Here is a 127,818-nt window from a genome sequence, read left to right as displayed (position 1 = left end):
TTGGCAGCTCTTTGAACCAAACCTAGTGAGGCCTGCCTTTAATTTCAGTTGCTCTAGAAGCTGAGGTAGGAGGATCACAAATTCAGAGTCAGTCTGATACACAGAGTAAATTCAAAGCCAGCCTGGGCAACTTTATGTCTAAAAAAAAAAAGATTTTTGTTTTGAGGCAAGCACAACAGACTGGCCTTTTTTTTCTTTTTTCTTTTTTCTTTTTCTTTTTTTTAATGAGAAAGAACAAGAGAGAGGGAGAGAAAGAGGGCGAATTTGCATGCCAGGACCTCTAGCCACTGTAATTGAATTCCAGATGCATGTGCCACTTTGTACACGCGTGCAACCTTGAGCATGCATCACCTTGTGCATCTGGCTTACGTGGGATTTGGACAGTCGAAGGTGGGTCCTTAATTTTTCACAAGCAAGTGTCTCAACAGCTAAAGCATCTCTCAAAAAAATCTTAAAACTTGAAAAGAGCTGGGATAGACATATAGTTCAGTGGTACAGAACTTACACAGCATGCACAGGGCGCAGGTTTAATCTCCGACACCACCACAACCACACCAAAAAAAAAAAAAAAAAAAAAAAAAAAAAAAAAAAAAAGGCTCACCTGCATCCATGAGGAGGTGGCTTGTGAGGGGGTCTTTGAGGGACCCAACAGGGTGACTAGAGAAGGCAACCCCAAAAGGACATCCAAAGCTATCCCCCCGCAGGCCCACCCCTCTCTTCCCTCTCTAGCCTGGGGGGAAGGCAGGAGGAGGATATTCTAATGGCTTTAATATGGAAATTTAGCTTAAATTTTCCCTGCCTTTCCCACACTCTAAAACTGGAATGCAAGTATTTTTTTTTTTTTCACTTTCAGAGAAGCTCTAAAGATTAAAGGAAGGTCTTGTACCCTTGATGAAAGCAGAATTTTTCCCTCTGAACTCTGTCTTGTGGCATGAGAGAGTAAAGGATAGCAGTAGAAGGGAGGCTAAGATTTTTATAGAGCGAGACTTTTTTTTTTTTAAGTTTAGAGAGATTTTATTAGAGTAAGAGGAGAAAGTACAGAGAGCTTCTGCCCATGAGACGACAGGAAACGGGTAATGACCCTCAGAAGTGGGAGTTTTGGTGGTTGGTTTTTTTTTTTTTTTTTTTTTTTTTTTGAGTTAGGGTCTCGCTGTAGCTCAGGCTGAGCTGGAATTCACTATGTAGTCCCAGGGTGACCTCAAAATCACAGCTATCTTCCTACCTCTGCCTCTCTGGGGCCCTGGGATTAAAGGTGTGAACCACCACACCTGGCTAGAAGTAAGACTTTGTTGAGAGAACAAGGAAGGAAAAGGACAATGAGACCAGAAGTGTCCAGCCCTCTCCTCCCGAGACCCCGGGAGGAGTGACCACAGTGGGGTGTGGGGATGCGGCTCTGGACAGATGGACTTTCAGTTTTCACTCCCCTCCTGAGCCTAAATTCCTGGGGTCCAGATGTGTCTCAGCAGTAATAACCCCATCCCATGGCACTCTGTAGAAACAGAGAGCTTAGAAATCTCAGTGCTGAGCTAGAGAGATGGCTCAGCAATCAAAGACACTTGCTTGCAAAGCCTGATGACCCCAGGTTCAATTACCTAGTATCCATGTAAAGCCAGATGCACCAACTGGCACATGCATCTGTAGTTCATTTGCAGTGGCAAGAGGCCCTGCTCCCCCCTTCAAATAAATATTAAAAAAAAAGAAAGAAAGAAAGAAAGAAATCTCAGCAGAGCGTGGTGGCATACACCTTTAGTCCCATCACTCAGGAGGCAGAGGAAGGAGGATCACCATGAGTTCGAGGCCACCCTGAGACTACATAGAGAATTCCAGGTCAGCCTGGGCCAGAGTGAGACCCTACCTCAAAAAAAAAGAAAAAAAAAAAAGGAGAAGAAAGAAAGAAAAAAGAAAGAAAGCTCAGTGTTTTTAAGACATGAAAGCAGGAAGTGGGTTGTTGGAAAGAAGAGTTTGATTTATTTGTTTTTAATTTATTTATATATGAGTATGTACGGGCACACCAGAGTCTCTCACCACTGCACACAAATGTCTGCTTGGGCTTACATGGGCAGCTGGGGAATTGAACCCAGGCCAGAACAGCACGAGCAAGCTCTTTTACCTACTTAGCCATCTCCCAGCCCCTGGCTTTGTCTTTTTGACAGAAAGACTGAGACAGCCCTACAAAAGAAGAGCTACTTGGGAAGAGGAGAGTGCCCAGGGGAATAGGGCAGGGGAAGAGGGACAAAAGAGCGTGACAGGATGGGAAGAGGATCCAACAACAGAATGAGCCTGGTGTGGTGATGCAAGAGCGCCTTTAATTCCAGCACTCAAGAGCGCCTTTAATTCCAGCACTCAAGAGGCAGCCTGGGACTAGAGTGAGGCCCTACCTTGAAAAAAGTACAGTATGTTCCCATGTTAAGACTCTGAATAATTTTTTTTTTTTTTGGCCAGGCGTGATGGCACATGCCTTCAATCCCAGCACTCTGCAGGCAGAGGTAGGAGGATCACCGTGAGTTCAAGGCCACCCTGAGACTCCATAGTGAATTCCAGGTCCGTGAATCCCAGGTCAGCTTGGGCTACAGTGAGACTCTACCTCCAAAAACCAAAAAGGAAAGAAAGAAATGAGTGGAAGAAAGACAGAGAAAGAAGAGAAAAGAAATCACTTCAGTGGCCATGAAGGCCTCATCCCAGAGGCCTTGGCGCCGTGGACAGCTCGGGCCTCAGAGCAACCAAACCGTTGGTGTGCCTTCCCAGCACATAGGACGAGACAGATAGATAGGCGTCCAGTCAAGATGAAACTGCTGGGCTGGAGAGATGGCTCAGCAGTTCAAGGTGCTTCCTTGAAAAGCCTTACAGCCTGGGTTCAAGTCCCCAGCACTCACATAAAGCCAGATGCACAAAGAGGCACATGTGTTTCAAATTTGTTTGCAGTGGTAAGAGGCTCTGGTCCACCCATTCTTTCTCTCTTTTTCTCCTTGCAAATATATAATAAATAAAAATATTAAAGGTGAATGTGTGTGTGGAGGTCAGAGGTCAGGTAACTTCCTTGAATACTCTACACATTATTTACTGAGGGAGGGTCTCTGACTTGAACCTATTCCAGCTCAGCCTGGGCTAGAGCGAGACCCTACCTCAAAGAAAAAAACAACTGGTGCATTCTCCACCTTTTGCATCTGGCTTATGTAGGTGGCTGGGGAATTGAACCTGGGTCAGCAGGCTTTGTAAGCAAGCACCTTTAATGCTGAGCCATCTTCCCCACCTCCAAATTTGACTTTTAGAAAATAAGGAAACAGAACCTCTCTTGTACACCAGGCTTGAGGACTGACATTTTATATTCATGACATCTCTCATCCTGTCCTGCAGGACCCTTCAGATCCAGCCAAGATACTCCAACGTGTCTCAGGGTCAGAGCTCACTCCCACACCTCCTTTTCCATTGCTATGCCAGCCCCTCCTTACTGCCCACAGCCTACAGAGGCCTCTTGTGCCCTCCTCCGAAGCTTGAAGCATCACGGGCCACACAGGAAGCTTTGGGCTATTCTCGCTGCCTGGGTGGGCCTCCATCACGAAGGTGGAGACGTAACTCCTACCTCTGGTCTTCATTTGTTTGTTTGTTTTTCGAGGTAGGGCTCCGGCCCAGGCTAACCTGGGATTCCTCTCGGGCTGGCCTTGAGCTCCCGGTGATCCTCCTGCCTCAGCCACCTGAGGGCTGGGATTAAAGGCATGTGCCACCACATTCGACATCTCCTTCCTCTGCGCTGCTCTTCTAATCACCTGGTCAGGTACCACCTGCATAGGGTCCAGGGCTGGAGCCACCTGGCAGCTAGACTGACTCTTGGCCATTCTCCTTTTCCTCATCATGGCCAGCTTGGTACCACGTTAGCCAACGTTCTGGGCAGGTGCCAACTCCCCTCTGTCTGCAATAAGCAGACTGACTGCGGGCCGACCCTGTGTGCTCCTCACCCAGCAAGCGGGTGTCTGGGGCGTCTCTCTACTTCCTCCTCTGCCTGCCATACATGGGCAGATTCTGCGGGAGCCCGACGTTGAGAAATGCTCGCGATGCGTGTTAAGAGCCCCTGAGCTCCGTGTACACCAGAGCTCCCCCAGATGTAAACATTCGGGCCTCTCTTCTCCAGCTAGATAAACTTCAGGCTTTTAGGGCAAGGCTCTGCCCTGGCACACTCCCCATGTTTAAAGAAGATGTCAGCAGGAGCCTGCACTCTTGGCAGAAGCTGCATCTAAGTCTCCCAGCTCAAGTCCCGAATTCAAATTCAAGGCCACTGATGCCCCTGTAAGGGGCTCGGGGCTCATGTGCCAAAAGAACAGCTCCGGTTCCTTCCTGTGGTTTAAAGTTGGGGGGAGCCTTTAGGAGCAATAAGTACAGAATGCTTCCGAACCCCTCAATGTCGTCCAACACCCTGCCTGCCTTAGAGACGTCCTTTCACGGTTAGCTGTCTGGGGTAGTTCTGGTGCCGGGGATTGAACCCAGGGACTTGCACATGCAGGCAAATGCTCCGTCATTGGCCAGTATGACTTTTATTTGATTTTTCCTCATTATGTTGCTCAAACTGGCCTTAAACTTGATGCTCCTGCTTCAGCCTCTCAAGCAGCTGGGGTTACAAGCTTGTGTCCCCACAGCCAGCATCCTGTTAAGCTTCAGCTGTTGGGAATATAAGAATGATGACCCCTTCACCACCGCACAGCCACATCTTGAGCTTTAGTCATCATTTGTTATTAATTTTATTCACCTGACTTTTTTTTGTTTATTTTGTTTTTCAAGGTAGGGTGTCACTGTAGCTCAGGCTGACCTGGGATTCATTATGTAGTCTCAGGGTGGCCTTGAACTCATGGCGATTCTCCTACCTCTGCCTCCCGAGTGCTGGGATTAAAGGCGTGCGCTACCACGCCCAGCTTTTAAATTTTATTCCTTTTTTTGAAACAAGATCTCATGTAGCCCAGGTTGGCCTCAAACTTGGAACTTTTTTTTTTTTGAGGTAGGGTCTCTGTCTAGGCCAGGCTGACCTGGAATTCACTCTGTAGTCTCAGGGGGGCCTCAAACTCCTGGAGATCCTCCTACCTCTGCCTTCCGAGTGCTGAGGTTAAAGGCGTGCACCACCACGCCCAGCTTAGCCTTGAACTCTATCCTCTGCATCCACTTCCCAATGCTAGATCACAAATAGTGAACATCACTTTCAGCAAATGTGATCCTTTACACTGGGTTCGTGGGCTGCAGAGATGGCTCAGCAGTTGGAACATTTGCCTGCAAAGCCTAAGGACCTGAGTTCAATTTGGCATGCCCATTTTCTCCATCTATCTCTCTCTCTCTCTGCTTGCAAATAAACAACAAATTTTTTAAAAAATAAACTGGATTTGTGGAGCTGAATAACAAGCTTACTGGGTTGCCCCTTTTCTTTTTTTAATTTTATTTAATTATTTGAGAGAGAGAGAGGGAGAGAAAAAATGGGCATGTCAGGGTCTCTAGACATTGCAACCAACTCCAGATGCGTGCCACCATTTAGCCGTAGTAAACGTGGTCATCTACCTACTAGATCCCCCAGCAACCCACTGTACATGTTATGGTGGACAATATTTAGCTACCACACTCTGCAGGCCTTGCCTCAGAGCCACCCTGTGAATAGTGACCCCTTCCTTAGGTGACCCACACGCAACAGTCCATTCTCGTTCACCTTCTGCCCAGCAGGGCAGCCCTGATAGGACTCGTCAGCCCCCGGTCAGCCTCGGTGGTCCCAGGCTGCTGTGGAACGTGCTCAGGTTCAGCATCGTCCTCAGGGCGCTGCTGCCTTCCCAGGGGCTCCTTAACCTGGCTCTTGACTGCTAGACTCTCGGGGTCAGAATCTGCTTCCTGGGCTGTGTGAGCGACCTGGACTTTCTGTTCCTCATCCTAGCAGAGGTCCTGATAACCCCCCCCACCACCACCCACACGCACTTCCTGCTGGTGGGACTTTTTATACAACCCCCCCCCACTTCTTAATATCTGTGTGTGTGTATGTGTGTGTGTGCCAGGGTCTCTTGTATACACCTCTCTTTTTTTAAATTTTTTATTTTTATTTATTTTATTTATTTATTTATTTGAGAGCGACAGAGAGAGAGAGAGAGAGAGAGAGAGAGAGAGAGAATGGGTGCACCAGGGCCTCCAGCCACTGCAAACGAACTCCAGACACATGCGCCCCCTTGTGCATCTGCCTAACGCGGGTCCTGGGGAATCAAGCCTCCAACCAGGGTCCTTAGGCTTTACAGGCAAGCACTTAACCACTAAGCCATCTCTCCAGCCCTTATATACACCTCTTTATATCTGGGTATTGGGGAACCAAACCAGGCCCAGCAGACTTTATAAGCCAGCACCTTTGACCATGGAGCCACCTCTCCAGCCCCCTCACATGCACCTTTAAAGAGGCAAGTTTTCGGTGTTTTTCTTTTATTATTTAGCGACAGGGTCTCCTGTAGCCCAAGCTGGCCTCAGACTTATGGTGTAGCTTCTGATCCCCCAGCCCCTATCTCCAGAGGAGTGTTGGCATTGCAGGCATGTGTGCCCCCACACCCAGTTTTACCCTCCAGTTTTGATGTTCCAACAGGAGCAAGAAATGCCATTCTTTTTCTCTTTTGACAGAGACGGACCTTTAAGACGATGGTCTAGCGTGGACTCCAACGGCCTTCTCTGAGCCACAAAGCCTGCCAGACACGCCTGTGTCCTGGGTGACTCCCACCTCTCCTCCCCTGAGGCGCCAAGCTTTATGACACATACTTGGGAAACTACAAGAGCATATGATTTAAGGAGGAAATAAAAACTCAGATTTAGTAGCTCCAAAATATAATCCCCATTTCATACACAATGGAGGTGGTGGGGTGTTGGGGAGAGGGGGTGCGCTATTCCCGGCTTCTGGGACTGGCGACATGCTCTCAAGGCATCTCAGCCCTGCCGTGGGGGTTCAACAAACTCCAGCTGCCCGAGAGCAGGAGGTCAGGATGGCCAGGGGATATGTTCATGTTGGGCTGACATAAGAATGTCTGCCCACTTTGCCCTCTAGGACCCCAGAACAAGCCCAAAGTTGACTGGATGCTACTGCTGCCGCCATGTGACCAAAGGCGAAGGCCCTCCTGTAAGAGACCAAAGTCCAGGCAGACCACGTTCATCCACTCCAGGGTAGAAACAGGCCTTTCCCAGTGACCTGCCCAGGGCAGTCGGTTCTGCCCAGGGCTCGGGAAGTCCCAGGCCCTCTACCCAAAACAAGCTGTGTCCAAAATCAGCTGCTAGACTCTCCAATCCCAGCCAGCGTCACCACCTGAGGCGACCTCCTGGGGCTTGTGAAAGCTAGCCTCCAGTGCGTCTGTCCTGGCCAGCTAGTCCAGATTAATTAGGGAGCTTTAGGCCAAAGAGTTGGACACCGTACCTGGGAATAACCCTGAGTGTATCCTCTGGCCTCCACACCCAAGCACACATGCACACACATGAACATGAATAGACACATATGCACACACACATGCACTCACATTTTATTTATTTATTTATTTTTTTAAATTTTATTTATTTATTTGAGAGCGACAGACACAGAGAGAAAGACAGATAGAGAGAGAGAGAGAATGGGTGCGCCAGGGCTTCCAGCCTCTGCAAACGAACTCCAGACGCGTGCGCCCCCTTGTGCATCTGGCTAACGTGGGACCTGGGGAAGCGAGCCTCGAACCGGGGTCCTTAGGCTTCACAGGCAAGCGCTTAACCGCTAAGCCATCTCTCCAGCCCTCACATTTTATTTATTTATTTATTGTTATTTTTATTTTATTGTTTGCAAGCAGAGAGAGAGGGAGAGAAGAGAGGCAGAAGAGAGAATGAGTGCGCCGGGGCCACCAGCTGCTGCAAACGAATTTCAGATGCACGTGCCGCTGTGAATCTGGCTTAACGTGGGTACTGGGGAACCGAACCTGGGCCATTAGGCTTTGCAGGCGAGCGCCTTGACCACTAGGCTGTCTCTCCAGCCCCCACACTTAAATAAGGGAACAAGAAAGATAGCCCTCATGTGCTTTCATCCCCTGCATTTCAGAAGCCTGCCCTTAAGGCCCCATGCCACAGGCGTGCCCAGGTGCATGCGTGTGAGAGAGACTCACTCACCAGCTCATTCAGTGCTCAGGGCATAAGCACAGAGTCAACCACAGAGAGTAGGTGGTGGGCACACCCAGGGCAGCCCCTTGGGCCTTGCTAGTGTTCACAGGGGCCCGTCTTTGTTCTGGGACAGTGGTTCCCAAAGTGCGGTCCATGGACCAGGGCCACCAACATCACTGACGAACTGGTTACAAATGCTTTGGCTTCTAGCGTCTCCCTTCTGCCCATGTCCAGCTTCTTTAACTTTAAATTTTATTTTATTTTGTTTGTTTGTTTCTTTTTTTTTTTTTTTTAACTTTTGAGGTAGGGTCTCGCTCTAGCCCAGGCTGACCTGGAATTCACTATGTAGTCTCAGGGTGGCCTTGAACTCTAGGCAATCCTCCTACCTCTGCCTCCCGAGTGCTGGGATTAAAGGCGTGCGCCACCCACGCCCGGTTTTGTTTATTTATTTATTTTGAGGCAGGAGCTTGCTCTAGTCCAGGTTGACCTGGAATTCACTCTGTAACCTGAACTCACAGGGATCCTCTACCTTAAGCGCTTAAGGTACAGGGATTTGAGGTGTGAGCCACCACGTCTGACTTTTACATCACACTTTTAGATGCCGTCTCCCATGTTAAATGTGACATGTGCACCTGTCTTCATTTGAAACCTGCAGGTAGAGGGCAGGGCGTGGTGATGGCTCACATAGGGGCCAGCCTGGTCTGCGGTGAGTTTAAGGTCAGCCTGGACTGGAGTGAGATACTACTTCAAAAAAGAAAAGAAATCAGGGGCTAGAGAGATGGCTTACTGGTTTAAGGCACTTACCTGTAAAGCCAAGGGACCCAGGTTCAATTCTCCAGTACTCACGTAAAGCCACGTGAACAAGGTGGCTCATGCACCTGGTGTTTGTTTGCAGTGTCTAGAGGTCCTGGTGTGCCCATTCTCTCTCTCTCTGTGTGTCCCTCTTTCTCTTTCTCAAATATGTAAGTAAATAAAATAAAATAAATCATCAAATGTGATGGCTCACACATATAATCCCAGCACTTGGGAGGCTGAGGTAAGAGGATTGGCATGAGTTCAAGTCACTCTAGGCTAGAATGAAACACTGACTCAAAAATAAGATCCCCCCCCCAAAAAAAATGAGGGAAGGAGGAGGGAGACAAGAAGGGACGCCTGAGTACTATTTATCGAGGTTCAATTTCTGATTTTACAGCTAAGCAAAGTGGGGCTGAAGATGAGCAGGATTGCCTGAGGTCCGCCAGCAAGTTGGGGATGGTGACGGGCGACCAGAACGCAGACCTCTGAGCATCCCTCATAACTCAGCTGTAAATGCACCACCACACCCTGGATATTTATGCACTAGCTAAGCACTTGATGCTAGGTGCAGCTCCTTCCCTGGGCAGAATGTAAACACTGTGACTATACCCTTCATACCCACCCACCCCCCCCCAGTCTGTGCCTAGTCCCCCAGAAGGCTCTCTCTGCTTCCCAGCGGATCCTCAATCTTTCCAGAGATGAGGCCCAGGCACCCAAGCAGAGGGTGGGACAGGGCCAGAGAGGAAGCCCCACCTCACGAGCAGACAGCTCCCCTGCCAAGGCCCCTGTCTGCCTTGCAGAGAAGCAGCTAGGAGCAGCAGCAGCTGGCTGGCAGCTTCAGGGCCCCCCACCCAGCCTGGCCTTGCACCCTAAAGCCTTGCTGCCCAGTTGGCTTGTGGGATCCACTGACTCCAATTGAGCACGCCTCTCATCTGGAACATTCCCTGAATTGCGTTAAGAGAGACGTGGGTTCAAATTGTGAATGGTCATGTGAGTACCCTGGGCTGGTCTCGTCCACCTCCACAGAGAAGGCTCTGGATGGGCGGTGCGTTAGGAGGAGGGCCCCTGCCCTGGAGTGGCGACGTTTGGGAGGTCTGGCCGGGATGCCACTAGGCTGTCTAGTCATTCTCAGTTTTGCTTGAGCCATAGATGTGGTTCCCCAAGCTACACGTGCTCCTCTTTGGCTCTTCTTCCCGGCCGTGTATTCGCACATCGAAGAGGATTCCTCTCCTGTAGCAAACAAGAAGGAACTGCCCAGCCAGGGCCTGCGGCTTGAGCCCAGAAAGCACCATGGAGGACTGTCCTGTCGGGACTGACACCAGCATCTTGTCTGGCTTTGAGAGCAACACCACCAACGTCACAGCCTTCTCCATGCCCGGCTGGCAGCTGGCACTGTGGACCGTAGCCTACGTGGCCCTGGTGCTGGTGGCTGTGGTGGGCAATGCCACCGTCGTCTGGATCATCCTGGCCCACGAACGGATGCGGACGGTCACCAACTACTTCGTCATCAACCTGGCTGTGGCCGACCTGTGCATGGCCGCCTTCAACGCCACGTTCAACTTCGTCTATGCCAGCCACAACATCTGGCACTTCGGCCGCGCCTTCTGCTACTTCCAGAACCTCTTTCCCATCACAGCCATGTTTGTCAGCATCTACTCAATGACCGCCGTGGCTGCGGACAGGCGAGAGGGGCGGCCGGGGGGTGGGGGGAAGGAAGGAGGGTGCGGGGGGGGGGTCTCGCTTGGCCAGGGCCCCAAGTCACACAGCAAGGTAGGGGGGAAGGGGGCGGCACTTGTCTCCCAAACCTCATCGTGATCCAGAAGCTACGGATCTGGACAGGGAGGGATCTGGATGGCCCAAGCAGGGAGCGTTGAGGTCAGACATGGGGGTGACTTTGCCCTGGGAAGCTGCCAGTAAGGGAAGAGTAGGTGGTGGTGATGGCAGAGAATCCTGGGGTGCACTGGCTTTCTGGATCTACAAGGAAATGGTTGGCGTTGCATGAGATTTTTTTTAATGTAGTCAGACAGGGGTGTTTTCCCGACTCTGCTTGAAGGGGCTGCAGACTGTGTCTTCTGGGGAGAGGGGCTGGGGCAGGGGTCCAGCGGGCAGCAGCTGGCTTATCGGGACAGGCAGGACTTGCTGGAAGGGGAGTTCAGTGCCTCGGGGAGTTGGGCTGACCCACAGATGACAGGATGAAGGTGGGAAAGGCACAGGAAGTGTGACGGAGGAAGACGGGCGCCTGAGATCTTCCCAGACAGGGTGGTTGGAGGGCTGTGAACCTCAAAGTCTCCCCCACCCCGCCTCACCTCGACTCCCCCAGCGAGCTTCACCCACAGCCTTCCCCTGCTCCTCGTCAGCTGCGGAGCTGTGGAGTTCTCTGGTGACATCATTTGGGACATCTTTTACTTGGTTAGGAAAAAAAAGAAGCCAGGCATGGTGGCACACGACCTTTAAACCCAGCACTCGGGAGGCAGAGGTAGGAGGATCACCATGAGTTCGGGGCTACCTTGAGACTATATAGTGAATTCCAGGCCAGCCTGGGCTAGACTGAGACCCTACTTTGAAACGAAAAAAAAAAAACAAATGTGTGTGTGGCCCACACCTTTAATCCCCGCTCTAGGGAGGACGAGGTCGTAGGAGGAGTTCTGCTAGAAGTGAGTTCCAGGTCAGCCTGGGCTACTGAGACTCTACCTTGAGAAAACTAAAAAGAAAAAATAATAATAAAGTTTGGCACTCGGCTGGTAGAGTGCTTGCCTAGCACGAAGCCCTGGGTTCGATCCCCAGGATCACATAAAACCAAGCATGGCGGCATTCACCTGTAATCCCAGGACTTGGGAGGTAGAGACAGGAAGATCAGAAGTTCAGGGTTGTCCTCAGCTAGATAGTAAGTTTGAAGTCAGCCTGGGCTATATGAGACCCTGTCTCAAAAACAGAAAAAGGGGGAGAGGGGATGGGGAGAGAATTTGAACATCGTTCATGTAGGTTTCACTTCTAACTTTACACCATGAGACACTGAGTCTTGAGAGCTAAGCAGGACTTTGAAGTCAGGGGTAAAGCCAGGGGCCTGGAGTCCAAACCTCTGACCTACGGGCTCAGGGCGGGTCTCGCATGAGGGTGAGGTCTGAGCACAAGAGCAGGGAGTTGGTAGAATCAGTCTGGGAGGTACTGAGGAATGAATATTCCAGGCAGACGACAGATGGCCATGTTCCCTTGGGTGCAATCTTATGTGCAAGATGCTAGGAGATGAACTTTCCTACTCGTGGACAGGGGACCCATAAAATTCAAAGCCGCTCTTCCTTCCCAGCCTTGTCCCAAGCTCAGGTTTATGGCCAGGGAGGTCCAGACATCGTCCAGAACCAAGGCCATTTCTGGAAAATTTAAAGGCAGTGCATAAACAGGAATATTTCCACTCTCCAGACTCGAGGTCCTGCGTAAACATTAATTTCCTTCACACAACAGCCCAAGTACCTGCCGCTTACAAGATACCCCACCCGCTGGCATTGGCTCATGGAGGTGGAGATGGAAGATCTAAGAGCTCAGACTGTTTGCTAAAGATCCTGTCCTATTAAAGCAATGGAGACAGGATTCAAATTCACACCAGCCCGATTCCAAATCCCAGGGCTTTTGTCCCCGCCCCCTCACCTCACAAATCAATTTTACAATTTTTAAAATTTGATATTTAATAACTATGTCTCAGTATGACCGCTGATCTTTGTAATTCCATATATTACTTGGTTTTTAACGTTTTTCACTTTTTGTGAGAGAAAGCAAGAGAATTGGCATGCCAGGGCCTCCACCCACTGCAACCAAACTCCAGACGCATGTGCCACCTTGTGCGCATATGCAACCTTGCATGCTTGCATCACCTTGTTTGTCTGGCTTATGTGGGATCTGGAGAATCAAACATGAGTCTTTAGGCTTCACAGGCAAGTACCTTAACCATTAAGCCATCTCCCCAGATCACCACATACTATTTTTTAAAAATGTTTTGTTTGTTTTTATGAGACGAGGTCTCCTAAAGCCCAGGCTGACCTTGAACTCACTATGTAGCTGAGGCTGGCCTTGAAGTACTGATCCTCCTGTATCTATTTCCTTAGTGATGGGATTACAGGCATGTGCCACCAAGCCTGGTTGCAGTATAATTTATTCACATAAAAGTCTTATTCTGGGGCCTGGAAAGATGGCTTAGTGGTTAAAGCGCTTGCCTGCGAAGCCTAAGGACCCAGGTTCAACTCCCCAGAACCTATGTAAGCCAGACGCATTAGGTGGGGCATGTGCATAGGTGGCACACGTACTCAAGGTGGCGCGTGTGTCTGGAGTTTGCTTGCAGTGGCGAAGGCCCTGGCATGCCAATTCTGTCTCTCACTCATAAAAAGAAGGTCTTATTCTGGATCGAGAGAGATGGCCCAATGGTTAAAGCCACTTGCTTACAAAGCCTGATGGCCTAGGTTCGATTCCCCAGTACTTATGTAAAGCCAGATGTGGCGCATGCATCTGGAGTTTGTTTGCAGGGGCTAGAGGCCCTGGTGTGCCCATACTCACTCATTCTCTCTCTCTTTGTCAAATAAATAATTTTTAAATAAATCTTATAGCTGGAGAGATAGTTCAGAGGTTAAGGTACTTTATCTGTAAAGTCTAAAGACCTGATGTGGTTTTTTTTTTTTTCTTTCTTTTACCAGGTAGGGTCTCCATCTAGCCCAGGCTGACCTGGAATTCACTATGGAGTCTCATGGTGGCCTTGAATTCATGGAAATCCTCCTACTTCTGGCTCCCAAGTGATAGGATTAAAAGCGTGCACCACCACGCCTGGCTTTAAATATTTTATTTTTATTTATATATTTATATGACAGAGAAAGAGGAAGAGAGAGAAAATGGAGAATGGGTGCACCAGGGCCTCCAGCCACTGCAAATAAACTCCAGATGCTTGCGCCCCTTGTGCATCTGGCTGACATTGGTCCTGAGGAATCAAACCTGGGTCCTTTGGCTTTGCAGGCAAGTGCTTTCACCGCTAGGACATCCCTCCAGCCCTGAAGACCTGAGTATGATTCCTCTGTACTCACATAAGTCAGATGCACAAGGTGGTGCATGCATCTGGAGTTTGTTTGCAATAGCTACAGGCCTTGGTGCGCCCATACATGCTCCTCCCTCCCCCCATGTCTGTATCTCTCTGCTTGCAAATAAATGAGTAACATATATTCTCTCTCTCTATCTATGTGTCTCTCTCTCACAGTGCTCTCTCTAAAAAAATAAAAATAAATTACAAAAAAAATAAATTTTTAAAGGTGCTGGAGAGATGGATTAGCTGTTAAAGAACTTGCCTGCGAAGCCTAAGGACACATGTTCGACTCTCCAGATCCCACATAAGCCAGACACACAAAGGGGAAGCAAGCACAATGTCTCATGTGTCCACCAGGTTATGCAAGCATCTGGAGTTTAATTGCAATGGCTGAGGCCCTGGCACACCAATTTTCTCTCTCTCTCTCTCTCTCTCTCTCTCTCTCATGCACTCTCTAAAAATGGAAAAAAAAAATAGGGCTGGAGAGATGGCTTAGTGGTTAAGGCATTTGCCTGCAAAGCCAAAGGACCTCAGTTTGATTTCCCAGGACCCACATAAGCCATATGCACAAGGGGGCGCATGCATCTGGAGTTTGTTTGCAGAGGCTAGAGGCTCTGGCATGTCCATTCTCTCTCGCTCTCAAATAAATAAATAAAAATAAAGTAAAAAAATTAAAAAAAAATGCTGGGCATGATGGTGCACGCCTTTAATCTTAGCACTTGGGAGGCAGAGGTTGGAGGATCACTGTGAGTTCAATACCACCCTGAGACTGCATAGTGAATTCCAGGTCAGCCTGGTCTAGAGCAAGACCCTACCTCGAAAACCAAAATAATAATAATAATCAAACACATGTACCACCTTGTGCATCTGGCTTAAGTGGGTACTGGGGAATTGAACCCGAGGCCTTAGGCAAGCACCTTAACAGCTAAGCCTTTCCTCCAGCCCTAAATAAAATATTTAAAAAAAAAAATCTCAGCCAGGCATGGTAGTACACACCTGTAATTTCAGCACTCAGGAAGTAGAGGTAGGAGGATCACTGTGAGTTCAAAGCCAGCCTAGAACTACAGAGTGAGGACCAGCTCAGCCCAGGCTACAGTAAGGCCCTATCTCCAAAAGCAAAAAAAAAAAAAAAAAGTCTTATTCTCTGGATATGGTGGTAAATACCTGTTATCCTAGCATTTGAGGGGAAAAGGCAGAAATTCGAGGTCATCTTCAACTTCATAGTAAATTTGAGACTAGTCTGAGCTACATGGAAACCTGTCTCAAATAAATACATAATGCCAGGCGTGGTGGTGCACGTCTTTAATCCCAGCACTCAGGAGGCTTAGGTAGGAGGATCACTGTGAGTTCGAGGCCACCCTGAGACTCCATAGTGAATTCCAGGTCAGCCTGGATGAGAGTGAGACCCTACCTTGAAAACAAAATAAATGAGTAAGTTCAGCTTCTCGGTCTTAGCCATGCCCCCAGCGCTCCCGGTCACAGGTGGTGAGTGGTCACCAAACAGGACACTGCATGTGTTAAACATCTCCACGGATACAGAAGGTTCCAGCTCCGAGATGAATGCAAAGGGGGCTGTCATGGGGCACATGGTATAGACCCTCTGATTGATGCTGGCCTGAGCTTCAGGCTAATGCCGCACACTCCATCCCTCTCCAGGTTGGCTCACAGGCAGGCAGTCCACTACCTCTGGCTGCCGGAGGGTCTGTCGGTGCCTGGAGGGAGGCGGCGCGTTCATCTAGGCTCTGAGGCACTAGCGAGCTATGGCTGTGGCACAGTCACAGGCCCCCTGGCTCTTGGCAGGTCTGGTTTTATGACTTGACCACCTGCGGGCATGGCACTGGTGTGTGGAGGAGCTGGAGGAAGAGGGGGCAGATCCATGGTGAGGGTGCCCACCGCTCACACCACTGCACTCTGCCCACAGGTACATGGCCATTGTCCACCCCTTCCAGCCACGCCTGTCAGCCGCGGGCACCAAGGCGGTGATCGCGGGCATCTGGCTCGTAGCCCTGGCCCTCGCCTTCCCCCAGTGCTTTCACTCCACCATCACGGTGGACCAGGGAGCCACCAAGTGCGTGGTGGCCTGGCCCAATGACAGCGGGAGCAAGACGGTCCTCCTGTAAGGGCCCCCGGGGACCAGGGTGGAGTGCCATGCATGTCTGCTTGTAGGTCAGCTTGTGTCTGTTGTCCTGTGCATGCCTGACAGGAAGTACGGATGCGCGCGCGTTGATACTGAATGTCTAATCCTCCTGCCTCCACTCCCCCAGGGCTGAAATGATGCGTGCGCCTCCGCACTGGGTTTAAAGTGTTTTACATTCTATAGCATTTTATTTATTAATTTGCAAGCAGAGAGATACAGACAGAGAGAGAGAGAAAAGTATGGTCACACCAGGGCTCTAGCCACTGCAGATGAACTCCAAATGCATGTGCCACCTTGTGCATCTGGCTTTACTTGGGTACTGGGGAATCGAACTCGGGTCATTAGGCTTTGCAGGCATGCACCTTAACTGCCGAGCTATCTCTCTAGCCCTGTTTTACTTTTTTTTTTTTTTTAATTTATGTGAGAGAGAGGAAAAGGCAGAGAGAAAGAAAGAATGGGCACGCAGGGGCCTCCAGCCACTGCAGATGAACTCCAGATGCATGCGCGTCCTTGTGCATCTGGCTCACGTGGGTCCTGGGGAATCGAACTGGGGTCCTTAGGCTTCGCAGGCAGATACCTTAACCGCTAAGCCATTTTCCCAGCCTCTGTTTTACATTTTAAAGGAACATAAGATTTGGTTAGCTTTTCTCCTTTTTTTGTTATTGTTACTATTTCCTTTTTTTGTCACATGGAAGGATGGGGCTCATGCTGGCGACCTTTTGCAGGGGAAGCCCCTTTTTGGTACATACCCTAGCCAATGCTGCCTTTAGTTTTCTTTAAACCAAACCCCAGGGTGGAGTTGCACAGTGGAGTGGGGGAGGGCGAGGGGTCCACGGATACAGCTCTTGGGAGCTTTCGAGTGGACCTGGCCACCTGCAGCGCAGACCTCCGTGTCTCTCCAGGTATCACCTTGTGGTCATTGTGCTCATCTACTTCCTGCCCCTGGTGGTGATGTTCCTCGCCTACAGCATCATCGGCCTTACACTGTGGAGGCGCGCGGTGCCAGGACATCAGGCGCACGGTGCCAACCTGCGCCACCTGCAGGCCAAGAAGAAGGTAGGATGTGGGGGCGAGGGCGCGGGGTTGAGCAGGCCTACCCTGGAGAATCGCTTCTAAAGGCCACCCGCTAGAGGGCGCCCAGCAGTGCAGAATAAACGGGCCCTTGTGCCCAGCCTGAGTCTGAACTTCCTCTCCACCAGATGCATACGCCTTGGTCTTTGGGTAGATACTAAGTTAATATAACGTTAAAGAAATAAACTTTCTAGAATGTTTTTTTTCTTTTCTTTCTTTCTTTCTTCTTTTTTTTTTTTTTTGAGAGAGGGCCTCGCTCCAGCCCAGGCTGACCTGGAATTTACTATGTAGTCCCAGGGTAGCCTCGAACTCACAGTGATCCTCCTACCTCTGTCTTCCGAGTCAGAGCAGTCGTTTTAATTGAGTGGTTCCCGGCCGGGCGCGGTGGCACATGTCTTTAATCCCAGCATTCAGGACGCAGAGGTCAGAGAATTGTGGTGAGTTTGAAGCCACCCTGGGACTACATAGTGAATTCCAGATCAGTCTGGGCTAGAGTGAGACCCTACCTTGAAAAACCAAAAACAAAACAAAACAAAAAAAAAGGACCCTGAAGTGAAGGGCTCAGGAACACGAGGCGTGAGAGGTTAGTGAGGGCACCCCAAGCTAGTCCCGGGGGAGCTAAAGCCTGGGACAATAGGGGCCGAGGACTGACCTGAAACTATCCCGGACCAGTTTGTGAAGACCATGGTGCTGGTGGTGGTGACATTTGCTGTGTGCTGGCTGCCCTACCACCTCTACTTCATCCTGGGCAGCTTCCAGGAGGACATCTACTACCACACGTTCATCCAGCAGGTCTACCTGGCGCTCTTCTGGCTGGCCATGAGCTCCACCATGTACAACCCCATCATCTACTGCTGCCTCAACCGCAGGTGAGCCCCCCAACCGCAGGTGAGTCCCCACCCCCGCCGCCCACCCTCAGGCCTCCATGGGACTGTGCGCAGCAGGATCTCCACCTTCACTCTTGCCCAAGCCTGGGGGAGCTGTCCCCTACCCCATGTAGGAAATGGTGTCCTCAAGTGACCCCAGAGCACATGGCCCGGGACTAGATTGAGCTCTGTCTGCTAACCCCCCAAGCCTTGTCCGATCCCTGGGATGCTGTTCCTACCACCTCTCTGTCCACCCATCTCTTCTGAGGTCTAAGTCAAGGGCAAGGAGGAAGGCAGAAAAGCAGGGTCACAGAGCTGGAGGGAGTATAGAATGAGAGGAAGAAAGAACAAGGTTGGGGTTGGAGAAATGGCTTAGTGGTTAAGGTGCTTGTCTGCAAAGCCAAAGAGGCCAAGTTTGATTCCCTAGGACCCACATAAGCCAGATAGATGCACAAGGTGGCGCATGCATCTGGAGTTTGTTTGCAGTGACTAGAGGCCCTGGTGTGCCCATTCTCTCTCTCCCTCTCTCTGTTTCTAATAAATAAATTTAAATAAATCTTAGCTGGGTGTGGTGGCGTACACCTTTAATCCCAGCGCTCAGGAGGCAGAGGTAGGATGATCACTGTGAGTTTGGAGCCGCCCTGAGACTACATAGTGAATTAATTACAGGTAAGCCTGGGCTAGAGGGGGGAGGAAAAAAATAAAATATTAAAATAAGAGCAAAGTCAAGGAGAGAGGGCTGTCTTCTGAGCTGGTATATTATTATTTTATTGTGTTACTATGTGTGTGGCAGGGTGTTGGTGTATGTGTGTGTACGAGTGCATGTGAAGGCCAGAGGACAAATTCAGGTATTATAGTTACCTTGTCATTGCTGGCACAGAAGTGTCAGACAAAAGCAGCTGATGGGCTCTGTTGTTCTCAAATAAATAAATAAACAAAAATAAATAAAATAAACTTACATTAAAATAAAAAAGCAGAGCCAGGTATGGCGGCACACGCCTTTAATCCCAGCACTCAGGAGGCAGAGGTAGGAGGATCACTGTGAGTTCAAGGCCACCCTGAGACTCCATAGTGAATTCCAGGTCAGCCTGAGCCAGAGTGAGACCCTATCTTGAAAAACCAACAGATGAAAAAGTAAAAATAAATATAAAAGCAGAGCCAGGTGTGGTGGTGCACGCCTTTAATCCCAGCTCTAGGGAGGCAGAGGTAGGAGGACTGCCATGTGTTTGAGACCACCCAGAGATTACATAGTGAACTCCATGTCAGCCTGGGCTAGAGTGAAACCCTACCTCAAAAAAAATTTTTTTTTTTTAAATTGTTTGGTCTAGAGAGATAGCTTAGCAGTTAAGGCACTTACCTGTGAAGCCTAAGTATCCAGGTTTGATTCCCCAGTACCCACATAAAACAGATGCACAAGATGGCTAGCTGTCCTGGTGTGCCCATTTTCTCTATCTGCCTCTTTCTCTCTCTCTTGCAAATAAGCAAATTAAAACAAATTTAAAAACAATTTTTAAAATTTTTATTTATCTGAGTCAGGAAGAGAGTGAGAGAGTGAGAATGGGCATGCCAGGACTTCTAGCCACTGCAAACAAACTCCAGATGCATGTGTCCCCTTGTGCATCTGGCTTATGTGGGTCCATGGGGAGTCGACCCTGGATCCTTTGGCTTTGCAGGCAAGCGCCTTAACAGGTAAGCCATCCCTCCAGCCCCCAAACACCTTAAAAAAAAAAAAAAAAGCAGCTGATGGGAGGAAAGGGTATATTTTGGCTTACAGTCTGGAGGGGAAGCCCCATGGTGGCAGGGTTAAGCCTGGCATGAGCAGGGGCCGGGCGTCACCTCGGCCACAGCAGGTGGAAAGCAGCAGCAGGAGAGTGAGCCGAGCTGGCGCCGGCAAGCTGACAGGTAGTGAACCTCAAAGCCACCGCCTCCCCGCCCCCCAGTGACGCGCCTTCTCCAGCAAGGCTCCACCTCCCAAACTGCCACCAGCTGGGGACCCAGCATTCAAAACACATGACTTTATGGGGACATGTGATTCAAACCACCACAGGTGTCATCTACAGGAAAGTCATCCACGGTTGGTTTATCTGTTGTTTTGGCCTTTGCTTTTGAGACAGGGTCTCATGTAGCTCAGGCTGGCCTTGAACTCACAGTGTCTGCTTCCTATGAATATCAGCTCTACTTGGACCTCCAGTACTGCTGTAGAAAGAGCTAATTATTATTTTTTTAAAAAGCTAGAGCTGGGTGTGGTGGCTCACACCTTTAATATCAGCACTCAGGAGGCAGAGGTAGGAGGATCACCATGAGTTCGAGGCCACCCTGAGGCTACATAGTGAATTCCAGGTCAGCCTGGGCTACAGTGAAACCCTACCTCCAATCTTCCCCTTCCCTCCCTCCACCAACAAAAAAAAAAAACAAACTTTTTTTTGCTGTTGTTTCAAGGTAGAGGTCTCACTGTAGCCCAGGCTGACCTGGAATTCACTATGTAGTCTCAGGGTGGCCTCGAACTCATGGTGATCCTCCTAAGACTCTGCCTTTGGAGTACTGGGATTAAAGATGTGCACCACCACACTTAGCTTAAAAAAAAAAAGTCCCTTCTATTCATTCATTTATTTGCAGGAGTGTGTGTGGGTGCACACCAAGGTCTCTTGTCGTTGCCAACAAATGCAGGTACATACACCACCCTTTGAGTGTAACTTTATGTGGGTGCTGGAGTTGAACCCCAGGCTGCCAGACTTCCCAAGCAAGTGCCTTTAACCACTGAGACATCTTCCCATAAAGTTGTTCATTCTTTAATTTTTTATGGTACCAGAGTGCTGTACTCAAGCTACATCCCCAGCCCTCTTTTCACTTTATATATATATTTTGGTTTTTTTTTTTTTTCAAGGTTGGGTCTTGCTCTAGCCCAGGGTGGCCTGGAACTCACTCCATAGTCCTAGGCTGGCCTTGAACTCATGGCAATCCTCTTACCTCTCCCTCATGAGTGCTGGGATTATTAAAGGCATGTGCCACCACATCTGGCTCCAGATAACTTTTTTTTTTTTTTTTTCCAGCTAGGGTCTCACTCTAGCCCAGGCTGACCTGAAATTCACTATGTAGTTTCAGGACAGATAACATTTAAAAAATATATTTTTATTTATTGGAGGGGGGGGTGTTACATGCCAGGACCTCTTGCAAAAGAACTCCAGACACATGTGCCACTTTGTGCGTCTGGTTTTCTGTGGGTTCTGAAAAACTGTAACTGGGCCATCAAGCTTTGCAAGTAACCACTGAACCATCTTCTTCCCCAACCCAATTTATCATTGTTTTGCTCACACCTATGCTTGTGCACGCTTACATGCGCACTCTTGTCTGCACGTGTGTGCAGACAAGAGGACAAGCTCAGATATTGTTCTTTGGGTGGTGTCCACTTTTTTTTCACCCAGGGCCTCACCAAGGAGGCTCGAGTCGCTGGCCAGCACGCTCCAGCAATCAGCCTGTCTCTGCTTCATGGGCATGTACCACTTTTTAAAGTGGGTGCTGGGGATTGACCTTATGCTTGCCAGCACTTTGCCAAGGGAGCTATCTCCCAGTCCTGAGAGTTGCTTATTTTTTAAGCAAATGGACACACACTTGGTGGCTTCGTGTGTGAATGTTCATTTCAAGCAGTTCCTGGGGAGAGCGCCCCACGCCACCCACATGACCAGAGCCCTGATTCTTTTTTAAGGGATTCCTCTCTGAATACTACCTTATGTATTTGAGAGACAGAGAGTGAGTATGGGCACACCAGGGCCTCCTGCCACTGCAAATGAACTCCAGATGAGTGCACCATTCTGTCATCTGGTTTTATGTGGGCACTGGGGAATCAAACCCCAGTCGTTAGGGTTTGCAGGCAAGCGTCTTACCTGCTGAGCTATCTCTCCAGTCCAGGATACTTTTTTTTTTTTGTTTTCAAGGTAGGGTCTCACTCTAATCCAGGCTGACCTGGAATTCACTATGTAGTCTCAGGCTGGCCTCGAACTCACAACGATCCTTCTACCCCTGCCTCCCGAGTGCTGGGATTAAAGGCATGTGCCACCATGCCTGGCTTTGGATACTTTAGAAGCCAGACTAGAAAGCTTGCTGCTTCTATGTAATTATACTTGATTTCTTTTTGCTGTAGTAACAGGGGTCCAACTTGGCTTGAGCAACAATTTTAACAACTAGAGGAAACCACCCTAGGTTTGGCTGGCTCTCTTCCTCCCCCTCTCTTCTTCCCCTCCCTTCCTTTCTTCCAACAGGGTCTCATATCCCAGACTGGCCTCCATCTTGGTATGCAGCCAAGGATGACCTTGACGTATCCTCCTGCCTCCACCTCCTGATTACAGGTATATGCCACCATGTCCAGTTCACATGCGCCATGGATGAAACCCAGGCTTTGCAATCACTCTACCAACTGGGCTTCATCCCAGAATTTTTGTTTGGTTATTGTTTGGCTTCCCCCTGCCCCCAGAGAGAGAGAAGAGAGAGAGTATGTGTGTGTGTGAGAGAGAGTGAATTGGCAAACCAGGGTCTCAGCCACTGCAGTTGAATGCCAGATGTTTGTGCCACCTAGTGGGCATGTGCGACCTTGCACTTGCCTCATCTTTGTGCCTCTGGCTTACGTGGAACATGGAGAGATTTAACATGGGTCCTTAGGCATCACAGGCAAGCACCTTAACCACTAAGCCATTTTTCCAACCCCTTGTTTGGCTTTTTAAAAATATTTATTCATTTAAAGAGAGACAAAAAAAAAAGTGGGCTCACTGGGGCCTCTAGCCACTGCCAACCAACGCCAGATGCATGCACCATCACGATCACGTGCATCAGACTTTCATGGGTTTTGGTGAATCGAACCTGGGTCTGTAGGAGTCTCGAGAAAGTGCTTTAACCTCTCAACCCTCCCCCCCTCCTTTTTTTGGGCCTTTTGGGACAGGTTTCCACGATGTAGCCTTGGCTGGCCTGGATTTATAGCTGTCTTCCCACCTCTTGCTGGTTGTTTTTAAAAACCAAATGCACTAAAAGCATGCCTCTCTCAACAGCCCCAAAGCAATGGCAGGCTCTTCAGAGTGAGGCAAGACTGCTCTGCAAGTCAGACAGTTCTTCTGTCTCTACTTCCCTTGCTCAGGGCAACCCTCCACACACCCCCCCCCCCAGGTTTCGCTCTGGCTTCCGGCTGGCTTTCCGATGCTGCCCTTGGGTCACGCCGATGGAGGAGGACAGGCTGGAGCTGACGCACACTCCATCCCTCTCCATGAGGGTTAACAGGTGTCACACAAAAGAGACTTTGTTCATGACTGGGGACGTGGCCCCGCCTGCGGCTACCAACGGGCAGGCTGGAGGTTGCCAAGAGAGGGAGCCTGCTGGACCCTGATGCCTTGAATCCATATGTAGAGCCAGGCTTGGCATCCTTTAGAAAGCAGTCAGTGGAGAGATCTGGATGCAAGCCTGGCCTGTGCTCCGTCAACGGGAAAACAAGACGGTGCCTAGAACAGTACAGGCAATAAGGCTGAAGAGCCCAGACCTTGGGCTCCCGCGGGGATCCAGGAAGGGTCAGAGAAGACTGCGAGCCAGCACTTACCTCATCAGGCATTGCAAGCTTCAACGTAACGCAACACAAGAGGAAAATTGGATCCAGTATCCAGGAGACACTGCAGACGTAATGAGTAAAGACAAGTGACTTGCTGTTAGGGTGACAGGAAAAGGTATCAGGCTGTAGAGAGGATGAAAGGGGTCAGCTGCCCAGCTCCGGAGCACTGCTACCATGGTGACGGGAGACCACTGTTGGCAGAGCTTCCAAGAAAATCCTGGAATCCAAATTTCCATATGAAGGTTTGTGGCTCGCAAACACGTTGATAAACACCGGGCAAGCCTAACTGAGCACGTCTGTGGGCGGGGCACACAGGCTGAAGACAGCAGGGAGGAAGGTTCTTGCTGGGCAAAGCGCATCAGCTGGGTCCACCCGAGGCTCGAAGGACTGAGACACAGCCTAGAGTAGCCGGGGGCGGATTGTCATGAGGAACCTTTCGGTGACGCCGGGTAAGCCGCCCTGACTCCCTGCTTGCTGGCAGGATCAGTGGAGGTGTCTAACAACTAGTGGGCCACACTCCGATGAAACGCTCAACAAACAGCCGGCAGCCACGGTGTTCATTACCATGGCAGCCGTGGTACGCAAGTGCCTCCCGCAAACTAAGAACTCAGCTCCAACTCTCACTTCTGCAGGAAGAGCCTGGCAGGGACGCACCAAGTGCTCCGATATCCACAATGCTATAGGCCTGGCCCAGCACACCTCAAAGCCACAGCTCCCCCTCCCTGACCACTGCGCCCACTCTCTGCCCTATAAAGCGCACCTGAGGATCAACGCTGTCTGTGTTTATTCCTAGAGTTACCACAAATGCTGGTTCTACCAGTGACCCCCCCCCTTAAAGGGACACTGATGTCACCAAACTGAATCAGACTGTAGTCACGCCACTCAAGACTTGGGAGTCTTGGCTGGGACCACCACAGGGTGTCTGGAGACACTGATGTGGAGCTACCGAAGGGCCGTGGGAACTAGACAAAATGACAGCAATCTGCTGAGCTACAGGGTGGGTAGAAAGGTCAGAGAGTGGACGACATACGGAAGCCTGGGGAGGGGACGTGCAGCCACTCTGCTTGCCTGGCACCCCATGCGCCCTGGAGCCCGAGCCAGGCCCGTCTCTCTGGTTGTTGGCTAGTGGGAAGCAGGCACCCAGCACCGCTCTCTGAAGCCAAGCAGCCCCCAGAGGCCACTTCACTTGTCCTTTGTTCCGGGAGGACAGGGACCTCCATCCTCCCCCTTCTTCCAGATAGAGGCTTAGGGTGCAGGGGGCTGCAGGGGCAGCTGAGAGGACGGGGGCGCGAGACCAGGCAAGAGGCTGCTTGTGAGACATTGCACAGGGACAGCACAGAAACCTCCGTACCAAACCAACACCGGGGGCTGAAGACCTTTATTTAAGTTAGTTGATTTTGAGGAAGGGTCTCGTGTATCCCAGGCTAGCCTGGAGTTCCCTCAGTGTCTGAGGATGACCTTGAACTTGCCTCCGAGAATGCTAGGTTCATAGGTGTGTACCACCACGCCCAGTTAACCAAGACCTTTATATTATCATTTCTCCCCCCAATCAGGAGGCCCTAAAAAGTACCCAGCGTCTCCTTCCCACCACATCCCAAGACCTCCTCCCCTCTCCCCAGCTAGGAAGCATCACTTGGGCCTGTAAATCGGTACAAAGTTTACTAGTCATACAACATGGCTCACAAAAGCGATGGGACATTTCAGTGATGGCATGATTTGCGGATTGGCTCCTTTTACCCAGATGACGACGAGACACTTTTCGACAGGACCCCACCACCACCACCACCACCACGAGACAAACAGAAGGCAAGACCACCACAACACGGCTAGGACGGGTTCCACGGACACACACTTCAGTGGCACTGATGCCCCCGGGTGGGATGGCAGGCTGTGGTGGGTGCCAGGAAGGTAGGAAGCAGTAACGCTACGTCCACACTCGCCTTTCAGGCCATGCCCCTGGGAGGGGGAGTCCGGCAGTGTCTGCTGGTGATGATGACACACTTCACACAGGGGAGGTGACCCCAAGGACGGGCTTGGGAGGCCCAGAAGGCAGGTCCAATGGGGAAGGGGCAACTTTTCATCTGGCTAGGCACCTGTGGCAGACGTTGGGTGCCGCTATACTTCACGCGTGGGCAATGCACAGCCGGGTCGAATTCAAATCATGCAGAGTGGCGGGGTGGGCGGGGGGGGGGGGTCCGGGCGAGAGACTATCAACAGCACGCGCTCTATGTGGTACCCTACGTTACGCCTTTGGCTGGATTCTCTTCCTCCCGCTGTGGAGTGGCGGGTTCCAGCGCCGGGGGTCCCAGCGGAGCAGCTCGCTGGGCGGAACAGGGGATCATCGCTTTTCGAGAGGAGTGCTGGAAAGGTGGCGGGCTGGGGGTCCTGCCTCTTAGCTCATTTCTCCTCGCTGCTTTACGCCCACGGCTGTGATGAGGGCGGCCCCCTTGCCGCTGCCATCTTCAGACAGAAGGAAGGACACGTTACACTTTGGTGACAGTTCCTTCACGGTTTGGTGCATGATTCTGGAGAAGCTGAAAGACGAAAGATAGAGAGAAGGCTGAGAGGAGGGAAGATCAGGTATGAAACCACCCACATACGCATGAAGTGGGAGGAAGCTACTTAAAAACAACCAGGCCGGGCTGGCGCTGTAGCTCTGTTGATAGCGTGCGTGCATGAAGCCCCGGGCTCCTTCCATCTAGCAATACACAGACTGGGCATAGTGGAAATTGTCTACAATCCCATCAGCCAGGAGGGAGAAGTAGGAGGATTAGATGTTCAAGATTATCTGCAGGTACAAAGAGAGTCTGAGGCCAAGACTGGAGAGATGGCTTAGCAATTAAGCAGCTTGCCTGTGAAGCCTAAGGACCCAGGTTCAACTCCCCAGAACCCAGGTAAGCCACACACACAAGGTAATGGATGAGCACAAAGTGTCACACCCATCTGGAGTTGAGCTGCAGTGGCTGGAGGCCCTGGCACACCCATTAAAAAAAAAAAAACAGTTGTGGAAGGTTTTATATATATACATATATTTAGTTATTTACTTGAGAGCAAGAAAGATGCAGAGAAAGAGAGAGAATGGGCGTGCCAGGGCCTCCAGCCATTGCAAATGAACTCCAGATGCGTGCGCCCCCTTATGCATCTGGTTTACGTGGGTCCTGGAGAATCGATCTGGGATCCTTTCTTTGCAGGCAAATGCCTTCACCGCTAAGCCATCTATCCAGCCCTTGTGGAAGTTCTCTCTCTCTCTCTCTCTTTTTAAGAGAGTTCAAGCATCTTCGTCGGGACAAGGCAGCCCCCAAGAAGGGGAGGGGACCCTAGGGGCAGTGCTGGACGGGAAGACAGGGCTAGGCTGACTGCCTGCTAGGAGACCATGCCTGATCCACACAGTTTCCACTGTTACACGTGGCTTGAGGAAGAGAGCTTGGGAGCTAAGAAGGGGGAGAGGTGAGGAGATGCCTCACCCCATACCACGGCCATAAGGTAAACACATAATGTTTCTGAGGCATTGGGGTGAAGCCGTCTGGAGATAGGTGACACTATGACCTGGGTTTTCTAGGATGGCCCCAAGTACGTTAGTAGCATTCTTTTTATTGGCAAAAAAAAAAAAAAAAGGCCAGGCATGGCGGCACACGCCTTTAATCCCAGCACTCGGGAGGCAGAGGTAGGAGGATCACCATGAGTTCAAGGGCACCCTGAGACTCCATAGTGAATTCCAGGTCAGCCTGAGCTAGAGTGAAGCCCTCGAAACAAACAAACAAACAAAAAAGGCTCCTGAAACCAGGTATGGTGGCTCTTTCCAGCGCTTGGGAGGCTGACATAGGAGGACTGCTGTGAGTTTGAGGCCAGCCTGGACTACAGAGTGAGTCTCAGGTTAACCTGAGCTAAAATTCTGCCTCAAAAATAAAAATGGCCAAAAAAAAAAAAGAAGAAACAAAACAAATAAATAAATAAAAATGGCCGTTCTATCCCTAAGATGCCCACTTTGGAATACACCATGGTCCAATAGCTGACGGGTTCGCTTGTCCTCTAGTGTGGAATGTCACACACTTGTCCAAAAGAAAGCTCCCCCCCCCCCCCCCCGCGCGCCCCCAGCCAAGGGTCCCTGTCCTTCCAGGTCCCTACAAACTCGATGCACAAGTGGAAAGGGCAGTGGCCTCCCCTGTTCTTGCCTTCCTCCCCCATTTACCAAGCACAGCTGTTCAGCCAGGCTGTAGCTAGCCACACCCACCCTCCCGTCAGAGGGGCATGCCATGCCAATGTGAGCTGACCAAGCGACCACTTCTCTGGCTGCCCAAGAGCCCCCATCAGACTCTAGAGCGCTTATTCTTCCGGACACCGTGGTCCCCCACAGCACAACCTTGGGCTGCTGTGTTGGGCCGGGAGTTCTGCTGGCAGACTGGTAACCCTCAAAGGGGCTCGGTGGCCCGGGACAGCTCAGCCCGTGGCAGACAGAAGCCATACTCACTGCGGGTGCAGCTTGTAGAGTGTCCCGTCCACCCCCACGGTCACGTTCAGGTGGTCCAGCCCTCGGTTCTCTCGGATCTTGTCCACCACGGCGGCCATGCCCGCGCCGCACAGCTGCGCGGCCCGCCGGGACACGACGCCGCACACCGTCTTCACGAGGATGCTGTCGTCGCACGTGCTGTTCAGCCCCAGCTGCTGGAGGATGGTCCGGACCTGGAGCAGCGCTAATCGGTCGCTGCGGTGGACAGAAGTCACGGGGCTGAAGGAGCACGGCCTGAGGAGCAGCATCCTGGAGACCCCAGGACTGACCCCAAAGCCCCGTGCTTATCTGAGAACAGCGTCCCTGAGGTTTCATGCACATTACCTAGTTTAATTCTTAAGTATTGCATGCCAAACACAAAAATTTGGCATATCTAGAAAAAAAGAAATTTAAATTAGAAGGGGCCTGGAGAGATGGTTTAATGGTTAAGGCATTTGCCTGCAAAGCAGGTTCAACTCTCCAGGACCCATGTAAGCCAGATGCACAAGGGAGCGCACACGTCTGGAGTTTGTTTACAGTGGCTGGAGGCCCTGGCGTGCCCATTCTCTCTCTCTCTCTCTGCTTCTTTCTTCTTCTCAAATAAATAAATTTAAAAAATATTTCTTAAAAAAGAAAAAATTGGGGCTGGAGAGATGGCTTAGTGGTAAAGCGCTTGCCTGTGAAGCCTAAGGACCCTGGTTTGAGGCTCGATTCCCCAGGACCCATGTTAGCCAGATGCACAGGGGGCACACACGTCTGGAGTTTGTTTGCAGTGGCTGGAGGCCCTGGTGCACCCATTCTCTCTCTCTGTCTCTTTCTCTCTGTCTGTCGTTCTCAAAAAGATAAATAAATAAAATGAACAAAAAAATTAAATATCCATGACCTCATAGTGCCTGACACTACCTACACAAGACCATCATAATAGGAGGAAAAGATGATGACATCAAAATAAAAGAGAGACTGAGATGGGGAGGGGATATGACCAGAGAGTGGAGTTTCAAAGGCAAAAGTTTGTGTGTGTGTGGGGGGGGAATTACCATGGGATATTGTCAATTAAAAAAAGGGAAAAAAAGTCAGTCTATTGGACTTGCCTCAAATAAAAAACCACTATGGTAAGCGAAACATAAAAGCACCAATACTACGTGACTCTGCTTCTGTCGGGCGCCTGGGGTCGTCAGGTTCACAAAAATGGAAGGGGGAATGGTGAGGACAGCCCTCCCCACTCACCTCTCGATCTGAGAGAGAAACTTGGTCTCGAAGATGCCCCGGGTCTTCAGCGGCTCGGATATCTGACCCCGGAAGAGGAACCCTTTCTTGGTGAAGTCGATCAAAATGTTGCGGACGATCTCCCCAAGGTACATACCACTGATCATCTTCTCGTACCTGAGACGGAAGGAAGAGGAGGCTGGGGCACCTACTGGATCTCTAAGTGCCCCCAAGAGCATGCTCACATCGTGGCCACGTGACTGTGCAGTGCCACGGAGGCAGAGTAGGGGACCAGGAAGGACTCTACCCTAACCACAGGAGACCCGAGGCCCCAGCCACTAGCCTTCCTCCCTCCCCAGTGCATCCCTGCCTTGGCCTGGCTGAATCCCGCTCAGATCTCAGACACATGCCATGACCCCACACAGGACTGTCCCAGACTGGATCCCAGCAGTTCCAGGCTCTCTGGTATATCTGCATTTCTCCTGCACAATACAGGCTCCCTGCCTCTGGGCACCAGAGCTCTATCGCTGACGACCCCCAGCGGACAGGAAGTAGGCTTGCTCAGCTCCAAGTACCCAGGGCCCAGTCCAGCAAGGCCTTCAGCAAAGTGCTCAGGACACAGCTGCATAGTAAGTAAACAGCTAGGCTGGTTTTTTGATTTTGTTTTTGTTTTTGATTTTTCTGCCTTTGAGGACGAGTCTCATTTTCACCCAGGCTAACCTTGAATTCACCCGGTAGCCCAGGCTGGCCTTGAACTCATGGTGTGATCCTTCTACTGCAGCCTCCCAGAAATGGGATGAAAGGCATGTACCACCACGCCTGCCTCAGCTGAATCTTGAAGGACACATCAACAGGAAAGGGAAAGTGCCGTGAGCCGGGCATGGTGGTGCACGCCTTCAATCCCAGTACTTGGGAAGCAGAGGTAGGAGGATCGCTGTGAGTTCGAGGCCACCCTGAGACTACAGAATGAATTCCAGGTCAGCTTGGGCCAGAGCGAGACCCTACCTTGAAAAACAAAAACAAAACAAAAAAAAATGATAATAAATAAAGGAAAGTTCCCAGACTTTTTCCTTTTCTGAATGTTTTACAAACAGCCAGAATGTGATCAATTGCCCAGCAGAGTAACAAGGTCACAAAGCTAGGAAAATTCAGGCAGACAACACTTCTGAGGTCAAATTGGAGCCAATTTCTGCTCTGGGGACATGACTTGGGCCAGCTTGTCCTGACGATGGAACAAAAGGCGTCTTGGTCTTGGTTTCAATCCTGTGTGGACGCTGCCATTTCTGACCTGGTCCCTGGGCTGCAATACTCCAGAGGACCACTGATGGGGGGGAGGGGCACGAGGTGCAGCAGGAAGGATGAACTGAGAAAGGGCCTCTATGTCACCCATGAAAACATGAGAGATCATTCTCATAGGGAAGAAACCCCGAACAAGAAGAAGGCTAAACTCTTTCAGGCGAGAAATGGCACTGAGGCAGTGGTGTGTCTCCACTGCCGCCTATCCTCTGGGTATATATTCTAGGGACATTTTCCCCCATACCGAGGGTCCGTCTTCTAGGGTTCTTGGTTACCCCTAGGCCAGAAGCCGACGTTAGGAGTGAGCCAGCAGAACAGCCTAATGCACCAATCCTTGCCCTCATCCTGGCCACTGGTCGCGCCCTCCGCCAGGCGGATTACCTTTGCTTCCCACGGTTCATAGAATACTCGTCCACCAGTTGGTCATACTCCGTTCTGATGTCATCCAGACTGCCGTTGTCCCCGAAGGCGCCCCACTCCATGTTGATGCACATTTGCCCCTTTTCCCCCTCCAGCAACTCCACGTTCTTCATCTCTTCCATGTAGCAGGCATTGCAGCCAGTACCTGCAGACAGCGGGGAGGGGGTTCAGAGGCATCAAGATGGACACATTGGCAGAGGACTGCAAAGTCCTCCCTACCTGGGCTACAAAACCGAGCATGGGCGTGGTGGCGCATGCCTTTAACCCCAGCATTCGGGAGGCAGACGTAGGAGGATCACTATTAGTTCGAGGCCACCCTGAGATTGCATAGTGAATTCCAGTCAGCCTGAGCTAGAGTGAGACCTTACCTCAAAAAAAAAAAAAAAAACAAAACTCAGCACTTGGGAAGCAGAGGTAGGAGGATCGCTGTGAGTTCAAGGCCACCCTGAGACTACAGAGTGAGTTCCAGGTCAGCATGAGTTAAGAGTGAGATGCTACCTCAAAAAAACAAAACTAAATAATTTGTTTTTTCGAGGTAGGGTTTCACTCTAATCCAGGCTGACCTGGAATTCACTCTGTAGTCTCAGGGTGGTCTCGAATTCACGGCGATCCCCCTACCTCTGCCTCCCGAGTGCTGGGATTAAAGGCATGTGCCACCACGCCTGGCTAAATAAATATTTTTTTAAAAAAGATGAGAGCTGCTGTGGCACAAGTCTTTTGAGTTGTGGTTATGTCCATTCGTAGGAATGCCTTTCCTTTCTGTTTCTGTCACTCACCATGTGTCTGGCCCAATTCTTTGTCCTGGGACACAGGAGACTGATCTCAGTGGGTGCCCTCCAGACACAATCTGCACCTGTGCTATGGGCCTCACACTTGGGCCTTGGGGTCTGGAAGTTCAGATATGGAAACTTGCCTTGAACTCACGCTACAGTCAAGAATGACCTTGAACTTCTGTTTCTCTGGCTTCTACATCCCAAGTGCTGAGAGCACAGTGTGACCCAGAGCCCAGGGCACGCCAGGCGAGCACTCGACCCAATGAGCTACCCTCAACGCATGCTATGCTTCTACACAGCTGGCTAGATCCCTTGTCCTAAGGGGCATGTTTCTGAGTGAACAAAGCAATAACATTGTTTTCCCAGAAAAACTTGGAAATACAATTGGAGAATTTGAGTTAAGCTACACAGAGAACACTGGATTTATTTATTATTATTTATTTATTATCATTATTATTTTGACTCAGGGTCTCACTGTATAGTCCTGGCTAACCTAAAACATGCCTCGAATTTGCAGGGATCCTGCATCTGCCTTCCAAAATTACTGGGATTCCAGGTGTGTTCCATTGTGCCCAACTTTGATTAATTTATCTTATGTCAATGGCCTCTTCTATGGTGACCTGTGCAGCAGGGCTATATTTATGTTAACAGAAGATGGTTTTACCACAAAAAAAGTATCTCCAGTTTCAGTACTATTCAGATTGGAAATATATATATATGATACAAGCCAGGTGTGGCGGCGTATGCCTTTAATCCCAGCACTCGGGAGGCAGAAGTAGGAGGACTGCCATGAGTTCGAGGCCACCCTGAGACTCCATAGTAAATTCCAGGTGAGCCTGAGCTAGAGTGAGACCCTACCTCAAAAATCAAAAGAAAAAAGAAACCTGACCTAAGTCACCAAGTGAAGGGACACATCAGCCCTGGAGCTTCCTCCATTACTTTCAGAAGACGAGTCCTTCTTAAGCTGCCCTTCGGCCGAGTCTGCACTAGTGAAATCTTTGAGTCACCGCCAGACACGGACTCAGAGCCACTGGCTTGGGAAGTTCCACTGCTCTCAGAACCAACGGCAGCATCACATGCCACATGGAAGATGGGACGATTCTAAGTAAAGGAGCACTCCTGTGGGCGCATCCACACATGCACACGGGCCCCCTGACATATGGATTCCAGGACTCAGAAGCCTATGGTTTCTATCCCTGAGCTCCCTAAAGTATGGTGACTCAGTGTCCCCCGGGACTGGGGTGTGAGCACATGCTGCTAATCCACTGAGGAGTCAGGAAAGCAAACTGAGAGGACACGCTCACAGCAGCCTGCATCCCATGACCTCAAGCTTGGAGTCACGGGCTTATGTTATTAAAGAGACTGAAACTCAGCCAGGTTCCTCCCGCATTTTAAGATGAGCCTCCCAGGGAACAGATCCTGACAGGGCCCAGATGCCATTCCAACCGTCTCCCAGAGAGGCTGCGGGTCCACAGACCACACATTCCCCAGCAAAGGCCGGCTGGGATGTGGGCCAGCTTTCACCTTCCTTATGCCGACCGACTGATGCAGGCTGTACTTTTGCCTGTGGGATTTTTGAGTATAGACACCAACTGATAAAAGGAAGGAAAAAAAAAAATGCAGGGCCATCTAATAAGCCTGCTGTGTTCAGGAGAGAGGGCCTGACCTCCCAGGCAGGAAGGTGAAGCCAGGTCTAGAGAATGTGCTGAGTCATTCTGGCCTCGCAGGTGCCCCCCCCCCCCCAGGGCGTTCACAAGCAAAAGGCAGCGATGGGAGGAGAAAGCTTTGCCAAACAGAAGGAAGAAATACAGGCCGCAGACAACCTTTCATGGGAGCAGCTTCCGGCCATTCTGAATTTCAGCAGCTGCCCAGGGTGGTTTAATTGTAAATACACAGGCTTCGCCCCGCCCCAACCTCCGGATACTAAGCAAATGGTCCCCAAGACTGGGGTGCTATTCTGTTTCATCAAATTGAGACTGCAGATACTGGTTGACTAAGAATCTTCCCCCTAAATTCCCCTAACACTAGGCACAGGAGCAATGGGACAAAGGGCTCCTGAGGGCCCCTGTCAATGTGCTTCTAGACTTTAATGCTCTTGGGCTGAAGAGATGGCTTTGCAGTCAAGGTGCTTGCCTGCAAAACCAAAGGACCCAGGTTCGATTCCCCAAGAACCACGTAAGCTAGATGCATGACGTGGTCCATGCATTTGGAGTTCCTCTGAGGTGGCTGTGAGAGACCAAATATAACTATTAAAAAAAAAAAAAAAAAAAGGCCCAGGCCTGACTTAGATAGAGAACTAGCTGGCCAATGTGCTGACCTTTTGCTTTTGTAAACTTTGCTTGCTTAATTGCTGCCTTTCCCCCTAACGTTTCTGAGGAATCCCCACTTAAGGGCAATGGAGATGACTTCATCTGCCTGGAGTGCCCCTAGCTCCTGCCCCCAACTTTGCCCACTAAGTGGCCCCCTAAACCAATCAGAACTGTTTAAATCAACCAATCATGTATCTATCCCCTACTTCATTATTCAAATTCCTATATGAACCCCTTCCCCCAAAAGAAAGGGGCTCTCTCCCTCACTACCGCTGTGCCGGACTGTGGGGACGGAGCCCAGGCCTAGGCTTGCAATAAAGAAACCTGCTGCTTTTGCATTCGGGTGTCTCGGCTTCTATGGCGGTTCTCTGGGTGACTCTTGGGTGACCAGGGGACTTGGCTCCTGGTCAGGGGTCTTGGCACAACAGCTGGAGGCCCTGATGTGCCCATTCTCTCTCCTTCTCTCTATCTGCCTCTCTCTTTCTCAAATAAATAAATATTAAAAATAATTTTAAAATACTTTAATGCTCTTGGGCTGGAGAAATGACTTAGCAGTCAAGATGCTTGCCTACAAAACCAAAGGACCCAGGTTTAGACTTTCTCCAAACCCATGTTTCTCCCCCCAGCCCCCCACCCCGCCCTTCCTGAGCTCCCATGAATGGATCAGGGTCCTTCCTGTGCACCTGAACCTGCCACTGAGGCTCAGCCCAGGTACATTTGCAAGGTTCTAAAGGTGCCCAACCCAGGCTACCATGTGGCAACCTGTTCAGTACTCCCCACGGAGCTTGGGAGCGTTTTTGCATTTTCCTTCTCATCTCAATTCTCCCTTAGGAAATCTTCCGTAATTTATCCTTCTTTGTGTCTGTGTTTCTCAACAGTTGTCAACCACGGACAAGAACCTGAAGCCTCCGGCTTGGTGTCTTGGTGGATTCTTTGAGAGCCACACTGGCCTGTGGAGTTCCAATCCCCCCACCCGCCATCCCTAGGCACACTGCTCAGAGCGCTATCCTGCAACACAGCCGTCCTCAAAATAAACAACATTTCCCTCTGGGAAAAAGAGACACCCTCGGGACACTTACCAACGATAAGTCCAATCTCACAGGTGGGCTCCTCATAAGCACACGTCATCATGGTGCCCACCGTGTCGTTGACCACGGCCACCACATCCAAGTCAAATTCCTTTGGAAAGAAAGGGATGTAGCTTTAGGGAAAGGAGAGCTTGGCCTGCCTGCTCACCCCGCCGCACCCCACCCAGCATGCCGCTAGAGCATCGCTCAAGACTGCATGCTGCTGGGAGCAGGGTCAATCCTATGACTGTGTTCTGAGCTTTGACATGATTTCAGAGCGGTCATGTCGTCTAAATCCAACATGACAGCTGGAGAGATGGCTTAGCAGTTAAGGCTTTTGCCTGCAAGGCCAGAGGATCCAGGTTCGATTCCCCAGGACCCACGTTAGCTAGCTGCACAAGAGGGCACATGCGTCTGGAGTTCGTTTGTAGTGGCTGGAGGTTCTGGTGCACCCATTCTCTCACTCTCTTTGTCTCTCAAATAAACAAATAATATTTAAATACAACATGCCAACAGGGCAGCCATGTCTGGTGCTTGCCCTCAGGACTGGCTGTTGGGGCTGCTCCTCTTTCCATTCCTATGAGAGTCACAGTTCTGCCTTTGTTTAAACATATCCCTGAACACAAAGCTGATTATGGCTGGATACTTTTTATAACACAAGTCACATACTTCTTTCATGACTCCAATTCTTTACAACAATCAAGTATAATTTTTACAATCCCTCAAAGCAGTAAAGAGTTCATTTATTTGAGAGACACAGAGAGAAAGATACACAGAATAGGCACCCCAGGTCCTCTATCCACTACACACAAAACTCCAGATACATGTGCCACCTTGTGCATCTGACTTTACATGGGTACTGAAGAATCGAACCTGGTCCTTTAGCTTTGTAGTGTCTTAACCACTAAGCCACCTCTCCAGCCTGCCAATAAATAGTTTTTAAAATACTCTTTAGGCGAGTGTGGTGGCGCACACCTTTAATCCCAGCACTCGGGAGGCAGAGGTAGGAGGATCACTGTGAGTTCAAGGCCACCCTGAGACTCCATAGTGAATTCCAGGTTAGCCTGTGCTACAGTGAGACCCTACCTCGAAAAACCAAAATAAAATAAAATAATCTTTAATAGTTATCTCCTTCCAGCTAAATGCTGTGGCACATGCCTTTAGTCCTAGCACTTGGCAGGCAGAGGTAGGAGGATCACTGTGGGTTTGAGGCCAACCTGGGACTACAGAGCGAATTCCAGGTCAGCCTGGGCTAGAGTGAGACCCCACCTCAAAACAAACAAACAGAAAGTTACCTCTCTCCTTTTTACAGCATCCCTTAGTAAAGTAGCGACATCATGACCCACGCAGTCAGTGGCCTTAAATCCCTTTGTCCAGGTGACCAGGATTCCCTGAAACATGAATGAGAGATATCAGAAGAGCCTGGGCAATTAACCCTTCTTGGCAGGACACAGAGCTTAGTGCCCTTCCTTCCAGGTCACGATCACAGAGCCATACACTGGGCATGCAGCTGACCTAGCAGAATGCTTGCCTAGCATTCATGAGGCCCTGGGTTCCAATCTGGCACCCCATAAATGTGTGTGTGGTGGCACCTGCCTGTCATCCTCACCTCCACAGCAAGTTGGAGGCCAGAGAGACAGAAAACCCCACCTCAAAAATTAATGTTTCAGGGGGCTGGAGAGATGGCTTAGTGGTTAAGCGCTTGCCTGTGAAGCCTAAGGACCCCGGTTCGAGGCTCGGTTCCCCAGGTCCCACGTTAGCCAGATGCACAAGGGGGCGCACGCGTCTGGAGTTCGTTTGCAGAGGCTGGAAGCCCTGGAGCGCCCATTCTCTCTCTCTCCCTCTATCTGTCTTTCTCTCTGTGTCTGCCACTCTCAAATAAATAAATAAAAAAAAAAATTAATGTTTCAGGCGGGTGTGGTGGCACACACCTTTCATCCCAGCACTCGGGAGGCAGAGGTAGGAGGATCGCCATGAGTTCAAGGCCACCGTGAGACTACAGAGTTAATTCCAGGTCAGCCTGGACCAGAGTGAGACCCTACCTCGAAAAACAAAACAAAACAAAACAAAACAAAACAAAAAAATTAACATTTCCAGCCGGGCGTGATGGCGCACACCTTTAATCCCAGCACTTGGGAGGCATAGATAGAAGAATTGCTGTGAGTTCGAGACCAGCCTGAGCTAGATCGAGACCCTACCTCGAAAAACCAAAAAAAAAAAAAAAAGTTTTGATCAAAAAGGACTAGAGGAGCACAGTCTCGAGTCACACTGTAACTGATGACGTCACTTTACCTGGTTCGCCCAGTGCTGCCAAAGAGTCCTTCACCCCTGGCTTCAGGCCTCCTCCCTGAACGACAGGCTGGCTCCCACCTCAGTGACTTGGCACAATCTGCTCCTTCTGCTACTGTATGCCTGCCCCATCCCTTGCAGCCCAGGAGCTCCCACAGGACAGAAAACTGTAACCCTCTGTGTGTGCCCAGAGCTTAGCACCAGCAGACACTCAAACCCCAGCTTGGATCCTTTCATCCCATTTATAGGGCAAGTGTGGTAGTTTGAATTGACTATATGTCCCTAAACACATTGGCTATTATTTTTTTATGCAAGAAAGAGAAGGAGGGAAAGAGAGAGAATTGACACACCTGGGCCTCAGCCACTGCAATCGAACTCCAAACATGTGCACCCCCTTGTGTGCATGTGAGACCCTGTGCACTTGCGTTACTATGTGTCTGGCTCATGTGGGACCTGGAGAGTTGAACCTGAGTACTTAGGCTTTGTAGGCAAGTGCCTTAGCTGCTAAGCGAGCTCTCCAGCCTAGACGAGAATTTGTGTGCCATCCTTGCACAAGGGCCATGGTAATCTTCTCTGCATTGTTCCAATTTTAGTCCGTGTGCTGTCGAAGCAAGCACCTGAGTTTTTTTTTTTTAATATTTTATTTACTTATTTATTTGAGAGAGAGAAAGAGGCAGAGAGAGAGAATGGGTGTGACAGGGTCTCCAGCTACTGCAAACAAATTCCGAACACATGGGCCCTCTTGTGCATCTGGCTTATGTGGGTCCTGGGGAATCAAACCAGGGTCCTTAGGCTTCGCAGGCAAACGCTTTAACTACTAAGCCATTTCACTTAAGCTTGAAACTTGGGTCTCCAGCAGCCTGCTGGAAGGTGTGTCACTGGGAAGCAGATCTTAAGTCTGGCCTTGAGGTGAGTTCAGAGTACCGAGTGCAAGCTGGCTGTGTTCATGTCTCTGTGCAGGAATCTATGAAAGTGAGCTCTTTCCACCACTGACAGCGTTTCCCCCGGACTAGGTCAGTCTGAAGGAAACCTTTTCCTCCCATAAGCCGCTTCTGGTTGAATGCTTGTCTAGCAATGCAAAGGTAACCAAAACAGCAAGTGTTTACAAAAGATCTCCTGCGAGGATGCTGGGCTAGGGCACATGCTCCTTGCTCAGAAAAAGCCAAAAAAAAAAAAAAAAAAAGTGCAGAGTACTATATTCAAGATGATGAATGACTAAGGTGCCAGGGAAGGATGAGAGTGAAGTTCTTTGTGCCTGGAAGCCCCAAAGGTTCTCTCTCACAAAAGGTGTCGCTTCTAACAAGGTCAGAAGAGTGGAGTCCCCGAACGTTCTTGAAGGTGTGCAACAAAGCCTAGGATGATGTGGCACGAGAGACAGTGCCAGACATGTAGGCATGACACTGAGGCCAGACCGCCCTAGCCACGTGAGGGTGGCACTCTCTGAAGTCTGATGCCCACAGGAGACACTCACCGCATCCAGGCTCGTCTGCTTGCAGGGAAACGAGAAGGTGAATCCCAGAGGCATCCGGGGGCCTTTGATGCCCATGTAGTCCAGGAAGTCGGAGATGCAGGAGACGATGTGATCAAAGAGCTTCAGGGGACAGGAAGGGACCACTCAGGCTCTCTAGTTTGAGACTTTCAGCGCACACGCACAAGCACACCCTGCATCCTGTCACATGCAGAGCGAGCCCCTCTCCCCATAATCTTCCCAGCCATTAAAGCCTCACAGGTAACGCATGGCTCAAAGCACCCGACGGTGTCACATGGCAGGCTTGAGCTTGTCCCACAACCACCACGTCACTGGCCATGTGTGTGATACGCACACACCTGACGGGAGCAAGAGTCGGCGTGCCTCACCTCTTCCCCGGTACCCTGCATGATTTCGATGGGAATGGCGTAGATCTTGTTGTGCATTTCTACCGTTCTCTTCTTCCCGCTGCGAATTTTCACCAGCAGGACACGGAAATTGGTTCCACCAAGATCGAGCGCCAAGAAGTCACCATGTTCTGTTACAGGAAAGAAGATAGAGAATATCATTTAAAAAAAAACAAGGGCTGGAGGGATGGCTTAGCATTTAAGGCACTTGTCTGCGAAGCAAAGGACCCAGGTTCGATTCCCCAGGACCCACGTTAGCCAGATTCACAAGGTGGTGCCCTGACATACCCATTCTCTCTCTCTCTCTGTCAAATAAATAAATAAATAAATAATATTAAAAGAAAACAAAAAAACAAGGGCTGGAGATGTCTGCGAAGCCAAAGGACTCTGGGTCAATTTCCAGTATCCACGTAAGCCAGACGCACAAGGTGGCGCATGCATCTAGGGTTTGCAGTGGTTGAAGGTTCTGGCGTGACCATTCTTTCTATCTGCTTCTGTCTCTATCTCTCTTAAATATTTTTTTTTTAAAAAAAAACATACATCTTGGCAGTCAGTATCCTCAAGGCCCCCAAACTGCATTAAGGGGAACTGCCCCCACAGCCCCCACTGCACAAAGTAGCCAGACACTGGGTTACTGACTCATAAACTGGGCCACACTGGAAGGACAAAAGGCCCCAAGAGTGAACCACTAGTCACAATAAACCTTACAGGGGGTTGTAGAAAAGCCTAGCAACAACACTCTGACATTAGGGAACCTCATATAAAAATTCATAATTTGCTGGGCGTGGTGGCCGCATGCCTTTAATCCCAGCACTTGGGAGGCAGAGGAAGAAGGATTGCCATGAGTTCAATGCCACCCTGAGACTACATAGTGAATTTCAGGTCAGCCTGGGCCAGAGTGAGACCCTACCTCAAGAACAAAAACAAAACAAAAACAACAGCAACAAAAAGTCATAATCTGAGCCGGGCGTGGTGGCGCACACCTTTAATCCCAGCACTTGGGAGGCAGAGGTAGGAGGATCACCGTGAGTTCGAGGCCACCTTGAGACTCCATAGTGAATTCCAGGTCAGCCTGAGCCAGAGTGAGACCCTACCTTAGAAAACAAAAAAACAAAAAAACAAAAAAAAAAAAAAAGTCATAATCTGCATCAATGCCCAGAGTCTAAGAGATGGCCACAAGCCTCCCTCCAGGTACCCACCCTTCTTTACAATGGAGGCAGTATAAGGTTCTTCTCGCCAGAAGATAGTCTGCTCTCTGCCCTCTGGATCTGGGATCACAGCAAAGCTGAGCTAACTTCACCTTCCCCCCCAACCCATGGATCCTGCTGCTGCCAACGTGCAGCCCAAGACATGGCAGGGCACTCTCACGTGCAGGAAGACTGAGCTCAGCCTCCCAGCTGGCTACAGAACAGGGGGGCCTGCCCTGACTCGTGGGCCACAGTGAACTCTGAAGGGAGTCTACCACGTAATAATAAGTCACATCCACAGGATGTGTTTATGTCACAGACATTCATTGTCCCAAGGATCCAAAAAAAACAAAACAACCACTCTTGAGCATCCCCACAGAGCTAAGTTAGACGAAGGGTTGGATGCCTGGATCCTACCTGCCCACGTGTGAAAAGCCCCGGGCCTGTTTGGTTCCCTCATACAGACCGGGCCAGGACTTAAGATGTGCTCAGTATTAATTCTGATGGTGTTTTGTTGCTGCAGTTGGTGGTGGTGGTGGGGGGGTGTGTTTGTGTGCCACAGCATATATGTGGAGGTCAGAGGGTAACCCTGGAGTGCTGGTGTTTCCTGTTTGCTGCTGTGTGTGGGATTAGAGAACCCCGCACTAATGCAGCCAGCCTTACACGGGCTCCGGGGACCCAACGCCAGTTATCAGGCTTACTCAGCAAGTACTTTGAACCACCGAGCCATCCATCTCCCGAGCCCCTGATCTGTTTTTTTTTTTCCCCTTAAATACTTATTTTATATATAGATAGATAGATAGATAGATAGATAGATAGATAGATAGATAGATATAAAATCTGACAGAGAGAAAGGGAGAGACAGACAGACAGAATGGGCCTCTAGCCACTGCAAATGAACTCCAGACTCATGCACCACCTTGTGCATCTGACTAACGTGGGTCCTGGGGAATCAAATCTGGGTCCTTTGGCTTTGCAGGCAAATGCCTTAACCACTGAGCCATCCCCCCAGCCCCTGATCGGGTTTTAAGTAGCTGAGGTTGGAATCAAGCTTGCTATGTAGCTAAGATTGACCTCAAATTCCTGATCCTCCTGTCTCTACACCCCAAGTGCTGGGATTACATATGTACATTACTACTCTTGGCTTCCCACTTCCCAACTTGAACATGATTTTTTTCTTTCTTCTTCTTTTTTTTTTTTTTTTTTTTTTTCCCGAGGTAGGGTCTCACTCTAGCCCAGGCTGACCTGGAACTTACTCTGTAGTCCCAGGCTGGCCTCAAACTCAGAGATCCACCTACCTCTGCCTTTCGAGTGCTGAGATTAAAGGCATGCGCCACCATGCCCGGCAGTTCTCACATGATTTTGGATAAAGGCTCTAGCCAGGGAGGTCCCTGCTTGAGAAATTTAACCACTCTGAGCCAGGCACATAACAAGCCAGAGGTGACGATGAAAAATGGGTGAGTTAGCTTCCAGCATGGGCAATGCAAAGACATCCTCTGGAGGGTTCAAAACTCCCCTGATCCAGGGCCCCCTAACTGACGCCCCCCCCCCCACCAAGCCTGGTACAGGGGCACGGCGGCCCCAGCAGGCCCTCACCAGTGCCATCGGGGGTGCTCTGGACAAAAGAGGGAAGCATCTTGACCACAGCCTGGTCATGCGTCTTCTTCCCCAGCCCGGCCTCCATCTCGGCGCGCATCTTCCTCTTCACCTCCAGTAGTGTCTGATGGCTGAGGCGGAAGTGGGCCAGGGTCTCCTCGATCTGCCTGTGCTGCTCGGCCAGCCGGTAGGCCACCGCGGTCACCATGGCCGCCCCCTTGCCGCTGCCGCTCTCGGAGAGGAGGAAGCGCACGTCCGAGTCGGGCACCAGGCGCCTGAGGGTTTTGTGGAAACGCCGGGAGTACCTGGGGGACACAGGGGGGCGGGCACTGCAGCAGCGGCCGGTGGCAACCTGTTGGGGACCCCTTTCGTCTACATGCTTGACTTCTACTCCCTGTGCTTGCTGATCTTTCCTGCCACACGAGTTTTGCATCTGTTGTACAAAAGGCAGCAGGTGGACTGGAGAGGTGCCTCAGTTAGTAAGGGGCTCGCCCCACAACCATGAGGACCTGAGTTTGAACCCCCAACACCCCCGTAAAGTCAGGTGTGATCCAATATCAACCCGTGGCCCCCATATGCACCCGGCACATGTAAAGTTGGGTGTGATCCAACATCAACCCGTGGCCCCCATATGCACCCGCCACATGTAAAGTCAGGTGTGATCCAATATCAACTCATGGCCCCGCCCACATGCAAACACACACAAACATGAAGAAGCAATAAAATAATTTTTTTGAAAAAAAGAAAAGCCCACCCAGCATGGTGGCGCACGCCTTTAGTCCTAGGACTGAGGAGGCGGAGGTAGGAGGATCGCCGTGAGTTTGAAACCACCCTGACTGAGACTACATAGTGAATTCCAGGCCAGCCTGAGCTAGAGCAAGATCCTACTCAAAAACCAAAATAAAAGCAGAAAGATTTTGGCCACCACTGTGACCACAAAAAGTCAAGGGTACAGAGTTTCAAAGTCAGAAAGATCCAGAATCAAGGATGAGTTCTGTCACGTCCACATCAAGTGACGTTGAGCCAGTTACTTAACCTTGGCATCAAAGGGATCTATGTGTGGCCCAAGGTGGAGTGAGAACTGAACAGGTTCATGAGCAAGGACTGAAGAATAATCCTCTTGGGTGTGTGGGGGGTGTGTTTTCACTTGGCTCTTTCTCCTCCCTAGAAGAAAACCTTGGGGCAGGACAGGACTGTATGAGAGCCAGAGGTTGCATCCTGCGGTATGGAAAGCTGTTGCCAATAGAAACAGGAAAGATGGTTCTCCCAAAATATTAGCAGTTGTCAGCTCCAAGGAGTAGGAATAACAACGGCTTCTATTCTTTGTGTAATTTTTTGTACTGTCTGAAGTTTTTATGCAGAGTACCTATTACTTCCGAAATGAAAAATACTTAGTCAAAGCTATTCTTTAAAATGTGAGTTTTGTTTTTTGTTTTTTTTTTTTAATAAAAAAACCGTTCTGGATATGGCCAGTTGTGTGACCTTAGTGTACCAAATACCATCAAACTGTAACACAGAAGAGTGGTAAAGGTGACACAGTTTGTGCTAAATGCATCTTTACTACCTCAGAAAGTTATAATGTGATGTTACGAATCCTTAGGCTTTCTTGCCCAAAAATGAGCTAAAAAAGCAAGTTTTTTTCCAAAGAAAAAGCTGGGTATGGTGACACACACTTGTAGTCCCAGCTACTAAAAGGCTGAGGTGAAAATCACTCAAGGGCTAGAGAGAGATAGCTTAGCAGTTAAATTGTTTGCCTGCAATGCCAAAGGACCCAGGTTCAATTCCCCAGGACCCACATAAGCCAAATGCACAAGGTGGTACATGCACGTGGAGTTTGTTTGCAGTGGCTAGAGGCCCTGGCACCCCATTCTCTCTCTTTCTCTCTATCTGCTACTTTTTATCTTTCAAAAAAAATAAATAATAAAAAATAAAAAAAGCAGTGCCTGGGGGTCTGGAGGCTTTTAACAGTCTTCTGATTCCTGCAGACACATCACACCTCACATTCCTGGCAGCTAGAGAAATCTTTATCCCGACCTGTGAAACAAGAGAGCGAGACCAACGAGACCCACCAAGGGCAAGACTTCCCAAACTGGCAACTCTACCTAGGCATTGTTGTATATATAAAAAAAAAAAAAAGCCATATACTGGGTGCAAAATTCTAACCTCAAGAAAAGAGTCTTGGCCCAGATTAATACCAAGAGCCAGTTTCAGCAAAGGGCAAACTCACTGTGGGTGCGTCTTGTAAAGAGAGCCGTCCACACCAACCGTGGTCCGCAGCCTGGGCGTGCCCTTGTTATCTCTCAGGCGGTTCAAGATGGCACCCAGCGTGGCAGCCACCAGGTTGGCCGAGCGAAAGGAGACGATGGTGCATACGTGCTGGACCGAAATACAGTCGTCATCGGACGGCTCCACTCCCAGGCGGGTCAGGATTTCTTTGGCATTGTGGATGCCTTCCTTATTCCTGCGAGGTGGAAGGCCAAGACATGTGAGTTAAGCGCCACGACACCAGTGGAAAGAAAGGACTAGATGGGCCAAAGAGTTGGCTCATTGGGTAAGGTGCTTGCTAGTTCCATTCCCCGATATCCATGTCAAGCCAGATGCACAAGCTAGCGCCTGCAGCCCTGGGTCCACTGGCAGGGGCTGGAGGGTCTGGAGTACCCATTCTTTGTCTTCTCTCTCTCTGCTTGCAAATAGAGAGAAAGAAAGAACTAGAAAGTGCATGCAACACGTGGCATGGGATTAAGACTGGCAAATGGGGCTTTCTTTGCGGTTAAGGCACATGCCTGTAAAGCCAAAGGACCCAGGTTCAATTCCCCAGTACCCATGTAAGTCAGATGCACAAGGTGGCACATATGTCTGGAGTTCATTTGCAGTGGCAGGAGGCCCTGGAGCACCCATTCTCTCTCCCCCCTCTCTCTCTGTCTCTTTTTCTCAAATAAATAATAATAATTAAAAAAAATAAGGATACTGAGCCAGGCTTGGTGGCGCATGCCTTTAATCCCAGCACTCAGAAGGCAGAGGTAGGAGGACCACCGTGAGTTCGAGGTCATCCTGAGACTACATAGTGAATTCCAGGTGAGCATGGACTAGAGTGAGACCCTACCTCACAAAAAAAAAGGACTGTCTCCCTTCCATTCCCCTCCATCGCCAGATGGCACCTACTTTTCGATGGCAGACACATCACTGGTGTTGAACTTTCCCCGAGTGAGCAGCTCGGGGGTGATCCGCCCTTCAAATAAGAGGCCCTCCTTGGCCATCTTGACCAGGATGAGTCGGACCAGCTCCCCCAGGTAGAGGCCGCTGACCATCTTCTCGAATCTGCAGAAGGAAAAGTCCATAGGTACTTGTGAACCGGGTGTGGTGGCGCACGCCTTTAATCCCAGCACTCGGGGAGGCAGGGGCAGGAGGATTTCTGGGAGTTCAAGGCCAGCCTGAGACTACATAGTGAATTCCAGGTCAGCCTGGGCTAGAGGGAGACCCTACCTCAAAAAAAATAAAAAATAAAATAAAATTCATAGGTACTTGTGAGTGCTCCCTCTGTCCCAATGCTGGGGCACCAATGATGAAGGGACAAAAGTGGGCACAGCCTCTCCTTGTCCCTCACAAGCTCCTGGTCTCCCCCTCCCCAGGCAAGAGAATGCTCTTATGTGATCCAAGATCCAACAAGAAGGGGACAGGGAGGTTGACCCCAGACAGGGTGGTCACCCAGACCCCCCAGGTTGTGTCTAGGACCCTTCAGGGCAGGCGCAGGCAAGCAAGGCTGACTGGAAGAAACATCCGGGTTTAGATTGGGGGCGACAGATGATAAGGCCCCCGGAAAAATGAACAGAATATAATGATATCTGTGCACGGTACTATTTTAAATTATTTATTTATGAGAGAGAGAGAAAGAACGAGAGATTAGGCACGACAGGGCCTCTAGTCATTGTAAACAAACTCCAGACTCATGTGCCACCCTGTGCATCCAACCAGGGATCTTAACTGTGCCTTAACTGCTAAGCCGTCTCTCCAGCGCCGTGCAAGGTACTTTTTAAAGGATTCCTACACCGTCCCTGCACAATTCAGCCTCCTGGAGAAAACGGGTAGGCAGCAAACACTCTCCTCACTTCCTATCTCAGAAGGGGGCAGGTCTTCTAGGGGGTGGGGATAGCAGTCTTCCCCCATAAGGCCACTGCCAGGACATCTTCTAATCACAGTCTAAGGGCTTCTCGTGTCCTTTTCCAGCCAAAGGACTACAAATTTTCTGTCTGGAGAATGTACTCTTCCCCCAAAATCCAATCAGCTCGTCCCACTGCTCATGCCGCATTCAGAAGCAGGCCAATCCCAGAGTGAACTGGCTTTCTCCCCGCACTCCCCCAGGAGGATGGTGGGAGCTGTGAGGTTCTCTGACTGCAGCAGCCACTCTGGTCCAAGTACTACATGGGGACAGGTGGTCTCCTGGAGCCTGACATGGAAACTGAGGCGTGCCAGGGCCAGCTTCCACTCAAGGCCAATGAAATCGGGCTCAATGCTCTACCTGAGCCAGATTCAGCTGTAAGTTTGGGACCTGAGTAGGCAAGATCAGAAGGCAGGCTCCAGATTAAAGGCCTTAAAAAAAAAATCTGAGGATGGAGAGATGGCTTAGCAATTAAGGTGCTTGCCTACAAAGCCAAAGGACCCAGGTTCGATTCCCCAGAACCCACATAAGCCAGATGCAAAAGGTGTGCATATGTCTAGAGTTTGTTTGCAGCGGTTAGAGGCCCTCATGCACTCATTCTCTCTCTGTCTCCTATCTCTTTGCTTGCAAAGAAATAAATAAAATTTTAAAAAATTCTGGCCAGGCATGATGGTGTACACCTTTAATCCCAGCACTTGGAAGGCAGAGGAAGGAGGATCACTGTGTGTTCAAGGCCACCCTGAGACTACATAGTGAATTCCAGATCAGCGTGGGCTAGAGTGAGACCCTATCTCAAAAAAATAATTAATTAATTTAAAAATTCTGTCTGTACATAATTAAAGTATTTTCTGATGGCTACTGCCATCTCAAAAAAATTATTTTTCTTAAATTTACTTGCACAAACTGAGTGTGTGTGTGTGTGTGTGTGTGTGTGTGTGTGTGTGTGAGGGTCTCTTGATGCTTGCAAATAATGACCAACCAGCTTTATGTGGACACCTGGGAAATTGAAACCGTGCCAGTAGGCTTTGCAAGCAAGTGCCTTTAAGTACTGTGACATCTAACCAGCCCCAAAGTGCTCATCTCTTAAGTAGCCTTGCTGGCACCCCAAGAGCTGGCCGTGACACAGCACAACCATCCAACAGCCCAGGATGCTGCCAGGCCCTGCCTGTCAACACAGCATGGCCTCCTTAGAAACATAGTGCAGTGGAGGCCTGTCCACAGGAGGGAACAAGTGCCTGATACTGAAAACCTATGACAGAGGAAATCATGAGCCCTAGGGGTGTAACGTCTGCTGGTGTCTGGCTAAGTATATATATTATCCTCATCACACTGCCTAGTGAGCACTTCTCTTAATGTTCATACCCATATGTTAATGCTGCTCTCAGTTTTGGTTACAGAAGTTTCTCTTTTCAGATAGTGGTGACCTTGGGATGACTCAGAAGGCACCATAGTGCCCAGAAAGCCAAGCGCCACATGTTCTCCCTCATATGCGGATCCTAGCTGCAGATGATTGGGCTTCTGCATGAGAAGGAAAAAACTCAGTAGCAGAGGCCAGTAAGTTAAAAAGGAGATATAAAGGGAAGAGAAAAGAAGGGAGGAGGGTACTTAATAGGTTGGTATTGTATATATGTAAGAATGATTGAGATGGGGAAGGGATATGATGGAGAATGGAATTTCAAGGGGGAAAGTTGGGGGGGTATTACCATGGGATATTTTTTATAATCATGGAAAATGTTAATAAAAATTTGAGAAAAGAAAAAAAGAGTAAAAAAAATTAAGAATACCATTCAACAAGTTTTCTTCTGAGAATTTATCCCAGACCTTATTCACTCATGTATGAAAAGTAGATTCCTTATCAAGATTTCATCCATTTAAGAGATACATGGCAACAGACACTAGGCGAAAATAGCCATGTGAATGTTCTTTGTGTGATACAAAATGATTTCCATGACCTAACTTTACTCAAAAAAAAAAAAATGTAGTGTCTATATAGTATGTCAGCTTTTAGGTAAAAATGGTACAAAAAGGAGTGTAAATTGTGGTTCTCTATTACAAATTATCTCTAGAAAAATATACAAAACTCTTCATAGTAAGTATCTCTAAAAATAGGAACAGTGTAACTGGTATATACAGACAGAGCTTTTTGCTATATACTCCATAGTACTTTAGCATATAAATGTGTAACTTGTTCAAAACTGTAAAACATTCAATTGTAAAATATCTTCTTTTCTCATCTAAACAGTAGCATCTGCTTATTATTGAAGCTTCCAAATAATGCTGAGGCTCCAGCCCCAATTCTAATTCCTATTGGAAGTCAAATCGTCCTTTATATTACCTTGCAAATGGCAGTGCAGTAGAGAAGCCCTAGAGAGCAGGAAGGAGGACAAATGGAGGGAGAAAAAATGTCACAGAGAAGGCACTGGACTGTGAGTTAAGAGCTCTGACACATACCTGGATGTTTCTTCCCTGGTGGCCTAGATTTCAGTGCTCTCTCAGATACTTCACTTGCTTATCTTTAAATTAGTGCCCTATGCAACTAACTGATAGGCCACACTTTTGAGACATAAATATGAAAAAGGTCTTTGGTGACTATGGAGATGGCCCAGCAGATGAAGTCACTTGTTTACAAAGCCCACAAGCACTGGGTTCAATTCCCCGGTACTTTCATAAAGCCAAATGCACAAAGACATACATGTATTTGGAGTTTGTTTGCACTGGCAAGAGGCCCTTGTGCACCCATTCTGTCTGTCTCAAATAAAATTTTTTTTAAGTAAAAAAAAAAAAAAAAGAAAGAACGAAAGAAAGAAATGCAGTCTTCATTGTTCCTTCCTGACAGGACTGGGCAGGCCCGCCAGGTAGTGGGTGGAGGCTCCCATTGGAAGCTCCGGAGTAGGAGAGCGCCCTGAGGCTGACTGCTGGCCAGACTCCTGGGCACACAGCTCCAAGGAGCCAGGCTTAATCCCAGAACTGGCAGTGCTCCTCCTGCCTCCATGGCCTCTGCACCCCTCTAGAGCTGGACCTCCACCTACGTGTCATGGGAACAATGACAGTCTTCCTGCAAGGTCATATGGAAGCAGGCAGGTCAAGTCTGTGGAATACGGCTACAGAGCGCTTACGACTCTTGCTCTGTGTCCAGTAGCTGCTCTGTAAACTGAGGGTCAGTTGAACTATGGATTTGTCGGCCTCCGACTCCCCCCAGGTTGGGACTACAGATATGTGCCACCATTCCCAGTTTGCGGTACTGGGAACCAAACTCTGGGTTGTCATGCATGCTAGAGAAATAATCAACTTAGCTGCATTCCCAGCCTGACACTTCTCTTTTGTTTTTAAAAGCCTGATGATTTTGTTTGTCTGTCTGTCTCTGTCTGTTCATTTGTTTTTCGAGGTAGGGTCTCACTGTAGCCCAGACTGACCTGGAATTTACTATGGAGTCTCTGGCTGGCCTCGAGACACAAATTAATCAAATGACAAAAAGGCACCATCACAACAGATACCAGAGAAATTCAATAAATCATAAGGACATATATTCACCTAAGTTACAAAATCTAAAAGAAACGATGATTTCATTGATTTATATCACTTAACAAAATTAAATCAAGACGAGATTAACCACTTAAATAGACCTATAACAAGCATGGAGATCCAAGCAGTTATATATAGTCTCCCAACTAGAGGCTAAGAGATGGCTTAGCAGTTAAGGCCTGCAAAGCCAAAGTACCCAGGTTCAATTCCCCAGGACCCACATAAGCCACATACACAAGGGGGCACATGCATCTAGAATTTTTCTGCAGTGGCTGGAGGCCTGGCAGCCCATTCATTCTCTCCCTCTCTCTCTCTCTGTCTCTTCCTATTTCTGTGTGTCTCTCTCTCTTAACTAAATAAAAATAAAAAATAAATTAATTTTTTAAAATCTCCCAACTAAAAAAAGTCCAGGCCCAGATGGATTCACTGGTGAATTTTAACAGACATTCATGAAAAAACTAACATCAATGCTTCTCAAACTTTTCCATAAATTAGAAAAAGAAGGAATGGTATCAAACTCAGCATCACCCTGATACCAAAGCCAGAAAAGACAGAACAGAAACATAAAATTACAGACCAATCTCCCTCATGAACATAAATGCAAAATTTTTCAACAAAATATTGGCAAACAGAATATAAGAATATATCAGAAAAGCCGGGCGTGGTGGTGCATGCCTTAAATCCCAGCACTCGGGAGGCAGAGGTAGGAGGATTACTATAAGTTCAAGGTCACCCTGAGACTCCATAGTGAATTCCAGGTCAGCCTGGGCTAGAGTGAGACACTACCTCAAAACAAAACAAAAAAAAAAAAAAGAATTTACCAGAAAGATCATACACCCTGACCAAGTAGGCTTTATCCCAGAGATGCAGGGATGGCTCAACATATGAAAATTGATAAATTTAATACATTATATAAGTGGATTAAAAGACAAAAATTGTATGATCATCTCATTAGATGCAGAAAAGGTATTTGATACTATTTGATGATAAAAGTCATACAGAGACTGGGAGTAGAAGGCAATCTCATCATAATAAAGGCTGTTTATGACAAACCTACAGCCAACATAATACTAAATGGAGAAAAATTGAAGTTTTTCCACTAAAATCAGGAACTAAACAAGGGTGTCCACTGTCCCCACTTTTATTTAATATAGTACTGGAAGCCTTAGCCATAGCAATAAGGCAAGAGACACATATAAGGATACAAATTGGAAAGGAAGAGATCAAAATATCATTATTTACAGATGATATGATTCTATACATAACAGACCCTAAAGACTCTCCAAGCAAACTTTTAGAGCTGATAAGCATCTACAGCCATGTAGCAGGATACAAAATAAACAGAAATCAGTTGCCTTCCTATATGCTAATAACAAACACACAGAATGAAATCAGAAACTCACTTCCATTCACAATTGCATCAAAATAAAATAAAACAAAATAAAGTGCCTTGGAATAAACCCAGCCAAGGAAGTAAAGGATCTCTATAATGACAACTTTAAAACAATTATGAGAAATTGCAGAAGACACTAGGAAATGGAAAGACATTCCTTGTTCTTCCAATGGAAGTATCAGTATTGTGAAAATGTCAACCTTACTGAAAGCAATCTACACATTTAATGCAATCCCCAACAAAATTCCAATGGCACTCTTCACAGAAACAGAAAAAACAACCCAAAATTTCATTTGGAAGCACAAAGAACCTTGAATATATAAAACAATTTTGAGCAAAAATAAGGCTGGTGGGATCACCATACCTGATTTTAACCTGTATTAACGAATTAGTAACAAAAACAGCATGGTACTGGCACAAAAACAGACATGTAGATCAATGGAACAGAATACAGGACCCAGATTTAAGTCCAGGCAGTCACCTGATCTTCGACAAAAATGCCTTTTCAGCAAATGGTGCTGGGAAAATGTATCTGTAGAAGGATGAAAATGGATCCTTATCTCTCTCCATGCACAAGAATTAAGTCCAAATGGGTCAAAGATCTTACTATCAGATCTGAAACTCTGAAACTGCTAAAGGAAAAAGCAGGGGTAACCCTTTAACATATTGGTATTAGCAAAGACTCAATGTAACTCCAATTGCTCAGGAATTAAAATCATTGATACTGTGAACAGAGCAAAGAGGCAACCTACAGAATGGGAGAACATCTCTGTCAGCTATGCATCTGAGAGAGGATTAATATCTACGATATACAAAGAACACAAAAATTAAATAATAAGAAATCAAACAACCCAATTAAAAAATGGGCCATGGACCCTTGGTTTCCCACAAGGAATAGATGGTAAGATCCTATTGCTGAAGACTCCACATACTTGGGCTGCAAGGCCACTGAGAAATCCTGCTGGAACTGAGCTGATAACCTCCACCATGTAGATCAGCTGACAGAAAACTAGAAGACACCATTCTGCATGCGGCTCAATGGGACAGAGCGAAATCACCAGTGAAGATACTCAACAGTGGACACTGCAAGACTTATATTTGGCCAGCCAGGCCAAATGAGCCCACGGGTATAATAGTCACACATCTGTTATGGGGGAAACCAATGGCCCACTCCATGGGAGGGAATACATCCCTGATACTGAAAACCTACAACAGGGGTAGTAATGAGCCCTAGGGTGTAACATCTATTGCTGTCTGGCTAAACATATATACTGTGCTCACTAAACTGCCCAGTAAGCACTTCTCTTACTGTTCATACCCATATATTAATGCTACTCACACTTTTGGTTAGAAAACCTTCTCTTTCCAGATGGCAGTGACCTTCAGATGACTCAAAAGGCACCATGGTGCTGAGAAGTGACAGAGGACTGCTCAATACTGAAATATCTCTATCACACCTTCCAAGGCTCATGGTCCATTGTGGAGGAGGTGGTGGGAAGAACGTAAGAGCCAAAGGAAGGGTAGGACTCCTTACAATGTGCTCCTCCAGAAACAACATGGCCTGGATATCCATGAACGCACAGTGCCTGACACTACCTGCACAAGACCATCATGATAGGAGGAAAGGATCATGACATCAAAATAAATAGAGACTGATTGAGAGGGGGTGGGGATATGATGGAGAATGGAGTTTCAAAGGAGAAAGTGGGGAGGGCATTACCATGGGATATTGTTTGCAATCATGGAAGTTGTCAATAAAAAATAAATCAAATGGATGGTAGCATTCACAAACACCTGACTTTGTGTCCTTTTGTCTCCTGTTCCCAGGCTTTTGCTAGGCGACTCCCAGGTCAGATACTTAGCTAGAAAGACAAGGTCAAGGACTCACAGCTGCTTTCCAGGGTTGAGGGATCCTCGGTCCAGCTCCCTGTCAAACTCGGTGCGGATGTCTTCCAGGGCGCCGTCGTCCCCGAAGGCCCCCCACTCCGTGTTGATGCACATCCGCCCCTCGTCGCCCTCCACCAGGTCGATGTACCTCAGTTCCTCCATGTAGCAAGCGTTGGTGCCAGTGCCTGGGGGGGGGGGCAACATTGGAAGCTGAGGCCACAGGAGAAAGGGGAGGGCGCCTCTCCTGAAGCGCTGGGCTGAGCGGGCCGTTCTGGGGGCACGTTACCAATGATCAGGCCGACTTCACACTGCTGGTCGTCATAGCCACAGGTCATCATGGTCCCCACTGTGTCGTTGACCACAGCTACAATGTTGGCATCGTAGTCCTGGGCACAGATAGTGAGCTGGGTGTCACCTTTGTTGTTTTTTTTTAATAATACATTTTTAAATAATTTATACTTATTTACTTATTTCTTTGACAGAGAAAGAGGGAGAGAGAGAATGGGCACTCCAGGACCTCCAGCCACTGCAGAGAAACTCCAGACACGTGTGGCCCCTTGTGCATCTGGCTAACATGGGTCCTGGAGAATCAAGCCTGGGTCCTTTGGCTTGGCAGGCAAATGCCTTAACCGCTAAGCCATCCCTCCAGCCTGGGTGTCACCTATGAACCCCACATCGAGCAGAGGCGCCCTAACCTTAGGCAGAGCTTGGTTTTCATAGTCATCAACACTGTGAGCAGGTCTCACTGCTGCCAGGACTTAAATGAATTGAATCAAAGAGCAGTGATTACATTACTGAAAATATAGGGTCCGCTTAATTACCCAGTCTAGGGTTCTTTGGGGAGTGGATTTTCCTCATAGAGCCACGTTCCTCAGCTAGGCTCTACGGGGGAGCAGAGAGGCACGGGAGGAGGCAGTTCAGGAAACGCGGGCTCACAGGCTGACGCCCCCCGCCCGCCTCTTCCCACCACGGTGCTCAGACCGGGATATTGCACGTGCTCTAGTCATGTGAACGTGTCGTTCCCCGCCCCGCGGCCCGCTGAGCACAGCCAGAGAGAAATTACCCCTCGTTTCTTGATGGCTTTCTCCAGCAGTTTGACCACATCGGCACCTTCCACGCCGCTGGCTTTGAACCGCTTCGTCCACGTGATCAGGATGGCCTGTGGGAGGAGGGGACAGGCGGGGTTTGGGTCAGGAGCCTCAGCATCCCAAGGCCTGGAAGTGGAGGACGGAGCCAGATGGGTCCATCACCTGCCTATCCCCACGATACATTTCCCTGGGGGATACAAGGGAAGAAAAAAAACAAGCAAAGAAACAGACTCATGTCCAACTTGCACAAGTGGCCAGCTGTAGGAATTCCAAAGCACGCTGTCCATCTGCCTCTCGTCCCACAGCCACTGGGCCCCAGAATTCTGGAGCCACCTTCCTGTTATGGTAATTGAGACTTCAAAGAGCATTGTATCCCCCCCTCACGCGACCCCCTCATACCTAACCAGATTAGGTCTGGGATCTTATTACTACCGACTACTATGGTAACTGCCTAAACCTTTCTGCACCTAACTGAGAGGAAAAACAACGTTCTCCCAGCCACCACCCGTTAACTCTAGACAGAGATGAAATTCAAACTCTCAATTCCCCAAAAGGTAAGTGGATAAGGGGGAGGGGTTCTTCCCCCATGCACCATGCCAAATGCCAGATCACAGATCACCTTTCCTTCCTGTGCTGGTTTGAATCGGATGTCCCCCATAAAATGTGTTCTGAGCATACAGCCTCTGCGGGTACCCACTGCTCTCTGTCTGGACAAGAGGCCTGCCCAGTGGGAGAGAACTCATATCTGGCACTGGAAACCAAGACAGAATCCCATGGTCAGGAAAGTCAAGACTTCAGAGAGAAGCCCCACTGCTCTCACAGAAGAGTGGGCTCGCACACCAAAACAAACAAACTCTCTGAAGTGACTGTGCACACCCCCTTTAACTCAAGCTGCCCTCACTCTCGTTTGAAGAATCTGCTTTGTTTTGCAGATGGGAGAGCAAACAGAGAACTGAGATCCATTAATAAGACAAGAAGATAGCTGGTAACGTGAACACTGCTCTTACTGCTAGCCTGACAACCAGTTCCAAGGTGATGGTGACAGGTATGGTGATCAGTCAAAACCCATCAAAGCAGAACTCCATACACTACAGAGAACTCAACACTACATCAGATTATTAATAGGCCTGCCATGGCTCAGGGAACATTGTGGGAGGGGGGTAGAAAGGTTGCAAGAGCCAAAGAGTGGGCAGGAATACTGAGGCATGGTTTTCTGCTACTCTGCAGGGACTGATGGAGGTCTTCATGACCCCAATGTAACAGGAGCTAGGGCAAGGGGATAAAAGAATATAACCTGGCCAGGCATGGTGATGCATACCTTTAATCTCAGTACTCAGGAGGCAGAGGTAGGAGGATCACCGTGAGTCCAAGGTTACCCTGAGACTACATAGTGAATTCCAGGTCAGCCTGAACTACAGTGAGACCCTATCTTGAAAACCCAAGAAGAATATATATATACATGTATATAAATTAGGACTGGAAAGATGGCTCAGCAGTAAGGCACTGGCCTGCAATGCCAAACAAGCAGAGCCTGATTCCCAGTACCCAGTAAAGCCAGATGCACAGGTGGTGCATGCATCTCGAGCCTACTCATAGCAGCTGGGGGCTGGTGACAATTTAGGAGATGGAGCCTTGCTGGAGGAGGGGTGTTTCTGGAGGTGGCGTTGGGGGGTGTTAAGCCAGCTGCCCCTTGCCAGAGCTGGGCTCACTAGCTGCTGTTTTCCACCTGCTGTGGCAGAGGTGGTGTCCAGCCTCTGCTCATGCCATGTTTTCCCTTGGCATCATGAAGCTTCCTTTTTTGTGGTGGCAGGAGGCCCTGGCATGCCCATGCTCATCCCCCCCCCCCACTCTGTGCTTGCAAAGAAATAAATAATTTAAAAGTGAAAGTGAAACCTTGGGCCCACGAACCCGTCTGTGTCATTCCTCCACTGCGAACCTCGACGCGGGAGGGCCACGTGGCACACAGTCAAATGGAAGGCAGCTCTGAAAACAGACGCCATGCACCAAGAGAGCTGATGGCATTCATGGAGAATGCCACCCAAAGTTGTCCTCTGCCCTGTGGGTGCACACCTGTGAGCATGTGCATGAGGACGCACACACAGAGAGCCTGAGAAGTCCCAGCACGGCCTCTCTGACTGACCACCCACCGAACTTTCCAGCCAGGTCTCAGTTTCTAACGCCCCCAAGAAAACCAGGCATGGTTAGGTGGGAAAGGCGAAGAAAAATGCAAAGAGAATTCTTGGTTGGGGAGCTGAAGCCAGGGCTGAGGCATTGCAGGAGCAATGTTGACGAACTCGGTCTGTGCCTCTCTGGCTGAGTCTGCTGTTTGTCCAGTATGAGAGGCCATTTGTGTTTGCAGAGTAAGGGAGAAATCAAGGAGAGACACCCAAGGATTAGTCACAGGGAGTGCGCGGAAGCAGGCACCCACTCCGGGATATTTGTTTTTGAGGCAGAATAGGCAGGTGGGAGGTTACAGACAAGGGAATTAGAGCCTGGGAGAGAGCAGGCTCCGTCCTCACACCGGCTCTACCTTACCTGATAAGGCTTTGGTGCAGAAGACAGAAAACTTCTAACTTCCATCAAATGACACATAGAGATAATATCCTATATCTTTAGGTCTGGGGCAATATCCATCATAAATTTTTTGCTTACTACTGAAAATTCTTTAACTATTTTTAAAAATTTTTTGTTCATTTTTATTTATTTATTTGAGAACGACAGACAGAGGCAGAGAGAGAGAATGGGCGTGCCGGGGCCTCCAGCCACTGCAAACAAACTCCAGATGCTTGCGCCCTCTTGTGCATCTGGCTAACGTGGGACCTGGGGAATTGAGACTTGAACCGGGGTCCTCAGGCTTCACAGGCAAGCGCTTAACTGCTAAGCCATCTCTCCAACCCTCTGTCTTGTTTTCAGTTTTTCAAGGTATGGTCTCACTCTAGCCCATGCAATTTGATTTAAACATTTCCTTATTCACTTATTTATTTGTGTATCTCTGTATTTATTTATTCATGAATGACAGCCTCTAGCCAGATCTGGCCTCAAACTTGCTATGCAGCCGAGGACAATTCTGAATTTCTGATTCTCCCACCTCCCAGTGCTGGGGTGACAGGTGTGAGTCACCACGCCATCCCTCCAGTGCTGGGGAAGGTGCCTCAGGGCTTCAAACACGCTAGACAAGTGCTCCCCCAACCTAACTATGTCCTCAGCCTGCAATGGGATATAATAAAATTGTATATTCCCATAACTTTGATTTTATTAGCACATATTATTATATGACTGTTCTATTTTATTAGCTATGCTTGTCAATCTCTTAGTGTTCTTATTTACAAACTAGAACTTCATCACGGATATGTATGTATGTGAGAAAACATACTGTTTATGATGTCCAGAGGTAGTCACGGTCTCAGGCACTTCCTGAGTGTTAGGTCATAAGCACTGTCTCTTTAAGAGGACAGACATTAGTCCTAGGAAGGCAAAGCAGCACACAGCCCCATCTGCAGTTCCTTCTGACCCCGGGCACAGGGACAGACAACCTGGCCTGAGTGGGACAGCAGGATAAGATAACATTCGCATTGATGAGTCTGTGACTTACTCCATGCCCTCTCTCAGCTCCTCATATTAGTAACCCAAGTCACAACCACCCCATAGCAAGCCTTTAACTAGAAACCTCCCGCAGCAAGACTACACAAGGAACTTCCTTTCTCCCAAGAGCTTCTGCCTTTGACAGTCTTAAGAAACTCCACAGCAGAGTGGGAGCTAATACAAGATTCCACCTAAAATCTGTTTCGTTGTCTCTCATTAACACCAGGTCAAAATCTTCACCACTAAGGTCTCAGAACACATCTCTCATATGGGGTAGGGGGACACTGTCAGCAAGCTTTGCACCGGGCTGAAAGAGGCACCCTGGAGGCCAAACCGACAGGAACACCTTGGAGATGCGGCACGGCCAGATACTCGAGGGAATGTGGATGGGATCACACACACCTGGACAGAGACAAGATGGGACAGCCACACCTCAGAGGCATTCGTGGGGAGGCCACAAAATGCAATCCGGGATGACCTTACCTCATCTATTTTGGATTGTCGGCACGGGAAAGAAAACGTGAATCCCACAGGTAATTTCTTGTCTTTGATATTCTTTTTCTCCATGAAGTCCCCCAGGCATTCAGCGACATGGTCAAAAAGCTGGAGAGAACAGGAGAGAGACGTCAGGTGGGAGGAAGGGGACACAGTATTGGGGAGATGACTGAAGAGTCACACCGCCTGATCAAGGAGCTGCCTGTGGGGCAGCGCAGCCGCCTGGAAGCATCTCAAACCCCAAGATGGAAACTGATGTGTGAAGGAAATCGAGAAACAAAACGCCAGCAGTCTCCCATGACACACTGCCCTCAGGTCTCCATCAGTTACCCACAAGTGGCCTTCGAGCCTCTCCCATGCTGATCTATGAAACTTTCACAAATTCTATGACAATTCCACAGCATCCAACACCCTGGAGTAACCGAACAGCCTTCAGACAATCATAGTTTTGTTTTCTTAAAAAAATTAGTTTCGGGGCTGGAGAGATGGCTTAGTGGTTAAGCGCTTGACTGTGAAGCCTAAGGACCCTGGTTCGAGGCTCGGTTCCCCAGGTCCCACGTTATCCAGATGCACAAGGGGGCGCACGCGTCTGGAGTTCGTTTGCAGAGGCTGGAAGCCCTGGCACGCCCATTCCCTCTCTCTCCCTCTATCTGTCTTTCTCTGTGTCTGTCGCTCTCAAATAAATAAATAAATAAATGAATAAATAAATAAATAAATAAATTAGTTTCGGCTGGAGAGATGGCTGGGCAGTTAAGATGCATGCCTGAAAAGCCAAAGGACCCAAGCTCGAGTCTCCCGTACCATGTAAAGCCAGATGCACAAGGTAGTAAGTGCATCTGGAGTGTTTGCACTGGTAAGAGGCCCTGGTGTACCCGTTATCTCTATCTGCCTCTTTTTTTCCCCTTCTGTGTCCCAAATAAATAAATAAAAATATTTTTAAAAATGTATTTAAAGATGGGCTGGAGAGATGGCTTAGCGGTTAAGCGCTTGCCTGTGAAGCCTAAGGACCCTGGTTCGAGGCTCGGTTCCCCAGGTCCCACGTTAGCCAGATGCACAAGGGGGCGCACACGTCTGGAGTTCATTTGCTGGAAGCCCTGGCATGCCCATTCTCTCTCTCTCCCTCTATCTGTCTTTCTCTCTGTGTCTGTCGCTCTCAAATAAATAAATAAAATTTTTAAAAAATGTATTTAAAGATAAGTGTGGTGGTGTACGGGTTAATCCCAGCACTCGGGAGGCAGACGCAGGTGGACAGCCATGAGTTCACTGAGTCTACATAGTCAACTCTAGATCAGCCTGGGCTAGAGCAAGACCCCACCTCAAAAACAAAAAACAAAAAAGGAAAACTGCTCCTCCACAGGTAAAATACCATATGAGAAGGCTGGGCAGATGGCGCAGCAGTTAAAGGGCCAAACTGAGCTGCAAAGATGGCTCAGCAGTTAAAAGCACTTGTTGCAAAGCTGGCTATACCCAGGTTCAATTTTCCCCAATTACCACTTAAACCTAGGTACAAGGAGGCATCTTTAATCCCAGTTCTTGGGAGGCTGAGGTAGGAAGACTGTGGTGAGTTTGAGGCCACCCTGAGAGTACACAGTGAGTTCCAGGTCAGCCTGGGCTAGACTGAGACTACCTTGGAAAAAAAGAAAAAAAAAGGAGGGGGGACCAAAAGCACACATACACATGCATGCACACATACACATGCATACACACACACACACACACACACACCCAGTCAGTCACCCTGAGCCAGCTTTAGCACTGAACTTGACTGCTGGGCCAAAGAGAGGTCCAATCATTTGTTTGGGAGCTCTGTCCCTGAGTCACAGTTAGTCACAGTCAGGCTGCACTTTCAATGGCATTTCTGACTCAAGAGACACATGTGATTACCTTCCCAGGTGGTGCTGGGCTAAGCTTCCTGTGACCTGTTTCAGATTGAAATAAACCCATCATGAAGTCCTCTTATCCCAAGCCATCTGCAGAGGAAGGACCCAGCTGAGAAGGGGAAGGAAGGAGGGCTGACCAAGAGAGAGAGAGAGAGGGGGGGGGGGAGGGAGGGAGGGAGGGAGGGAGGGAGGGAGGGAGGGAGAAAGGGAGGGAGGGGGAGAGAGAGAGAGAGAGAGAAGTACCCGGAATGGCTGGATGCAAGCCAGGGGACCACGGTCAGGGGTCCTTACCCAGAACCCACATCCAAGTCAAACACAGCTCACCAGTGTTCTGTTGGGAAGGCCAAGATGAGCGCTGGGGATGGTGGGACACACCTAAGATCCCAGCGCTCGGGAGGCTCTAGGGCTTGAAGATCCAGAGTTTGAGGCTAGCCTGAGCTACCGAAGGAGTTCCAAGCCAGCTTGGGCATTTTAGTGAGATCCTACTTCAAAAGTTAAAAAAAAAAAAAAAAGTAGCTGGAGCCAGACATGGTGGCGCAGGCCTTTAATCCCAGCACTTGGGAGGTGGAGACAGGAGGATCACTGTGAGTTCAAGGCCACCCTGAGACTACATAGTTAATTCCAGGTCAGCCTGAGTTAGAGTGAGACCCTACCTTGAAAAAAAAAAATCAAAAAGTAAAAAATGGGCATGGGCAGATCACTTATCTGGTATCCTCAAGGCCCTAGTACCACAAAATAAATAAACAAACACACAAGAAAAATACATGTTAATTTCTTCTTTCGAGACAACATATTTATTTTTTGGGTTTTTTTTTTCGGGAGGGTGTCTCCCTCCAGCCTAGACTGACCTGGAATTCACACTGTAATCTCAGGGCCCCTCCAAACACGTGACGATCCTCCTACCTGTGCCTCCCAAGTGTGGAGATCAAAGGCATGCGCCACCACGCCCAGCTAATCAGAGAATCTGGGTGTGATGATGCAGGTGTGTAGTCCCAGGACTGAGGAGGCAGAAACAGGAGGATTCTGAGTTCAAGGGCCAGCCTGGGCTATTTGGCAATTTCCAGGCCTACATAGTGAGACACTATCTCGAAAAAAAAGTAAAATGAATAAATAAAAATTAAAAATAAAGGGTAGAGAGATGGCTAAGGTGCTTGCCTGCAAAGCCTAAGGACCCAGATTCGAATTGTCAGTACCCACATGAGCCAGCTGCACAAGGTGGTGCATGTCCCTGGAGTCTGAAGTGGCTAGAGGCCCTGGCATGCCCATTCTCTGTATCTGCCTGTTTCTCTCTCTCTTTCTTTCTCTGTGTCTCAAATAAATAAATATTCTTAAATAAAAATAAATAGATAGCCCTTGATTGAGTAAATAATAGCTAAACAAAAACTGAAGTATCTGTTATTTAAACTTCACAGAACTGGGCTGGAGAGATGGTTTAGCAGTTAAGGCACTTGCCTGTGAAGCCTAAGGACCCAGGTCCAATTCCCCGGCACCCATGTAAAGCCAGATGCATGACGTGGTGCGTGCATCTGGAGTTCGTCAGCAGTGGCCGGAGCCCTAACATGTCCATTCCCTCTCCTTCCCTCTCTCTCTCTCTCTTAAATAAATAAATAATATATATTTTTTAATTCACAGAACTATGTGATTGATATTTTAACAATGTTACATTTATACTTCTGAAATCACTGAGTTTAATTTTTACAGGCTTTTGAGTTGCTGTAAATGTAAGGCGGAAGGATGGAGGGAGGGAGAGAAAAGAAAGAGCTGGCAGACAGGCAGGCTGGGTGGAAGGTGGACACAGAGCTTGCCTTTAAATTAAATAGCGTCTCAAATGAAAGATTTTAAAACGAATTTTTTTGAATAGCCACACATCACAGGAGATTCCCCACGATCTCAATCCCAAGACATTACTGCTGCTCAAAGCCTGTGAGTGTGAGCTGCTCCGCAGGTAACAAGAGGACCCGGGTCACCAGAACCCGCCACACAGCACGGCAGTCAGAGGTCTGAGGAAATGGATCAGCGGACACGGACGCTGGCAACGCACACCGCACGGCTGGGGAGTGTTCCCACTTCATCCCGCCCTTCTCCAGGCATTGCTCCCCTAACCGCTTCAGCGAAGCCTCTTGTCCACCCACAGCCTCCACGCTCCCTCCACGTCAACACTGACGCTTAGGGCTGCGGAGATGGCTTAGCGGTTAAGGTGCTTGCCTGTGATGCCTATGGACTCAGGTTCAATTCCCCAGGACCCACATAAGCCAGATGCACAGGATGGCACATGGATTTGGAGTTTGTGGGCAGTGACTGGAGGACCTGGGGTGCCCCTTTCTCTTTCTGCCTTTCTAACTCTCTCTCAAATAAATAATAAAATATTTTTTTAAAAAAATACCTGAGGGAGGGCTAGAGAGATGGCTTAGCGGTTAAGCGCTTGCCTGTGAAGCCTAAGGACCCCGGTTCGAGGCTCGGTTCCCCAGGTCCCACGTTAGCCAGATGCACAAGGGGGCGCACGCGTCTGGAGTTCGTTTGCAGAGGCTGGAGGCCCTGGCGCGCCCATTCTCTCTCTCTCCCTCTGTCTGTCTTTCTCTCTGTGTCTGTTGCTCTCAAATAAATAAATAAATAAATAAATAAATAAAACCTGAGGGAATGCTGAATCCCAGTCACACGTATCATATACAGATGGGCCCTGCCAGGGCATGTCCACAGCCTCAACCAAGAAAGGCCCTGAGGCCTGGGGGAAAGGAGGCCTTGGGCACAAGTGGGAGGAAGGCCCGTGCCCTCTGCTTGCTGTGCCAAGGGTGTATGCAATGCTGTGAAATCAGGAGCGTGGTGCCCTTGATTGCCCAAGTTGTGAACCCTCTTCCTGTCTGACAAGGTCGCCTGGCTCCCAGTGTGTGGGCGAGGACGCCAGTGACCTGAAAGAAGGGCAGCTCTGCCCGAGGGCTGTGCTCTGGAAACCAACCCAGCCCTCCCGTGTGGTGGACACGCCCCTTGGGAGTCCTTCGCGTCGTCTGAGCCATGAAAGCGTCCCGGGCACGCTGGGCCGCGGGCCTGCTCTGAGGGGAGCGCGGACCCACCTGGCTCCCGCTGCCATGCACGATGTTCTCTGGGGTCTCATAGGCCTCGGACTCCATGTGGACATTTTGTCTCTTCTCATGATTCACTTGCACCCGCAGAATCCGAAAGGAAGATCCACCCAGATCCAGGGCAATGAAATCCCCCTTTTCTGTTGAGGGAGACGAGAAAGAAATATGTTAGATTCAAGCGTCAGAAGACCACAGGACATGGCCCCTCCCTGCATGTGGCCCCATCTGTCACCCCCACCACCACCACCAACACACACAGACAGACAGCAGAAACCATGCTAACGTTGACCAACCAGCAACCTGAGACAGAAAGAGCTTCCAGCAACCCCGGTCTCTCCCACTGACTGCAGGGGGTCCGCTGAATTCAGTACAAAGCTCCACCACATTTTCCTCTAATTCCTGACCCACTTGGGCTGCAGGGGAGTCTTAGCAGTTAAGGCACAGGCCTGTGATGCCTAAGGAACACAGGCTTGATGCCCCAGTACCCATGTAAGCCAGATACACAAAGCGGCACGTGTCTTGGGTTCATTTGCAGTGACTAGAGGCCCTGGTGAGCCCATTCTCTCCTCTCTCAAACAAATATATGTGCGTGTGTGTGTGTGTGTGTGTGTGTGTGTGTTCATTAGCATTGTTGGGCTGGAGAGATGAATTAGTTGTTAAGGTATTTGCCTGCAAAGTCAAAGGACCCAGGTTCAATTCCCCAGGACCCACGTAAGCCAGATGCACAAGGAGGGCACATGCGTCTGGAGTTCGTTTGCAGTAGCCCTAACGAACCCATTCTTTCTCTCTCCCTCTCTCTGTGTCTAGTTCTGTCTCTCTCAAATACATAAATAAAAATATCTTTAAAAATTATCACTGCTGCCCGTAAAGTAAGATCACGCAGCATTCCAGCTCAGAAAACCCTGCGCCTGAGACCCATTCCATGCCTGGGGCCGTTCCACGTCAGCTCAGACACCTGCCACCGCGTGTCTTCAGATCCATTAGTCCTCAGAGCAGTTTCCTCATTGTTGTGATAAAATATACACAGCCTACATTTTATCACTGTAACTTTTTTGTGACATGTGCTGTGTGTCCGTATGTGTGTGCATGTTCATGTGGAGGCCAGAGGTCAATGCCCGGTGTCTTCCTCAATGCTTTTTAAATAATAATAATAAATTACTATATGCCACCTTATTTTTTGATAGTGTTTCTCACTCACTCAGCTACACTAGCCAGCCAGTGGGCCTAAGGGATCCAGTTGTCTCGGCCTCCCAAGCACTGGGATTACAGGCACCTGCCACCACACTTGGATTTTATGTGGCGGTTGGGAATCTGAATTTAGGACCTCACACTTGTGCAGTAAGCATTGTACCCATTGTGCCATCTTCCCAGCGCCACTGGGGAGTGTACAGGGTAGTGTCATTAACTACATCCTAAGGTTGGGCAACAATCATTATCTATTTCCAAAACTTTTTCGTTATCCCAACAGAAACTCAATAAGCATTAAGCAATAGCTCCTGATCCTGCACCCCCCGGCCCCCCATGCTTGGTAACCTCTATTCTATTGTCTGAAATTTTCCTGTTCTGGGTCTTTCACTGAAGCCAACACTAACTGTGTTCTTGGGTCTGGTTTCTTCCACGTAGCATGGTGTCTCCAAGGCTCTTCCATGCTGAGCCTGTGTCACTGGGGGAGGGGGGACAGCCAGGAAGGTCACTACTACTTTTTTTTTTCTTTTTTTATAATGCAAAAGAGAGAGAGAGAGAGAGAAGACAGACAGAGAGAGAATGGGCATCTTGTGCATCTGGCTTATACGGGTACTAGGGAATCACACCTGGGTCCTTAGACTTTACGGGCAAGTGCTTTAATCGTTAATCCACCTTTCCTGCCCTGACTTCAATTATAAATGAGTGAATTGTGTGTTACATAAATTAAATTTCAATACTACTATCATGTAAAAAGTAATAGAGGGCTAGAGAGATGGCTTAGCAGTTAAGGGGCTTGCCTGCAAAAATCAAAGGATCCCGGTTCGACTCTCCAGGACCCACGTAAGCCAGATGCCTAAGGGGGCGCATACATCTGGAGTTCATTTGCACTGACTGAAGGCTCTGGCATGCCCATTCTCTCTCTCAAATAAATAAATTAATAAAATATATTTTTTAAAAAGCCAGGCCTGTATCCCACGTCCTGTGGGGGGCAGGGACAGGAGACGCTCTGGGGGTTCTGGTCACCCAATCTAACTGGAAAAAAAAAAGGCACACCCATTCTCTCTACCTGCCTCTCTCTCCCCCAAATAAGTAAGTGAAGAAAATTTTTAAAAATGTTTAGTAGCATGATAAATTTTTCAGTTGCCAGGCAGGTCTGTCTGGTCTCATGTTTAGGTGAACCAGAGAAAAGCGGTTTCATGTCACCCAAGTTCCTGGTGATGGCCTCACTAGTAGCAACCTCTCCACACAGAGCGGCACCTGGGGAGGGTCCAGGACAGGTGAAGGGCGTCCTGCTGTCCTGCGCTGCTCAAACACAGGACGCGAGCCTGGTCTTGGAGCCCACTCCTCATGGTCTGCTCACTCCACCCCTCCTGACCTGTGGAAACATCTCAGGTTCACAGGGTCTCGGGACCAGAGCAGAAAGAGCGGCAGAGGCAGGCCAAGCCAAAGCTAAAAACAAGACACTGCACGTTGAGTGATGGATTTGAGAGGAACCTGCCAGATGGCTGCGCTGGATGCTCACAAGGAGCCTGCCAGCTTCCAGGTTTTCCCATGCGATGGACCCTGGCTCCACCCAAAGGTGTCCTTTTGTGGCTGCTGGGGGAAAGGGTGACTGCACCGTCCTGTTAATCACTTGTATGGCTCAGGAAACGCTGGACAAATATGCATTCGCAATGTCCCTTTACAGATACAGAAGGTGCAACCAAACTGGTCTTACCTGTGGTGGAGGACCCCACCCTTCTCTGAGACTCGCAAATGCCATGATGCGCATTACTTTGTACGTCTGTCTGTCTTATCTTGCTCAGTTACCAGCAAGATGCTCAGAGGCTAGGGCATTTCCCCGGCTGCCCAGAGCAGATAGCAGGTGATCAGAGAGTGAACTATCAGGCTCAAGGTCTGTTCTCTCCTGCACTCTGCTGGGCAACAGACACCCAGGAATGACTTCGGGTAAGGGCAACAGGGGCTTTGGTAAGCTCGGGATGTCTGGCATCTCTGTGGCTTCAAACTCTTCTGTTTTCAGCTCCCATCAGTCCTTGAACTCAGAATCCTCCTGCCTCAGCCTCCTGAGTAAGTTTAGGATTGCAAACGTGTACCAGCAGACTCTCATGCCCATGTTACAGATGAGGAAATAGAGGTTCAAAGATGTGAAGTGGGCTGGGAAGATGGCCCAGCTGTTACAAAGCGCTAAAGCCGGGCGAGGTGGCACACGCCTTTAATCCCAGCACTGGGGAGGCAGAGGTAGGAGGATCGCTGCGAGTTCAAGGCCACCCTGAGAGCACATAGTCCTTTCCAGGTCAGCCTGGGCTAGAGCGAGACTCTTCCTCGAAAACCAAACAACAACAACAAAAAGTACTTGCTTGCAAAGCCTTAGGGCTGGGGTGCAATTCCCCAGGACCCATTTAAGGCCAGATGCACAACGTGGTGATTGCATCTGGAGGTCCTTTGCAGCAGCAGGACGTCACGGTATGCCCATCCTCCCTCCCTCCCTCCCTCCCTCCCTCCCTCCCTCCCTCCCTCCCTCCCTCTCTCTCTCTCTCTCTCTCAATCTCTCAGGTCTCTCTCCAAGGTCATGACTTCTCAAAGGTGGAGAGAAACAATGCAAGTGGTAGCGGGAGAAGTCTCCCCAACATCCTTTCCTTTCCTTTTTCTTCGACTTCAGCCTCTTTTGGCGACAGCATCTTCCCTTCAACTCCCCCTTCGAATCTCTGGCTTCCAATCTGCCATCCCACGTCAGCCCAAGCCTCCTACTTGCCCTTTCTCTACAATTCCCATTCCCACTGCAGCCAGGAGAGCCGCTCTGCCTGATGGGCTCATTAGCTCAGTATCTGAGGGCCCCGGCCTGTCTCCCCTTTCTAATGATGGCCACAATTACCAGCAAATAACGAACAGCAAACACAGGGCCAGGTGCCTGCGCCGGAATACAGAGCCAACGCAGACTGCCTTCACGCGGGGCGGCCTTGGCCCAGCTCCCTGGGTGCGCTGAAGGCATTCCCTGCTGTCGACAACGGTACACTCAAAAGCTGCCAGGCAGTACCTTTTGGCTTCTCGTTTGGTAAAGACCATGTTAGGAACCATGAAGGAGAAATAAAGGAATATCCAAGAATATATATACCTTCAAAAAGCTGACAATCTCACTGATACCCACAATATTTTTATAAGAAGAGAGGAAAAAGACACTTCATGAATGAGCACAGTTGGAAAAGTCTACTCAGAGAAACTTAACAAAGAAATGCTGTCCATAAAAAAGAAAAATAATGAACGCGGGAAAAGTTCACTAAAAAACAGGCTGGGGCTGGATAGATGGCTTGGCGGTTAAGGCCTGCAAAGCCAAAGGACCCCGGTTCGATTCCCCAGGACCCACATAAGCCAGATGCACAAGGGGCCGCATGCGTCTGTAGTTCATCTACAGTGACTGGAGGCCCTGGCATGCACATCCTCTCTCTGCCTCTTTTTCTATCAAATAAGTAGAAAATAAATAAAACTTTTAAAACTTTAAGAGAAAATACACACAGGCTGATATGGGAAACTGGGGAGAGAGCTTGCCTGCAAAGCCCTGCCTGCTTGCCTAAATTCCATTCTCTAGGACCCACATAAATTCACATAAATTCAGATGCACAAACTGATGTGTGTCTGCAGTTTGTTTGCAGCTGCCCTAGACCCTAGTATGCCTGCCTTCCCCTACCCCCCTCTCTCCCTTTACTTGCAAAAAAGCCAAAAAAAAAAAAAAAAAAAAAGGATCAGGCAGGGTGTGGTGGTGTGCATCTTTAATCTAAGCATTTGACAGTCAGAGGCAGGAGGAACACCATGAGTTTGAGGCCAGCCTAAGACTACAGAGTGATTTCCAGATCAACCTGTGCTAGAGCGAGACCCTATCTCAAAAAACAAAGAAAAGGATGACTGGCATCCTTAGAATAAAATGCAAGAACTCAAAACCAGGCAGGTGGCACACACCTTTATTCCTAGTACCTGAGGAGGCAGAGGTAGGAGGGTTGCTTTGCGTTTGAGGTCAGCCTGGGACTCCAGAGTGAATTCCAGGTCAGCCTGGGCTATAGCAAGACCCTACCTCAAACAAACAACAACAAAAGAAACAAACAAAAAATAAATTTATACATATACAATAATACGGAGGGCCTAAGGGTGTCCCCATGACTCGGGGATTTGGCCTCATCCCCTCTTTCCCTTTTTTTTGCTGTCAGCACTGGTCTGTGTTTGTGGGGGGCGCTGATGCTTGATCCTATCAGCTCAGAAGAGAGGCTCAAGGGGGGCGTGGTCTAGGCTGCTGGGTCGGATCCTGCAAAGGCCAGCACGTGTTTCCCAGGATGGGTGGATAACTACACGGGTCATGAGTAAGGCATGACTGATGCTGAGGCATGCAATTATTTGATGAACATTAACAACAAATAACACCAAAGATAGATAGGTATGAGAGAGGAATGTTACACAAAATAGATTTCAGAGCTAGCTTTTTAAAATGACCGTTTCAGACTGGAGGGATGGCTTAGTAGTTAAAGCGCTTGCCTGAAAGGCAAAGGACCCAGGTTTGATTCTCCAGGACCCACGTAAGCCAGATGCACAAGGTGGCGCATGCATCTGGAGTTCATTAGTAGTGGCTAAAGGCCCCCTGGCGCACCCATTCTCTATCTGCCTCTCTCACTCGCTAATAAATAATCAAAAATTTTAAAAATATATTAAAAAAATAAAATAAAAATGAATGTTTCCAGGGCTAGAGAGTTAGTTGGCTTAGTGGTTAAGGCGTTTGCCTGCAAAGCCAAAAGTTCCTGGTTCAACTCTCCAGGACCCACGTAAACCAGATGCACAAGAAGCACATGCATCTGGAGTTCATTTGCAGTGGCTAGAGGCCCTGGTACACCCATTCTTTCTCCCAAATAAACAAAATATATTTTGCCGGGCGTGGTGGCGCACGCCTTTAATCCCAGCACTTGGGAGGCAGAGGTAGGAGGATCGCTGTGAGTTCAAGGCCACCCTGAGACTCCATAGTGAATTTCAGGTCAGTCTGGCCCAGAGTGAGACCCTACCTCGAAAAAAAACAAAAAAAACAAAACAAAACAAAAATATATATATATATATATTTTTAATTTTCAATGAAGGTTTCCAAATAAATCAGCTATGTTAGGAGATGCTGGGGGACAAGTGGTGATGCCAAGGTTATGCCAGGTTCTTCTCTTTCAAGACTGCTCAGAACCTTGACTATGCTAGTACCTACTAGGAATCCCTACGAGGGAACTGGAGAATGGAGTGCTTCTCAAATGACTATGAGTTCTAGCCCTTGTTTGCAGGAGGATCAGATGTGGCAAATGAATGACTACATTACTAGTGTTCTTGGATCCCACTTTGAGACCCTGGACACTGGAAATGGTTCGCGGAGAGAGTGACAGAGAACGTCGCCGCTGCCCCAGTACCCTTCCCGAGTGAGGATACGGAATAAAAGGCACCGAGTCACTGCACCACCAACCTCCTCTGCCCTGCCCCCTCCCTAATGTATGCCCAAAGCTGGTCACACAAGATCAGGCGCCCACACGATCAGGTATCTTTCAGAGTTCTCCCAAGCCCAGCACCTGACCAGAACCTTTCTAGGACTTCAGCAAGAGGTACTGGGCATAGTGGTGCATGCCTTTAATCTCAACACCAGGGAGGCAGAGTTAAGAAGATCACTGTGAGTTCAAGGACACTCTGAGACTACATAGTGAATTCAAGTCAGCCTGAACTACAGGGAAAGCTTATCTTGAAAAGCCAATAAATATATAAATAAATACATATGTGTATGTATGTGTTAGTAACCATAAATAAAAGGTCAAGGGTAGTGTAGATTCTTTTTATTTTATTTGTTTGTGGAGGGGGAAGGGCCACATACACAACACACATGTGCATCTTGCTTTATGTAGGTGCTGGGGAACTGAATCTGGGTCAACAGACTATGAAAGCAAGCACCTTTAACTACTGAGCCATCTCCCCTTCCCCTGGAGCAAGCTCTTTCTCTTTTCTAAGTTTTCTAAGTTTGTTTATTTGCAAGCAGAGAGAGATAGAAGACAGACAGAGAGAATGGGCGCACCAGGGCCTCCAGCCATTACAAACAAACTCTTGATGCATGTGCCATTCTGTGCATCTGGCTTTATGTACTGGTACTGGGAAATCAAACCCAGGCTGTTAGGCTCTGCATGCCAGCACCTTGACCACTTGGCTATCTCTCCAGCCTCTGAAACAGATTCTTTTTTTTTTTTTAGTTTTTCTTTTTGTTTATTTGAGAGAGAAAGAAGCAAAGAGAAGCGCCAGGACCTCCAGCCACTGCAAACAAACTCCAGCTGCATGCGCCCCCTTATGCATCTGGTTTACGTGGGTCCTGATGAATAGAACCGGGGACCTTAGGCTTTGTAGGCAAATGCCTTCACCACGAAGCCAGCCCTCTAGCCCTGGAGCATATTCTTAAAACAGACCAAGAAACATGTGAGACAAAGATGTCAGAGTGTGTGTGGCGAACAGCAAAGGTGCTTCGTGGACTCCGAGAGCCGCCCGTGGCCAGGCCCGTTTGCATGGCAAGGCGAAGCCCAGCAGGCGGGTGGCCTCAGCTGTTGTAACCGCAGCTCCCAGTGTGTGCTTCACAGCTGTGGCTTTCCTGGAATCTACACACAGGCTGCTTTGAAACGATAAGATCCAGGCATCCAGAGCAGGAAGAAATAGCAGGAACAGAGATAGAGGCCAAACTCGGGAAAGTGCCTCCCCCCACACACACCAAAAAAAAAAAATGACCTCCTGGGACCTCCCAGCAAGTGAGGCCCAGAGCACAGGGTGCGGCTCACTGTGTGATTCTCAGAACCCACGTTTGCAAAGTAGAAACTGGGTTGCCAGGGAAGGGTGGCTGCCGTGAAGCAGATAAGGCCTTGACTTTGGGTCTCCACTTGACCTTTGTGCCCACACCGCAGGGCGGGGTGTGGGGAGTCCTCAGGGAGCCCCTCGAATCTCCATTTCAGGCACAAACCCCATGGGCGCAGACAAAAGAAGAATGCCACCACTCCTCCCCATTTTTCTGCTTTCTTGATTGAGCTTGTGGGGAATTTGTTCAAATAGGGACTTGAATTCTCCCTCGAGTCCAAGACTGCCCTGGCCACTAAGGGTTGCTACTTAGGTTGGTCCTGGTGCTCAATGAAGAGATGCTCCTCAAATGAGCCCTTGGTTTATTCTAAAGACGTAAGGCCAACACAGCATCCACAAACCCCAAAATGCTGCACTTTCAAAGTGTCACAAGTCACTGCACAGCCCCACCCAGGAGGGGAAGGTCAGCAATGTGCAATGTAGTGTCATCCGTACCTGGCACATGACAAACGGGAGGGTGGATGGACAGAGGGACGAGAGGATGAATGGATGTATGAGTGAATAAATGAAGGGATGGATAGATTAATGGGAGAACAGGAGGGTGGATGGATGGTGATTGGATGAAAGGATGGAGGCTGGATCGATGGGAAAAGAGATGGGCGGGTGGGTAGAGAGAGGAAGGGAAGGAAGGCTGGGGTGGAGAGATGGGAGAAGACACAGATGCAGTGGTGAGCGAGCGAATGAACGAACACATAAGCAAATACCAGCTGGAAAGACAGTTTCATGAGCACTCAGCCCTCCAGGGACTCACCAGAACCATCAGGAATGGACCTTACAAAGGTCGGCAACATTTTGACCGTGGCTGTGGGATTATAATCCCGGGAGAGGCCGTTCTTCATCTCCTTCTTGAAGCGAGTCAGAATATCTATGAGAGTTTCATCGGAGAGCCGCATGGCGTACAGGTACTTGTCAATCTGGGAGATAAGACAAGACGGGGGGAGAGTGAGACCGAGGCTCCAGCCTGGCTCAGGGACACAGGACAGGGTCACTGGAACCTGTGCCCAGGAAAATGGCACTCCAGCCAGCACTGGGCCATCCTCAAGAGCACATCAAACCACTGGCACATCATACAATTCCCTCGGCCATACTGGCCGCAGCATGGCATAAACACTCTGGTCCCAGCTCCTTACCTGCAAAGAGAACATGACAACTCCAGGTTCCTTTCCGACTCTGGAGTATGGCCCTTCCATGCCCAAGGACCTCCCATATCAGAAATACCTCAAGTTTCCTTAAGAATGAAGGCGCCAGGGCTGGACGGATGGCTTAGCGGTTAAGGCGCTTGCCTTCAAAGCCAAAGGACCCAGGTCCAATTCCCCAGGACCTACGTAGACCAGATGAACAAGGTAGCACATGCATCTAGAGTTTGCAGTGACTGAAGGCCCTGGCATGCCCATTCCCTCCTCTCCCCCACCCCACCCCCTCTCTCTCAAACAAATAAAATAAAATAACAAAGTTTTTAAAAAAATTAAAAATGAACCCTCTACAGCCAGACATCTGGGTTAAAGTTCCAGCCCTGTTGCCAACCAGTTGGATGGATTTCAGTTTTCTCAACTGAAATGAATAGGGCCTAGCCAGGCACGGTAGAGCATGCCTACAATCCCAGCATTTGGGAGCCTGAGCTCAGGAAGATCATGAGTTCAAGACCCGCCTGCTTCACAGTATCTCGTAAGATCAAAGGAGCTAGAGAAGCTCTTAGGGGACAATGAGTGATCGCTAGACGTCATTACTATCAACATGAGACCGCAGTGGTGGCAGGCTTCCTTGAACTTGACTTCTAGGAAGGCAGAAACAGTGAGCAAAGGGCTGGAGCACTTCCGAGGGCAGACGGTGGCTGGTCCGGAGCAGAAACTCACTCTAAGAAGTACCTGAGGCCCTGTGCCCACACGTAGAAGGCTTTGTGCCAGGCCAGCTTGTCCACACCTCCTAGCAGGCCACAACACTCTTCCCGGGTCCCCAAATCTCCTTCAGCTCCCCTGACACCTAAACTCAGGCTCCTAATTATTCCCTTCCTTCAGCATACCTTCCTATTTAGTCTCCTAAAAAGTGCTTATGCCGGGCTGGAGGGGTGGCTTAGTGGTTAAGGCGTTTGTCTGCAAAGCCAAAGGACCCAGGTTCGAGTCACCGGGACCCACGTTAGCCAGATGCACAAGATAATGCATATGTCTGGAGTTCATTTGCAGTGGCTGGAGGCCCTTGTCATGCCTATTGTCCACTCACCCCTTTTTCTCTCTGTCAAAGAAATAAATAAATAAAAATAATTTAAAGTGCTTATGCCAGGCATGGTAGTGAACGCCTTTAATCCCAGAACTCGGGAGGCAGAGGTAGGAGGATCTCCGTGAGTTTGAGGCCAGCCTGAGACTACATAGTGAATTCCAAGTCACCCCTGGGCTTGAGTGAGACCCCACCTCGAAAATCCAAAAAACAACAACAAAAAAAAAGGAGCGGGAACAGTGGAGCGGCCTCCACTGTGGTGGCTTTCCGCCTGCAATCTCTCGTTCCAGCACACTGTGCCCCTGTCCCGGGAGCCTTTCATACCACAAGCGTGGTGAGCTCCCGCTCTCACTAGATGCCCATGCTGGCAGGGGGGATGCCCCGCTGTCGGCATATAGGCACCACCCCTCCCGCTCCTGGTCACTGCCTCTCCTCTCCTCTCTTCCCAGCTCTCCAATTCTTACCTGTTCCAAGTTCAGGACAGACCATTAAGTCTGGAACATGTCCACCTACCTCCCCGAGAGTCTCCCGGGCACTAATCTCCCACATCTAGTCTGCATCACAGCTTTCTAGGACTGTCACCTCTGCCATGTCTGGACTGTCCACCTCCGCCTCCCCAGTGCCTGACATGGAGCCCTGCACACAGTCTGCTCACGGGGACAGAGCCGGACTCATGACTCACGACTCAGTAACACTGACGACCTTGGGGCAGATTTGCTGCTGAGATGAGAATGGCATCTCGTGCTCACTGCTCAGAGAGGCTCGGAATGTCCTGATTTCAGGCTAGGTCACTTATGAATATTTTGTTCTGGTCTCCAGACCTTACACTCCCTCCAGGAGTGTTATAAGGCACGGTGGCAGCCAATCACGGCACCAATCCTGTAGCCACATAGGCAGTCATTAACAGTCATTAATTTGCCTTTCTCCAAGAGACACAGCCAAATGAAGGATAATCGGAAACCAAAGAGTGGGGTCTGGAGAGATGGCTCAGTGGCTAAGGCGCTTGCCTGCAATGCCTAATGACGCAGGTAAAGCCAGATGCACAAAGTGGTGCATGTATGTGGAGTTCATCTGTAATGGCTAGAGGCCCTGGCACACCCATTCTCTCCCTCTCCCTCCCTCTCTTTCTTTCTCCTTGTAAAAGAATAAAGAAAATATTTTTAGAGCCAGCATAGGGGGCGCATGCCTTTATTCCCAGCACTCGGGAGGCAGAGGTAGGAGGATCACTGTGAGTTCCCGCATGAACCAGATGCACATGGTGACACACGCATCTGGAGTTCGTTTGCAGTGACTAGAGGCCCTGGTGTGCCCATTCTCCCTCTACCTCTCGCTCCCTCTCTCTGTCTCAAATAAATAAAAACAAAATCTTTGCCAGGTGTGGGCATGTCTTCAATCCCAGCACTTGGGAGGCAGAGGTAGGAGGATCACAGTGAGTTCAACACCACCCTGAGACTACATAGTGAATTCCAGGTCAGCCTGGGCCAGATTGAGACCCCACCTCAAAAAAACAAAAAATAAATAAAATCTTAAAAAAAGAAAAAAAAATCCTCAGGAGGCATAGGTAGGAGGATCTCTGTGAGTTCAATGCCCCCCTGAGATTACATAGTAAATTTCAGTTCAGCCTGAGCTAGAAGACCCTTCCTCAAAAAAAAAAAAAAAAATTACAGGCTATTGACAAGGCTCTCGGTTTCCCACCAGGAGTAGATAATGAGCCAGTGGGTGCAACAGTGGCATGTCTGTTCTGGGATAAACCAACTGCTCTCTAATTGGACTGGAGACCCACTCTATGCCCAGAAAGCACTTCTCTCAATGTTCATATATTAATGCTACTCTCAGTTTTGGTTAGAGAAGCTTCTCTTTTCAGATGGTGGTGGAATGACCCAAAAGGCACCATAGTGCTGAGAAGACGTGAAGGAGGAGTGTCCAGTGCTAAAACATCTCTATCACACCTTCCAAGGCTCAGGGTCCATTGCGGAAGCGGTGGTGTGGTGGAAAGAATGTAAAATCCAAAGGAAGAATGACAGGACTCCTTACAACGTGCTCCTCCAGACACAAAATGGCAAGCAACCAGATAGAAATTGGCCTTGGTATCCACGAAGTCGTGGTGCCTAGCATTATCTTCACAAGACTCTCATAATAGGAGGAAAGTATGATGACATCAAAATAAAAGAGAGACTAATGGAGAGAGGGAGGGGACATGATGGGTGTAGATTTGTGAAGGGGAAGTGGGGGGGGGGGAGGAAAAAAATCATGGTGTATTGTCTGTAAGTATGGATGCGGGCAATAAAAAGGGAAAAAAGAAAAACGATACCAAAGAGTGGGTCACAGGGGCTAGGGAGACGACTCAGTGGGTACAGAGCTGTGCACAAGCAGGAGGACCTCAGTTCAGAGCCCAGCACCCGTGTAAAAGCCAGGCACGGTGGCACCTGTAACCCCAGCGCTGAGGCACCACAGACAGGAAGATCCTTAGGGCCTGCTGGCTGGCTACTTTATCGACCTGGTAAACTCTCACTGAGCAACAGAGCTGAAAAAGACACCCAACACTGATCTCTGGCCTCCACATGCAGGTACACAATCCACACACATGGACACACACAGGTATACCTTAATTTAATTAAAAAAAAAAAAAAGCCAGGCGTGGTGTCACACTCCTTTAATCCCAGCAATCGGGAGGCAGAGGTAGGGGGATCGCTGTGACCCTGAGATTCCATAGTGAATTCCAGGTCAGCCTGAGCCAGTGAGACCCTACCTCAAAAAAAAAAAAAAAAAAAAAAAAGAGCAGGCCGGGAGTGGTGGCACATGCCTGTAACCCCAGCACATGGGAGGCTGAGGCACCAGAATCGCTGTGAGTTCAAGGACACCCTAAGAGTAATTTCAGGTCAGGCCTGGGCTGGAGCCAGACCCTACCTCAAAGAAAACAGCTGAAGAGATGGCTTAGCGGTTAAGGCATTTGCCTGCAAAGTGAAAGGACCCAGGTTCAATTCCCCAGGACCCGCATAAGCCAGATGCACAAGGGGACCCACACGTCTGGAGTTCATTTGCAGTGGCTGGAGGCTCTGGTGCACCCAGTCTCTCTCTCCCTCCCTCCCTCTTTGTCTGTCAAATAAATAAATAAATAAAAATTTAGAAAAATTTTAAAAAGGCTTTAATCCCAGCATTCAAAAGGCAGATGTAGAAGGATCGCTGTGAGTTTGAGGCCACTACAGAGTGAGTTCCTGGACAGTGCGGGATTATAGTGAGATATTGCCTTTAAAAAAATGAGAGAGAGGAAGGAAGGAAAGGTCAAAAGGGAGGAAAGAAATGCAGACCTGATCCCAATGCAGAGCAAGCCTGGGGCAGAGAATCCAATGGTACAATGGTCTTTCTTTTTTTCCAAATTGTGTGTGTGCACGCAAGCACACATATAAGCACACGCCAGGGTCTCTTGCCGCTGGCTACGGAATCAAACCCAGGCCAGCAGGCTTTGCAAGCAAGCACCTATAGTCACTGAGGCATCACTCCATTAGTGATGGTCTTTCTTTTTATTTATTTATTTATTTATTTATTTATTTATTTATTTATTTATTTGAGAGAGACAGACACACAGAGAGAAAGACAGATAGAGGGAGAGAGAGAGAATGGGCGCGCCAGGGCTTCCAGCCTCTGCAAACGAACTCCAGACGCGTGCGCCCCCTTGTGCATCTGGCTAACGTGGGACTTGGGGAACCGAGCCTCGAACCGGGGTCCTTAGGCTTCACAGGCAAGCGCTTAACCGCTAAGCCATCTCTCCAGCCCAGTGATGGTCTTTCTGAAGGAGCAAGCTGTCTGCTAAGGACGCAGCAGGGAGTAGCAGAGACCAGATTCCCCCAGAAATAGTCACCCAACTGCCCCAGCCTCACGCTTCAACTGCCACCCTCCCCAAGCAACAGCATGACTGGCAGCAGACGTGCGACCCTCCTCTGACTCTGGGTGGGTCCCTCAGGGAAAGGGTGCCTGTTAAATACAGCTGGCCTGGCTGCTTGGCAGAGAAGGAGCTCAGAAATGCTGGCTAATGGAAGACGGCTTTGTAATTATATCATGGCTTGTAATTATGCCGGGGCTTACGTAAAGTAAAGCAAGAGCTTGTGCATCCAGTATGACATTTAATCTTCAAAAGGATCCTAACAGGAAGACTGTGTGCATGTGTGTATGGAGGCCAGAGAACAACCTCGGGTGTTGTGCCTCTTGGGCACTGCTCACCTTTTTTCTTAATATATATATTTTTTAATTTTTGATTTAGAGAAAGCAAGCGAGAGAGAAAGAGAGACAAAGACCGAAACAGAGAGAACTGACATGCCAGGGGCTCAGCCACTGAAATCGAACTCCAGATGCTTGCGCCACCTAGTGGCCATGTGCTTGCCTCACCTTTGTGCGTCTAGCTTACATGGGATCTGGACAGTCGAACATGGGTCCTTAGGCTTCGCAGGCAAGTGCCTTAACTGCTAAGCCATCTCTCCAACCCCCACCTTTTCTTTCTGAGACAAGGCCTCTCATCCACCTGGAACTCACCAAGTAGGCAAGATTGGCTGGCCAGGAAGCAATAGGGATCCAACCTGTGTCTGCCTCCCCAGTATTACAATTATAAGCACAAGAAACCAGGTTTGATTTTTCTGTTTGTTTGAGTTTTGTTGTTTTGAGGCAGAGTCTCGCTCTATCCCAGGCTGAATTCGAACTCTGTCTGTAACCAGATTGGTTTTGAACTCACAGCAATCCTCCATCTGCCTCCCAATGCTAGGGCTAAGAGCATGTGCCACCACACCTGGCTTTCTTGCTCAGCTTTTTAACATGGGTTTTAGGGATGTGGCCTCAAGTCCTCATGCTGGTATAACAAGTGCTTTACCACCTGATCTATCTCCCTAGCCCCAAGGAGACATCCTTCTTTATTTTCCTTTAACTTTTTTTTTCCCTTTAACTTTTTATTGACAACCTCCATACAAATACACAATATATCCTGATCATAAAACCCTCCCACCTCCCTCCTTTGTTCCCCTCTCACATATCTCCCCTCACTGAACCCCTTCTTTCTAACTAGTCCCTCTTCTGATATCATTTTTAAAACAATTTTAAGAAAGTTTATTTGGTTTTTTGTTTATTTATTTGAGAGAGACAGACAGAGAGAGAGAGAGAAAGAGAGAATGGGTGCGCCAGGGCTTCCAGCCACTGCAAATGAACTCCAGACGCATGCGCCCCCTTGTGCATCTGGCTAACATTGGTCCTGGGAAATGGAGCCTGAAACCTGGGTCCTTAGGCTTCATAGACAAGCGCTGAACTGCTAAGGCATCTCTCCAGCCCTTTAAAACAATTTTAATATATTTCTTAAATATTTATTTATTTACTCATTTATTTGCCAGAAGAGAGGGAGACAGAAGAGAGAGACAGAGAGAATGGGCCCATCAGGGTCTCCAGCCATTACAGTCAAACTCCAGATGCATGCGCCACCTTGTGCATCTGACTTTTACATGGGTACTGGGGTTGTTAGGTTTTGTAGGCCAGTGCCTTAACCACTAAGCCATCTCTCCAATATGATGTCATTTTTTGTTCTGGCTTGGTTATTTTTGGGGGGGCTGGCCTCATATTATGCAGGTCTTGTGTAGGTGGCATCAGTCACTGTGAGGTCACAAACACAACCCAGGAAGGCATCTGAATCCCCACGTCACAGATGGCTGACGGAGGCTACAAGAAGCTAAGCTAAGGTTTGAGGACACAGCATGGGGAATGAGATCTTGCACCTGCAGATCTAAGGCCCATCGGTGCAATCACCCTCTCCTTGAGAAAAACATGGTCCCCTGCTCTGCAGAGGGGTGATCTAAGGAAAACAATTAAGGGTGTTCCAGCCAGACAGAATGAAACTCTGGAACCATCCCAGCCCCTCCCTGGAGCTTCAGCTCGACACATACAGTAATCCAAGAACCCCAAGATTCTAGAACAGCTGAGTCAAACCCAAGCCGAGCGCAGCAGTCATGCTTTTCTGGAGACAGGCTTCTCTTCCGCTCAGGGCCCGGATCACCACAGGGCAGAGCCCGCTCAGCACGGAGACGGGTGTTACCAAAGCAGCTGTGGTCAGAGTCTGAGCCCTCGGCGGCCCTAAAGAGTCGCCCATCACCCAACAGGCCAGTTAAAGTAATAGTGAGAAGCAGAGAAAGATTTTACTCAATGTAGCCAGAGTGGGAACAGAAACAATCAAGAGGTCCAGTAACCTGACCATCTTTGAGGTCATGACATGAGGTTTAAATAGCTACGCAGGGGCTGGAGAGCTGGCTTAGTGGTAAAAAGCATTTGCCTGCAAAGCCAAAGGGCCCAGGGTCAATTTCCCAGGACAAGTGGTGCATGCATCTGGAGTTCATTTGCAGTGGCTGCAGGCCCTGGCATGCCCATTCTCTCTCTTTCTCTCTATCAAATAAATAAAAACAAATAGCTAAGTGGGGGCTGGAGAGATGGCTTAGCAGTTAAAATACTTGCCTGCAAAGCCAAGGGACATAGGTTCAATTCCCCAGTACCCACAAAAGCCAAATGCACAAAGTGAAGTATGCGTCTGCAGTTCATTTGCAGTAGCTGGAGCACCCATTCTTTCTCTCTCTCTTCATCTCTCTCTCAAATAAATAAGTAAAAGTAAAATATTTAAAAGTGAATAGGTAAGCACACCTGGTCAAGATGTGGTCCTGCCCATCACTGACTGACCCATCTCTTTCTGGGAGACAAACTCCCTTCCCTAGGTGTCACGAGAGCCTCAGCCTTTTCCTTCATGAGTCTTCTGGGAAATTTTCAATTCCCTGGGGTCTAGGTCTCAGTAGTCTGATAGTTGAAGAGAAGGATACAAGTGTATCCTGCCAGGACAGTTGCATATATATATTGCCATGACTCCAAGGCCACCCTGAGACCACATAGTGAATTCCAGGCCACCCTGAGCTAGAGTGAGTCCCTACCTCAAATAACCAAAGGAAAAAAAAAAAAAAGAACACACTTTGTATGGATTACATGGCTACATCATGTGTCGTGTGGGAACCATCATCTTCCTCCTTCCTCAGTGGGGTTGCTGCTCTTCCCCACAGGGCTGTGGGGGAAAGGGTCGTTCTGGCTTACAGTCCAGGGGATACTGTCCACAACAGCGGGCGAGAAATGGCAGTGGGATCATGGGCAGCGGGCTCCACACCCTTGGCAGTCAGTGGAGAACCCACATGTTGCCCTCCTCCAGCCCCTCAGGCACACATACTCGTGCGTTCACAGCTGCCTCCTCGACCGAAACCCTGCGCCTACCGCTCCGGCCAGGTGGTACCCACAGAGTCCCTGCTGTCCCCCAACCCCGCTTTATACTTGATCATGGGTGGGCTCAGCATGTCATCTCTTCTGATGGCTTCTCATGCAAGTCTCAGCCTTTGGAACATCCGCCACAGACAAGGGCTCCCAGGAGCCAAGACAGAAGCCCTGGCTGCCACGTGCCCGCTCTGAAGCATGCTGCCTGAGGCAGGTGTGAGGACGCCCTGCTGGCACTGGCAGGGACACGGGTACCCCATAACAAACTCAGCCCTTCCCTCCCCGTCTGAGTCTGACCAGCCCCCAGGGCCTCAGCCACCGTCCCCTGCAGCCCCATCCATGAGAGGGGAAGCCACAGCGCTGCCTGACCCTCTTGCCCAGAGAACTGCCCTCCTTACTCTGGAGTGTGGACCAGGGGGCATTTGATGCTCAACAGCTCCCACAGCTAGACCCAGGCTGAGGCAGGAGACATCACCACAGCGAGAAAGCAGCCTTGCCAAGCGCCCTGGCGCAGAGCTGTCAGCCACTGAAAGAACCAGGGGCCTGGCACTGGGCACTACTCAAGCATGGCCGCTGGCCCTGACCCCAGCCCCACCTCCTGATCACAAACAGAATAGGCACACACACAAAAAAAGAATTCAAGACTGCACATGCTCAAGTGAGCAGGCCGGTCGTGACAGGATTATCAGTAACCAGGGCATTTTCCCGTCCCGTAGAAAGGGCACGGCCATGGAAAATCTCTCCCTCTCTCAGAGGTAGAGAGAATGAGACTGCACTGGGTGAGGCGACATACGTTGTCACCTAAACACTCAGGGAGCTCAGGCAGGAGGATTGAGAGTCTGAGGCCAACCTGGGCTACATGCCAAACATTCTCGCACAAAAAAATAAAAATAAAATAAGGCTGGAGAGATGGCTTAGCAGTTAAGGCGCTTGCCTGCAAGGCCAAAGAACCCAGGATTGAGTCCCCACTGCCCAAGTAAAGCCTTTGAAACTCCACTCCATCATATCCCTTCCCCCTCCCAATCAGTCTCTCTTTTATTTATTTATTTATTTATTTATTTATTTATTTATTTATTTATTTAGGTTTTTCGAGATAGGGTCTCACTCTAGCCCAGGCTGACCTGGAATTCACTATAGAGTCTCAGGATGGCCTCGAACTCACGGCAATCCTCCTACCTCTGCCTCCCAAGTGCTGGGATTAAAGGCGTGTGCCACCACGCCCGGCATTATTTTGATGTCACGATCTTTTCATCCTATTATGATAGTCTTGTGTAGGTGACACATACATCAGGAGTATGTCTGCAGCCGCCCAAGGCCCTGGCACATCCATTCTCTCTTCCTATCTGTCTCTCTCTCTCTCGCAAATAATAAATAAAGTATTGAAGCCATGCGTTGTGGTGCACACCTTGAATCCCATCACTCGGGAGGCAGAGGTAGGAGGATCACCGTGAGTTCAAGACCACCCTGAGACTACATAGTGATTTCCAGGTCAGCCTGAGCTAAAATGAGACCCTACCTTGAAAAACAAAACAAAAAAAAGTTGAAAATAAGTAAAATAAAAACAGACTCAGAGCAGCAGGTGTGGCCATATGCACACCTCTAAGCAACACTTTATATGTGGGGGAGCCGGGGAGCTGGCAGGAAGGGTAAAGGAGGACTTTAGCTTATGGGCAGGGAGGATATTTCAACATCGAATCCACTTCCCTTTCTTGAAGGGACTGACACTCAGCCCTGGTGTGACTGCTGGCACTGGTAACGGCTCACACGTGCTCTGCCACTGTAGCAGGACTTCTGCCGACCCCCTGGAATGTCACAACAAGACAAGAAACCAGCCAAACGCCAAGGGCCCGACAGTAGCGCCTGGACCTACGAGCTCCCTGTCTCTCGTCCCGCCGCCGTTCAGTGAAGCAGGCGGAAAGACCACCATCTGCGTTTTACAGGACAGGAACCGGACAGCCATGACTCTGTGCAGTCACATGGTTTCCCAGTGGCAGCAGGATCTAGATTCTGGGTCTTGTAACCTCTCATTCGGGTTCCTCCTTAAACACTCCTCTGGTGGCTCACGTGTTAGAAAGAGCAGAGAGGCTTTTTTTTTTTTTTTTTTTTGGTTTTTCAAGGTATAGTCTCTCTCTAGCCCAGCCTGACCTGGAAGGCTCTATGTAGTCTCAGGCTGGACTCAAACTCATGGCAATCCTCCTACCTCTGTCTCCTGAGTGCCGGGGTTAAAGGCATGCGCCACAAGCCCGACTTACAGACAAGACCTTAAAAATATCAAAACAAGTAAGCATCAAGAATAGCTTCCTTAGGCATCATGGTGTTCAGAAGTGACCGGAGTGCTCAGCACTGAAACATCTCCATCACACCTTCCAAGGCTCAGGGTCCATTGCGGAAGAGGTGGTGGAAAGAATGTAAGAGCCAAAGGAAGGGTAGGACTACTTACAACATGCTCCTCCAGACACAAAATGGCCTGGATATCCATGACCTCACAGTGCCTGACACTACCTACACAAGGCCATCATAATAAGAGGAAGAGACGATGACATTAAAATAAGAGAGACTGACTGAGAGGGGGAGGGGATGTGATGGAGAGTGGAGGTTCGAAGAGGAAAGTGGGGGGAGGGAGGGAATTACCATGGGATATTGTTTACAATCATGGAAGTTATTAATTAAAAAAAGAATATCTTCCTTCACCCATCCCTAAGTGACGATTATGTGTCCCCAACTCTTTCTACACAAATACCTAAAAAATGCCTCTGCTAGAGCTGAGACAGTTAAAGGCACTTGCTCACTTACAGGCGGAGCACATGCATATGGAGTTCATTTGCAATGGTGGCCACTCCCCCTCTCTCTCTCCTTACAAAAATTAAGACATAAAAGGGCTGGAGATCCCCAGGACCCACATTAGCCAGATGCACAAGGGGGCAAACACATCTGGAGTTCATTTACAGGAGCTTAAGGCCCTGGTGCACTCATTCTCTCTATCTGCCTGCACCTCTGTCGCTCTCAAATAAATAAAAATAAAAAAAAATTTTAAGGGGCTGGAGAGATGGCTTAGTGGTTAAAGTGCATGCCTGCGATGCCTAAAGACCCAGGTTCAATTCCCCAGGTCCCACATAAGCCAGATGCACAAGGTGGCGCATGCATCTGGAGTTTGTTTGCAGTGGCCAGAGGCCTTGGCATGCCCTTTCTCTCTCTCATATAAATAAAAATATTTTTTTAAAGAAAGTAAAATATTTTTTAAACTTGAAAAGGGACTGAAGAGGTGGCTCTGCAGTTAAAGATATTTCCTTTTAAAGTCTGACAGCCTGAGCTCGATAACCCAATACCTATGTAAAGCCAGATACACACAGTGATGCATTTGTCTGGTGTTCCTTTGCAGTGGCAAGAGGCCCTGGTACACCTATCCCCCCTCTCCCCACCCTCTTTTCTCTGTCCCTCCTTGCAAATAAATAATAAAATATTTTTTAATTTTTATTTATTTAAGAGAAAGAGGCAGAGAGAATGGGTACACTAGAGCCTCCAGCTGGTACAAACTAACTCCAGACACATGAGCTTATGTGGGTCCTGAGGAATGGAACCTGGGTCCTTGGCTTTGTAGAAAAGTAACTTCTAAGCCATCTCTCTACCCATGTTATTACTTTTAAAAGTAACAAACTAGGCTCTGTATGCATGGCTAGAATCCAGTACTTGGGAAGTTGAGGCATACAATGAGTAAATAAATAACAATAATATGTATTTACTTTTTAAAAACTTTTTAAAATTGACAACTCCCAAAATTATAAATGAATCATAATACTCTCCCCTCCCCCACCATCCCCCTCATAAACCCACGCTCCATCATGCCCCTCCCTCTCTCAATCAGTCTCTCTTTTATTTTGCTGTCTTCATCTCTTCCTCCTATTTTGAGGGTCTTGTGTAGGTGGTGTAGGGCACTGTGAGGTCGTGGGTACCCAGGCCAAATTTTGTCGGGAAGATTGCACTGTAAGCAGTCCTACCTTTCCTTTGGCTTGTATTTATTTTTTATTCAACATATTTTGTTTATTTGAGAAAGAGAAAAAGGCAGAAAGATAGAGAATGGGCACACCAGGGCCTCCAGCCTCTGCAAACGAACTCCAGATGCGTGCGCCCCCTTGCGCATCTGGCTTATATGGGTCCTGGAGAGTCAAACCGGGATCTTTTGGCTTTTCAGGCAAACGCTGTAACTGCTAAGCCATCTCTCCAGCCCTTATATTTGCTTTTTAAAATTGTCAAATACACCGGGCATGGTGGTGCACATCTTTAATCCCAGCACTTGGGAGGCTGAGGTAGGAGGATCACTATGAGTTTGAGGCCACCCCAAGACTACAGAGTGAATTCCTAGGTCAGCCTGGACTAGAGCGAGACCCTACCTCGGAAAAAAAAAAAAAAAAAGTCTTGAGTTTTTCCCCATCCTCCATAGAGATTCCTGCTTATACAGCTCTGTGTTCCTGAAGTGTTTTCCCACCTGCCTGAACACCCTTCCAGCACACAATCATGTCCTAAACACTTACACCCTAAGGCGACCTTTTTCTGTTCCCTGGGTATTACCTCTAAGGCATCACTACGTCATACAGAGCTCTCCTCAGGAGCCTGCCTAGCTGACGCAGGACACCGATGGACAACGCTGACACTCACATCTAACTCTTGGCTTTGTCACCCTGGTGCCACCTCAGCCTTCCCACTGTCTTGTGGGTGCCTGGTCTTTGCACCGCCCTGACTTGCAGGAACGGGGCAAGCATTGCTAGCTCCAATGTCCCAAGGGAAAAAAAAGAGAGGCTCCTCAGCTGGTCATGGTGCTCTGTGGACCAGTGAGGGGACTGCGGTGGACAGCAAGCTCTCCAATTCCTGGGCCTGTGTTCCTGCCTCGGCCCAGGAGAAGAGCCAGACCAGGGGCTTCCTGGAGGGGCAAGGCCTGACATTACAGGTGATCCTGATGTCCAGGATGTCACCACCATCCCACAAGCAGCATGCCCACAGAAGGGCCCCTGGGCTGGGGTGTTTTCCGGGAATCTTGGCACACCCTCCAGCCACTCAGCTAAACAACAGGCACCTGCTGTTTCCCGGTCAGCAGCCCTGGTGCAGAAGTCAGGGAGCAAACCAGAATCCCGGAGCCCGCCAGCCACCCCACCGTGGTGGATCCCAGGCCAGAGCCAGCACAGTGCCTGGGATTCCGCCCCTTGCGGCACACAGCTCCCGGCCCCTGCCCCGCTGTCAGCCAGTTCCCGCGCAGGGAAGGGATTTGGGGAGACACCTGTGGCCTGTAGTGTTCCCTCACGGCAGCCGTCAACTGCCAGTACCCTCGCGCTGACAATACTTCACCCTCTATAAAGTCCTTCCTTGCAGAGCTACCGTCCGATGGCTTCTCTGACCCCTCAACTCACCACGTGCAGAACGCATGCCATAATGCGCCTGACCGCACACCATCTGCTCCTCTCCAGCATTGCCCCGGTCATAGGTGTCCTTTACATAGAAGCCAGCAGGCCCCAGTGCACACGTCATGGAGTGTGTGTCTCCTGATGCCACCGGGACACATCACATGCATGATCCGCACGCCTCGGCTAGGTGTGAGTGCCCTGGGGTGCAGGGGCCAGGTCCCTCTGACTTCTGCGCGCCCGTAAGCCCTGGGGATGGTGCCACGTGGTGGCACTCTGCTAGACTGGGTGGCTCCTTAGCTGGGTGGGCAGGCTCTGGTGATGCCTAGCACAGGGAGGTTTCAGAAGGTTTGCTGGCTCAGATAAGGCCTAATAATGCCTCTTCCCCAAACGGCCCAGCCTTCTACCCCGTCACCAGCCCTTCTCTGAGCTGTGGTGAATTCCAGGCCTTTCCACCCCCACCGCCACCCCACCACATCTCTCTCCTCCTGGCAGAGGCCTAACAGGACACCAGGGCCTTAAAGTGAATCAGATTCTCATGCCCCTGTTCAAGCTTCCGAGAGGCTACTGAGCTGTATTCAAGTCACCAAAGAACTTGTATATAAGGAAATGCTTTTGGGAAAATGAATTCCCCTATAGAGGTTCCTCCTCAGTGAATGACCAGGAGCAGATATCCCCAAAACAAAACACAAACAGGGCTGGAGAGGTGGTTCAGCAGTTAAGATGCTTTCCTGCAAAGCCTAAAGACCCAGGTTTGATTCCCAAGTACCCACATAAAGCCAGATGCACAAAATTGTTTGTTTATAGTGGTGAAAGTCCCTGGCACACTCATACTCTTTCTTCCTTTCCCTCCCTCTCTCTCTCTCTCTCTCTCTCTCTCTCTATCATTTCTCTGAATGAATGTAAATGAATAGAAGAATAGAATAGAATAGAAAAGAAAAGAATTTCAAAAAGTACCAAGCCAGGGCTGGAGAGATGGCTTAACAGTTAAGCGCTTGCCTGTGAAGCCTAAGGATCCCGGTTTGAGGCTCGATTCCCCAGGACCCACATTAGCCAGACGCACAAGGGGGCACAAGCATCTGGAGTTCATTTGTAGTGGCTGGAGGCCCTGGTGTGCCCATTCTCCCTCTCTCTCTATCTGCCTCTTTCTCTGTCACTCTCAAATAAATAAAATAAACAAAAAAAAAAATTTAAAAAGGTACCAAGCCAGGCATAGTGGCACATGCCTCCACTTTCAGCACTTGGGAGACAGGAGGACGGCCATGAGTCCATGAGTCCAAGGCCACCCTGAGACCACATAGTGAATTCCAGCCTGAGCTAGAGGGAGACCCTACCTCAAAAAACCAAAATAAATAAATCAATAGGCAGTTGAGGATAATACTCCCCTCACCACCACCAAAGTGAAGTTGTTTTTTGTTTTGTTTTCTTGGCTAGGAGTGGGAAAGGTCCTTGAGCCTACAAGGACCTGGTTTCTCTCTTATCTCTTTTTCCCTAAAGCTAGACCAAAGGATGTGAATAAAATTACCAGGTCCCCGAATACATGCGTGGACTCTGGCTTTTCCTCATCTCTTCTTCCCTAAATGAGCTCCCCTTCCCTAGAAATCTGCCAGGAAAGATGTGAATAAGGTTACCGAGTGGGGCTGGAGAGGTGGCTCAGCAGTTAAGGCACGTGCCTGCAAAGCCTACGGACCAGGTCGACGCTCAAGGTCCCACTTAAGCCAGATGCACAGCGACGTTAAACGCAAGGTCACCCATGTACACAAGGGGGCACATGTCTAGAGTACGAATGCAGTGGTTGGAGGCCCTGGCACACCAATTCTCTCTCTTTTGCACTAAACAAACAAACAAAAAAGGCACTATAAAGCATATATATATACCTATAAAGCTTAATGAAAACTGGGTTCAATGCCCTGGTACCCACATAAAACCAGCTTAGCACATGGGTCTGGAGTTTGACTGCAGTGGGTGGAGGCCCTGACATGCCCATTCCTCACTCTCTGCTTCTCTCTCTCTCTCTCAAATAAATTTTTAAAAAGTGAAAAAATAAAAATAAGTTAAAAAATAGAAAAACAAAAACTAAATAAATAATATTACAGAGCGACTGGATGCCTGGCATGGGAACTGAACTGGTCAACTTTCGCCTGTCCAGTAAATTCCCATAAAAGACACCAACCTGAGTCATCAGGTGGGCTTTCCCACTTCCTGGGATACCTCCTACCCTGAAGCAGAAACTCTGCCTTCTTTCCTTATCTTAAGCTCTATCATAAAATCTTTCTACCAGGCATGGTGGGGCACATGCCTTTAATCCCAACACTTGGGAGGCAGAGGTAGGAGGAATGCTGTGAGTTTGAGACCAGCCTGGGACTATAGAGAGGTCCAGGACAGCCAGGACTAGAGTGAAACCCTACCTCAAAAAAATGAATAAATAGCCTGGCGTGGTGATGCACACCTTTAATCCTAGCACTCGAGAGGCAGAGGTAGGATGATCACTGTGAGTTTGAGGCCACCCTGAGACTACATACTAAATTCCAGGTCAGCCTGGGCTAGAGTGAGACCCTACCTCAAAAAACCAAAGCATAAATAAATAAATAAATAAATAAATAAATAAATAAATAAATAAAAGGTTTCTAAACCTTGCCCTCTGTAGTCTGTGAATTTCATTCACTGAGTTGTTAAGAACATGGAGGCCACTGACTCAGTGCAGGTTTTGTGTGACCAAGACCATCTGGCACCCTTGCTTCTGGGTTAATGCCCAACCAAAAGCTGAGAATGGCTCCGTCACTCTCAAAGACAGCCGGAATGCTCATGCCACTGGCCATGTCCTCGTTTCCCGATCAAATGGACAGACTAAAAAGCCATTACAAGGGCTGAGAGATGGCTTAGCAGTTAAGGCACTTGCCTGTGAAACCTAAGGACCCAGGTTCAATTCCCCAGTACCCATGTAAAGCCAAATGCACATGGTGGCGCACGTGTCAGGAGTTCGTTTGCAGTGGCTGGGGGCCCTGACACATATATTCTCTTTGTCTTTCAAGTTCTTTCTATCTCCCTCTGCTTGCAAATTCATAAATAAAAGTAATTGTCAAAAAAAAGCAATCACAGGGGCTGGAGAGATGGCTTAGCAGTTAAGACGCTTGCCTGTGAACTGTGAAGTCCTAGATAAAACTCCCCAGAACCTACATAAGCCGGATGTATATGGTGCTGCATGTGTCTGGAGTTCATTTGCAGTGGCTAAAGGCCCAGGTGTGCCCATTCTCTTTCTCTCTCTCATAAATAAAAATACAATTTTAAGCTGGGCGTGGTAGCAAACACCTTTAATCCCAGCACTCGGGAGGTAGGAGGAACGCCATTAGTTCAAGGTCACCCTGAGACTACATAGTGAATTCCAGGTCAGCCTGGGCTAAGAGCGAGACTCTACCTCAAAAACCTAAATAAATAAATAAATAAAATATTTTTTAAAATGTAAAGCAATCATGGGCCTAGACAGACAGCTAAGTGGCTAAGGTTAAGGCACTTTCCTTCACAGCCGGAGGACCCAGGTTTGATTCCCTAGCTCCCACATAAAGCCAGATGCACAAGGTGGCACATGTGTCTGGAATTCGTTTGCGGTGGCTGGAGGTCTCGGTGTGCCCATTCTGTTTGTCTCTCTTCTCACTATCTTTCTCTGCTTGCTAATAAATAATACTAATTTTTTAAAATAAAAACCAATCACAGGTGTCTGCAATGCTCCCACGGTGCAGCATCCGCAGTGATGGGGGCTCACGTATCTGCTGCGTGGGGGAAGGTGAGGGCCGATTTCATTACCGCTGCACAGGGACAGGAGTGACTGGACTTGGTCCCCCAAGGGCTGAGTCCTCCTTCCACAACAAAGACCAGACAGGAAGCTGGTCTGCACTCCGGGTTCCAGGGAAAGCCCGGAGGACACTGGGAACTGGGAGGCTGCAGCCTGCGGTTCCGGCCCTGCCACATTCCAGGACTCTGTCTTCCCTGGAGGCCACACAGCCTCCTGCTTATTTAGCTAGCTCAATGTGACAGCTTTCTTCTCTTCCTGGGCCACCCTCCCCAGCCAAGGTCACTGGGAAGACTTTGGGCCTGACCCCAGGGTCCTCTTGGCAAGAGGAGTGAGAACGGGGGTTTACTCTGGGAAGCCTCTGCTGCCCTGGTAGCAGGGGACTTGGGGCACTTTGATGTCCCTGGGAAGCCCCAGCTCTCCCTGTAAGATGAGGCCCCTAATGGCCACGTTTTAAGCAGTGCACATTGGGTAGTTGATTTGTCCACATTTTCATTTCTAGAACTTCAGTTTGGGGGCTGCAGAAATGGCTCAGCGGTTAAGGCACTGGCTTAAAAAGCCTGAAGGTCAGGGTTCAATTCCCCAGTACCCACATAAAGACAAATGCACAAAGTGGCACATACATATGAAGTTTGTTTGCAGTGGCAAGAGGCCCTGGCACACCCATTAACTCTCTCACTCACTCGCTCTCTTTTCTCGTTCTCTGCTTGCAAATAAATAAATATTTAAGGGCTGGAAAGATGGCTTAGCGGTTAAGGAACTACAAAGCCAAAGGACCTCAGTTCACATAAGCCAGATACACAAGGTGGTGCATGCAATTGGAGTTCCTTTGCAGCAGCTGGAGGCCCTGGAACGCCCTGTCTGTCTTCTCTCTCAAATAAATAAAAAGTAAAAAAATAAATAAGTAAATAAATATATAAAAAATCTTTAGAGGGCTAGAGAGATGGCTTAGTGGTTGTTTGCCTGCAAAGCCAAAGGACCTCGGTTTGACTCCCCAGGACCCATGTAAGCCAGATGCATAAGGTGGCACATGCATTGGGAGTTTGTTTGCAGTGCTGGGGGCCCTGGCTCCCCCATTTTCTCTCTCTCTCTCCCTATTTCCCTCTCTCAAATAAATAAATTAAAAAGAACTTTAGGGGCTGGAGAGATGGATTAGCAGTTAAGGCACTTGCCTGCAAAGCCTAAGAACCCATGTTCGACTCTCCAGGTCCCATGTAAGCCAGACACACAAAGTGACGCAAGCACGCAAGGTCACACACACACACACACACACAAGGGTCGCACGTGTCTGGCCTTTGATTGCATTGGCTGAGGCCCTGGCACACCAATTCTCTCCCCCCACCCTCGTAGAAAAAGAAAGAAAGAAGGAAGGGAGGGAGGAAGGGAGGGAGGGAGGGAGGGAGGGAGGGAGGGAACTTCAGTTTTCTCATGACGAGTGAGTGGTGGAACTGGGCGCTGTACCATACCCCTGCAACCCCAGTACCCTGGAGGCTAAGGCAGGAAGATCAGAGCATGAGGCCAAGCAGGGCTTTAAGCAAGACCTTGTCTCAAGATCAACAAACGGGGGGAGGGGGGGGCGGCTTTACAAGGCTTGTTTGCTCAGATTCTCTTTCCGCCTTCCTCCAGCGGTAAAGATGTTCTTTTACCTCAGGTATGGGATGGCAGCTTCCTAAATGAGATCTATCTTAAGACTCACTTCAGGGAGTCCTAGAAGAATCCTTCCTCGGTTTTATAATCAGCTTTGCAGGAGGAGGGAGCAGCAAGGTGGGGGAGAAGAGAGGGGGCCTTCCTGCTTCCACAGCTTTCTCAGAGGTCAAGAGGCCATATTTGGGGGGCAGTTTGCCCTGAGACCCACCAATGGCTTTAGGAGTCAGAGGCCCTGGATTCGAGTTCTGATTCTGAGCACAGCAAAATCTCACGTGGGTGTCAAGGACATCCGGGTCCCATATCGACTCTACTGCATTCTGCCCAAGATCACATCAACGTTACTTTCAGGGTGTGACCGGCACAATCAGTGATACATTGGAAACTCACTGGAAAGATTCAACCAAATCAAGAATCTTAATAAATCAAATCATTTTGTAAATGGAACAGAGAGGGGGTGCTGTCTTTGTTACAGAGGTGGTGGCCCTGAGTGTCCTACTCACTTCACCCTGCCCACCCAGCAGAGTCCTGGAAGGCACCAGGACCCACGAGACAAACGAATTCTGGGTAAATCATGGTGGTGAAGTGCATGCAATCAATAGATGGAATCAACAGTGGTTTGCAGCATGGCCAAGCATAGGCCAGCACAGGGCAATCCAGGGGACACTGAGTATGCACCACCCTCCAGAGTTGTGGGAGTCCCCTTGTAAACTGTAAACAAGGGGGCTGGAGAGGTGGCTCAGTGGTTAGTGGTCAAAGGCAGTTGCCCTCAGCGCCTGACAGCCCCATTCAACTCCCCAGGACCCACATAAAGCCAGATGCACAAGGCGGTGCATGTGTCTGGACTTCGTTTGCAGTGGCCGGAGGCCCTGGAGTACCCACTTTCTTGTTCTCTCTCTTCCCCCTTGCAAATAATTAATAAAGTAAATAAATATATGTAAGGGTGGGGGAGGAGACAACTGAAAGAGGACAGAAAGAAATCTACAAATTCTTAACATTTCACTGTAAATTAGACCAATTTCCACAGGAAGGGGATCCTCAACCCTGAGTGATGGCAGGAGGAGGGGGTGAGCAGAAGGTGGGGAGCCGGAGCTGGTGTTGGGGAGGAGCAGGAGACCTGGGGAGCGTCACGGAACCGGATAATCCGAAGCCGGCTCTGCACCTCCCACCAACCTTTCCCTCCTTGGATGTTTCCCGAAACCGCTGCACAAAAAAGAGTTGAGGGGCTGGAGAGAGAGCTTAGCAGCTAAGACGCCTGCCTGCGAAGCCTAAGGAGGGACCCAGGTTCAACTCCCCAGAACCAACATAAGCCAGATACGTACCCATGGTGGCAAATGAATCTGGAGTTTGTTTGCAATGGCTAGGTCTCCCCTCCCTTTCCCCCTCTCTCTCTCAAATAAATATTTTTTTTTTTTAAGTGTTGGGCATAAAACGATGGTAAGACCACAGGCGTCTACGGTTGGGGAGCTGGCTCACTGGGTAACGTGTTGCTGAGTTCAGGTCCCCAGCGCCTGTGTAAAGGAGTTCACAGTAATCCTCATGCTCTCACAGCAAGATGGGAGGCAGAGACAGAAGACTCCCCACACAGGTGAGTCAGCTAGGCTGGCATACTCAGCGGCCAGCAGGAGACCCTGCCTCAAACAAGGGAAAAGCCGAGGACTACCACGTGAAGTTGTCCCTTGACCTCCGCACGCGTGCTATGGTACACACGCTGTGGCAGGTGCGCACACAACTTACACACATGAACACACATTCACACAGAGATTTTTTTTTCAGGGGAGGGTCTCACTCTAGCCCAGGCTGATCTGAAATTCACTATGTAGTCTCAGGGTGGCCTTGAACTCACAGTGATCCTCCTACCTCTGCCTCCTGAGTGCTAGGATTAAAGGTGGTGCACAACAAGATTTATTTATTTATATTTGAGTGAGAGAGACTGGGTGCGCCAGTGCCTCCAGCCCACTGCAAAGGAACTCCAAATACATGTGCCACCTAGTGCTTCCATCTTAAGTGGGTCCTGAGGGATTGAACCTGAGTCCCTTGACCCTGAGGCAAATGTCTGAACCACTACACCATCTCTCCAGCCCAAGATTTATTTGTTTCTTTTTTAAATAAACTTGCCAGGCGTGGTGGTGCATGCCTTTAATCTCAACACTTGGGAAGAGGTAGGAGGATCGTCATAAGTTTGAGGCCACCCTGCGAATACAGAGTGAATTCCAGGGCAGCCTGGGCTAGAGCAAGACCTTACCTTGAAAAGCCAAGATAAATAAATAAACTCATGCACGAATCTACACAGGCACCATTATTCATGACAGCCCTAAGGGGGACAGCCCAAATGTCCATCAGCTGACAAGTGGATAACAAACGAAGAACCCCGAGACAATGGCTTGTCGAAGGACTGACCCACGCTATGGAATGGATGAGCCTCAGTATGCCAACGGAAGGAAACCAGACACAAAAGGTCATGTTTTGTACAATTCCATTTATGTGAAATGTCCAGAAGAGGCAAATCCAAACACCATAGTGGATTAGTGGTTGCCTGGAGTCGGGGCAGGGGTGAACCAGGAGTGCGTGCTAATGAGGATAGCATTTCTTTTCGGGGTGCTGAGGACATTCTGTAACTAGACAGTAGTGATGGCTGCATGGCCTTGTGTATGTCCCAGACACAAGTGACCTGGAGAGCTTCAAAGCCAGGGCAATCAGTGGTGGTACACACCTGTAATCCCAGCATGTGAGAGGCTGAGACAGGAGGATCACGAGTTAGTGCAAGGCCAACCTGGGCTACACAGTCCCAGGTTAGCCTGGGCTACGTTGCAAAGTCCTTGTCTCAACAAAACAAAAAATAAAAACAAGGACGGGGCTTTTTGTACTATGGGAGTTCCAGGTTCGATTCCCCAGTACCCACGTAAAGCCACACGCAAAAGGTGATGCATGTGTCTGGAGTTTGTTTACAGTGGCCAGAGGCCATGGCATGCCCGTTCTCTATCAGCCTCTTACTCTCACTATCTCTCAGAAAGGAAGGAAGGACAGGAGGGGAGGGAGAGAGGTAGTTTAAATTTATACTTTGAAAAATGATAGCAATTACTCGTGAGCCAGGTGTGGTGGTGCACACCTTTAATCCCAGCACTCAGGAGACAGAGGTAGGAGGATCGCCATGAGTTCGAGGCCACCCTGAGACTACATAGTGAATTCCAGGTCAGCCTGAACTATTGTGAGACTCTACCTCGAAAAACTGGGGGGGAAAAAAAAGTTATTAATCGGGAGGCCAAGGTAGGAGGATCGCAATGAGTTCGAGACCATTTTGAGACTACAGAGTAAATTCCAGGTCAGCCTGGGCTAGAGTGAGACCCTACCTCGAAAAACAAACAAACAAAAATACTAAGTGGACTGGAGAGATGGCTAAGCAGTTAAGGCACTTGCCTAAGAAGCCTAAGAATCCAGGTTCGACTCCCCAGAACCCATATAAGCCAGATGCATTCTGGAGTTCATTTACAGTGACTAGAGGACCCAATGTGCCCAGTCTCTCCACCCCCTCTCAAATAAATCATATTTTTAAAAAATGATACTAAGAGCTGGGAGTTGGCTCAGTGGTCAAAAGTATTTGCTTACAAAGAGTGTCAGCCCAGGAGAGATGGCTTAGCGGTTAAGCGCTTGCCTGTGAAGCCTAAGGACCCCGGTTCGAGGCTCGGTTCCCCAAGTCCCACGTTAGCCAGATGCACAAGGGGGCACACGCGTCTGGAGTTCGTTTGCAGAGGCTGGAAGCCCTGGCGCGCCCGTTCTCTCTCTCTCCCTCTATCTGTCTTTCTCTCTGTGTCTGTCTCTCTCAAAAAATAAATAAATAAATAAATAAAAATAAATAAATAAAAGAGTGTCAGCCCAGGGTTTGATCCCCCAGCACCTACAATGCATACACACACATCCACAAATAAATAATTTTAATCTCAAAACAATGGTAACAGGGCTGGAGAGATGGCTTAGCGGTTAAGTGCTTGCCTGTGAAGCCTAAGGACCCCGGTTTGAGGCTCAAGTCCCCAGGACTCACGTTAGCCAGATGCACAAGGGGGCGCACGCGTCTGGAGTTCGTTTGCAGAGGCTGGAAGCCCTGGCACGCCCTCTCTCTCTCTCTCTCTCTCTCTCTCTCTCTCTCTCTCTCTCCTGATCCTCCTGCCTCTGCCTCTTCAGCAACATCCTACCAGCGTGCGCCACCACAGCCGGCCCATTCTCTCTCTCTATCTGCCTCTTTCTCTCTCTCTGTCACTCTCAAAAAATGAACAAAAGAAAGAAGAAAGAAAAAATGGTACTAAATGCAGAGGAAAGAGCACACAGCCGCACCATGGCTCTCAGTGTGCAGAGCCTGGAGTTGACACGGACTGCACCGAGCCTGCTAGGACATTCTCTGCCAGGGCCGGGGTCAGCATCGCCGGGTCAGCTGCAGCTTGCAAGGGGCTGGGCTGCAGGCTGCCCCATTCAGCTTTCCCTATAGCCACCCTCTCCTTTTACGGAATATAGACTGAAAGTGGCTGCTGGCTTGATTGAGTTCTGGTGTGTGTGTGCGTGTGTGTTTCCTTAACAGGACTGGGAATGCTTAGAAGACAGATAAGCCTGCCCTGCCAGAGGTAGATCCAGAAAAGGGGGGGGGGGGTGGAGCAAAAAGTCATACATGTGTTTCATTGCCAGTCACCCAAGAACAAGGGGAGGGCCCTGCAGCCACCTCCTCACTGGCCCCTCAAAAAAGGCTCACAACTAGTTCTCTCTAATTCACTTGGCCAGACTGCAACCAGGAACCAGGGCTGTAAGATAAGGTAAGCTAGGAAATGAGCGAACAAGAAGCTTCTTTGCTGTGATGGGTGTGGAAATGGCTTAGGAAACCAAACTGTAAAAGACAATATGCAATGGTCTCATCACACCAAGGGTTGGTCACACACACATTCCTCTGATGGGAGTGTGGCAGGGCACAGCTTCTAGGGATGGCAATATGGCCAAACTGATCAATGGTAAAGTGCACACACCTCTTCACCTGCTAGTTCCAGCCCACGGTCACGGGGCAAACTGGAGCCAGAGCTCACAGACACATTGTGATCAGAAATGTCAAAAACCCAAATGTCTCTCAAAAAAAAAAAAATGCCTAAGGGCTGGGGAGAGGCCTCAGTAGTTAAAGCACTTGCTTGCAAAGCCTAAAGACCGAGGTTCGATTCCCCAGATGCACAAGGCAGCACATGCAGCCTGAGTTCCTTTGCACTGGCTGGAGGCCCTTGCACGCCCATTCTCTCTCTCTCTTTGTCTCTCTCAAATAAATAAAGTAAATGGCTAAAATAAAACATGGACACAATGTAACACTAAGTTAGCAACATAAATGAATAAATTACATGTATCAATATGACAAAAAAAAATCCACCAAATGAGCTAAAAGCAGGAATAAAAATGCATACAATACAGCACCAGTTGTAAAAACATACAACCACAGAGCGCTAATATCATGAGTGTTGCAGCTCGCTGCAGTGTGGTAGCAGTTACGATGCTCCATGTGGTTTACAGGTATATGTGTATATAATGAAAAGAAAAGGTATAAAAGCATGCATAGAAGGGGTAAGCATCAAACCCAGGTTACACGTCACCTCCAGAAAGACAAGAAAATGAAATCAGTGGTGGCAACAGGAATGATTTCCGTAACGTCTATAATGTAACTCTGTAATTATATCTAGCCGGGCATGGTGGCACACACCTTTAATCCCAGCACTTGGGAAGCAGAGGTAGGAGGATCACCGTGAGTTCAAGGCCACCCTGAGAACTACATAGTGAATTCCAGGTCAGCCTGAGCTACAGTGAGACCATACCTCGAAAACTAATAATAATAATGTCTAACTTTTCAAGCTGAGTATGAACACACATACATTAGTTATGTGAACCTCAATAATTTTATGTCTTACATATTTCGTAATAAAAATGAGTCACACTTGAAAAATATTTTTACTTATCTATTTGAGAGAGAAAAGTAAATTGAGAAAGAACTGCCAGGGCCTCTAGCCACTGCAAACGAACTCGACACATGAGCCATCTTGTGCATCTGGCCCTACGTGGGTACTGGGGAATCAAACCTAGGTCCTTTGGCTTGCAATCGCTAAGCCATTTCTCCAACCCTAATAACTTACATTTCTCTCTCTCTTTTTTTTTTTCCAACGTAGGGTCTCACTCTATCTCAGTCTCCTACCTCTGCCTCCCCAGTACTGGGATTAAAGACATGCACCACCACGCCAGGCTATTTTGTTCATTTTTTGATATAAGGTCTCACTCTGGCCTAGGCTGACCTGGAATTCACTATGTAATCCCAGGCTAGCCTTAAACTCACAGTGATCCTGCTACCTCAGCTTCCAAAGGGCTCGAATTCTAGGCGTGCACACCCCCTGCAGGCTGTTTCTAGCATTTATAATGTAATTTCAATGATATACAATTGGTATCTGATATGATACCTAGTATTTCAGGATGCTCAAAGCTAAGAGACCTTTAAAACATTTAAATTAAACCGGGCGTGGTGGTGCCTTTAATCCCAGCACCTGAGGGGCAGAGGTAGGAGGATCACCATGAGTTGAATGCCACCCAGAGACTACATAGTAAATTCCAGGTCAGCTTAGGCTAGACCGAAACCCTACCTTAAAAAACCAAAAAAAAAAGAAAAAAAATTCTGATTTAGGTTAACCTCTGGGCAAACCTACGGAGATTATCGTGATTAGGCTAACAGAGGCGGTGTGGGCAGGATCATTTGCATGGCCTGGGGTCCTGGGCTGTATTATAACCTGCTTGAACAGAGGCAATCATCTCTCGGCTTCCCCTCTGTGGGTTCAGTGTGACCAGCTGCCACATGTTTCTGTTGCCACGCCTTCCCCACACGATGGACTGTAACCTGGAACTATAAACTGAAAAAAATCTGCCTCCTTGAAACTTATGGCTTGGTTTGGTTTTAGTTTTTCAAGGTATGGTCTCACTCTCGCCCAGGCTGACCTGGAATTCACTGTGTAGTCTCAGGGTGTCCTCGAACTCACGGCGATCCTCCTACCTCTGCCTCCCGAGCGCTGGGATTAAAGGCGTCCGCTACCACCACGCCTGGCTCCTTAAACTTTTAAAAAATATTTTATTTATTTATGAGAGACAGAAAGAGAGTGTGCGTATGGAGGTGTCAGGGCTTTCTGCCACTGTAAACAAACAACAGACCCGTGCTCCACTAAGCACATCTGGGTACTGGGGCGTTGGAATGTCAGGTTTTGCAAGCAAGTGTCTTCAGTCACTGAGCCATCTCCCAGCCCCTTAAACTAATGTGAGTCCCAGCGATGAGAAAGGTGATAATACAGGGACTTTAAACCAGTCACAGGGTGACTGGCAGGCACTGCTGACTCGCGGAGAGGTGACAGGGCAGCTGCCTGCCTGTGCAACATCTCTCCCGGGTCCTGGGCAGCCAGGCATGCTCAGAGCTGGCCAGGAATTCCTCGGTGCAGACAGAAGAGCGAGCACGCGACGACGGTGCCCGGCACTCCCAGCCAGAGTCTTCCGGGGAGAAAGCCGCCCATGCTTTTCCCCAGAGAGCAGCAGGGACGTGGGAGGCGGCAGCACCAGCCGGTGTGGTCGGCTGAGGAGGCACCGCGCAGCCCAGTTTATTCCCTCACGACAGTCCCTCCCAATCCAACCACGCGAACAATGGGAGCAACCTGGGATAGCCCCTAGGGGGCCACTGGGGCGCAGGCCACGAAGACTCACCTACCTGGCTATTTGTACCAAGTTGAAAGGTGGACAGCAATTTCTAACTCTCGGGCCGGAGGGATGGCTTAGCGGTTAAGCTGTTTGCCTGCAAAGCCAAAGGACCCTGGTTCGATGCTCCAGAACCCACGTAAGCCAGAGATGCACATGGTGGCCCATGCATCTGGAGTTCCTTTGCAGTGGCTGGAGGCCCTGGTGCACCCATTCACTCTCTCTCTTTCTCAAATAAATAAGTAAATAAAAATAAAGTTTAAGCCGGGCGTGGTGGCACATACCTTTATTCCCAGCACTTGAGAGGCAGAGGTAGGAGGACCACCATGTGTTCAAGGCCACCCCGAGACTACACAGTGAATTCCATGTCAGCCTGAGCTAGAATGAGACCGTACCTCGAAAAACCAAAGTAAATAAATAAAGTTTAGGGAAAAAAAAGTTCTAATTCTCTCACCTCCCCAACAAAAAGGAATAGGCCTCATGGCCACAGGGAGTGGAGGAAGCTGCAGGATGTGTCTGGCTTCCCTCTTTGTGTGTTTTTGAGACATGAGTTTCACTATGTAGTCAAACTGACCTCTGTCTGGGTCCTTCTGCCTCAGCCTGTGGGAGTGCTGTGATTCCAGGTGAGTCACCGTGCCCGGCTCCTCCCTTCTTTCCTTCCTCCGCCTCTCTCTCTTTGTTTTCTCTTCTTTCTTTCCTCTCTCCCTTCTTCTGCTTTTTCATAAAGCTGTGAACACCCAGGCTCCCAGAACATGGTGCTTGGGTGGCCCCTAATTGCTAAGCATACTGTAACACATTTTCCCCCGGCCAAGGACTCCTGGGTTGGGCCACTGGACATGACATCACACCTGTCTGCTCACCTTCTAAAGGAGGACTGGACTGCTTTGGGAAGCCCGCCCAGTGAAAACCGAGGGATTCTGACAAGCCCTAGAGGAAAAGACTTGTCTTTCTTTAGAAGCCAAGCTTGGAACTTCCTGGCTCCATCCATCTTTTCTAAACAAATGACACACTATGCAGCCAGGTCCCTCATGGGGACACAGTGGTACAAGCTGGCGGGATGCAAGGCATGTTAAAGTCACTTAGAGGTCATCGGACCCAGCATTCTGATGAAGGGAACTGCTCACACACGCGCCTCTTTCCTCCTGAAAGCATCAGAAGAGTGCAAGAAAAATGTGCTACACATTTGGCTCAGCCTCATGTCAGGACACCCACTGACCAATAACTGCAAACACAGTCCAGGATGTGGGGTATCAAGCTGTGCAGTCAGACATGTGTTTTTGTGAGGCTGGACTATAGGATGTGTCTCCCAGTCAATGGAGAGAAATGATACCCACTCTCTCTGCCACCCTGATAACCTTCCCCAGCCCGATCCAACTTCCCTCCTCCCACCGTAGCCAGAAGACCGGTGTGGATTACTGGAAGACACCAGGTCTGTCTCCAGAGCCCCCAGAGGCCTCCAGGACCGGAAGGCTGAATCATCATGGCCGCCCACGCTGGAGCAGTCTTCGCTGGGTCCCTTGGAGGGCGGTATGCTGAGTTTAGAGCCCTCCACCCCCAAGGCAACCTTCCCAGTGATAAGTAGCAGCTGGGAAGGGCGGGCCTCTAATAAGTCCTGAGCCCCAGAGGATAGATGTCGTCCCCAGTACCTAGTGACAGTGCCTGGAACATCGGAACGCGCGCCCACTAGGAGCGCTTGCTTTCTAAGGCAGCCAGGGGAGGATGCTACGGACACACCCCCACTTAGCAGGGTCACACAACCCACCCCACCATGCTCTCATACTCCCACACAGGAAGCAGTTCTGGGTGAGGGGCAGCATCCAGGTGAGCGGCAGGTGGAGCACGCCTTTGATCCCAGCACTCGGGAGGCAGAGGTAAGAGGATCACTATGAGTTCAAGGCTACCCTGAGACCACATAGTGAATCCCAGGTCAGCCTGGACTAGAGTGAGACCTTACCTCGAAAAAACAAACAAACAAAAGAGACTTGCTTGCAAAGCCTGCCAACCTGGGTTAGACTCCCCAGCACCCATGTACAGCCAGATTGTACAAAGTGGCCCATGCATTTTGGAGTTCACTGACAGCGGCTGAAGGCAATGGCACACCCATGTTCATATTCTCTACCTCTGTGCAAATAAAGGATAAATAAGAAACTGGGCGTGGTGATGCACGCTTTTAATCCCAGCACTCAGGAGGCAGAGGTAGGAGGACTGCCTCGAGTTCAAGGCCACCCAGAGACTACATAGTTAATTCCAGGTCAGCCTGGTCTAGAGCAAAACCCTACCTCGAGAGGGGGGTGTCCAAAAATAAAAATTCTCCCTAGGCATGGTGGTGCACACCCTCTATCCCAGAGGTAGGAAGGTCACCATGAGTCAGAAGCCACCCTGAGACTACATACTGAATCCCAGGTGAACCTGGGCTAGAGGGAGACCCTACCTCGAAAGCAAACAACAAAAAATAAAAACTTTAAAAAGGGCTAGAGGGATAACTTAGCAGTTAAGGCACTTGCCTGCAAAGTCAAAGGACTTAGGGTCAATTCCCCAGGATCCACATAAGCCAAATGCACAAGGTTGTGCATGCATCTGGAGTTCCTTTCCAGCGGCTGAAGGCCCTGGCGCATCCATCCTCTCTATCTGTCTCTTTCTCTCCCTCTCTTTCTCTCAAATAAATAAAATAAATTTTTAAAAATGCTTCTAAAAAATTTAAATAAATAAACCCACAAGAGTCTCCTTCATAAATATCATTAACTGGTGAACGTTCAGGAACCTCCGCTGCAAGGTTCTAAAGTAGAGGGAAGGGATATGGAATCTCAGAGTAAAGGAGGATTTAGTTAAGCATCAGCTGAATCATAAGCCACGTACGAACAGATATCTGCGGGGGCCTGGTAGAGAGAATGTGACACGGGTGAATCAGACCCTTCAAGTAGTGGAAGGCCCTGAGGTCACACTATACCTACAATGTGTCTGCTGAATCAGAAATCTCATCAAGTGCAGTCTAAACCTTCGTCCAGCTCAGCTGCTGGAGGCCACCCACGGCTAACGAGGAGAGCAGACGCGTCTGTGTCCCTCAGCTGGTGGAGCCCACATCAGTAACACGCAGCAGCACATGGAGGAACGGGATGCATCACAGATTGCATGCTTGATACAGAGTAGGAAGGATCGCACTGTAGCTCAGGCTGACCTGGAATTCACTCTGTAGTCTCAGGGTGGCTTCGAACTCTCCCCCGCCTCCCAAGTGCTGGGATTAAGGACACGGGCCACCACACGAGGCAAGCTTAGCTCTTAAAACTACAAGCTCCTGGTCCCCACCGGGACCCAGAAGCATCTCTCAGCACCTTCCCACCCTCAGCTCATGTCCAGGAGAGGCTGTTCAAGTTATTGAGTGGAGGGAGTAAGTAAGGAGCAGGGCCTTGGCTCCACCTCTAACTAGCAGGGTGACCTTGGCGGGGTCACTGCCTTCAGCAGGCCTATTTCCTAAGGTGCCAGATGAGGAAGTGGGCAGGGCCACTCCATGGTTGTACAGGCAGAAAACAGACCAAGCCTGTCATTTCTGCCTGTCACCTGTAGATAGCACTGCCTGTCTGTACTTCAAAATCGGGCTGACTGTCCATCCCAGCTAATTCCGGCAGTAACGGCACCCACCCGTGGATGGATGTGGAGCTTGGGCCAGACCCAGCACTGACAAAGTGTGTTTCTGATCAGAAGTTTGCAGAAAGGTGACATACACCTTTAAGACCCACCAGCAGGTAACATTTTTACACTAGATAGACATAATTCCTGGGGTCGGGCCAGGTGTCCAAGTGAAAGAACACACATGTCTCAGAACACATGTCAAGGCCTCCATGTTAGGAGTGACCGAAACCTCTCCTTTGAGCTCCTGGGCTGGGACTGAATGGAAATTATGGCTTCACAGGAATTAAAAAATTCCACTGGGACGTGCTGCTCCTGACCTGAGGCCTTCCGAGCAAAGTTTCCGGTGGCCTCCGCCCCCTCCCGAGCTCCGGAAAGCCAAGCGGGTCACGCCGTCCTCAGTCCTTACGAGCAACTACAGTAGCGGAGGGGAGCCCCGGGGAGGAGGTGACAGTTTCCTGGGCAACCCCCCCCCCCGACATTCTCCGCTGGGAAACCCCCAAACATGGGATGCCTGGCCTCCAAGCCAGCACCCCCCTCCAGCTAGCTGCTCACTCACCTCCCCAGCATCTCTGTGGTCACACCTCCCTCCACCCACGGCGCAACCATGACCCTCCCTACCCTTGAGGACCCCGCCGACCGGTGCCCCCCCAACCCAGACAGCACTTGACCCCGGGGCTCCATCGGACACCCGCAGTCTTTTGGCAAGGACACTGCAGCATGAAGCCCAGCCTCGGAAGCGGGGGTGGGAGATGGGGAAGGGGGGAGGGTCCTCCGGGGTACCGACCCCCTGCTCTATGACACGGGCACACATGCTAAGGCCCCGGGGTGGACGGATTGGAGGGGGGGGGGCGGGGGAGAAGCCCCAGCACGAGGCCCCTGGCCTGATCCCTGCGGTCCTAACCAATTGCTGGTCCGGGGGAGAGGCGGGGGCGCGGGAGGATGCGGGCGGCGGCGAGCGGATGCGGGAATGCCGGGCTGCGGCCGGCCGCCCGGGGCGGGGCTCTCACCTTTTTGACTTGGTCATCCTTCAGCTCCGTGAAGTAGTAAGCCAGGAGCTGCGCGGCGATCATGTTGGGGGTTCGGCGGGGGGGGACGCGGCGGCGGGGAGGACAGACGCGGCGCAGCAGGCGTGGGGGCAGCCGGGCCGGTCCTCCACAGCCTGGCTCAGCCAGCCCCGGTCCTCCGGCTGTGGCTCGATGGCTCCTCCTCCTGCCCAGACTCCTCCTCCCCCCCGGCGTGGGGCGCGGCCCCGGCCCGCGCTCCGGTCCCCGGGAAGGTGACAGCGGCCCTCCTCCTCGGCGCCCATTGGCTGCGGCGCGCCAGGGATGGAGCGCTGGAAGTGGGGGGGATGCAAGGGGGGGTGGGAGGACGCACGGGGCGCTCCCTCCAGCGCCGGAAAGGAAATCGGCGACGTCGTGAAGTCGTCGGCGTCCCCCCCCCCTGCCCCTCCACCGCTACCCGCCACCAGTACCCCCAGCACGAGCAGCGGCACCCGGACGGGCATCACCCTGCACGTCCCCCACGTAGGGAGTGTCCTAGAGCGCTCCGTCACGGGACGCAAGGCTGGGAGGTGCACCGGGCTGGGACGACAGGGACCGGGCATCCTGGAGGACTCCGGGGTCCATTTGAGGCCCCCGAGGAGGCCTAGCTGTCCTGGTACCCCCGGGCTCCCGCACGGCGCCCCACCTTGGTCCCGAACGGCAGTGCATCTATCGCCCCAACCCAGGCCTATATGAGGGATTGATTGTACGGCTAAACCCAGAGCGCTGGGCCCCGACTCCGCCCTCCAGCTCCCCTCCCCACCCCCACACTAGGCACATGGCTGATGGGTAGGGACTTGGGCCAGCGGGTCCCCATCCTCCTGGTCGCGGTTTGAGGCTCGCAGTACAGTTCAGGCACCCCTCCCCAGACGCAATTTCACTCCCCCTGAAGTTGAAGGGGAGGTGAATCATTGCCTTCCAAGACAACCTGTAAGGACTCAAACACACCGAACTGACCGCTATCCTGGTCCGACAAGTAAGGAAACTGAGGCTCAGTGAGGCCTCGCTGTCTCACTGCGCTTTGTAATTACTGACCAGGGTTAGAGCTGAGTCAGTGGGTCTTCAGTGCTGGTGGCTCTATGCCCAAACGGGTCCGTGTTCCAGGGACCAATACTGCCCCATGGGATGCCCTAAGAGATGCTAGGAGTCACTAGCCCGCTCCAGCGGAGGTACAGTTGCAGAAGGACATTGCATTAGGACAGCCATTCTCAGGAAACCAGGAGCCTGACAGCTGCCATCCCCACCCCCACCCCCGAAAAGGAGGAGCTTAGAACTAGGGACCCTCTGGCCTTGGCTTATGCCAGATCCAGGTACATCTCAAGTCAGCTCACGAGCCTCTTCATACACAAAATGGAGATGCCAATACCCACACTCCCCGATGGTTATTGTGAAACACTATGTAAATAACTACCTGCACTGAATACACAATAAGCGATAGGCATTATCACAGAAGGTACTGGGGAGCCGTTGGGCTTAAATCTTCAGTGTGAGCTGGAGAGATGGCTTAGCGGTTAAGGCGCCACATAAGCCAGATGCACAAAGTGGCACGTGCATCTGGGGTTCATTTGCAGTGTGGCTGGAGGCTTGGTGCATCCACTCTCTCTCTCTCTCTCCCTCTCTCAAATTTAAGAAATAAAAATAAACAAGTCTTCAGTGTTAGGCCCTCATAGTTGTAGTTTTTTAATTTATTGATTGATTGACTGATTTGAGGTAGGGTCTCGCTCTAGCCCAGGCTGATCTGGAATTTACTATGTAGTCTCTGGGTGGCCTCGAACTCACAGCAATCCTTCTATCTCTGCCTCCTGAGTGCTGGGATTAAAGGTATGTGCCCCCATGTCTGGCCAGTTTTATATTTGAGTTGTTTTCAAAAACGACACCCCCACCCACCACACACAAGATTGTTTAAGCTTCAAGCCCCACAAAACCTCACTCTTTCCCTGCATAATTCTAAATCGGGAACAGTGGGGTTTTCTTTGGCACGTGTCAGACAGTACCGGCATGGCCACCAGGCAGATTCGAGTTGCTGAGAACAAGATGGTTCCTCTGAGCGGACGTTTCATTTCTGCAAATGTCCTTCCACCTAGCTCCAACGCTGGGCACTGGGAGGAATGAGAACTCGGTTCTGCTTATTGCTGTGGCTTCACACCTAGCCTGCTTCTTTCTGGCCAAGAGCGAGGATCAGCATGGCCCCCACCCGGGGCCCCAGCCAGCACCATCACCTGGTCCCCACTCCAACCCCTACGGGAGCCAGAGTTACAGAGAAGCTAGCCAAGCCGGTAGGCAACTGGGTGCTGCGGCCGGCCTGGTCAAGGTGACTCAGTACACGCGCAAATGCATGCACGCAGCCAGGCTCCAAGGCCTAGCATTAATTTCCTGATACACATCTCTAGGCCAGGCCAGCTGCTGCTCCCAGCCCCCAGTTACCCTCTCCCACAGCCCAGGAATATGACAAGAACCTTGGAGCTGTCCTCCTTGGTTGCTGGCTTCCAGCCACCTAGGCCATTCTGAGCTCCAGGCCACATTAATACTGCTGAAAAGCAGCCTAATTACATCATGTCCCTGCCCACAGTCCCTACCGGCGGCCCCTTCCATCCTGAGAAGGCCAGTTGAAACATCTCAGCCTCTGGCTGAGGCCTTCTGTAATCTGACTCCGCTCTTTCCCATTTATCTCTTCCTTCACCCTTGCCCACAGCTAGGCAGCTTCCTGCTGTTTGTGCGCCTATCAAGTCCATTCTGTGGTGCCCCCTTGCCTTCTCTACCCACCTGCACCCGGCTAAGCACCAACATTCCCCCTGCAGCCGCAGCTGGCCGACCTTGCCCCAGCCAGCCCTTCCCTGACGGCAGCTACTCACCCTGGCCTCCCAGGCCTCGGCGCCAGTGCAGAGCACACTCCGGCCGTGGTCAGAGTCCATCCAAGTGGACACCAAGGCTCTTCTCTACATCCGAGGAGCCTGACTCGCGGCTGGTGGGCCATCTTGCCCACTGGCGGGTCATGAGAAAGTTTGGAGCCTGGACTCAAACCCAGTTCCGATGCCTAGCCAACGCTCTGTCCATCCTACCCCACCACCTCAGGCAGCCTGGGCCTCAGATAAGCAACACTGAGTCATGACTGCCTCCCTGATACGGCTGACTGTCTTCTAGGGAGTGGGTGTTAATCTACCCGGAGGCCAGTGTGCAGGCAGCGCTCTGTCCCCTCCTCATTGAGTCACAGATCATATTGTGCATCTCTTGATTATTTGCTGCTTATATACACAGTACACAGGTCTCTTTCTTTCCTTCTTTCTTCCTTTCTTCCTTCCTTTCTTTCTTTCTTTCTTTCTTTCTTCCTTTCTTTCTTTCTTTCTTTTTGAGGTAGAGTCTTACTCTAGCTCAGGCTGACCTAGAATTCACTTTGTATTCTCAGGGTGGCCTCCAATTCACAGCAATTCTCCCACCTCTGCCTCCTGAGGACTTGGGATTAAAGGTGTGTGCCACCACGCCTGGCCTTTTTTTTTTTTTTTTTTTTTGAGACGTGGCTTCTCATATGCTAGACTGGCCTAGAACTCACTATGTAGCCAAGGCTAACCTTAAACTCCTTCCTGCCTCTCCAAAGCAGGAGATTACAAGCATGCATTTACCATGCCCAGTTTTATGCAGTGCTAGAGACTGAACCCAGGGCTTTGTGCATGCTAAGCAAGCACTCTGCCAACTGAGCTACACTGCCAACCCATGTTACACGGGCCTTACAGCCCAGCTTACTGCCTTGATTAGTGCCTGGACACACAGGAAGATTTCAACTCAAAACCAGTCTCAAGTCTTCCTCCCATCCAGGCAGTTTTCCTCAAGCCCGCTGATCCCTTGGTTCATTAACTGTGCTTCCCCTGGTACAAGTTGGAGGGAAAATCAAGTGGTGCCAGGCTGTCATCACCCCAAACACATCTATGGGTTAAGGAGTTTATCTGCAGAACCAAAGAGCCCAGGTTCTGTTCCCCAGGACCCACGTAAAACCAGATGCACAAAGTTGTTTGCAGTGGCTAGAGGCCCTGGTGCACCCATTCTCTCATTTTTGCTCTATCTCTCAAATAAATAAATAAAAGTAAAAGATTTTTTTTACGGGGCCAGGTGTGCTGGCACACGCCTTTAGTCCCAGCACTCGGGAGGCAGATAGAAGGATTGCTGTGAGTTCGAGGCCACCCAGAGACTATATAGCAAGTTCCAGGTCAGCCTAGGCTTAGAGTGAAACCCTACCTCGAAAAATTTAAATCTGTTCAGAAGACCATGCAAGCTACAAACTAGGAAGGTCTTTAGTAATTTCCATCTGATCCAGGGCACTAGGAGGAATGCCACCGCACAGTGATCTCCAGCGATGGAAGTGGACCCCAGCACCTGGGAGCATGCGCACACCAGTCGCAGTGTTTGCATAACACTGACAGTTTACAAAGCAGTTTCTCATTTATTGCCTCATTTCTCCCGATAACAGCCTGGAGAGGTTAGAAAGGCAAATATCATTATCCACACTTAATCAATCAATGAGGTGTGAGGATTACAGAGCCGGTTTAAAGTCTGAGAGAGAGAGTGAGAAAAGCAAGCCAGCTGGGCATGGTGGCGCACATCTTTAATCTCAGAATTTGGGAGGCAGAGGTAGGAGGTTCCCTGTGAGTTCAAGGCTACCCTGAGACTACAAAGTGAATTCCAGGTCAGCCTGAGCTAAAGCAAGATACTACCTAAAAAGAGACAAGAGAGAGAGAGAGAGAGAGATCGAGAGTGGACTGGGGAAATGGCTTAGCGGTTACGACATTTGCCTGCAAAGCCTATAGACCCGGGTTCAATGCCCCAGGGCCCATATAAACCAGATGCACAAGGGGGCACATGTGTCTGGAGTTCGTATGCATGGCTAGAGGCCCTGGCATGCCCATTCTCACTTTTCCTCTATCTGACTCGCTCTCTCATAAATAAATAAAACATTGGAGAGAGAGAGATAGCTCAGCTACTCACACTGGCTGATACGGTGCCTGCACCACTATGCACCGTAAAGTAAGCCAGCTTTTCTGTGGGCTAGATAGGTGATTTGCAACCTTGTGACCTGGCTGCCACCTGGAGAAGGTGCCTAAGATAACACTGAACCCCAGGAACAATGACTGAGTTGATCCAGGCCGCAGTCCAAATACCACCTTCTCAAACTGCCCAGGTGAAACCCGGATGTTGCCATGAATAAGAATTACTAATATAGACCTTGGTTTTCCCTCTGGAAGGATCCTCTACAATGAACTATTGACCCATGACACTTAGAAGCTGCTCCTTTTCTGGTCTGTTAGAGGCTCTGTGGATCCGGAGCACAGTGGGGTGAAAGTTCACTTGGATTTTCCCATCAGCTTTGAATGAGAGGAGGAAGCAGTGACCACCAGCCTCCCCAGAGTGGTTGGATTGATAAAAATCACATTCTCAACCTGTCACCTTCCCTCTTTCATTTGACCCAAGTTCTGTTCTCCAATACCAGAGCCAATAAACTAGCAAGTGTCATGCTAAAATTCTGGCCTATAATGTCTTATTTGGTCTAGCTGATGTTTCATAAATATGGGCCAACACTTAACTGGGTCCTTAGGCTTCTCAGGCAAGTGCCTTTAATCCCAGCACTTGGAGACAGAGGCAAGATGCTCATCACCCATTCAAGGCCAACCTCACCTACATAATGAGTTCTAGGCCAGCCAGGGCTTCTTAGTGAGACCCCCACCTTAGAAAAGCAAAACAATCAGGTGTGGTGGCACAAGCCTTTTTAATCTCAGCACTTGGGAGGCAGAGATCGGAGATAACGCAGTGAGTTCAAGGCCCGGCTGGAGCTAAGATCAGCCTGGGCTTAAAGTGAGACCCTAACTTTAAAAAAAAAAAGAAAAGAAAGGAAGGAAAGAAGAAAAAGAAAGAAAGAAAAGGGGGGAATAAACTAAAAGGACTGTAGATGGCTCAGCAGTTAAAGGTGCTTGCTTGCAAAGCCCGACAGCCTGGATTCAATTCTCCAGTAGAGTCAGATGCACAGTGGCAAGAGGCCCTAGTGTACCCATTCTCTCTCTCCTTCTCTCTATACATAGTTTTTTTTTTCTTTTGCCAAATACTGGGATATCATGTGGATACCCCATAATTTATTCATGCAAAGATTCATGCACATGGTCGTACCAGCTTTATGAGCAAGGTCAAAAACTGGAAACTAACTGTCCGCAAGCAAGGAAGTAGAAGAAATCATTGTATATTCATTAAATGAGATACTTCTCTGCAATAAAAATGAACGCTTTCTAGAGGGTAAGTTTTGTTTTCTGTTTTGTTTTTCCAAGGTAGGGTCTCGCTCTAGCCCGGGCTGACCTGTTATTCACCATGCAATCTCAGGGTGGCCTGGACCTCACGGCGATCCTCCTACCTCTGCCTCCCAAGTGCTGGGATGAAAAGCCACCACACCCAGCTGGATTCAGTGATTTTTTTTTTCCCAGAGCCGTGCGGTCACCACCACAAGCCAGCTTTAGAACATCTTCAGCTCCCTGTCTCTAATAGTTATCGCCTTGTGACCTTCTAGAGCCCCGGGTCCTAGGCAGACACGAATCTTGTTCTGGACGTTTTATGTACACGGAATAATACGATATATGATCTGCCATGGCTGGAGGTCTGGGCCCAGGAGAGCGCAGGCTGGCGGCAGACACCATCCCACCGCACGGCTCCCTGGCTGTCTGTAAAGTCATCATCAGAATCACCAAAGAGAATTACCATGCAGTATCTTTTTTCCATAGAAAATGTTTCAGAAGGAAGTGAAAACCACACTTAGGCTTCTTACCTTACTTTCAGTAAGTGGAGGCTTTATTGGGGGTTCAACTGCTACGGCCTTAAAGAGACAGAACCAGACCTTGTTAGGAAGGCGTCTTAGCAACTTGCACGCACAGCCTATTAACGCTCCCGGCTAATCACACTCAGCAAGAGCAATTCAAGAAGACAATTCAAACATGAATGGCTCTTTGGCTGAGATGCTGGGAGTTCAGAAATTTCTAGCTCATGAATTTATTCACATAAACACTTATCACCTTCTTTCAAATGCGCCAGGCACTGTGTAGGCGCTGGCAATTCAAAGACGGGGAAACAAACTGGGCAAGATGGCAGAGGTGGGGGATCCTCCTGAGATCGAGGCCACCTTGAGACTTCGTGGTGAATTCCAGGTCAGCCTGAGCGAGAGTGAGACCCTACTTCAAAAGAAAAAGCCATCACAGATGGCAAACAACTGCAGTCAGCCCTCAAGGAGCCTATGGGCCTTCCTTCTGCCTCTTTCCACCAGGGACTGTCCGCTAAAATCAATAATGAAAACACAGCCGGGCGTGGTGGCGCACGCCTTTACTCCCAGCACTCGGGAGGCAGAGGCAGGAGGACCACCGTGAGTTCGAGGCCAGCCTGAGACTACATAGTGAATTCCAGGTCAGCCTGGGCTAGAGTGAGACCCTACCTCAGGGAAAATAATAATCATCATAATAATAATGAAAACACAGCGCTGGGGAGATGGCTCAACAGTTAAAGACTCACTTGCAAAGCCTTGACAGCCTGGGTTTGATTCTCCAGTACCCAAGCTGGATGCATGAAGTGGCGCATGCATCTGGAATTTGTTTGCAGCAACCCGAGGCCCTGCCATGACCATTCTTCCCCCATTGAAAATTAATTTTATAACTAAAAAAAATTATTTATTTGCAAGGCAGGAGAGAGACAAGCAGAGAGAACGGGCCCATGTCATTTTGTGCATCCAGCTTGTTGGGGGTACTGGAGCATCGAACCCCAGGCCGTTAGGCTTTGCAAGCAAGTACCTTCACCGCTGAACCATCTCTCCATTGATGCCCACTGACTTTTCTAACAGAAGCTCCTGGGCTGAATTCTATGGCCCCGTAAATGCAGCTCATTCTGACATCTTAGTTTTGCTGAGAAAGTGCGGCTAACACTTGGCATGTGCACGTGGACACGAGAGAGCACACGTGAAGGTCACAGGGTAACCTTGGCCGTGGTTCACACCTTCTACCTTATTGGAGGCGGAGTCTCTCGTTATCATTCAGTGACACTCTGCCAAGCTAGCTGGCTCAGGAGCTACTGGAAAGTCTCCTCTCTCTACTTCTCTGCTTGCTAAAGGCATCCTGGGATTACAGAAGCTCACCACAGCATTAGCTTTTAAAGTTTTTATTAAAATATTTATTTGTTTGTTTATTTATTTATGAGAAAAGAGAGAAAGAATGGGTATGCCAGAGCTTCTTGCTGCTACAAATTCCAGATGCATGTGCCATTTTGTGCATGTGACTTTACATGGGCACTGGAGAGTTGAATCCAGGCCAGCAGGCTTTGCAAACACATGCCTTTAACCAATGAATAATCTCCCCGGCTCACCCCTTTTTCTTTTGCAGAGAGAAGGGAAAGAGAGGAGAGAGGGAGAGAGAATGCACATGCCAGGGCCTCCAGCCACTGTAAAGGAACTACAGATGCCTATGCCACTTTGTGCATCTGGCTTTACAGGGGTACTGGGAATTCAAACCCAGGTCCTTAGGCTTTGTAGGCAAGCATCTCAACCACTAAGCTACCTCTCCGGCCCCAGGGCCCCCCTTTTTAATGTGTGTTCCGGGGACCGAAACTTAGGTACTCAGGTTTCCATGACAAATACTTTATCCACTGAGCCACCTCGCAACCCAAAACTCTATCCTGGCGAGTAACTGGCTCATTTGAAATTCATCCTGCACATGGGCCCCCGAAATAGACTACAGTTGTTTCCTTTCAGGGATCGGGAACCTGAGGACAAACGTGTGCCCTGGGGACCAGAGCCACCTGAGAGACAGGTGCAGGAGCCCGCTTGTTTCGAGAAGACCTCCCGCCATCAGTTTTTAGGTGCTAAAGTCATCCCAGTTTAGGCTCAGAAACTGGGGAGAGCCAACTCGGGGGGGCTGCAGGGGCTCAGGAACTAAGGGACTTCCCCTGAGTTTGGTAGGAATACTTTAAATGCTGCCCTGAGAAGGGCTCTCCAAAGCACTGCCCCCTGGGTCTGTCCTCCCTCGCAGGCTGGGAGGATTGAAGCCCTTGTCTCTTCTGCCTCTTCTACTCCCCCTCCCGTCTCCTGCCCCCTTCTTTCCTCTCCCTACCCGTCTCCTCTGCTCTAGTCTCTTCTCTCATTTCTTCCCTCTCTCCACTTCCTCTTTTTTTGTTTGTTTATTGTTGAGATAAATTCTCTTGGGCAACAGGCTGGCCTTGAACTCACAATCTTTAAAATTGCCTACCACATCTGGTTCTTTCCTGTTTCTAACGCCCAAGTGGAAGGTGTCCATCTCATTTTTTTAAAAGACTTATTTTTATTTATGTATTTATTAGAGACAGAAACGTGGGGTGGGGAGAATGAGCAAGCCAGGGCCTCCAGCCACTGGAAATAAACTCCAGATGCATGCCCCACCATGTGCATCTGGCTTACATGGGACCTGGAGAATCCAACCTGGGTCCTTAGGCTTCGAAGGAATGTGCCTTAACTGCTAAGCCATCTCTCCAGCACCCCCCCTTTTCTTTTGGTTTTTCGAGGTGGGGGTCTCACTCTAGTCCAGGCTGACCTGGAATTCACTATGTAGTCTCAGAGTGGCCTCAAACTCACGGTGATCCTCCTACCTCTGCCTCCCAAGTGCTGGGAGTAAAGGCGTGCACCACATTTTTGACTTGCCAGACCTAAGGTTGGAGTAAGCTGTGATATGGAGGTCCCAAAAAGCACAGTCTGAGGCTCCCTAGGGACTCTGGACTTCCTCCTTTTCTCCTTCTTCATCTCCCAGCCCGTGTGCAAAATAGGAAAGGAGAGGCAGTTCCAAGCCACGAGGTTTGTTTGGGACATTGTTGCCACCTCTCACAGCCCCCGCTGTCCCCTTCCTGTGCCCCTGCCTGGCTTTGCCAGCCCCAGGCAGAATGCCACTAGGAATTTCTAAAACAGGCTAGGGTGGCCTTGGAGAAGTGGCACAAAGCAGCCAGTGTCATGGGCACCATGGGGCCGTCAGGAGGCTGGGGCACTTGTCTGGAATTCAGTGATGACCTGTGGGTTTAGGATCGGTCCTTTGGGTTACTTAGGGATCTAGATTAGGGGAGGGGGCTCTGTGATCTCAGACGCAAGATGGAAGCTCAGACATTGGTGTTTGGGTTGAGTCCTCCAGAGGTTCTCAGTGCCCTGAGGCCTGGCCTGGAGATGATTTGTGCTGCGGGGCTGCCGTTCAACAACACTCCACACCAGCCTTGGTATTCATGCTTTCTACATCCATCCATTCATCCAGGGGTGGGCTGGAAATATTCAGAAAGGGCATGGCTCAGTGGATAAAGTGCCTGCCATGCGAGTCTAAGGACCTGAGTTCGGATCCCCAACACCCGTGTGAAAGCTGTGTGCAGCGGTGTGGGTGCCGGTCATTCTCAGTGGGAGTCAGAGACAGGAATATCCCTTAGTGGTTGCTGGCTAGCTAGTCTATCTGACTCATTGAGCTCTAGGTTTAATGCAAGACCTTGTCTCCAAAAAAAAAAAAGCTGGGCGTGGTAGTGCACACCTTTAATCCCAGGACTCAGGAAGCAGAGGTAGGATCGCTGTGAGTTCAAGGCCACACTGAGACTTACATAGCAAATTCTAGGTCACCCTTAGCTAGAGTGGGGCCCTACCTTGAAAAATAAATAAATAAATAAAGGGCTGGAGGTATGGCTTAGCAGTTAAGGCATTTGCCTGCAAAGCCAAAGGACCAAGGTTCAATCCCCCAGGAACAACATTCGATTCCCCAGGACCTATGTTAGTCAGATACATAACGGGGTGCATATGTCTGGAGTTCGTTTGCAGTGGCTGGAGGCCCTAACATGTCCATTCTCTCTTTCTCCCTTATTCTCTGTCAAATAAATAAATACATTTTAATTTTAAAAATAGCTAACAAACTCTGCCTTGCCTGTACTAAGTATATGCATACTTTCTGCCTTGTCATCAGTCCTTAAACAAAGTGCTTTAATTTTCTTAGTGGTGGAGCCACTGGTCTGTTGGTTGTTCTGGTAATAATTCCCAACCATAGCCAGGCGTGGTGGCGCACTCCTTTAATCCCAGCACTCAAGAGGCAGAGGTGGGAGGATCATAGTGAGTTCAAGGCCATCCTGAGACTACATAGTGAATTCCAGGTCAAGCTGGGCTAGAATGAAACCCTACCTTGAAAATTAATAATAATATTTCCCAACCATGAGTGCACAGGCGTTCCTGACCCGGCTCAGTGGATCAAACGAATACACAAGAAAAAGAGATACCAAAGGAGAAGAGGGAAGACGCGGTTTAGGGGAAGGAGAATGGAGGGGGATAAGAGAAGCTAACAGGAGGGAATTTTCATGAAACCAAACATACATGCATATAAATTGCCAACTGGAGATGGAGAGATGGCTCAGTGGTTAAGGTGCTTGCTGCAAAGCCTAACGACCTGGATTTGATTCCCTCACAACCTATGTAAATCCACATGTACCAAGTGGCACATGCATCTGGAGTCAGCAGTGGCTAGAGGCCCTGGCGTAGCCATATCCCCCCCCCCCTCTCTTTGTCTATCTCTCTCTGCCGGGCATGGTGGCACATGCCTTTAATCCCAGCACTCGGGAGGCAGAGGTAGGAGGATTGCCATGAGTTCGAGGCCACCCTGAGACTCCATAGTAAATTCCAGGTCAGCCTGGGCTACAGAGCGACCCTACCTCGAAAAACCAATTAAAAAAAAAAAAAAAACAAAGAAAAATTTAGTCCGGGTATGGTGGCGCACACCTTTAATCTCAGCACGTGGCGGCTGAGGTGGGAGAATCACTGTGAGTTCGATGCCAGCCTGAGACTACAGAATGAATTCCAGGTTAGCCTGAGCTAAAGTGAGACCTTACCCCCACCCCAAAAAAAAGGAAAAGAAAAGAAGAAAAGCACTCCTGCGTTCCTTTGTACAGCTCCCACTCATTACTTCCTAGTGTAAATGACCAAGAAGTGACTAGCCAGATGTACCAAGACTCGGGGTCCTCATGAAAAGCTCCTGCCTACCCTGTGACACATTCCTGCTACGTCCCGCGCCTGATGGACCCCAACACAACAGCCCATCAGGACGCAGTGCAGGGGGCCCTGGGGGAGCAGGGCACAGCTGGGCAAGCTCACCTGTCCTCGCTGGCAGTTCTGCCCCATGGTGGGGGTGCTGGTCGCGCTGGGTCCTGGCCTGTCTTCTGCTCTCAGTAGCTGGGCCTCCAAAGTCTGGAGAAGGTCAAGTTCGAAAGAGGCAGATCAGAGTCTCCCAACAGTCTCGTCGCCGTCCTCCCCAACCGAGGAGTTCAGCAGCCTGATACTGAGGGCTGACCAGGGACAGAATGCACACTTCTGCTTCTAGAAGGATCCATAAACCCAGGTAAAATGCCCTAAAGTTATTCTAGCAGGCTATTATTCTGGATTAAATACCCTAGAGTAGCCGGGCGTGGTGGCGCACGCCTTTAATCCCAGCACTTGGGAGGCAGAGGTAGGAGGAGCACCGTGAGTTCTAGGCCACCCTGAGACTCCTTAGTGAATCCCAGGTCAGCCTGGGCTAGAGTGAGACCCTACTTCGAAAAAACAAAAACAAACAAACAAACAAAAAATTCCCTAGAGTCATGTGTGGGGTTGAAATCCATCATCAGATACAACTTGTGTTTTGTTTTGTTTTTCGAGGCAAGGTCTCTCTCTGGCACAGGCTGACCTGGAATTCACTATGGAGTCTCAGGATGGCCTCGAACTCACAGTGATCCTCCTACCTCTGCTTCCTGAGTGCTGCTATTAAAGGCGTGAGCCACCACGTCCGGCTTCCCCGGTCATTTTGTTTTTGTTTTTGTTTGTTTGTTTTTTGAGGTAGAGTCTCTCTCTACTCCAGGCTGACCTGGAATTCACTATATACTCTCAGCGTGGCCTCAAACTCACAATGATCCTTCTACTTCTGCCTCCTGAGAGCTGGGATTAAAGGCGTCCACCACACTCAGCTGTTCCCCTCCATATTTTCACTTTAAGACAGGGTATCATGGGGCTGGCCTTGAATTCCCCTTGTAGCTTAGTATAACCTTAAATTTCTGATCCTGCTGGCTCAACCTGCCAAGTACTGGGATTACAAACATGGGCCACCACACCCAGTCTATGGGGTGCTGGGTACTGCAAAATAAAAATAAATTAAATTAAATTAAAATTTCCTGATTTACATAGGTACTGAGGAATCTAACCTGAGTCCTTTGGCTTTGCAGGCAAGTGCCTTAACCACCAAGCCATCCCTGCAGCTCCCACCTTTAAAAGCTTTTTTATTAACAACCTCCATAATTATAGACAATAAACCATGATATTTCTCTCCCCCCATTCCCCTCTTCACAGCTCCACTCTCTAATATCTAATCCCCTCCCTCTCTCAATCAGTCTTTCTTTTATTATTTATTTATTTTTGGTTTTGCAAGGTAGAGTTTCACTCTGGGCCAGGCTGACCTGGAATTCACTATGTAGTCTCAGGGTGGCCTTGAACCCAAATGATCCTCCTACTTCTGCCTCCCGAGTGCTGGGATTAAAGGTGTGCACCACCACACCCACCCCAGCTTTGATAATCACAATCTTTTATTTCTTTTTCTTTCTTTATTATTTTTTTATAATAGCCTTCTTAAGAAGTATGATGTCTTAAGATTTGAATCTTTTTTCTTAATATTTTTATTGCCAGACATGGAGGCACACACCTTTTGTTGTTGTTTATTTTTATTTATTTGAGAGTGACAGAGAAAGAGGCAGATAGAGAGAGAGAGAATGGGCATGCCAAGGCCTCCAGCCCTGGCAAACATCTTCCAGACAGATGCTCTATCTTGTGCCTTATGTGGGTCCTAGGGAATTGAACCGGGGTTCTTAGGCTTCACAGGCAAACGCTTAACAGCTAAGCCATCTTTCCAGCCTTATCTTAAGATGTGAATTTGCCTTAAAAGGTACTTGCTTAGCCAGGCATGGTGGCATACGCTTTTAATCCCAGCCCTTGGGAAGCAGTGATAGGAGGATTACTATGATGAGTTCAAGGCCACCCTGAAACTACATAGGGAATTCCAGGTCAGCCTGGACTAGAGTGAGAACCTATCTCGAAAAAACAAACAAAAGAGACTTGCTTGCAAAGCCTGCCAACGGGGGTTAGACTCCCCAGCACCCATGTACAGCCAGATTGTACCAAGTGGCCCATGCATTTGGACTTCACTGACAGTGGCAGAAGGCTATGACACACCCATATTCATATTCTCTTTCTCTCTGTGCAAATAAAGAAAAAATAAGAAGCCAGGCATGGTGGTGCACGCCTTTAATCCCAGCACTCGGGAGGCAGAGGTGGGAGGATCATCGAGAGCTAGAGGCCACCCTGAGAATACATAGTTAATTCCAGGTCAGCCTGGACCAAAGTAAGCCCCTACCTCAGAACACCCCCCCCCCCACCAAAAATAAAATAAAATAAAAGGAAAGAAAGAAGGAAGGAAGGAAGGAATAAATAAGGAAGCTGAGGAGAGAATCCCTATTCACTAGACAGCCTAAGTCAAAACAGAAGGCAACTTTGTTAAATTTCTAACATAGCCTGAACAGCTTGCAGATGCCACGTGCTTTGCCTAACAATCAGTGTGCTGAGCAACGGCGACAGAGTCCCTTCCTTCCGAGACCTTTTCTACTCTAAGAGGGAAGCCAAGAATCGGGCTTTTCAACGTGGGCACGATGCTGGAAGACCCACCACTGGTTCACAAAAGTCGGGGCAATGGTGAGCTGTGCTGCAGTTTGGTTCAAAGATACAAACAAGGGCCGGGAGAGATGGTGTAGCGGTTAAGACATTTGCCTGCAAAGCCAAAGGACCCAGGTTCAATTCTCCCCGGGGCCCACGTAAGCCAGATGCACAAGGCAGGGGTGTGCATCAGAGGTAGGAAGATGGTCATGGGATGGTTGTGAAAATAATATAGCCACGTGGGACGGGGAGGACTTTGTTCATAATCAGAGCATGTAGAATAAAATGCTCGGTACCTAGTGTGCCCGCAAGATAGTTAGTAGACTGTTACTGTGGGCTGATGGGTAATTTTACTAAAATTGAAACAGGCTTTTTTGGTGTGTGTGATGGCTAAAAGATAACTTCAGGCATTGTTCCTAAGGCACCATCCACCTTTTTATTTATTTATTTGAGTATTAATATTATTATTATTTATTTAATAAATGATATTATTTATTTATTTTATTATTGATATTATTTTTTTGTCTGTTTGTTTTGTTTTTCGAGGTAGGGTCTTACTCTAGCTCAGGCTGACCTGGAATTCAATATGTCTCAGGGTGGCCTTGAACTCACAGTGATCCTCCTACCTCTGCCTCCCAAGTGCTGGGATTAAAGGGCTGCGCCACCACGCCCGGCTTTCCCTGTTTTGTTTTGTTTTTTTTTTTTTTTTTGAGACAGCCTCAGTCTGTAGCCCAGGCTGGCCCACAATTCTAAACTAGGCTGTAAATTATAAACTAGTCTGTGAATTCTAAACTAGGCTGTAAATTCTAAACTAGGCTGGCCTCAAACTTGTGCCAGTCCTTTGGCTTGTGCCTGCCAAGTGCCTGGTTTACGGACGTGAGCCATCACAGCTGGCATCGCTTATGACTTCACTGTGTTCTCCTAGCTGTGCTAGACAGCTTTACCAACTCCAGCGGCGCCCCGCACACACCTGTGTTCCTTCCGGACAGAAAGGCAGCTTCCCAAGGCTGCCCGGGACCGCGGTACGTTAGAGAACCGGTGTTTGCCCTACCCCATTGGTATCTACGTCGCGAGGGCCCGCAGGTGATGGAGAAGGGGACCGCTCACACTGCGGTCCAGCTGCTTCTTCCCGTTACCAAGGAGACCAGTGGGGGAGGGAAGGAAGGACCTCTGCGCCCCGGGGCCGAGGTTGCCCTTTCTCCCGAAGCTGCTCGGTCTCAGGTAGAAACTTCAGGAAATCACATATTCCCGCCAGCAGGCGCTCTTGGATGCATGCCTTCATCTCTGTTTCAACTGACGAATCATGGGGCATCCCTAGCCCACCCCCCGCCCTGTACCGGATTTCCAGCTCTGGAGTCCGCTCCTCCGTGAGGACTCCGTGTTCTCTCTCTCTCTCTCCCCCCTTCATTTGCATTTATTTATTTATTTAGGTTTTTCCAGGTAAGGTGTTGCTCTAGCCTAGGCTGACCTGGAATTCATTCTGGAGTCTCAGGGTGGCCTTGAACTCTCGGAGATCCTCCTACCTCTGCCTCCTGAAGTGCTGGGATTAAAGGCGTGCGCCACCACACCCGGCTCCAAAGTATATTTTACAATAAAAGTAAAATTACAAAAAATAAAATCAAACAAACAAACAAAAAAACCCATGATGCTAGCCAGGTGTGGTGGTGCATGGCTTTAATCTCAGCACTCAGGAGGCAGAGGTAGGAGGACCACCATGAGTTCGAGGCTACCCTGAGACTCCATAGTGAATTCCAGGTCAGCCTGGACCAGAGTGAGACCCTACCTCGAAAATAAGTAAATAAAATAAAATAAAAATTTGCTCTTTTAAACACTTGCCTGCCTTTTATATCTTTAATAGGCAGAGAAAAATTAACCTCAAAACCCAAAGGGTAAAACATCCCTCCCACCGAGGGAAACATCTGTATAATCAAGTTACCTTTCTCTAAATTTCTTTTTCTTTGTTTTGCTTTACTTTTTGAGATATGATCTCACTTTAGCCCAGGCTGACCTGGAATTCAGTATGTAGTCTCAGGCTGGCCTCAAAATCAGCAGTCTCTCTCAATTTTTGACATAGGCACCGTTCTAACACAGTTTTGATGAGATGTTCCATGTCTTGGGTCATTTTTCTGAATTAAGACATCCTGATAAATCTGGCAGCCAGGCATGGTGACACACACCTTTTTTATTTTTTTAAATTTTGTTTGCAACAGAAAGAGGAAGTGGTGAGGAGAGAGAGAGAGAGAGAATGGGCACATCAGAGCCACTGCAAATGAACTCCCCTTGTACTTATGTGGGACCTGAAGAATTGAACTTGGGTCTTTTGGTTTCACAAGCAAGTGTCTTAACTGCTAAGCCATCTCTCCAGCCCTTAAAAAAAAGGATATATATATATATATATGTATGTATATGTATATATGTATAATGTATATATGTATGTGTGTATATATATATATATATATATATATATATATATATATATACACACACTTTTTTTTTTTTTTTTTTTAGGTAGGGTTTTACTCTAGCTCAGGCTGACTTGGAATTCACAATGTAGTCTCAGGCTGGCCTTGCACTCACAGTGATCCTCCTACCTCTGCCTCCTGAGTGCTGGGATAAATCTGGTATTTTAGTAAAAGAGACATCCTCAAGTCATTCACATTCTGCTAATGAGTAGGTTCCTTATTCCCTGCCAGTGATGGCTTCCTTTTGTTTTAGCCCGTTCCAGTGACTTCCTGCCTTCCACTGGCAAGTCATTAGGCAAGATGTGTATGAGGCCCCTGCTAGCAGTGACTCAGGCATGCGTTTGCCAGAACCCTCCTAATATGAGCCCCCCCTTTTTTCTTTCGTTTTTCGAGGTAGGGTCTCATTGTAGCCCAGGCAGACCTGGAATTCACTATGGAGTCTCAGGGTGGCCTCCAACTCACGGCGATCCTCTTACCTCTGCCTCCCGAGTGCTGGGATTAAAGGCGTGCGCCACCACGCGGGCTTCTAGGCAATTTATTATTCACAGAGCCACAGGAAGCTGGCACGGAAGGTGAGAGGGAATGCGAGGCCCCTGTGATCTACTGCCCAAGCCCAGGCCTCCCGCCCACTTGCCTTGGGAGGACTTGAGGCACCTCTGCTGGCTCGTCACTTGGGGTCACTCTCATCTTTCCGAAAAGGACAGCATATGGCGTCCTCGCAGTGAGATGGAAATTGCTGGGTGAACGCAGGTGGGGTGGGGGGGTGTGCTCTTCGCCCCCCGGCAACAATGCTCGGGGCAACGCTTCTTGCACCAGTAGTGGTGACCTGGAACAGAAAGAGACAAAAGTACATTTGTCATTCAAGCTAGAGGCCTGGAAGGGGTAGAGCCTGCAGAGCACCCTATGGAGAGAAAGGTGCGGGTCTGGGATGTCCCTGCCGGCCTCGTGGGCACTCAGATGCCCTTGACCTTCAGACAGTGCCAGCTAACGACGAGGCTCTTTGTCTTACTCAAGCCTCACAGCCGCAGTGAGCAGGGAGAGAAGACACTGATGTGGAAGACGGAGACGCCGGGCGTCGGGCCCTGCTCTGAAGGACCTCCGTGCATGGCCACCTGGACGCTCCCCAGTTACATGGGGACATAGAGGTCACACAAGCAGTTCACATACGTGTGGAACTTGAGCTTGGAGCTTGAGAACTGGGTTCTGAACCCTCGTCTGTCTTTCCAGCCCTGGAGCCTTAACTAAAACAGGGTTGCCGTAGCTGATGCTCAAAGTTACTGAATCCAACTCAAGTTTGCTGTTGTTGTTGTTACCGGTTGATCTTTTTCCTTAATTTTTATTTACTTGAGAGAGAGATAGACAGAGAGAAAAAGAATGGGCACTCCAGGGCCTCCAGCCGCTGCAAATGAACTCCAAACGCATATGCCACCTTGTGCATGTGGCTCACGTGAGTTCTGGCCAGCTCCTTAACTGCTGAGTCATCTCTCCAGCTCCTGAGTGCCAGGATTGAAGGGCTGCACCACCACACCCAGCTGGTATTTCTATTAATATTTATTTATGTATTTATTTATTTAAGAGAAAGAGAGAGAGAGGCAGATAGAGAGAATGGGCATGCCAGGGCCGCTAGCCACTACTCCAGCCACTTCAAACTAATTCCAGATGCATATGCCACCTTGTGCTTCTGGCTTACATAGGCTTTATAGGCTAGCACCTTAACCAGTAAGCTATCTCATGAAAGACTCATGTGGTCCAGGCTAGCCCTAAGCTTGTGTGTAGCCCAGGATGATCTTGAACTTTTCAAAAAATTATTTATTTGAGAACGACAGACAGAGAGAGAAAGAGGCAGATAGAGAGAGAGGGAATGGGCGCGCCAGGGCCTCCAGCCACTGCAAACGAACTCCAGACACATGCACCCCTTGTGCATCTGGCTAACGTGGGTCCTGGGGAATCGAGCCTAGAACCAGGGTCCTTAGGCTTCACAGGCAAGCGCTTAATGGCTAAGCCATCTCTCCAGCCCCCCTTTTTTTTGAGGGGGGGTCTCACTCTAGCTCAGGCTGACCTGGAATTCACTATGTATTCTGAGGGTGGCCTCAAACTCAAATGGCGATTCTCGTACCTCTGCCACCTGAGTGCTGGGATAAAAGGCGAGCGCCACCACACCCGGCTGATCTTGAATGTTTGATCTTTCTGCCTCCACCTTCCAAGTGGTGGGCTTATGTACAGGTGTGACCACCACCCTTACTTTATGTGGCCCAGGGTGTCAAACCCCAGGGCTGAGTGAATGCTAGGTGAGTTCTCTGCCCACTGAGCAGTAGCCTCAGTTCCCAACTCAGAATTTTCAAGTCTATAAAGAAATGCCTTTTACCCCAGCCCTCAGGAGGCAGAGGTAAGAGGATCGCTGTGAGTTTGAGGCCAGCCTGAGACTACATAGTGAATTCTAGGTCACCAACCAAACAAACAAAAAACTGAACCTAGCAGGGTGTGGTGTCACATGCCTTTAATCCCAGCACTCGGGAGGCAGACGTAGGAGGATCGCTATGAGTTTGAGGCAACCCTGAGACTACATAGTGAATTCTAGGTCAGGTTGGGCCAGAGTAAGACCTTACCTCAAAAAAAAAAAAAAAAAGAAGAGGAAATGGATTAGCAGTTAAGGTGTTTGCTTGCGAAGCCTAAGGACCCCAGTTCGATTCCCCAGGACCCACATTAGCCAGATGCACAAGGGGGTGCATGTGTCTGGAGTTCGTTTGCAGTGGCTGGAGGCCCTGGCACTGTGCTTTATGTGGGTACTAGGGAATCGAACCCATCCTCTCTTTCTCTCTGCCTCTTGCTCTGTCTCTCTCTCAAATAAATAAATAAAATATTTTTTTAAAAAATCCTGAATCTGATGTTTCTGGCAGCATCCCACTCACTTATGTGGCCTTATCGAGCCCCTTAACTGCAGCCTTCTGGGCACACAACACACGCACCTTCCACTGCACGTGTATTCAAGCCAGGCAATGCCTGCGAACACAGCCCGAGACCCTGCCCAGATCTCAGACTGCTTGATGTTGTATGTTCTGAAATGCAGTGCTGCTGCTGCTGTTCCTCCTCCTCCTTCGAAGTTTTCTGCTTATAGGCTAGGGAGATGGCTCAGTTTGCAAAGCCTGCCAACTTGGATTCAATTCCTCAGTGGGAAGAGGCCCTGGCATGCCCATTCTTTGTCTCTCCTGACAAGCAAACTTAAAAAAAAAAAAAATAAATAAATAACAAACAGGGTTGGAGAGCTGGCTTAGCATTAAGGTGTTTACCTGAGAAGCCTAAGGACCCATGTTGGACTCTCCAAATCTCACTTATGTAATCCCAACACACAAAGGTGATGCAAACTCAAGGTCGCACATGCCCACTAGGTGGCGCAGCGTCTGGCATTTGATTGCAGTGGCTGAGGCCCTGGTATGCCGATTCTCTCTCTCTCTCTCTTTCTCTCTCTCTCTCTCTCTCTCTCTCTCTCTCTCTTTCTCTTTCTCTCTCTCTCTCTCTCTCTCTCTCTCGTGCTCTCTAAAATAAAAAATAAAACAGAAACAAAAACCAAAAAGAATCATCTGAAATCTGGTGGTGGCACAAGCCTTTACCCCGGCACTTGAATGGCTGAGGAGGAGGATTGCTTTGTTTGAGGCCAGCCTGAGGCTACAGAATAGGTTCCAGGTTAGCCTGCACTAGAGTGAAACCCCTGGGGGTTGGAGAGGTGGTAGGGAGACAAAAAACAAAAACTTTTCTGGCGGGGTGTGATGGTGTACACCTTTTATCCCAGCACTTGGGAGGCTGACACAGAAAGATTGCTGTGAATTCCAAGTTCGATTCTCCAGGACCCACGTAAGCCAGATGCACAAGGGGGCGCATGTGTCTAGAGTTCGTTTGCAGTGGCTGGAGGCCCTGGTGTGCCCATTCATACTCTCTTTCTCTCTGTCGCTCTCAAATAAAAAAAATAAGTAAAATATATTTTTGTTTATTTATTTGAGAGCGACAGAGAGAAAGAGGCAAATAGAGAGAGAGAGAGAGAGAGAGAATGAGCACTCCTGGGCCTCCTGCCACTGCAAACAAACTCCAGACGCATGTGCCCACTTGTGCATCTGGCTAATGTGGATCCTGGTGAATCAAGCCTACAACCGGGGTCCTTAGGCTTCATAGGCAAGTGCTTAACTGCTAAGCCATCCCTCCAGCCCATAAAATATATTTTTAAAAATTCATTCAAGGGCTGGAGAGATGGCATAGCAGTTGGGGTGCTTGCCTGAGAAACACAGGACCCAGGTTCAATTCCCCAGTACCCACAGAAAGCACATGCACAAGGTGGCACATGTGTCTGGAGTTTGTTTTCAGTGGCTAGAGGCCCTGGCATGCCCATTCTTTCTCTCAAATAAAATATCTTTTTAATCACTCAACGGCTAGAGAGGTAGTTTAACAGGTGCAAGCGTGAGGACTGAGTTCTGGCCCCCAGAGCCTACATAACGCAGGCTGCACTGTAGCCCAGCACTCCTGTGGCAGGATGGGAGGCGGAGATGGGAGAATCCCCAGAAACGCAATGGCCAGCTCGCCCAGCCTGCACGATGGAGAACAAGAGACCCTGCCTCAGAGTCCAGGCATGGTGGTGCACCCCTTTAATCCCAGCACTCGGGAGGCAGAGGTAGGAGGATCATCACCCTGAGTTCAAGGCCACCCTGAGATTCCATAGTGAATTCCAGGTCAGCCTGGGCTATAGTGAAACCCTACTTCGGGGGCGGGGGGGGATTAGGCCTGACCCAGGACTGCTGAGTTGAAAACTCTGGGGACAGAACTAACAGTGTTTTATCAAGGCCTCTGGGCACTTCCGTGGCATGCTGAAGTTTGAAAGCCATCTTCATCTGGTCATGAAGAGTGTCACAGACCCTGATCTATGCCTGGGTCTCAGTCACCACACAACGGAATCTGCAAATGAGATTCTGAGAGAAGCGCTTACAGGGCTCTGCAGGTGGAGGGAGAACTAGGGGAAGTGGTTGGGTGCGGTACAGGGTGGGCAATCCCCAAGGCTGTTAGCAATTCAGAGAGTAATTGCTCAGGGGATGAGGCTCAGGAGGTAAAAGTATGTTATCTGAAAACTGGGAAGAACTAAGCCCATCCGTTTTCCTTCCACTCCCACGGTCTTAGCGCTTTTAATTTTTTTTTTTTGATTTATTGTTAGTTATTTATTTGAGAGCAACAGACAGAGAAAGAGGCAGAGAGAGAGAGAATGGGCGCGCCAGGGCCTCCAGCCACTGCAAACGAACTCCAGACGCGTGCGCCCCCTTGTGCATCTGGCTAACGTGGGACCTGGGGAACCGAGCCTCAAACCGGGGTCCTTAGGCTTCACAGGCAAGCGCTTAACAGTTAAACCATCTCTCTAGCCCAGTCTTAGCACTTTTGAGCTGCTGTAACAAATGACCGTGGATGGGTTAACTTATTTCTTTATTGACTTTGGTTTCTTTTTTAATTTTTTTGTTCATTTTTATTTATTATTTGAGAGTGACAGAGAGAGAGAAAGAATGGGCACCTCAAGGCTTCCAGCCACTGCAAACGAACTCCAGACACATGCGCCCCCTTGTGCATCTGGCTAATGTGGGTCCTGGGGAATCAAGCCTTGAACTGGGGTCCTTAGGCTTCACAGTCAAGTGCTTAACCTCTAAGCCATCTCTCCAGCTCTGTCTTTTTTTTTTTTTAATTAATTATTTATTTATTTGAGAGCGACAGACACAGACAGAAAGACAGATAGAGGGAAAGAGAGAGAATGGGCGCGCCAGGGCCTCCAGCCTCTGCAAACGAACTCCAGACGCGTGCGCCCCCTTGTGCATCTGGCTAACATGGGACCTGGGGAACCGAGCCTCAAACCGGGGTACTTAGGCTTCACAGGCAAGCGCTTAACTGCTATGACATCTCTCCAGCCCTCTTTTGTTTTTTGAGATAGGTTCCTACTCTAGTCCAGACTGACCTGAAATTTACTATGTAGTCTCAGGCTGGCCTTGAACTCACAGCAATACTCCTACCTCTCCCTCCCAAATTCTGGGCTTAAAGTTGTGCACCACCATGCTGGGCACCAGGTTAATTTATAAGCAATGGAAATGTACTGCTCAGTTGTGAGGAGTCCAAAATCACCTGGGGTGTGGTGAGGCTTTTGTCTCACTGATGCGACCTGCCTCCTTTGCAGGTCAGTTGGACAAACTAGTTCTCTGAGACCTCTTTTATAAGGACACTAATCCTACTCAAAAGGGAAGAGATGGCTGGAGAGATGGCTTAGTGGCTAAAGCTCTTGCCTGAGAAGCCCAAGGACCCAGGTTCAATTCCTCAGTGCCCATGTAAGCCAGATGCACAAGGTGACTCATGTGTCTGGAGTTCATTTGCAGTGGCTAGAGGCCCTGGCACACCCATTCTGTATCTGCTTCTTTCTGTCTCTCTCAAATAAATAAATAAAAATATTTTTTAAAAAGATGGTAAGTTTTTTTTTAAAGGAAAGAAAAAGGAAGCCAGAAGAAGAGGTTAGAGAAATAACAGAAGGTGATGTGGGGACAATTATAATCAAAATGTATTATATACATGTATGAAAATATCACTATGAAGTCCATTACTTTGTATAATCAATATATGATAATAAAAATGTTTTGAGAGGGGCTAGGGAGATGGCTTAGTAGCTAA

The 127,818-nt window shown here is 49.3% G+C and overlaps 2 protein-coding genes and 1 pseudogene across 2 annotated transcripts; 1 reads left to right on the top strand and 2 right to left on the bottom strand.

The window, feature by feature from the left end:
- Window positions 1-10,188: 10,188 nt before the first annotated feature.
- On the top strand, window positions 10,189-23,396 carry Tacr2 (tachykinin receptor 2). Its single transcript, XM_004657883.2, has 5 exons — window positions 10,189-10,580; window positions 15,876-16,070; window positions 16,994-17,147; window positions 17,835-18,031; window positions 23,180-23,396. Exons 1-5 carry the CDS (start codon window positions 10,189-10,191, stop codon window positions 23,394-23,396), a joined length of 1,155 nt encoding a protein of 384 aa, XP_004657940.2.
- A 1,577-nt stretch (window positions 23,397-24,973) lies between these two features.
- Hk1 (hexokinase 1) lies at window positions 24,974-104,097 on the bottom strand. The gene is made up of 18 exons (XM_045137375.1): window positions 103,939-104,097; window positions 72,021-72,183; window positions 63,188-63,336; window positions 58,228-58,347; window positions 54,138-54,233; window positions 53,361-53,460; window positions 53,076-53,259; window positions 45,279-45,434; window positions 44,344-44,577; window positions 42,117-42,421; window positions 39,316-39,464; window positions 38,930-39,049; window positions 36,465-36,560; window positions 35,182-35,281; window positions 30,982-31,165; window positions 29,326-29,481; window positions 28,081-28,314; window positions 24,974-26,146 (listed from the first exon to the last, which is right to left on the bottom strand). Exons 1-18 carry the CDS (start codon window positions 103,999-104,001, stop codon window positions 26,005-26,007), a joined length of 2,751 nt encoding a protein of 916 aa, XP_044993310.1. The 5' UTR covers window positions 104,002-104,097; the 3' UTR covers window positions 24,974-26,004.
- Window positions 37,990-38,075, bottom strand: LOC123455871 (annotated as a pseudogene).
- Window positions 104,098-127,818: the final 23,721 nt, after the last annotated feature.

Source organism: Jaculus jaculus, chromosome 18 (assembly GCF_020740685.1).
Source record: "Jaculus jaculus isolate mJacJac1 chromosome 18, mJacJac1.mat.Y.cur, whole genome shotgun sequence".
Lineage (NCBI taxonomy): Eukaryota > Metazoa > Chordata > Mammalia > Rodentia > Dipodidae > Jaculus > Jaculus jaculus.
The sequence above is the reverse complement of the archived record's forward strand: the minus strand, read 5'-3'. Positions and strand labels throughout refer to the sequence as shown.

Excerpts from the sequence above, each read along its gene's own strand:
- Tacr2 (XM_004657883.2), top strand. The coding sequence starts at position 10,189 with ATGGAGGACTGTCCTGTCGGGACTGACACCAGCATCTTGTCTGGCTTT. Across the intron at positions 10,581-15,875 it reads ACCGCCGTGGCTGCGGACAG|GTACATGGCCATTGTCCACC; the intron begins GCGAGAGGGGCG and ends CTCTGCCCACAG. Across the intron at positions 18,032-23,179 it reads TACTGCTGCCTCAACCGCAG|GTTTCGCTCTGGCTTCCGGC; the intron begins GTGAGCCCCCCA and ends CCCCCCCCCCAG.
- Hk1 (XM_045137375.1), bottom strand. The coding sequence starts at position 104,001 with ATGATCGCCGCGCAGCTCCTGGCTTACTACTTCACGGAGCTGAAGGAT. Across the intron at positions 39,465-42,116 it reads GAGCACCCCCGATGGCACTG|AACATGGTGACTTCTTGGCG; the intron begins GTGAGGGCCTGC and ends TTCCTGTAACAG. Across the intron at positions 29,482-30,981 it reads ATGAACCGTGGGAAGCAAAG|GTACGAGAAGATGATCAGTG; the intron begins GTAATCCGCCTG and ends CTTCCGTCTCAG.